We start from the raw sequence: 114,470 nt of genomic DNA on the forward strand, positions 1-114,470 counted from the left end.
ATGGTGAACTGAAATTAAATATTTAGTTCATTATGATTGATATATATATATATGTCACTATGTCAACTCATGAGATCAGTATGTGACCACATTTGAATATATTCTAGACATGATAATGATATTAACAAACTTTTATGGACTGTGAATGACATTCATGGAGTCAGTATTCGGATGTGCATAGTGCTGTAATTTAGTTATAATTCGGTAAAATACGGAAACCGATAGGTGCCAGGGTATAGAATGAATATTCATTTAACTGGTGGTCGCTACTTAATTTATATATGGCTGTCAATTTCAAAGATATTTACTTCACACTGCTAAGTAATTGTTTTTGAACGATTTAGAGTGAATAGTGCGCAGACACGTAGCATCGTTTTTCAAACTGTAGGGACAGTCGGAGGAGAAATTGTCTTCTAAAATTGTTAACGAGCAGAAAGATACTTAAAATTTCTCTTTTGCCCAAACTTCAGACTCCTGAATGGGAGAGAGGGGCTCCATTCTTCCTTCAGTACAACAGTTCATTCATTTTTACTGTTCATTACTACCACCAAAAGAGTAGGGTGGGGGGGGGGGGGGGCGCCAATCCGCCAATATATCTTATTTTGCATGTGATGATAACTTAATTTGGATGTAAAATTAACGGGAAAATGAACGTTTAAAAAAAAACTGGAGAGACAGCCTCCTGGTTCTCCTTGCCTTATACGTTGGTATATTAAGTACAAATTACGATTTTCTCGTGCGCAAATCTGTCGACATTTGATATCATGAATATTTATATACATGTTACTTTGTAAATATCAACAGAACAATCGACAAACAATAATGCTCTTAACTGTACACCCCCTAAACTTTTCAAATTTAAGGTAAATCGCGATATCTTGTTTAGGAAAATATACTAAACGATAAAAGAAGCAATAATTTCTTCCACTCCTGGAGAAATAAACGACAAAATCTTTTGATTCCTTGAATTACTTTATTAGGAGAACTTAATTTTTTCCAAAAAACCCTTAAAATTTGGGTCATTTTATTAATTTCACCTTATCAAAATGATAGAAAATAGTACAAATGACTAAATAGGAGAAATATTTCAAGCCCCATAAAATCTACAAAATCCAGGAGCTTCCGGGGGCTTCACCCCCTGGATACCCCATGAGGGCTTCGCCCTGGACCCTCATAAAGTGGCGCCCCCCGTAACCGCAATTCCTGGATCCACCCCTGTGAAGTCTCTGAAATTAAGCACCGGGCACCAGACAAATGCAAACGTAGCAGCCAACACAGGGGGGCATCACATCGTAAATTGGGTTGGCATCGTCGCAAACCACGGGTTATTGTTTCATTCTATTCGTTTGTGAAATAAAATGAAACATTAACCCGTGGTTTGCGACGATGGTATGATTATGGTATTTCAAATGTGCACGTAAAGTTTGTGGAGAAATCGAGTGGTGGTGAATGAAGTTTTCTCAAGAAGCGAGAAATTTTAATTTTTGGTGTTGTGTGTGAATTATTACCCTGGGGCATTTAAAAACGGATGTCCTGTGTCACAGTAGGTGTGACACGCCAAAGAACCCTTACTACACAATGGACGTATATAGCGCCGAGCAAATGTCTAAATTTGAAGCCCTTCACCGATCTTGGTGATGTCTCCATATGAGTGAAAAATTCTCGAGAGAGACGTTAAACAAGATACAATCAATCAATCCTTTTAGGTCACCATAGGCGTAGCTTGGGTTCGAATATTACCGAGGCAGGGGGTCTGGGGGGGGGGGGGGACGCAGCCCCCCCCCCCCCCCCCCCCAGAAGCTATCGACATTTTAACAACGTAAAAGGTGTTGTTGTTGTTTTTACCGAGGCAGCTGCCTCGGTTGCCTCAATGGAAGCTACGCCACTGGTCACCTTTAACTTCTTGATTAAAACCATTCAAATTTGGTATGAAACATCTGTAGTAATTATAGGGCTATACTGACTGTGGATATCGGACTGGATAGGTTAGTGGTTAGAGCACCTGACCCCCGGTTCGATTCCCGATCCAGCCAAAGATTTTCTCCTCTCTCCTATATATACTGATCATATATATATATATATATATATATACATATAATATTACACATCATTTTACGGAAGCCGATAGGTGCCAAGGTATAGAATTAATATTAATTTATCTGGCGGCCGCCACTTAATTTATGTGGCGGCCGCCACTTAATTTAACTGGCGGCCGCCACTTATTATCTGGTGGCCGCCAATTATTATCTGGCGGCCGCCATATAAATTAACTGGCGACCGCCACTTAATTTATGTGGCGGCCGCCACTTAATTTAACTGGCGACCGCCACTTATTATCTTGCGGCCGCCAGTTAATTTATGTGGCGACCGCCACTCAATTTAAATCATTTATATGGCTGTCACCAGTGATTCAATTCCTCTCTCTTTCTCTATCTCTCTCTCAAAATGAAAGGGGTGCAATCCATCCCCAATGCTTAGTAATATGTATGTGATATATATATATACAATTAAGAGCATTAAATTATTGTTTTTCGATTGTACTGTTCAATATGTAGAACCACGGGGCTGACACTCCATTTTTTTGACAACGTTCAATTTCTATTACTTTCACATGCAAACTAAATTATTTTCATATGTGAAATAAGATTAATTGGCGGATTGGCCCCCACCCCACTCTTTGGGTGGTAGTAATGAATGGTAAAAATGTAATAATGAATGAACTGATCGATTGAAGGATGAACGGAATCCCCTTCCTCCAATTTAGGAGTACGAAGTTTGGACAAAAGAGACATTTTAGGTTCCTTTTCTGCTTGTCAACAATTGTAGAAGACAATTTCTCCTCCGACTGTCCCTATACACTTTGAAAAACGATGCTGTGTGTTTGCGTACTATTCTAAATCTTTGCAAAATAATCACTCAGCGATACGAATTATATTGTTTTCGCAATTGGCAGCCACCATATATAAATTAAGTGGCGGCCGCCAGATAAAATAACTGGCGGTCGCCAGTTAATTTATATGGCGGCCGCCAGTTAATAAGTGGCGGGCGCCACATAAATTAAGTGGCGGCCGCCAGTTAAATAAATATTAATTCTACACCCTGGCACCTATCCGCTTCCGTATCATTTGGATTGTAACTGAGACTCGGACTTCGCGCTGCTCTGAACAACGTTCCTCAGATGTAGGTCAAATGACGTCATGTGTCATCCCGCTATAGATTTAGGCCTAAAACTCTAAATTGTATTACGTGTCAGTTATCTATATACGGATGTTGAAGTTATTGATGTTAAGGTTTATAAGTAAATGTTTAAATTATAATAAATAAATCACCAAAATTACAAGTATACTGTTTTGTGTGTGCACCATGGAGGCTTGTAAATGATTTCTAGGGTTTTTTTCATTCAAAGAGGAATAACTCTAATACTATAATCGGTTGATTTTCTGTCAGCAACGCCTATTTAAGGTCGTAGAATCCAATTCTGGGGTCATTTTCAAAATATAGCGAAAACTTAATCAATTTGAAAATTCTCAATATGGCGTCTCTGGGCACAAAGAAAACTAAAAATACATGTAATTAGAAACATGAGAGAAAAATACTATCTTGTGAGTAAGCCGAGGGTTTTAACGCTTAAATTATGCAACCCTGGGCGGAATGTCATACAGTCTGATAACGATATGAATAAATTCTAAATGGGATGTCAGTGCTTGATATTGAGAGAATCTTTCTTTTTTCTAATTCGGAGTTATTGAATAAAAATTAGTTCTAACATGGTACAAAGGTCTTAATATTCAGTCCCATATATCGCATGTTTCAAAACTTTTTTTGGTTTGATTTTTTCAATACAATTAATGCTTTTCGTTCCTAAAAACTACTTTAAATGTATTTTGAATGAAATATTTTGCATAGTGTTCGAATTTGAAAGCGATGAAATTCAAATTTTTAAGATATGAATTTTACACGCCATTATGTGTGACGTCATGATGCGACCTCGAGCGAGAAGGTCACGCTCCGGTGAGATCAGTATATTCCGTTACGCTACAACTCCTATTTTGATCGATCCTCATGTGATGTCATAGGTTTTTGCAAAAATCTTAATAAATAAAACTTTGCGTATGATAGAAATATATCTTTCTGAGGAATTTTATTCACTCATGGATATAATAAAAAATCTAGTAAACTATTATTACTGAAAACGTTTATATTTTCCATAGATAATCAATTATTTATGATTTTAAAAATGTTGTCAAGGGCAATAACTCCTATGCTGGAATTTCCTCTACTGGATGTCTATTATACATTGGTTTCCCTAATCTCCACAATTAATCTATACATATTTATGTATTAGCAGTTGTTTTTTTTTAAACTGTTGATATTTAAATATTGTCATTTCAACAAGTTTTTATCTATTTTTATTATTCTGTTTAACGAAAATGAGTGACTTTCTGATGTTGATCTATGCTTCTGTTTTGTATGTCTGACATCTTTAAAAAGGTGGCAACATATACATTTCCTTTGGTTATTAATTAAATTAGACTATCTAAATTGAGTAGAAAATGATAAAGGCTTTCCACTTTTAACCATTAATATTGATAAGTCACATGAGGATGGAGCTACCTTAGGGGTGTACTAGCTGATCTAGACCGAGTTTTAAAAAAATAAATTGAAGGAAGTTGTGAGGGAAAAGACATGGACAATTTTGTGTCGACGCAAGGACTTTCCCATTTAAAAAAGTCCCATTCGCCATTGTCCATGTACTTTTTCAAAAAGCAGTTGGACAGAGACCCAGATACACTGCGAGAAAATTGTTAAATCGAAAGTAAGCACTGTTGGGCCGCATTTTGTTATAGTTTTCAATATACACTTGCTAAATCACTCTAATCGTAAATTATACGGGTGTAATCGGTGTAGCGGGCCTCTTCGTTTTTATGCTGTTTTCATTATACGATTATTTTTAATCTCTAACTTTTCTAAATTTCATTTCTTTTGAGCAACTATGCAAATAAAGACATATGGGTATACATAAAGAATGGTCGGGGCCATTTCTTATCAAATTATCATTGTTTTATAGCCGCAGCTCTCTGAGATCAGATATGTCCCAATATTTTCTCAGAGAGCTATAGTTCTGCAGCTAGCATTGTTTATAACAATTAATTTTAATTGATATCAAATATTTATAATTAATAATCAAACTGATCCTTTTATTATCCCCATTCTTTATTACCTTTATTAGTTAAATCATTATGGCTGATGGTCTTTTCCGTATTCAAGCTTCATGGTTTTGCATTAAGTATTCATAGTGGATCAGAACGATTCATGGGTCATAGTACTGGTGATTTTCCTCATCAGTTTCATTGAAGAAAGAAGACGATAAAAAGGTGCTTTATTCTGGCAACTGTTGATCTACCCAGTCACTGAATGCGAAATCAATCATGTGAGCTTTTCAGGCTCCTGGGCACCTGCCATTCTTATAGTGTAACGATTGCATATTGCCACTCTTAGTATGAAAACAAATAGTATATTAAATGTTACCGAACACCGTTTTAAAACCTAAACTTTAAATATCCATGGGTCGGTGTGAGAAAATATGTCAATATTTATAGTGACCATTTATACCTGCAATTATATATAGATCATGGACTTGTAAAGGAAATGGGACCCCCACCCCTTAGGTCTTTTTTTTTTTAAGTATAGAGTCCCTTGATTATAAATCAGGTTGTATGACATTCCTCCGTGGAGGCGTTTATGAGTTTGGGGGGCAAAAAACATGAAATTTGTATATAAAAAAAACGAAACTGGAAAAACTCTTCAGATTCGATATAGATGTTATTGACATTTGAAAATAAGTATTTTGTAAACGATTGTAAACCTTTGATGATATATCAAGTTGTTTGACATAAATATGTGGAAACATTTATGAGTTTTAGGGCTAAAACTTGATTTCCTTTTCCTTAAAAAATCGCCGAAAAAATTAGGAAGCTATTCGGATCCTAAATATATAATATGAACGCATGGAGATCATCTCGAGTTTTGGGGGGCAAAAACATGAAATTTGTCTTTAAAATATTGTTGAAAAATGGAAAAACTCGAAGAATCCTACAAACACAATATGGACATATGCAAACGTGTATTTTGCTTTGAAGAACTTAAAGGGACTGATTCACGATTTTCCCCAAAATTTTGTTTTTCACTTTTAATGATGAAAACTTACAGTCTAATGTGCTTAAAAGATTTCGCTTAAAGATTAAAGTTATACATGATCACAGATCTACATGTAGAAGCTCATTTCAGAGATTGTTATTTGTTTTGTAAACAAAGATGGCGGTACATGTATGTTATTGTTTACGATATTTTCAAAAAGAAATGGATATCGATCTAAGTTTATTATATATTTCACATTTCAAGCATTCTGTGGGTAGAATGTGTCATCTAAACGTTAAAATTTGTGACTATGCAAAATTAAGATGCTTTCACTGGTTTGTTTGTATACATAACAAGACTTGAGTCTTTGTTTACATAACACAGATTTAAGGCTAAAATATTGCTTTTATTTTTTGCATTCATAAGGTCAAAATTTTGGCTGTCAACATTAAATGAGTAATGTTTAACATAAAAAATACAAGGTATTTTTTTTCCCAAAAATCGTGAACCAATATGCGAAGTGCGTTTATAAATGACTGAGTTATTTATAAGCAATATGCTTGCGGTCAGTATTAATCCAGAACTTGTAATCGCATTACAAATAGTAGTTTCAAGCTTCAGCGCCTGTAAGTAACGTCTACACTGACCTAGCCTATTTAATCACATCAGTACTTCTGGTCCGCTGGCGCACGGTTATTTCAGGAGTGAGTCGCTTCAGGTAATATCCATTCATAGCTGAGGCACGTATGTCCTATGGGCGCGATTTCACAAAGAGTTTGGCCCTTGAAGTAATTTAAGAGATGGGTTTTATGATACGACTTGAGAGAGACATTTAATAAGAAGATTTCGAAGACCATCATTCTATTTATTCAGAAACTTGAAGGGCTTTATGGAAAATTTAATCACATACCAACCTGTATTTATGTCCAGATAGATATTTTAAAATGACATCTTATTACTTATATTTACATTTTTGACCAATAACCATTGCTGAATTGTGTTAAAAATATGTTTCTGTATAGACCTACATAACGCTTCGTTCAAAATGACGACACCACAAAACAAAGTTCTGAGAGGAATCAAATGAAGAACTGTTTTAATTATTAAGACGCTGAAAAGCAAGTATATCAACAAAGACATAATACATTAACTCAGCAGTATATAATTGAAAGTTCTTCCTTGTGTCTAAATTGGTAATTTTGGAAAAAGAGAGGGGGTACGCAACATTACAGTTTTGATGCGCCCTTTCACCTTTGACAGTTGAAAACGCACTTGTTGAAGACCGACTTCCGTGGACATTACGGAGTTAACAGAATACTGAGGTGGAGGAACATGAAAAACAGGGCGGCAGTCGTCAGGTGTAGGCAAATCATTCATAGACAGAACAGAGGACGCAGATGAATCTCCAGAAAGAACTGACATCGCAGAGAATGTGGAAGTGCACGAAGGTATTAAAGGGACGGTTTTGATTAGGAATTGTACACCGTAGGCCCTAATTGTTGACAGACATGAGCTCACTGAACGCCTCGCTTCGATCATCGTCGCAAACCACGGTTTTGAGTCCACTCAGCTCACGCCCCCTCATGATGATGGAGAGAATCGATTTGAAGCACCCGTGGGTAACCGACGATGCGTTTCGATGCCCCGACGTAAATTATGATTTGGCGTGCTTGTAAACCGGCGGCATCACTTCATGGCTGTTGTAGCACGGAGGCAGTGCTGTGTGTAGGTCTAAATGCATTTTGACGACTTACAAATATTTGTCATAAATTCTGTGAATGACCTTAGAGGCTAGAGCGTTCGCCCCATATGCGGAAGGCCGGGGTTCAAATCCTGGCTGCCACAGACCTAAGTAGTTAAAACAGGTAGTGACAGTTCCATCACCAAACGCTCGGAATCTGGTGTGAATGTCACGGGTCTTCGGAGATGACCTCAAAAACGGATGTCGCGTGTCACATTAGTTGTGGCACGCAAAAGAAACCGTGTACCATAGTTTACCATTATTCATTATATTTTATTATATAGCTTTCAGAAGCGCGGTCGCCTGTTTACAATATGGTGCTATTTTTATTTATTTATTTATTTTTTTTTTTTTTTTTTTTTTTTTTTTTGTCTTTACATTACACTTTGTACACTATATATTCTATCAAAATGACTTTCTATCACCGAAAAATGTATGAACATTAATTTTTTTTTTAAAAGCCGTTTTTAAAATGCATATAAATGTTTGGACTGTCGGTTTTGATATTTTTATTTCACATTTACTCATTCTCCGACTTGGATAGTATACCGGTATTTGCTTCAAAGAATTGAAATTAATTACAATTAAAATTCTAAGAACCCATATTTGTGCATTTTTCTGTTTAAAAATTTAGCAACATATTTAATTGATGATGGTGGTTACTCTTTTGAAAATCCTATTTGATATCCTTCATTGTACCATAGTTTGGCATGCTTTCTTTTGTTAAAAGTGTGGGTTATCTGTTCATAACCCACACTTTTCTTTAAACTCGGAAAAACAACATCACTGTCCACTGATGAAGTTCCTCCAGATCAAAATTGCCCATGACACGGATAACTGACTCGGACTAAGTTCTCCAAATAAATATTCGCACTCAATCTCACTTTGAGAGATCTGTATTTTAATCAGATTGCTGTTGGTTAGTAACTTACTGTGTAACTACTGTAGTATCGTCACCCTTGGCTAGAGAAGATGCAGTAGGTGTGGTGCGCTAAAGAACCCTCGATGCTCAATGGCCGTAAGCGCTGTGCATAGGCCTAAATTTGTTCAAAGCCATTCACTGGTATTAGTGACGTCTCCATATACGATCTCTACCCAGAGTCAGTGGCGGATTTATTGGGGGCGCAGCCGCGCCCCCCCCCCCCCCACCCTAAAATTTTCAAAGTTAGGTAAATCGTGGTATCTTGTTTAGAAAAATGTTCTAAACGATAAAAGAAGCAATGATTTCTTCCACTCCCGGAGAAATAAATGGCAAAATCTTTTCATTTCTTGAATTACTGTATTGGGAAAACTTAATTTTTTTCAAAAACCCTTAAAATTTGCGTCATTTTATTAATTTCACCTTATCAAAAGTGATATAAAATAGTACAAATGACTAAATAGGAGACATATTTCAAGCCCTGTAAAATCTGTTAAATCCGGGGGCTTCGCCCCCCTGGATCCCCATCAGGGCGAAGCTCTGGTCCCCCTGCCTCATAAAGTGGTGCCCCCCGTAACCGCAATTCCTGGATCCGCCCGTGATAGTTATTGTTCCTTACATTCACATGAGCATACGTACCATTTTACAAGATTCTTGTAAAACGATGTGAGAGCAAGGAACGACAACTCTGGGTAGAGATTGCTCCATATGAATGAAAAATTCTCGAGAGGGACGTACGTTAAACAAGGTACAATCAATCAATCAAAGTATTTTCATGCTTTTCTTTCCCTACATACTTCTTCTGTATATCCTTCTTTGGTCTACCCAGATATATGAAAGAAAGAAATTCAAGTAATAATCATGTTAAGCTGTTGTTTTTGTTTACAATGCAAGATCTTTAAAATCTACGTTATCAAATTAAACAGACGTGCTTGAAAATAATAGTATGAAACAAAACATAACCCTCATAGAAAGGGAAGATTTTTGAAAACCATATTTATTTTTGTTATACAGTACGTTATATCGACCATTAACATTAATATAATTAAACGATCTTTAGAAATCTTAAACTTAGTCTATCTAGACAAGTATAATAAAAAAAAAAAATTAAAGTGTTAAATTATGAAGATATTTGGGCGTGTTCTATCCCTCGCTGCTATCAATTTTGACTTTCTTCTCATGGATGTTGCTCTTTACTTGTATGCCCTCGAGGGGTCTGGGCAGATTGGTTTCAATAAATATATTCTGTTCCCTTGGACACATCGTCGTAGTGCGCGTGTATTTTTATTAAATAACATGCGTCTTAAGTAAATACATGATAGTAAGTTGCATTCAATGGAAGCAGTGGTTATTTGCAGACGATCGACATTACATGGTGACCTCAAAAGCAACACGATGATATTGATCAACAATATGTACCTTTCTCTTGGTTATCGTTAAACTAACAAATTAACGCGTGGACCACATCACTTTGCAATTTTCAACTTGATAAAACAGGTAGTTCAGTTAAAATTTGATGATTAATGCAATTTCTGAAAGTCATTTGATTTTACCAACGTGTTCAAGATTAGGGGACACGTTAATAAGGAAAGCGTTTACATTATGAGAAGAGGTGTTTCTTGTTTATCGGAGAAATGGATCGAATATTGTCAAATTAAAAATCGTGGATACACGTATCAACACTTCATCGCGAGTTACGTCCCTTTGCGGGGCAGCCAACGGTCAATCGGTGAAAAACCAAGTTTTCCTTCTTTACCTTACCAAATGTAAGATGTTACGTATTACTTTGAGTTTTAGCCAATTACCAAGTTTTCATACAAGTTAATGGGTTGCCCCAATGTGGGGCTTTATTGTAGTTGACTGCAATTGATGGAAAAATAACAGATGTCAAAGCTACAGACAGGAAAATTACAAAGGCCAACGTAGGGAAATACGATTTTTATCCGGGAGATGGCGGACAAGGGACGTAACTTTCGCGAAGTGTTGCTTCTTCTTAAAAGTTGGCTTTACACAGATACCTAAAAACACGATTACGAAAAAGAACGAACGTGATCGAAGTCAGACACACGCATTGACTTTACCATAGACATAGAGCTGTTATATGTACCTACGACTTTACACAAACTTCAGATTTAAAATTTCTCGCGTAAATATGACGTTTCATTCATGTTAGGCATAGTACCGGGCCTCTTAAAATATAACTTCCTAAAAGAGTGTAAATTCAATATATAAAGATTTTATCCCTCTTGATGTATGGCAAGATATATCTGAAAACAAAGAATTATTCTACATCGTTTATTTTTTTTTATTTGGAAGGACTAGATATGCTCAATCCGGGCCCTTGTGTGTGCAGTGCATGGTGGTCCAGAAAGTGGATCGTCGGGTAAGTTTTCCCAGTGTTCAATGATGACCCGTTGCCTGTTGGGATTGATGTCGGAATATAAAGACGACGTTAGAACGTGTCAAGAGACACAAAATTGTCTTAGAGAAAAATGTCACGTAAACCTTGAAAATGCCCACAATTTTGACTTCCGCATTATGCTGTGTATTAGTTGAATTTAAAATGGAGGTCAGTGTACGTTTAGGTCGTTGTTATGACTGGAATTTAATGGAAACATTTTCTAGAAGTGGGGGGAAAATGGAGCACGGCGCGGCCCGGGATGTTTGAAGTATAGGCTAGGCCTTTGTGCATTGAATAAACCAGATGTATCCATAATTTATGTCATGCGTTCTGATACTAGCGCTAACATACCCCCCCCCCCCCCCCAACCCCAAACCCTCATACAGACCATGTAAACTTTATAACAATGTCCTCTTTTAACAAACCAACAAAAACACACACAAACAGCAAATCGCAATATGGAAATGTCTGTAAAGATATAAGGCCATTATAGTGTTCTGGATTCATTCAGAATATTTGGTAGTAAATTAATTTCTGTGGAAACGAGGGGTTTATTCATATTCGGTCTTTCCTATAGGAAATAAATAACCCTCTCGTTTCCACAGAAATTAGGTAGTATATGTGCTGTTGCAAATAAAACAATTCAGAGGGTTGGACAGGAGAACTCCCCTTGTCCTCCTGGCTCCTACAGTACTGTCGCCTACCCCATTTACCCCATCCCTCTCTTTTTTCCCTCTCCTCCAGCTCCCTCGTCTTATTTTCCTCCATATTTGTCCATTTACTACCCTTTTCATTTTCCCTGTGTGAATTAATTACATCATCAAGCACTGATATGTGTTGGACTATATGTAAAAACATTGGTAATTTAATTTTTTTTTTTTTTTTTGTGTGCACATACCAGTATATCAGATATAGATCTACATTAATATTAAAGCATACAGGGCTCGAAATTAACATATGCCCGTCAGTCTGTGACTGGTTAAAAGTCTGTCGGACTGACTGACATTTGTTTTAGTCAGTCCAATGGGACTGGTTAATTTTCTAAAGCATAATTTTGGAAATTATACTTATGAAATTTTATACACACATTTGGCATGATTCGATATGTAGATATCAGACGAATCTGATTTGTAAATATAAATCCCACATTTAAGTGTTACAATATTGTCTGAGGCATATTGAGTTAAATTTCATTTTAATAACATTAACGAAATATGTTTAATTATTTCTGGAACACTCTGTTGGACTGGTAAATTTTTCTGCGGACTGGTTGAAATTATACCCCATCAGTCCGGCTGGACTGGTGACACAAAAAGTTAGCTTCAAGCCTTGGCATATGAGCTGAAGGTATGGGGAATTTAAGAGAGAAAGAGGAAGAGAGAGAAGTTAAGAAAACAGAAGGTTCCATCGATTCCATTGGGCATCAAACTTTTCCTTTTTACCATTTTTATATGAAATAAATTTTGAGTTTCATAAAAAAAAAATTCATTTGTGAAATTGCAGCACGCACACTCAAGGACTTCTCAGTGCATCTTCCTGTGTACACATAGTATTTAAACCATAAGACAATAGTGTTTTGTATCATACTATTATTTTCAATAAAACCAAGAATAAAAGATTTTTTTGTAATAGCTATCTGTAAATCAGTCTTATCTTCCAAAAAATGCTCAAATTCTGCTAGGAATAATTGTAACACAAAACATAAGGTACTTATCTGCAATGGGAAATAGTCTGAATAAACACACATTATACTAAAATTGCATGCATTGATATATTTATAACAATTATAATTGCTGTCTCCTTGCAAACAGTTTGGAAAGAAATGTATGCTAATCTGTTGAGAGATTCATTTAGAACTATATAATGGGCCTCATATAGTGATGTGAAAAGAAATTCAGTGTAATTAAATTATGCAGTATGTGCTTGTTGTAGCCCAGATTTAATTAATTTTCACAAATTTTAGCAATCGTTTATCTAGGTTCCTAATCATATTTTGATTTCATTAAAGAACCTGACCATACATGGATGCAAGCTGTACCATCGATATTAGAAATGTGGAGACGGTCCCTGATCAAATCACCTCTGGAGACAGCCCCCGGAATGTGATAGTGGACAGTCCGGATCATGTTGAAGACAGTCCGGATCATGTCGAGGACAGTCCGGGTCACATAGTTGACCTCGGGGAGGAGGAGGACAGCCTGGGAGGAGAGCAGCTGGTGGATGTTCCAAGCAGTCTCGCGAACACAGCGGCTGACGTTAACTTACTCCTGCTTCACTCTAACGGGGTAAGTACTACAGCCATAACTTTTATACACTTTGTGTACATATTCAACAAATACAAGTATAATGCAAATAAGTTATTTTCGAAAATAACTCAAAAGAGTTTTTAGTTGTTGTCACAATGAATGACCTCTCTTTGCTCCTGTGCTTCACCAAATTTTATTCTTTCCTTCATTGATAAATCAAACAGGTTATTTTTAGTTAACTTGTGTACATGTTATTTTGTGTTAATCCCCCTCACTTCGTACCATGTGCAGCAAACATGTTGGCTAGTGCAGTAAGACGAAAACAAATGTTTGTTTTAGGTAAAAGCTTGTTTAATGCAGGAAAAGTATTCAAAGTCTTTGGAAAAGTGCAGAAAATTCTTCATTTGTTGATAGAATCTCGCCCCAAAATGTAAATAACACCTCAAAGTGATGAGGAAAATGCTACTAGTCGACACCTGCTACGGGTTTGTTTATTGGAGTCTGCACACTGCGTCTCCTTTTACATCATGAGATCCCAGAATGCATTATATATTGGCGGGATATACACAGAAGACTGATTCAGAAGATTTTAAACGAAATCAATGAGTCCAGTAAGAAATATAATGATCATGCATTATTTTAAAAATATATATATGGGTGTTTGAAATAAATTATGTGCGTTATTTTTCAAATAACGTGTTTGCATTATGCTCCTGACTGAATACAGAACATATTTGTCAGGCGACAAACATATTTTAGAATTTAGTTTTGAAATACACGGTCTAGTGGCAGTAACAAAGCTGCTAGCCCATGACTACTGACAGTAATACATGTACATGTATAACAAAAAGCCTAAAAATGGAATTGATACATGTATATGTACGCAAATGGAAATATGAATATGCAAACAATGGTCAGTTTCATACCTTTTATCAATCAACAATTTGTTTGATAGCTTGTAAATTTTAGTTATTAATCACAACCATTTGTTACAGGGAGGCAACCTTTCATTGAGTAGTAAATTTCAGTCTTTAATCACTACTGTTTGTTACAGGGAGGCAACCTTTCATTGGAGTCCCCTGCCAGCAACATTCCGCAGCAGATTGATACGCAAACCGTCCAAGCCGTGACTCTAGCTGATGGAACGACTGCCTTCATTGAACATCCTAAAGGTAGACTCCCACATAGTCCCAAACTATATTCAATATCATATGTTCAGCCAAGGTCATACTTCAGCCTTGATTTCATATGAAATATCAGTTCTATTATCTGACATTATTGCAATGTAAATCAACCAGTCAAGTAGCACTGACTTCAAACATCAATTGGAAATAGGCAAAGAATGACATTCAAGTCGCTGCTCTTTATTTTTTTATCCACCTAAGATTAAAGATCAGACTTCCATAGGTCAGAAGTAGATTAATGTCATTGTGATTCAAAGGTCAGGGTCATCCATTAACTTACGTCAATGCGAAAGACATCTTGTTCAAGACTTGGGGAGTTGGTTTAGTATCATCTTAAGAAAATATCCATTTGGATATGGAAAAAAATCTTTTATTTCTTTTTTGGTGTTCTGCTGTTTGAAATAAAGGTTAAAAATTGATTTTGTGTGTTTTATTCAGAAATACTACAGTTTATATTATAATTTGACAGGGGGGAAGTTTATGGAGGGACAGACCATCAGTTTGGAGGATGGGAGCACAGCAGTTGTCCAGGGCGTCAGTCATGGTGGGTCAACTTCACCATCGTCATAGTGATCAATGTAGTTACCACTACAACATCTTCACCATCCTCATAGCGATAGTCTTAATTAAGTATTATACACATCATCATTGATATTATCATCATTTTCATCACAGATATTATCACTGTCTTCATCAAAGATCGTATTCATCATTATCAACATCATATTCATCATTATCAGAACGTCAAACATCGTATTCATCATTAGGCCATTTTTTTTTTAAATTGGTTTACGGATTTCAAAATTTTTAAATCCGTTCGGAGGAGGTAAAAAAAAAAATGTTCAAATGACAAAATGTTAAGTAATAAGAATGGACTTGATTTGAGCTCATATGTTTTATTATCAACTTTAATATTCTCATCACTGTCAACTTAAGACGGTGGTACATTGTATATAGCGACTATTGTGCACCATGGCAACAATGCTGTTTCCTTCAAAAAATGTTATTTGTTTATTAAATTAACTTTCTATCATTATCAAATGTCCATTGTTTACCGTTTAGTTATGTAAATCCCAAAATAAAAGAACGACATCGTTTTTCCATTTAAAAGATGGCATCCATGACGTATATATAGGGATGCACTAATCACCTGAAGTACTAAAATCCTGACTGACCTTACCAAGCTTATATTTTGTCTAAAAATTTACTTCTAAGTTTTAAAGTCTTATTTATGAAGTCAAGTAAAGTTATAAATAAAATTCATAAACCCTATAAACATTTAAAAGATTCTGAATTTTATATAGGTCAGATCAATTTATTGTTGGTTGTCAACAAATTTTATACAGTGAATGAATTCAATAATGTTAAAATGTTTTCAACCTCCTTCAATATATGAAGAATTACACATATTAATTATGAAGAATATTTCTTTAAAATTCATTAATAAGAATTTAAAAGTGTATCTTCGACAAAATGTATGCATGGTAAGGTCAGGTAGGGTTATACTTGTTTAGGTGATTAGTGCAACCCAACGTACATGTACATCATGGATGCCATCTGAAAACAAGTGTTTGTTTTTATTTTGGGATTTACATATCTAAATGGTATGCAATGCATACAGATACAAAATGTAACTTATTGGAAGCAAAAAGCATTGTTACTAAGGTGCAGAATAATTGTTAGCACCGGCTGAAGTTGACTGATATTCCACACATGACACATGAAAATTATGGACTGTCCCGAGATTTCAACGATCGACGGAGGCGTCTGTCCAAATATCCAGTCCAGCGGAATCTATTTTCTTTTCTTTCTGGTTTTTTTTTTTTGTGAAAAGGAAAAATTACAGCGTTGGAAATATAAAAAGGAGTGAAAAACCATTTTATTTTTTTTCCAACATCCCAAAAAATCAGTGTGGCGGATCCGTAAACCAACTCAATAAAAAAAAAAGGCCTTATCAGAACATTAAACATTGTTTTCATCATTATCAACATCATATTCATCATTCTCTGCCTTCATGAAATATCATATTTCTTTTGCCATTTTCTTGGGTATCATCATGTAGAATTATAGTCATTAACATCAGCACTATCTCAATTGAGCATTGTAATCATTATCTTCACCACCACCATCATCATCTTACAACACCTCCATGATCATCTTACACCACCACAATCCTATAACAACACCACCATCATCAAACACCACCACCATCATCTGACACCACCACCATGATCATCTTACACTACCACAATCATCTAACAACACCACCACAATCCTCTAACAACACCACCACCATCATCTGACACCACCATCATGATCATCTTACACTACCACAATCATCTAACAACACCACCACAATCCTCTAACAACACCACCACCATCATCTGACACCACCATCATGATCATCTTACACTACCATAATCATCTAACAACACCACCACAATCATCTAATACCACCACAATCATCAAACAACACCACCACAATCATCAAACAACAACACCATTATCTAATACCACCACAATCATCTAACACCACCATCATCTAATACTACCACCACAATCATCTTGCATCACCATCATCTAATGGCATCACCATCTTTTAACACCATCTAACAATCATCTAACAATGCCATCATCATTTGACATCGCCACCGTCATCTAAAAACAACACCGCCATCTAGCAACAACACCATCATCAAACACAATTACTGTCGCCATCAGACACCACCACCATCGTCATCATTTATACCACTGTCATCATCAAACATTGTCATCATCTAACCTTAACATCATTATCAAATGCTACAATAGTCATGCTCCATAACACTGTCACTGAACTAGGAAACGTACAACGAAGAGTATTTATAGTGTGCAAACAATGCTTATGTAGATATGCAGCTGGTGTTTGTTTATGTAGATCTATAAAGAGCTGGTTTTTTGTTTATGTAGATATAGAGCTGGTGTTTTTATGTGGATATAGGGTTAGTGTTTTGTTTATGTGGATAAAGAGCTGGTGTTTTGTTTATGTAGATAAAGAGCTGGTGTTTTGTTTATGTAGATATAGAGCTGATGTTTTGTTTATGTATAATTATAAAGAGCTTGTGTTTTTTATGTAGATATAGAGCTGATATTTTGTTTATGTAGATCTATAAAGAGCTGGTGTTTTATATGTAGATATAGAGCTGGTGTTTTGTTCATGTGGATGTAGAGCTGGTGTTTTGTTGTAGATATAGAGCTAGTGTTTTGTTTATGTAGATATAGAGCTAGTGTTTTGTTTATGTAGATCTATAAAGAGCTGGGTTTTTTATGTAGATATAGAGCTGGTGTTTTGTTTAAATGTGGATATAGAGCTGGTGTTTTGTTTATGTGGATGTAGAGATGATGTTTTGTTTATGTGGATGTAGAGCTGGTGTTTTGTTTATGTGGATGTAGAGATGGTGTTTTGTTTATGTGGATATAGAGCTGGTGTTTTGTTTATGTGGATGTAGAGATGGTGTTTTGTTTATGTGGATATAGAGCTGGTGTTTTGTTTACGTGGATATAGAGCTGGTGTTTTGTTTATGTGGATATAGAGCTGGTGTTTTTTATGTGGATATAGAGCTGGTGTTTTGTTTATTTGTTTATGTGGATGTAGAGATGGTGTTTTGTTTATGTGGATGTAGAGCTGGTGTTTTGTGTATGTGGATAGAGAGCTGGTGTTTTGTCAATGTAGATAAAGAACTGGTGTACCTCAGATTATTTCCTGTTTTCAGTGCTTAACTGTTTGTATTCTTTAAAGCTGTCCTCTTTGTTTTTCATATTTAGTGTTGCCGGTCAATAACATCCAGTCTGAGATTGACAGTGTGGTCAATCCTAACATTGTGCTGACCGATTCCTCACAGGTCGGAGGTCAGCCCATTCAGCTGGAGGATGGGACCACTGCATTCTTACATCACACACCTAAAGGTGAGTACTATTGTTACAGCATAGTGCATACTGATTTCTTCTTGCAACATATTATGTACTATATTGTTCTCACAGCATAGTACTTTACATTATTTTGTTTTCGGTCTTCATGAAGTTTTATTGAATACATGTATTTCTATCAATTTAACTTGTCTGAACAAAATTAAAAATTATTTTCCAACTAGCAAAATTGAGCTTTCAATCGATTGCTGTTTTACAGTATTTTTAAAAAACAAGCATGTCTCTAGACTATATCAAAATATATAAAAAAATTTAAAAATCTTCTCTAAAGTGCAATAATAAAAATAAGATTGAGAATTCTTTCATTTACCATTTAATACATGTATCATTGGTGCATAGTGAGGGTCATAGGGTACTTTTGTGCGAGTTGTGTGGCGTACTCGCTGTCCAGAGATCTACCACCTATTTACAACATCACGTGGTTTGAAATCTTGAAGACTGTTAGTGCCAATTCAAACTATATGTTAAAAACTTTTGGAAATTTCATCTAAAAAATTCTAGTTGAAAAGAAAAACTGTGGACTCGAAGTATTTGACTATAGACTACAGCAGGACACCGCCTGAAGCGGTGACACTAACACTTCCATGTGTTGAGTAAACACGGACAAGATCAACATGCTTGCTATCTAAATCAGACGTCTCTGAGACGCCCGACTAGTGCTTGAAGTAGGCCATCTTTGACTTCACCGACTGAGATTACCTTGGCCCTAGTTTAATATTTATTATACCCCCCACAACAAGTTGTGGGGGGGTATACTGGAATCGGGTTGTCTGTCTGTCTGTCCGTCCGTCCGTCTGTAGACGCAATGGTTTCCGGGCTCTAAAGCATTATCCTTTCCACCTACCGTCACCATATCATATATATGGACTACCCATGGGATGAAGATGTTCCCTATCGATTTTGGAGTCAAAAGGTCAAAGGTCAAGCACACTGGACATCGAAGTAGCAATATGGTTTCTGGGCTCTAAAGCGTTATCCTTTCCACCTACAGTCACCATATCATACATATGGACTACCCATGGGATGAAGATGTTCCCTATCGATTTTGGGGTCAAAAGGTCAAAGGTCAAGCGCACTGGACATTGAAGTAGGAATATGGTTTCCGGGCTCTAAAGTGTTATCCTTTCCACCTACAGTCACCATATCAAACATATGGACTACCCATGGGATGAAGATGTTCCTTATCGATTTTAGGGTCAAAAGGTAAAAGGTCACGTGCACTGGACATTGAAGTAGCAATATGGTTTCTGGGCTCTAAAGCGTTATCCTTTCCACCTACAGTCACCATATCATACATATGGACTACCCATGGGATGAAGATGTTCCCTATCGATTTTGGGGTCAAAAGGTCAAAGGTCATGCGCACTGGACATCGAAGTAGCAATTTGGTTCGGTTTGTCATGCCATTTGTTTTTTACACTCAGAGAAGAGGTAGTTTATACCTATTACCAACACCCTTTGGGAGATTGGGGTAAGCGGGGGGTATTCTTAGTGAGCATTGCTCACAGTACCTCTTGTTCGATCCACATTTACTTTTTCAATACTTTTATATTCAGTCTGTGAAGCGTTTCTATGCACAAGATAAAATTATTGTAAACTTCAAATTACAACCAATAAACTGAGGAAGTCCGGAAAAAAGATATGTTATTTTCACTCGCAAAAAATTGTAATCACTTGTGATTTTTCACTCGCAATTTCAATTTTTAACTCGCATTTAGCGAGTATTTCCCCTTAACTTCATTGCCTGGTGCAGTGAATCACAACATAGTGATTTAAACTTCCTGTGATACTATCTATGTCAATAGACTTGCCCAGAGTTTGAATCTAGGAGGGTGTTGTGTTTACATTAATATTACATTAAATATTTATCCTACAAAATAGTTTTGTGAAGTTAATTAAAATTAATTCATTTTAAATATATGTGTGTTGATAATAGTTATAAAGGTAAACTAGATTTTATCTAAATGAAATATCGTAATGTCTCATTATACAATGCAGTATATACAATATTCCCATTTCTGGTAATTAGACTCTCCAAACAAAGTGTACAGCTTCAAAGATCACTTCCACACAAAATGCACTAAAGATATATTTTGTCTATATGAAAACTCATTATCCTTAACGTAATAACTCTCTAGTTAATGTACAAAGTGGATACAATAAGTGAATCTACATCATAACATATTTTAGTCATAAAAGAAAAATGGAGGAATTAAATTTGGATTTATGGAAAGGATGGCGATATTTTTAGAGTTGTTTTGGAAAATGAATCATGTTGGTAGTGCTGCTAAATGATTTATATGGGGGAGATTTACAGACAATAGGGCCACATGATCTGTATTTTTCAAAGAAAGTTAACATTTTAGTAGATTGCACCAGCTTACATGTAACAAGAATGATTGGTGGTATGATGATGAATATGTCCGATGATTTTTCTTGCACAAAATTAGACATGCCCGGTGGTCTTCTGCTTATGCAATTTTCACATGCCCGCTTCTGATTTTACCAGGTCTGGGCATCGGGCTACCTGGTTGTTTTGAAGACTGTGTTTTACAGAGTTTTTACAGTATTTTGTGTTTACAGAGGGTTTACATTATTCTCGCTTTACAGAGAGTTTACATTAATCTCTCAACATTATTCTGTCTTTACAGAGGGTTTACAGGCGATTCAGTTGGAGGATGGGACCACGGCCTACATCACTCACCCGTCAGCAGAGTCCCTGTTTGGGGATTCCCAAATCACGAATCTCGACAGTAGCACACTCAGTCTGGATCAACTCGCTGCCCAGGTGAGAGGGATGCTTTGACAGTGATTTTTCTACATTTTTTTTTTACAAGGGTCCTGTGGCTTTCAAATTGGGAAAAATTGTCAATATTTCAGTCAAATTGGGAAAAATCAATTTTATCATAAAAAAGTTTCAAAATCATATCATACATTATATTATCTTTAATTTACACATCTAATTTTCTTTAACCTTCTAAAATTTTCAACTTTTCTATCCAATCATAATTTCCATAACTCTTTGTTAAGTCATATGTATATAATTCACATTGAATGTTTATATTTTTCAAATACATATTTCTTTCATAATTCTATTATTGGGAAAAATGCAAGCTAAATGGCCGAAATTCGGACCCAAAATGGGCCTTAAAAAATCACTGTTTGAACACGAAATTTCTCATTGGATTGCTTCATGGGATTGTTTCATTAGCTTCAGTTAATTGTAGTTATACATCATGCTGGTAATGGGATAATGGTATAAACACACTTTATAAATGATGCCTCCAGTTTTGAAAAAGAGGGCATATTCGTTAGCACTTGTCGTTTGGTTGGTAGATCAAGTCTTGTGTACCCAATATTATAAGAAGCCTCGGCTTGACAATCATCAAACTTAGTATATTGTTATACTCTAAAGAATAAATGACCTCTAGAATTTTTGAAGTCAAAAGGTCAAAGGTAGGGTCAAACTACTCTGGACCAATGAAAATATTGTCTGCTCAATATCTTTAGAATGCCTTGCTTGATTCACTAGTACCTCCTAAGGAGTAAATCACCCCTATTGATTATGAGGTTACAGGGTCAAAGGTTAGGGTAAAATCACTTGGATCAGAAGAAAATCTTGTCTTGCTGCTTTGAAAACCCTACAGTTGACATCAAACTTGGAGTACTAATAGCACCAAAAGAGTAGATGACCCGGATTTTATATTTAGATCCTAAGGTCAAAAAATCAGGAGTCAAACTACTCTGGAAAAAGAAAATATTGTCAGCTCAATATCTAGAGAATGCATCAAACTTGGTATAATGGTATTCCCCAGGAAGTAGATGACCCCTATTGATGTCACAAACTACTACGTCTGGAAGACAATATATTGTCTGTTTAATTTCTTCTGAACTCTTCTCTTGACAGACACCAAACTTAGTGTACATATAAATCTTAAGTAGAAGATAATCATTAGAGATTTTAAGTTCATAAGGTTAGAGTGGCAATAGCTGTGAAAGTGATGGCAACCATTGTTTTCTCAAAACCTCATTGGGCTAGGAATATATATATCAATGACTCATAAAAACATTCGTTTTGTACAAAAACAAGAGAAACCTAATAAAACTACTTTAGATAACCGCTTTTAGTGTAAAGAAATATATAAGGATCAATTATTGTCTTGCAAGACAATAATTATATAATCACCAAAATCACATATTCATGTGCCACTTTTGAGGTTAAAAGTGTTTGAAATAATTAAATATTGGTGTTATTACTGAAATATATTACATAGAGCAATTTTCATTGAATTCAATTTTTGGTGACAAAATGACAGCTATTGCTCCTTTAAAGATCAAAGTTTTCTTCATAGAAAATATTGTCCATTGAATATTTTAGTTTATATGTCATAAAGTCAAGGGTAACTGAACACCAGATGTCGGTAAATATTGTCCATTAATATCTTGTGAATCATTTGCTTGATAAACATCAAACTTTGCACACTGGTACAGTATCTTCAGTTTTTCACTCGCCGTACAGACTTTCTAGATTTAAAGTTGTCCATCTCATTATTGCTAAATGATAGCAAAAGTTTCTAAAAACTTTCTTGTCACTTTGAATTTCAAAAATGAATGTCTTAAGTAATATATATATCTTCTGTAATACAGTGTATCTTATGTATCCTCTGTAAATAAGTTATATATATTTTGTGTTACATGTACAGTGTACTTTATATATCTTATGTAGTATTTATCTTTTGTAATACTGTACAATATTTATCTTATTACATTATATGTCTTCAATAATACATTTATCTTCTATGATACAATATTTATCTACTGTAATACAATATATACATATCCTCTATAATGCAATATATATATTTTTCTTATTACATTATAGGTTACAGTAGACCAAATGAAAGACCCAGGATTGGAGTCACTACAGACGACCACTAGTCCCCTGGGACCCAACACATCTGTTGTACACGTAATAATTCTTATCAATCTGTACGTGTCTGTTGTACACGTAATAATTCTTATCAATCTGTACGTGTCTGTTGTACATGTAATAATTCTTATCAATCTGTACGTGTCTGTTGTACACATAATAATTCTTATCAATCTGTACGTGTCTGTTGTACATGTAATAATTCTTATCAATCTGTACGTCTGTTGTACACGTAAAATATCTCATATTTACATTTCCAATGTTTTTACCTTTGATATCTTTACTAATTGAAATGATTACAATATACATTTATATACTAGTATTGCAATGTTGTAGACTGTCATAGCCGCAGGCCTAGCATCTGACGAGAAAACAATGGTGTTTGGGGAGAAAGCTTACCGCTGCAGTTTTGATGGCTGTGGGAGACTATACACCACACAGCACCACCTAAAGGTGAGTAGATCTAGTACACCACACAACACCACCTAAAGGTGAGTACCACCTAAAGGTAAGTAGGTCTGGTATACTGCACAGCACCACCAAATAGTGAGTATAACCTGAAGGTGAGTAGATCTTATACACCACACAGCACCACCTAAAAGTGAGTACCATCTAAAGGTGAGTAGATCTAGTACATACACAACACCACCTAATAGTGAGTACCATCTAAAGGTGAGTAGATTTGGTACACACACAACACCACCTAATAGTGAGTACCATCTAAAGGTGAGTAGATTTGGTACACACACAACACCACCTAATAGTGAGTACCATCTAAAGGTGAGTAGATTTAGTACACACACAACACCACCTAATAGCGAGTACCATCTAAAGGTGAGTAGACCTAGTAAACTACAACACCACCTAAAGGAGAGTATATTTACTGCACACAACATAGCACCACGTAATAAAGTTGAGTAGACTACATGACACCACCTACTGGTGTGTAGGTCTAATGAATCACACAGGATTGCCTATAGGAAGTGTTGTACTGATTATCGCCGACTTTCGATTGTCGGTCGCTATAATTTAAACAATGTGAATAATCGCTGAAAATCGCTGACATCGGTATATATTTTTTAATACAAATATTCCTGTCATGACATTACTTAAAAGAAAAAGGTGAGTCATCCAATAAGAACAACAACAAAAGTCGAGAGATCTGTCCCTATCATGGGAAATCAAAATTAAAAGTATGGGATTAATAACTAACTGTTCTAATTTCTAATGAATATATTCTAAGTATGATAATTTTGGGTAAAATAAAGTAAATTTAATATATTTATACAATAAATTTGAAATGAATGATATTTGATTATTTTTCGATTAATCAATCGAAAAGTTGCATCCAATTAATCCAATTATCAATTAACTTTTATTTTCCCGATTGCCCATCACTACCTATGGGTCTAATCAACTACACAGGACCACATAAAGGTGAAAATATCCTACACCACACAATCTTAGGAAGGGTTCAAGTTCAGTTGGCTGTCTGTATCGGATGAATTATCAATATGATACATCATGTCTTGGGGATTATATTAGTTCTACCAATAGGTGTTAATTGGTACATACATGTACTTGGATAGGTGAAAAATACCATCAGTTGCAGCTTGTATTGTTTTAAATAATATTGTTAAGAGATAAGAATGAGTCTGCTTTCTGTTGAAATCTTATTTAATATCATGAACATTTATAAAGCACTTTATTTCACAATAGAATATAATCAAAGACATCAAATCATCAGACATCCCAGCCTGCCATATTTGCACAGATATGTAAGATGATAATGATTACATTCTGATATAGAGAATGGATGTATGATATTACAATTATACAAACAATGTAAATCTTACTACAATGTGAAAGCATTTGAGAAATGGAATTGTGTAAATAATGAATTATGCTATTAATAGAGATATACAAAGAATGTAAATCTTTGTACAATGTGAAAGTCTCTAAGAAAGGGAATTCTGTAAATAATGAATTATGCTATTACAACTGTACACACAATGTAAATCTTTGCACAGTGTGAAAACCTTTGAGAAATGAAATTGTGTAAATAGCTTATGCTTACTCCTTTGTAGGTTCATGAAAGATCTCACACTGGAGTTCGTCCATTTAAATGTGATTACGATGGCTGTGGGAAAGCCTTTGCTACAGGGTATGGACTGAAGTCTCACACACGTGTTCACACAGGTGAAAAGCCATATAAATGTCCTGAGGAAGGATGTGACAAAGGCTTCAAGACGTCGGGAGACCTTCAGAAACACGTCCGTACACACACAGGTAAGCAGGGGTTTCCAACGACCTTCAGAAATGTGTTCATACACACACGGGTATACATGGGTGTTGATTCCAACAACTTTCAGAAACACATCCGTACACATATGGGTAAGCAGGGGTGTCGATTTCAACGACCTTCAGAAACATGTCCGTACACACACGTGTAAGCAGGGATGTCAATTCCAATGACTTTCAGAAACACGTCCGTACACACACAGGTAAGCAGGGGTTTCCAACGACCTTCAGAAATGTGTTCATACACACACGGATATACATGGGTGTTGATTCCAACAACTTTCAGAAACACATCTGTACACATATGGGTAAGCAGGGCTGTCGATTTCAACGACCTGTAGAATTATGTTCGTACACACACGGGTAAGCAGGGTGTCACAAGAGCTTTCAACACCTCGGGGTTGTTACTTGTTAAATTCTGTTAATATAAAAGTATTTTCATATACCGGTATATCTTTGTATTGGCTGAATCCTGTTCCTGCTGACTCTTGACTGCTGACTTGACCTTCTCTAAGCACTGTGTCATACAACCTATAAATTTAAATGATTTCACTGTAAGAGTTCATCCCATTAAGTGCCATTTTGAGGGAAGTGAGATATCCCTCACTGCATCTTATCTAACATGTTTTTATGATACTCTGTAGGGGAGCGTCCCTTTAAGTGCCCCTTTGAGGGATGTGAGCGATCCTTCACAACCTCTAACATCAGAAAAGTCCACATCCGGACTCACACTGGTGAACGTCCCTATATCTGTAATGAGGAGGGGTGTGGACGAGCCTTTGCTAGCGCCACCAACTACAAAAACCACATCAGGATACACACAGGTGGGTACAATAATAAATCCAGGTGTCACATGTATGTACAAGACGTTAATCAATTTGTCACACGTAAGTGTGTAAATAAATCCATGTATGTACAAGATGTTATTAAATCAATTTGTCGCACGTAAGTGTGTAAATAAATCCAAGTGTCACACAAAGGCATGTACAATAAATCCAGGTGTCATACATAAAAGTGTACAATAAATCCAGGTGTGACACACAGTTATGAACAATAAATTTTGATATTATGTGAAAAGTGTACATTGTGTTTGCAAGTACATGTACATACACTGTACGTGTAAAGATAAGATCAATTATGGCTTAGAAAAAGGCTGAATGGATTTATTGCATTTGTCAAAGAGATTTGTACAAGAGAAAGATTTAATGATAAATATTTTGATATCCCAGTTGTGTATATATTTTTTTACCAATTCAGGAGAGAAGCCATATGTGTGCACAGTGCAGGGGTGTGGTAAGCGATTCACAGAATACTCCTCCCTTTACAAACACCATGTGGTCCACACTCACTCCAAGCCCTACCACTGTAACCACTGTGGAAAGACGTACAGACAGACGTCCACGCTGGCCATGCACAAACGAACGGCGCATGGAGAAGATACAACAGCAGAATATGAGGCTCAGGTGTACAACGACCAAATCTTTGGTAAGTACGGTGCACCAGTTAATCAGAGCCCTTATAAGTACAGGGCACCTGTTAGACAGGGCCCATGTTAGTACAGGGCACTGGTTAGTCAGACTACTGGTTCGTACAGGGCACTTGTTAGTCAGGTATGCATATGCATTATTGCACCAGACAAATAGCACTTACATGTATTGATGACAAATCCAAATAGTGTGCAAGTACAATTGCACTAGTTTTTGCTTAAGAACACCAGGGATCAACATTGACGGTTGTCCAATTGCCCAAGGCAAGTAAAAACTCAGTTTGGACAAGTGAAACTCAATATACACTTGCCCAATGTGCCAAGTGGTTATTTAAGTTGGAAATGTGATTATTATAATAATTGTGTTAAGTTTGATGGATATCAAATATTAGAAAGTAATGTCCAACTCCATATATTGCTGTTTTCTTTACCAAATTGTCAGATTATAGTGAAGGCCCATTCTAGTAGACCGTACTGTATCTCCAATTGATAGAGAGAGATAATTAGAGTTACTGGTTGACAGGCTTATTATCATTACAATCTAAAATATTTCGGACAACTAAGTTTTTCATTTGAACAAGTAAAACTTTGAGTTTAATTGCCCGAAGGGCAAGTAAGAAGAAAAGTTAATGTCTACCCCTGTACACGTACGGTTTTTCTTACCTGTTGATCAAATTTGAACATATACAGGAGGATATATATCACTGAATGTGTTGATACTTATAGCAAAGGCTGGAGAGCAGCCCCCCGAGAAGCGAGCCAAGTTTGAGTACACAATCCAAGCAAAGGAGGAAGATGGGGAAACCCTGGTTCAGAATGAGGCTGTCGTCATTAATACAGAAACACAAAACACTCAGGTATGATATAGGGTAGATACATTGTGATGAAAAGCTCAATATCAAATTTACAATTGCAGATGATTATATTAAAGTTGCAGATGATTATATTAAAATGACATTGGTGCAAAATTTTGATTTTGACATATTTTGGTCATAAGACCTTTTATAAGGTTTTGTTAATAAAATCCATGTAACACTAGCAATAGTACATGAATTTGGGTTACAGTGCCCCCCCCCCCCCGAAAATTGTTTTGCATCTGTCAGTAGGTTGGTCGGTCTTGAGACCAAGTCTTGTCTGCTCGATATCTTTAAAAACCCATTGCTTAACAGATATCAAACTTGGTTCACTGGTAATCTTAAGGAGTAGATGACCCCTATTGGTTTTAAGGTCAAATGATTTAGGGTCAATCCACTGGATATAGGAAGATATTGTCTGCTCAATATCTTCAGAACCCTTTCTTTGAGAAACACCAAGCTTGGTATATCAAAAGGAGTAGATGAACCCTATTTATTGATTTTGAGTTCACAAGGTCAAGGGTCTAACTGGACATAGTGATATATTTTCTCCTCTATACTTTTAGAATCATTTGCTTGATTGACACCAAACTTGGTATGCTATCCTAAGGAATAGATGACCCCTATCAATTTTGAGGTCACATGTTCAAGGATCAATCCACTCTAGACATAGAAAGTTTTGTACTATCATCAATTAAATGATTCGTGTTCATAACTCTTTTCAATTTTGCACCACTGGGGCATACATGTTTCTGAAACATTTCTTGTTTGGATAAGATATTGGGATAAAAACCCAACTATAACAAAGCCTTTGTTTTAGGAGTCTCTCTTATCTAATGACCAAGTCCCAACCAATGGAAACATTGCAACCATAACAATGGGAGAACATGGCCAGCAACAGGTGTTTGTTATCACAGACCCAGCCCAGCTTGAGGCTCTACAGGTAAATACATTGTCAGGTGTTTGTCATAAACAGCAATAAGAAATAAAGCATGAGGCATCATACTACTCAACTTTATAGTATGGAGCTTCATACATCATAACACTTAAAGTATGGGGTTCCATACTTCATAACAAATACAATATGTGGCTCCATACTTCTTAACAAATACAGTATAGGGGCTCCATGTGTTACAACAAATACAGTATAGGGGCTCCATGCTTGATAACAAATACAGTATAGGGGCTCCATGTGTTATAACAAATACAGTATAGAGGCTCCATGTGTTACAACAAATACAGTATAGGGGGTCCTTGTGTTATAACAAATACAGTATAGAGGCTCCATGTGTTATAACAAATACAGTATAGGGGCTCCATGCTTGATAACAAATACAGTATAGGGGCTCCATGCTTGATAACAAATACAATATAGGGGCTCCATGCTTGATAACAAATACAGTATAGGGGCTCCATGCTTGATAACAAATACAGTATAGGGGCTCCATGTGTTACAACAAATGCAGTATAGGGGCTCCATGTGTTATAACAAATACAGTATAGGGGCTCCATGTGTTACAACAAATGCAGTATAGGGGCTCCATGTGTTATAACAAATACAGTATAGGGGCTCCATGTGTTACAACAAATACAGTATAGGGGATCCATGTGTTACAACAAATACAGTATAGGGGTTCCTTGTGTTATAACAAATACAGTATAGGGGCTTCATGTGTTATAACAAATACAGTATAGGGGCTCCATGTATTATAACAAATACGGTATAGAGTCTGCTTGTGTTAGAAAAAATACAGTATAGGGGCTCCATGTGTTATAACAAATACAGTATAGAGGCTCCATGTGTTATAACAAATACAGTATAGGGGCTCCATGCTTTATAACAAATACAGTATAGGGGCTTCATGTGTTATAACAAATACAGTATAGAGGCTCCATGTGTTATAACAAATACAGTATAGGGGGTCCTTGTGTTACAACAAATACAGTATAGAGGCTCCATGTGTTATAACAAATACAGTGTAGGAGCACCTTGTGTTACAACAAATACAGTATAGGGGCTCCATGTATTATAACAAATACGGTATAGAGTCTGCACGTGTTAGAAAAAATACAGTGTAGGGGCTCCATGTGTTACAACAAATACAGTATAGGGGGTCCTTGTGTTATAACAAATACAGTGTAGGGGATTCATGCTTTATAACAAATATCATGTGTAGAACCCATCTGCATGTAATTTGAGGCTTTACATTTTACGTAACAAAGCATGGTTCCGATACATCTTAAATTGATTTTTTAAAAATGGAAAGAAAACAATTATTTTATACTGATTGACTATTACAGTAATACATGTAGAAAAGTCATTCATTTGATAAAAAATTCTTAATGGGATGTGATATAATCATGCCCCTATGTGTAAAAATATATGAATTTCCTTTTTCAATACAAGATACTCTTCATCCTTCAGCAATTAGCAGCTCAGCAACAACAGCAGCAGAGAGAGAACCTTCCAGACCAACAACTGACAAACTTAGGGGTGGATCAAAGTGAATCTCAATCCGACCTGACATCCCAGTCTACAGAAACAATGACCCCACTGGACCAATCAAACGAGGGCTGCGTTCCGAAGCTGGAGCCCGGGGACCAAATAGAGTCTGTGGTGTTAAATGATGAGTCATCATTCGAAGAAAAAGAAATCCTAGAGCGTGAGACCGACAGTGATATAGTGACGGAGGACAATATTGTTACCGGGGGCAACACCCCAGTGTCAAGAGCCGTCCAAGTCCTCGAAGGAAGTGTTCAGACTTAGCTAGTTCAGTGTTATTTATTCAGTATTCTTGATTAAAATTTATTGTTTTTTTGTAATGCATTTCATTGTTTTCAATTCCAAGTTTGAAAATGACGAAACTTTTTTAAAAACTTTGGAATTTCCTTTCTTTTCTTTTTTTTCCTGTAATAATATTCTCATGATTCAGGGGGAAAAAACCAGGCACTTTGATTGAAAATAGCAAAGTGTGAATACAGGATCACAGGGTATCATAATTTTAATTTGGCTGTGTTTGTTAGTACTTATTATCATCATCTATGATTCTGTATCATAGTTCACGTTCTCTGTTTTATATGATGAAAGCTTTTGAACAAGTGACCTTTTTTTAATCAAAATTTAACCTTTATATATGTGGGCAGTTTCACAATTTCATTCGCTCCTCTAGACCAATTTTGGCACAGAGTATCCTTGGGTAAAGGGGGTTCAAATTTGTTTGATGAAGGGCAGTCTCCTCTTACAAAGAGAGGTAATCAAGAAAAGACAAAAATAGGGAGTGGTCATTTAAATATCTTCTTGAGAACCACTGAGCCAGAAAAGATGAAATTTGTGTGGAAGCTTCCCGACATAATAAAGATTGAAGTTTGTCTAAATGATAGCCCCCTGGAGTAGGATAGAGCTACAAAAGACGGTTGAAAATTTAATTGGATATTTTAATATAGGAAAAATCTCTTGACAAACAATATGCAAGCATTTTCAGGTAGTGCAGATTCAAGGTTGTTCAAATCTTGGCTTCTGGGTTTGGGATGGGGTCACTATAGGGGAACAAAGTTTTATATATATCATTCTGAATATATTTTATGTAGGAAAAAACTTGATGATTTTTTATCTAAGAGCAATGGGCCATAATTATATCCATTGATTTGCAAGCATTGTCAGTATGTGCAAATTCAAATGTGTGGCCCCTGTGGGTAGGGTGAGGCCACAATATAGGGGATCAAATTTTAAATTTTTTTATGGGAATACATGGTAAAAACTTTAAAAAACTGCTCATGAACCACAGCTATGATTATAGTCATGTTGATAGACAAGCTTTATTGGGTAATGTTTGTACCATGGTCCTGAAGGGCAGGACAGGGCCATACTAGAGGATCAAATTTTTGCATGGATTATTTTTTCAAGAACAACATTGTATAGTTATATTGATATGCAAGCATCCTCGGGCACTAGATATTTATATCATAACCTAGGGGGGGGGGGGGGGGGGGGGGGGGGGGGGTCGATGGGAAATGAAGCAGGTCCAATGTCAATCTCACCAGTGGGCGTGTTTCAATTTTATTGTCAGTTTGAATACTTGTAACCTGAAATCGTTTTACTAAGAACACAAGTAATTCATAACGTTATGGTAAATGAAGACTATAAAACTGATAAAATGCCGACCATAAGTTTCTGTGCAAAATGGAACTCGAAATGTTTCGGTACGAGCTACTCAAAACCGTTCTCAATTTCATCCAATCAAATGACAAAAGATATTATCTGCCGAAGTGAAATTCCGCTTTCTCGAGTTGCCAAAGACGCGTTACGTTTTAACTGTAAAAATGGACAGGTGATTTATGAATGATTGTTTTGTCGTAGACTTTGTAATTTTGTTAATTCAGTGAAAAGAGTTTTAGTTTAGAATTTTAACAACGACCATGCAGAGAAAACCACGTTGTGGATTCTCCCTCCTATTGAGAAATCAATATGTCCAAGAATGATATGGTGGAAAAGTTTGCAAGCATGTTAAATTAATGTGTTGTGTCATAACTTTTCTGATCAAAACACAATAGATTTGACTTGAAAGAAAGATGACTGGGATGGACAAGAAATCCAAAAAGCCATTGAGGATCAAAATAATCAGTATGGGAAATGCCGAGGTTGGCAAGGTACATTGCAGATTTATGGTTTCTGGGTTATTTGTAAATAAAATGTCAATTTATGTTTTTAGGGAACAGAAATGAGATGTAGTTTGGTGGCAATTTTACAAAACACCATAAGTGGATGGGGCCACATTGAAAACAAAGTTGCATGATTATTAAGAATGGAGACATTTTATCACACCTGGATGAAATTGTGAGGTTATCAACTTTGATTTAAATCTCTTTCTTATATAGTTATGTACAGTGAAAAAATGATTAAGATTGAAAGCGAATTAATCTCACATATATGCCAGTAGGCAGGATTCGGTCATACTGCTGCACATCCTACTGCAGTATTTGAAATTCAATCGTGCACCTGACTGCTTGCTTACATCAATACGATGTCAATGTTTTTGAAAAAGTTTACGTTACCATCTTCATACAACTGGATCACTTTCAAAGATTAAACTGGAATGATCAGATGATTGTAATAAGAATTCATGATAAAGAAAATACTTGCATCATACTGAAAGAATTCTTTAAAAGTTCTTTTCATTGATTTGGAAACAAATATTGATAGTACTTTGTGTTTGATTTGGGTCAATAAATGTCTCTTCAGTCCAGTACAGAATGACCATTTTATGTGATAGATAATGGTTAGATACATGTACAGTATATATGTGCACTATACATGATTATCATTTGTTTTCTGGTTTACAGAGTTGCATCATCAAGCGATACTGTGAAAAAAGATTCGTTCACAAATACTTAGCGACGATAGGCATTGATTATGGTGTCACAAAGTGAGTAACTATAATTTGTGCCATGAATGCAAACTTTTGGTATTTCGTGAAATTATACTACAGCTATGATTTACATCAAGTAAATTTAAAGTGAAATTGAAATTTCACATTCACTGACGACAAAAGATAATCATAAATGGTTGGTGGTTTCTTTCCCAGAGTGACTGTAAAGGAAAGGGATATTAAAGTGAACATCTTTGACATGGCAGGACATCCAATATTTTATGAGGTACTGTAGATACTTTACACTGGAAAACTTCGTGATCAAAAAATGTTTGCTTAATCACTAAATTCAGATCTTAGAGAAACATAAGTATTTAATTCTTGTACGATTTTTGGCCTGTTTATGAATTTGCACCATTAGTTTTGGTAAACAGTGTATGTTGATATGTACAGTTGAACTTACTGTATTTCATCCAATATTTTGAATACCATGGATATGTTGAAGTGATTCAGAACTCCCAATCCCTTATTCTTTAAGTATTTTAACCTCAGCTATCTCGTAGTATTTTCTCGGTCCTATGGAGTTCAAGATAATGAGGTTTGACTTTAAATTTCATATTTTAGCATATTAGAAGTGAAAATAAATTCCCACGTGAAAGGCACTAAGAATTAAACTTAAGCTTCCATTAGAATACCTATTATATGTAAGGACACACAGGATTTTTTTTTTGCACTCAACTTCTGTCACAATATTATTGACTATATTGTGCACTTGTACAGTAAAAGCTTTTGGACGCCATTTCTAAAAGAATTTACCAGATCGAGTTTTAAACTGCAGGGATTGAAGCTAACTTTTTATGTCACCAGTCCAGCCGGACTGATGGGGTATTATTTCAACCAGTCCACAGAAAAATTTACCAGTTCAACAGAGTTTTACAGAATTAATTAAACATATTTCATTAATGTTATTGAAATGAAATTTAACTCAATATGCCTCAGACAATATTGTAATACTTATGTGAGATTTACATTGTATGTTTATTAATTGGGTTTGTCTAAAACCTACAAAAGCATGCCAAATATGTGTATAAGATTTCATAAGTATATTTTCCAAAATGATGCTTTAGAAAATTAACCAGTCCCATCAGACTGACTAAAACAAATGTCGGTCAGTCCGTCAGACTTTTAACCAGTCACAGACTAACGGGCATATGTTAATTTCAAGCCCTGAACTGTTGTATTGGGAAATCTTTTATCACAGCTACATTATGGTTATTTACACTGTGCCATTGATAACAACATATGGTGACTGCATATTAAATTTGGCTGTATTCATAAATAATCAAATTCTTATATTAGATAGTGGGCGCTTAGAATGTAATTTGATAGAGGATTTATATTTTTATTTCTTGAACATTGGCTTACACTTCAGAGTACAAAATTATGTCCCTTTTTAATTCTTTATCCTGTTTTTCTCACCCAATTCATGTCAAAATTACAGGAATGTAGAAAGTTCATGTTTATCAATTGTTAAGGTAGTCCACACATTAATATTATGACCATTCATTTTTTATCCATGGTGATGTGCATATAACATTAAAGACATTGGTGTTGCATGCCAGTATTCAAAGTTTTGAAGCCAAATGTGCAATTAGCATTTGTTCAGGAGTATTTGTGAAAGAGGTGACCTTATATCCTGCAAGGTTTGGTCTGGGAGGAGGGGTCTCTCTCCGAATTTTAGGGGTTTTAGCTCAACTTAGCTTTTTTGATCACTAGTTGTCCGTTGTCTGTCCGTCTGTCTGTAAACTTTTCACATTTTCGACTTCTTGTCCATGCAGCAAAACCACTTGGCCAATTTCAACCAAACTTGGCAAAAAGTATCCTTGGATAAAGGACTTACAATTTTGTTCAAATGAAGGGCCATACCCCTTTCAAAAAGGACATCATCACAAAAATGCAAAAATAGAGTGGAGTCATTTAAAAATCTTCTCAAAAAGCACTGGGCCAGTAGAGCTGCCATTTACCTGAAAGCTTCCTGACATAGTGCAGATTTAAGTTTGTTAAAATCATGACCCCCGGGTGTAGGGATGGGCCACAATAGGGGATCAAAGTTTTACATACAAATATAAAGGGACAATCTTTAAAAATGTTCTCAAGAACCACTGGGCTAGAAAAGTTCTAATTTACATGAAAGCTGTCTGACATAGTGCAGATTCAAGTTTGTTAAAATCATGACTCACGAAGGTAGGGTCTAGCCACAATAGGGGATCAAAGTTTTACATGCAAATATAAATTGAAAATCTTTAAAAGTTTCTTCTCAAGATCCACATGGCCAGAAGAGCTGATTTTTACTTGAAAGCTTCCTGACATAGTGCAGATTCACGTTTGTTCAAATCATGACCCACAGGAGTAGGATTGGGCCACAAGAGGGGATCAAAGTTTTACATACAAAGATATAGAGAAAATCTTTTAAAATCTTCTTCTCAAGAACCACTGGGCCAGGAAAATAGTAATTTACATGAAAGTTTCCTGACATAGTGCAGATTCAAGTTTGTAAAAAATCATGATCCACGGGGGTAGGGTTGGGCACAATAGAGAATCAAAGTTTTACATACAAACATATAGGGAAAATATTCAAAAATCTTCTCAAGATCCACTGGGCCAGAAGAGCTGAAATTTACAAAGATAGAAATAAAATCCTTAAAATATTCTTCTCAAGAACCACTGGGCTAGGAAAGTACAAATTTACATAAAAGCTTCCTGACATAGAGCAGATTCAAGTTTGTAAAAATCATGGCCCCCGGGGGTAGGATGGGGCCACAAAGTTGTATATACAATTATATAGAGAAAACCTTTAAAAACCTTCTTCTCAAGAACCATTGAGCCATAAAAGTTTACATAAATATAATTTACATGAAAGCTTCCTGATGTAGTGCAGATTCAAGTTTGTAAAAATCATGGCCCCTGGGGGTAGGTTGGAGCCACAATAGGGATTAAAGTTTTACATGCGAATATATCTAGGAAAGATCTTTAAATATAGGTCAAGGTGGGTCAGTTGAGCGATGTAACCCATGGGCCTCTTGGTGTTTGTTTTTTGGTTGTTTTTTTTTTTTTGTATGGTACTATCTCTGATAAGAATTGGACAACGGGAAAAACATGCACAGGGTTTGACACTAAGGCAAGTCCGACCGACCGAGTCTACTAAATGATAGGTTCGGTTGGGTAAAATGTTGATTTACTACTCCGATTGGTCGTGTTTAAAAAATAAACAAATTAAAGAAACTTGACTTTAAATCATAAGATATTTTATTGTTTTGGTTAAATAGAATTATTGAATTTATTTTCATTTTTAAAAAAACAGTTCATTTGAATTGAATCTAAGAAAGTGTTTATCAAGTTAATGAATTACGTCGTAAACAGCAATTTTTCGGTGTTTACATACAGTGTATATGCGGGAATGTCTATATTCAAATACGAATTATCGTCCTCAAGGAAAGCAAAAGATGTCCTAAGAAAGAGAAAAAAGGAAAACATTGGGAAGAAACAAAGCAGGGCTTATGAAATAGAAATTTTAAAAAATATATTGAGGTCGTTTTATTCAAAATGGATTAAAGAATTTAAAGAAACTGAAAATATGTTTGAAAGTAAAAGCATTAAATTGAATGACGAGACTTAAAGAATTTTTTGCGACAATTAAATGCATTTTAGTTCAAACTTAACGTTTGTCATTTAAATTAAGTATTTAGATATGGAGAATCTATCAGATTTTTTCTGGAAAGTTGGTCAGGGCTAGTGGATGTAAGGTCAGGTCTAACAAAAATCATTTGAAGTAGCCCGATTGGTCTAGTGCTCAAAAAAAGTTAATGTCAAACCCTGATGCAGCATAAAATACATATCCAGAAGTTAGATGTACCTTGAATTACAATCGTCTTTAAATAGATTTTTATAGCTATACATTGTATGTACTTTTGTAAGTAATTTTTGTAGGTCAGAAATGAGTTTTATAAGGATACTCAAGGTGCTGTAGTGGTTTTTGATGTGAACGACAGACAGAGTTTTGATGCACTGGACAGCTGGGTGCTAGAAATGCAGAATGAAATTGGCAACCAATCAGAAATGGATAATGTAGTTGTCTGTGTTTGTGCTAATAAGGTACACTCAGTTTTCAAGGTATTTCATGGCAAACTTGTGTCTCTGTTTTTATCACAAGTAGGTTGATTTGACCTCTATGTTATTTTATGAGTGAGTTCATCTCTAGACTGGATTAGTTAAATGAATGCATAACCATGCTTTGCAGTAAACATGTGATGATACCTTGTAATTCATTATTGCAGACAGACAAGAAGCGGGTTGTTGAAGAGGCAGAGGCAAGAGTGTGGGCGGAGACCAAGGGATATCATTATTTCGAGACCTCGGCTCAGACTGGAGAAGGGGTGTCTGAAATGTTTCAGGTTTGTTTACACTACATACATTGTATAATGGACACGATACTTATAGATTATCAACTCGGTAAAGAGAATGATGAAATTAAACTACTTTTAGTAGAGTCATAGATCATGGACCCTATTGATTTTTAGTTCACATGATCAAGGTTCAAACCGGACAGTTACAATGTATAAGGATATGGCCCCTGGGGGTCCTTATATATTGTCTCCTCTATATTTCGAGAATCGTTTGCTTGATGGACACCAAACCCTATACACTGGTACATCCTAAGGAGTAGATAACTCTACTCCTATTGATTTTAAGGTCACATGGTTAAAGATCAAGTGTCTAATTGGACATTGTAAGACATTGTCCACTCAATATCTTGCGATCACTATTGTTTATGGGGTCACAAGGTCATGACTGAAATTTGTAATTAATCTCATTGTTTTTTAAGAAATATTTACGCTTTTCTCATGCTGATTTGGAAGAAGTTTTTATGAAGATATAGTGAAAGATTATCAATTAAATAATACATGTGTATAATCCTTTCAATTTTACACCACTGGGGGGGGGGGGGGGGGGGGGGGGGGGGGGGGGCATATATGTTTCTGAAACATTTCTTGGTAGTTTTATGAAATACATTTCAAATGTCTACACTTGATGTTATGTTTTTGCATTATTGTATTATGATGTAACAATTGAAAGATTTTAATAATTTTGTTAATGCTTGTTTAACTTCCTCAAACCTTCGTGCAATAATCAATGAAAATGCAGATTACGAAACAGTTGCAATAGAATTCTGTTTTACAGATTTTGAGTCCGTCATGATGGCATTTGAGTCTTTTTCAGATGTGTGTTGTATTTCTGGTTTTTAGATTTTGTTTGAGTCCGTCGTTATGGCGTTCGAGTCCTTTTAAGATGTATGTTGTATTTCTGGATTGCAGTCTTAGTTTGAGTCCATCTTGATGGTGTTTGCATCTTTTTAAGATGTATATTTCTGGTTTACAGACCTTGTTTGAGTCTGTCATGACGGCATTTGCGTCTTTTTAAGATGTATATTTCTGGTTTACAGACCCTGTTTGAGTCCGTCGTGACGGCATTTGAGAATGGGGGGAAGCGTGTGCCAGTGCAGACCACACTGGGATACTCCAAGGACCAGGTGGATGCGATTCAGAAACTCCGCAATGCAAAAAACGATTATGAAAGGCTTGGTTTGCCCCCTGGTGCTACAAAGTAAGTAATGGAAAATAGCCTCTATATATAACACGTACACACTGAAGGCTTGATTAAGCCCATCATTACGTCCTTGTGTCAAAGTTTTGTGATCCACCACAAATCTCAGTCAACCAAAAACACTTGCCTTGTGAAGACTGGTTAACAGCTTAACACTGGTATATTGAGATAGACTGCAATTAGGCACGCTGCTCACAGAGTGTACGTAAAGACAGAAGGACTACCTATGCTTAGTCAGTAGACTTTAATAGTGTTAGTAATAGAGGGTGTGTCTGCATGTTGTATACTCAGTTTACCTGCCAGGCAATGAGTGTTCATAATAGAGAGTGCATACCAATATTCCCTGTCACTAGGCTGTCAATGCTAGTCAGTCGAGTGTTCATAATAGAGAGTTCATATGAATATTCCCTGCCACTAGGCCGTTAGTGCTAGTCTGTCAAGTGTTCATAACAGAGAGTTCATACTAATATTCCCTGTCACTAGGCCGTTAGTGCTAGTCAGTCGAGTGTTCATAATAGAGAGTTCATACCAATATTCCCTGTCACCAGGCCGTTAGTGCTAGTCAGTCGAGTGTTCATAACAGAGAGTTCATACCAATATTCCCTGCCACTAGGCTGGCAATGCTAGTCAGTCGAGTGTTCATAACAGAGAGTTCATACCAATATTCCCAGTCACTAGGCCGTTAGTGCTAGTCAGTCAAGTGTTCATAATAGAGAGTTCATACCAAAATTCCCTGTCACTGGGCCGTTAGTGCTAGTCTGTCGAGTGTTCATAACAGAGAGTTCATACCAATATTCCCTGTCACTGGGCCGTTAGTGCTAGTCAGTCGAGTGTTCATAACAGAGAGTTCATACCAATATTCCCTGTCACTAGGCCGTTAGTGCTAGTTAGTCGAGTGTTCATAACAGAGAGTTCATACCAATATTCCCTGTCACTAGGCCGTTAGTGCTAGTTAGTTGAGTGTTCATAATAGAGAGTTCATACCAATATTCCCTGTCACTAGGCTGTTAATGCTAGTCAGTCGAGTGTTCATAATAGAGAGTTCATACCAATATTCCCTGTCACTAGGTCGTTAGTGCTAGTCAGTCAAGTGTTCATAACAGAGAGTTCATACCAATATTTCTTGTCACTAGGCCATTAGTGCTAGTCTGTCGAGTGTTTATAATAGAGAGTTCATACCAAAATTCCCTGTCACTGGGCCGTTAGTGCTAGTCTGCCGAGTGTTCATAGCAGAGAGCTCGTACCAATATTCCCTGTCACTGGGCCGTTAGTGCTAGTCAGTCGAGTGTTCATAACAGAGAGTTCATACCAATATTCCCTGTCACTAGGCCGTTAGTGCTAGTCTGTCGAGTGTTCTTAACAGAGAGTTCATACCAAAAATCCCTGTCACTGGGCCGTTAGTGCTAGTCTGTCGAGTGTTAGTGCTAGTCTGTCGAGTGTTCATAACAGAGAGCTCATACCAATATTCCCTGTCACTGGGCCGTTAGTGCTAGTCAGTCGAGTGTTCATAACAGAGAGTTCATACCAATATTCCCTGTCACTAGGCTGTTAATGCTAGTCAGTCAAGTGTTCATAATAAACAGTTCATACCAATATTCCCTGTCACTAGGCTATCAATGCTAGTCAGTCAAGTGTTCATAATATAGAGAGTGTCTACTCCCATATATGTCCTATAAAGAGAAAATAATAATAATGATACTAAACACACACACATGTTACTGGCTTTCGTTTACTGCCAAGGGAAGAGACTCCGCTTATGTACATAACGAAGTTAAATACTTAAAATAGTGTATTGAGATTTGCAATTGTCAGTCTTTTGAAAGTATATAAAAGGTCAAATGCTTAAAATGATATTGATATTTTCAATTGTCAGTCTTTTGAAATTCAAAGTACATAACAAGTGAAATGCTTAAAATGATATTGAGATTTTCAATAGTCATGAAGTCATTTGAAATTCAAAGTACATGAAGTGAAATGCTTGAAATAGTGTATTGAGATTTTCAATTGTCAGTCTTTTGAAATTCAAAGTACATAACAATTAAAGTCAAATCCTTAAAATAATGTACATTTGTATTCAGATTGTCAACATTATCAATCTTTTGATATTCAAAATACATAACAAAATCAAATGCTGAAGATAGTGTATTAGATTTTCAATATTCTCAGTCTTTTGAAATGTGAGAGTGATCCGGATTTTCATATTTTATCCAAATGACAGAATTAGATAATGAATAATGATATTCCAAAATCTCATGGTTACAGATCAGAAAACGTTTTAAATTCATCTCTAGTGGTTAAAACCATGTGTGCATGCATGTATTGATAATCTCAAACTGAAATACTGTGAGTAACTGCTTTGCTAAAATATAAAGAAAATAACAAAGTGAAGATCAGATGGGATGAAATATCATTGATATATGTCACCCTGAATTTGGGTTGTACTGTACCTGCATGCAGTATGAATGCCCTGGCTGGTAAATTTGGGTTGTACCTGCAGTATGAATGCCCTGGCTGGTGAATTTGCAAAGAGGAAAACATACCAAACATAGTGATCTGACTTCATTTTTATATGTATTAAATCATAGAAATTGGTATTAATTTAACATAAATGTTAAAGTAGCTGCTAGCTACCTGAATTTCTCTACTTTCTGTTTCTAACTGTGACCTTTTGACCTTTGTCTAGCTCCTTGGAATCCTTCCCTTATCGTTAAGGTAAACCTTTGTAGCTCATCCTCCTCAAGTTCAAGCTGGATTTTATTCGGAGAACTCTGTATTTATATTTAACGAGGGCAGGGAGAACTGCAATACGATAATACTTACGGAGATTCCTCGCTATTCCACACACAAAATCCTCTCTGCTCACGCAATTAATTATTTCTAGACATGCCTTGATTTCCAGCAAATACTCTATAAATATTGGTTTGAAAATCTTTTTAATCAGCTCTGATGCAAATTAAATTATATACCAGTATATACCAGTGCTTGTACATGTACACATATACTCTCTTAGCCTTTAAATCGCTTTTATGCAGTATTGGTTTTCACCAATCATTGAACATTTACATATAAAAATCCTCCATAGCTAAATATATAATTTCATATCATTTCAATGTGATATAAATCAATAATTAGTATTTAGGGAGGATCCAGAAAATGTTCAGAGGGGGGTGGGGGAATCCCTGGAAGATCTGCCACCAAGTGTTTTATCTGTCACAGAAGTTCCTCCATCCCAGTAGCAATTTTTACTAAATCATTTGAAATTTATTCACCTCGTAGAATTTTTTCACATTTGATAGATCAATATGATATATGTAGCTTTTTTATGTTTGAGTAGCCGCATGTTATTAAAGCTTTTGTAGTAATTTAAGATTGGTCACAAAGAGTGTTTTTTTATGTACCCGGTTTTCCCTTGCTCTCTATCAATAGACAACAGGTACATGGTAGATATAGGAAATTGTGTTTGGGTTACACATATTAATGAAGTCGATCTTCACACTTTTAGTATTTACTGCCAATGATGGAATAATTCTTGCAAACCTTATTTATAACAGTCCACAGTAGTTTATATCCATTATCCTATAATTAATGACATTTTTAGGTCAATACAATGCTTTATCTGCACAAAATTTACAATCTTTGACAAAGGGGTGGGAGAGTGAATAATTCAATATTGTAGTATACATTTATATTGTAGTATTGACTGAGAAATGTCATTGATTGTTTATTATAAGAGTTGAAAGTGATTAAAGATGCAAGTTTTCATTGGTCGACACCAAAATTATTATAAATATGGGAATTTCCATTTCATTTTTGGTCTGATGTTGGAAAAATCGAATGATATATTCACCTCACACACTCATGGAGGGGAATATAATGTTTTGTTATACACCTTCATTTTCTTTCCTATATAAAACTGATGCGATTTAGAACCAACTGTTAAACCAATTCTCGCACTCATGGTCTATTGACCGGTCAACAGTTTACGAACTGCTGAACGGGCAATAGTCTGCCTTATTTCCATTGGCTACGCAAGTCACGAGATTCTTGGCCTGCTACTTTGTTTAGAATTTATTAGATGAAACGCTAAGCAGGAATACAAAAAATGCAATGATTGATTATTAATTTGGGTATCGGGTAACTATGTTTTCTTTTAAAATAGTGGATACATTAATAAACGTATGTAATTACTCTGTCTTGTTAAAAGTTCGAAGTCAACAAACCATGTGCATCTCGTAAAAACAATCTTTAAAAAATGAAGGTGTATAACAAAACATGCAGTTATAGACTGTGTCCTCGGACTACAGCTGTTTTATTTGACCCTCGAACGGATCTGTTGCCCTCAGCCTACGACTTCGGGCAATAGATCCATTTTCGGGTCAAACAAAACAGCTGTTGTCCAAGGACACAGTCCATAACTGTATACTGTTTTTATAGTTTGTTAATCTCTGTCGGAAAGCTTGGGATTATCCAATCATGGTAAAACCTATTGTAGCAAAAAACATGAATACATATTTGAAATATATATACCCGTACTGAGGTATAATTAAGGTGGCAGTATTTCTTAAATCATTTTAATACATCAAGGGATAATATAACTTAACACATGTACATGTATACAAATTGTGCATATTGAATATACCCACATTATCTATATATATAGATTTTAATGCTTTATGAAAGCTTTAAAATAGATATATTTCTATTACAGTGTATTAATTTTTCATCTTATTGATAATTGAATTGAATTTAACCTTTGTATAAGCATTTTAACAGTATATGAGAAAACATTGGCAGTTTTGTGATATAAAATAAATGAAAAACCAAAATGTAAAATAGTAAAATGTTGTTGACAGTGAAAAATAATTGATAAAATCTGTCACATGTACAAAATTAGTGCAATTTTGTCTTGTAAGTTTAATAATCATTGGACTTAGGATTATTCTAATCAATGCTTCAATAAGGGTCATTGATCTGGATGTTACTAACCAATTGTAAATTCTTCAACTTTTGTATCTCTGATTGTCATGGATAAAAAAATATGTACTAAATATTCATTGCAGGAGCATAAAATTTGGTAACACATGATCAGATTAACACCATCTTCCCCTTTTGATGTTATTAGTTTTTATCCTCTTTGGAGAAGGCGATGCAGATTGATTAATGGCGTCTATTAATCTCAGATTACGTCTTAATCATAGTTCTGTTATTTACATAAATATATTGAGTTAATTAATGTACATATCCTGCATACAGATTTCATGTTGATTTTTTCCCATTATGAATATGAAAAATTAAAATGCTTAAATCTGCAGATTAACTTTACATACATTTAATCCAAGGTATTGAAAAAAGTAAAGGGTAACACATACATGTACTTGTATATATATATATATATATATATATATATATATATATATATATATATATATATTTTAATTGTATCCATTTTAAATGAATGTATTTCAGACAATTTAGCAGACATTTTTATTTTTCTTCTGAATCAATCAATAGCTATAGGACATACAATTAAAAATGTCTGATGTTCCAGCTGAGCTCATTTTCTATGTATGAGATTTTAGAACCCAGTATATGTGTTAGACGCTATGAATTTCTTACTCTGTTGCAGACCTTTGGGTGATTGTGTTACCAGATGTAATTATAATTATTCAGTTTGCAGTGCATGTCTTAAACCAGAGTAACGTTGATAGATTTCAAATATTTTATTTTTTCAGGGATGATGTGAACCGAGCCTACAGAAAGTTAGCAGTTCTGCTCCACCCGGACAAAAGTATCGCCCCCGGCAGTGAGGAAGCCTTCAAACTCCTTGTGGCTGCGCGGACGACACTATTAAAACGCTGCCAATAGGTCACTGCCCGTTCTGTCTTTCTGTCGTCTGTGATATTTACATATTGGACATTGCATCATTTACATTCTTGTTCATTAGTGATGGATAATCCATGTGTGTGACATATTGAGGCCTTTGGCATCATCACTTCTCAGATCATTCACAAATTCAACAAGCATGGCAAGTGCTCCTCCCTATTAAATCACATGTATTTGTGTTGTAAACTTTATATCAGTGGAATTCTTTGATTTATTGGCCAATTGTCACAAAGAGTCACTCAGTATTCTGAGACGCTATGATACATGTTGAAACAATGAAATTGCATGCATTTTAAGAATCTCCTTACAGATGACCATCATTGTCAAGGTCACATGATACAATAAAGCAATATTGTGAGTTGGAGTTATGGAATTTATATACTTCTTTTGAATATAAAAGGTCAACCAAAGGCTGGATTACAGGTACATGTATAAGGTCAAGGTTACTTTCCCTATAAACAAAACTAGAATTTTATTATAAATGAATATGCAAGTTACTAGTATATAATGTAGTCTTGAAACATCATCATGTCACAGTAGTAGATATATACTCTTTCCTTCCCTCTTAGTTTTTGTTTACGTAGGTTAAACAGTTAAAGTTTCGATTAAAGCAGATTTTTTTTTTCAATTTATAAGTTTATTCTGAACACGAATAAATAGTTTCTAGTGTTTGGCACATCTCATTTTGTAACAAAAACATGGCACGAGCCTTAATGTTTACATAACAAAGAATTGTGCATGCTGTATCTCACTTGTAACTCAACAACTGAATTCAAATTTTTTTGACCATTAGAAATACCTTCATTACGCATTGTATACATTAAAAATGGAGGTTGGGGGGGGGGGGGGGGGTTGAAAATTTTAGCTCAAATCTTGTCCATGCCCCTTTAACAACTAGAGTCATAAATTGAATCTTTGATATGAATCAATGTTGATTGTGGTTTTTGTAGGTGAGTCGTTTTTTATATTTGAATTGAATTAAAATATTCACCAGTGTTTTATATTTTGTGCTGTTTTGCTAATCAGTATGCAGTAGATTGTAGCACTTGTTAAAGTAATTTTGGTAATTTTATAATGATGGACTTCATATAACACTGGGTATAGCTCCTCCTTAGCTTTCCGCAAAAAAATTCTGTTCTGGAGTTCTCATTGTAATACTGTATTTGACAGAATTTCGTTTGATGAACAGAAAACATATTCTGCACTTATTACTGTTTAATTTCCATTAAAAAAAATGATTCATGACAATGTATGGTGGTATTTTAATTTTAATTTATGGATGGGAGGGTTATATAGAAGATAAAGGTGTAAATTGGCACAACTTAATCTTTTATATGTATGGGATTTCTTTTCCACTTCACTTCTGAAAACTTTTCAAAGTGTCAAATTCATGAAAACAAACAATCTTTGATCAATTTCTCTGTACATATGTAATTCTTCTGTTAAAATACAATAAAACGAAAATAGAAATAAATTTTTCCTGAAAATATTGTTATTTCAAAATATGACATCAGAATGTCTGTGAGGTTTTACATTTACTTGATTATGATTAATTAATGCATCTGTTCTGAATCAAAACTGCAAGGTTTGTCCATTTGGAAGATTGATTGTTTGTTTTACGCCCCATCGAAAAATTTTCACTCGTATTGAGACGTCACCAGCTGTAGGTGAAGTACCACAAATGTAGACCTAAGCGTTGCCCTCAGGGTTGTAGCAGTGAGGGTTCTTTGACGCACCAACGCCTGCCACGACACAGGTCCTCCTTATTTAAGGTCATATCTGAAAGACCTGTGATTCTCACTTCTAAATATTGGGATGTGACATCATTCTTGGTTACCTATCTCATTTATCAACAATTTGTATAATGACTTAAGGAGGTATGCTACACCAGAGAAATTTGATGTAGATGAAAAGTGGAGGATATGTACAACAGTATTTTGAAGTTGAAAATTTTCAAATTTACTTTATTTTGTCAAAAACTAGTTTTAGTAGAAGGTAATCTGAAAAAAATTTAAAACCCCTGCTGGACTCGAACCTGCAACCTACAGTTCAGCAGCTGGTATTCTAACCTACTGAGCTACTCGGCTATATATTTAAATGGAAAAGGAAAAGTCAAATATTGCTGATGTCGATTTTTTCATCCATGTTTTTAAAGGAAGTCAGCCATTATGACGATGTAGAGTACTACCTTAAATCATCTATTTATTAAAGCCCATACAAATGACTGAGATTGAAAGCTTCTAATCATATTTTACACACAGTATGTATTTAACACTGCTAAATATATCGGTGGCGAATTTTAAAATGTGAAAATCTAATGATAAATCTAAAGTGCAAAAAGATCAAATGGCTCATATATATTGGTAAGCACATATATGCATTTAGACCATTTTTATCTCCGAGGAGATGTGGTTTTACTTTGAATTTTCCATGCTGACGAAAGTCTACAATTAATTAGCCCACTCGGCCTTCGAAGTAAACTCGGAATCTAAAGCCTGGTTAAAGTCCTGTGTGTGGGGGGTGGGGGGGGGTGGGGTGGGGTATGAACCATTAGGTTTGTTGTCGCTACTCCCAAGTTTCAAATACCACCTTTTTGATGGGTTTGTTGTCCATCTTCCTACTGGTACAATTGACCTTGAAATGTCATTGTCACCTATGTGCAAATGCACATTTTATGCAGATGTTAAAAATTGGTATTCTCCAGTCCGTAGTCTTATTTTCCAAACTTTTGAAAGCTTGAAGAAGTTCACCGTATATAGACCAAAAACCAGATTTTAAACAAGAGCACCGCAAGCGGTACAACAAACGCCCGTCGGAGAGTGAAATTCATGAAACCTGAAAGCATATTATGCACTCTGAATCGATATCACACATTCTAAATAGAAAAGCTAGGTCATGGTGCACCAATCCATGTGAACTGGTTAGGTATATTTCTCCGAAAGCGAGGTTGTGACAAAACGTCAGTCCAATATCTGTCTATGATGAGAAAAAAGTGCAGGAAACTATTTGACCTACTTTTTGCCTTAAAGTAGGTCATGGTGCACCGATTAAGTTGGAAAGTGAAATGATGTATTTTTCTGAGATTGAGGTTGTGACAAAATTTTAGGGCCATACCTGTATCCATAACGAAAAAAATCTGGAAAACTGTTTGACCAACTTTTACCCCTAAAGTAGATCATGGTACACCAATCCAGCTGAAATGCTAACTTATATTCCTCCGAAAGGAAGCTTGTGATTAAATTTCAGGGCAATGTCTATATCGATAAAAAGTCCGAAAAACTGTTTGACTAACTTTTAGCTGGAAAAGTAGGTCATGGTACACCAATCCAGCTGAAATACAAACTCACTCTTATGCTTATTGAGGATGAAATTTGACCAAATGTCAACACTGTACATGCACCCGTTACGGAAAAGGGTCTCGAAAACATTACCTTGGACTGCCACACAGGCAAACGGGTAGACCAATCCGGAAGAAATGCAAACCCAACTTGTATTCCTTTGAGAAGAAGCTTGTGACTAAATTTTAGGGCAATATCTGTATCCGTAATGAAAAAAAATCGGAAAACTGTTCGACCTACTTTTCGCCTGAAAGTAGATCATGGACGGACCAATCCAGCTGAAATGCAAACTGAACTTGTATTCCTCCGTAATGAAGCTTGTGACCAAATTTCATGGCAATAGTAGTAGTAGTTGATTTATCTATAGTGACATGTATACACAGACATTATGTTACCAGGCAGTATAGAAATAAATCAATCACCCGGCCCATCGGGCCTATATGCCACTTTAAACACAAAGCTTTAATGGGACTGCTTCACGATTTTTAAAAAAAAATATTTTGCAGTTTTAATATTAAACATTAAAGATATAACTCATTTAATGTTGACAGCCAAACTTTTTACCTTCTGAATGCAAGAACAAAAGCAATATTTTAGCCTTAAATCTGTGTTATGTAAACAGAGACCCGAGTCTTTTTATGTCTACAAACAAACCAGTGTAATAATAATAATGATTCATTTGGTTTTTATATAGCGCTTTTCCAGCGTATGCTGCTCAAAGCGCTTTACAATACATTATTACACCGGCAGACCTTATATCAATCTAGAACTTTCTCATCTTCCTGGGAAGTATACAGTGCAAGCTGCCGTTACAGGCGCTAGAGCACAAACAATATCTTTCACTGTGTATAGCCAGGTACCCCTTTTACACTTGGGTGGAGTGAGGAAATACGTGTAAATTGCCTTTCCTAAGGACACAACGTCGACCCTGCCGCGGTCAGGTCTCGAACCCACAAGCTTTCGGTCGAGAGTCCGACAGCCTAACCACTAGGCCACCGACGTCACGAAATATTAATTTTGTAATATAAAGCATCTTAATTTTGCAGTCACAAATTTTAACTTTTGGATGATACATTTTATCCAAAGAATGCTTGGAATATGTGAAAGATATAATAAACTTGGATCGATATTCATTTAAAAAAAAAAAAATTCGTAAACAGTAACATACCACAATTTTTGTTTACAAAACAAATAGCATACTCTCTAGAATGGGCTTCTGTGATAATGTATAACCTTAATTTTTATGCGAAATCTTTTAACCACATTAGACAGAGGTTTGGATCATTGAAAGTGAAAAACAGAATTTTTGGAAAAATCGTGAATCAGTCCCTTTAATGCAGTACATATATGTAAAGACAAACAAGAGAGAAAGAGCACAGCGTTAAGAAATAAAAGAAAACTACTTGAAAATATACAAATAACAAATACATACATGTTGTAAGTAAATACCTGCAGTACCAAGTTCAGCGGTCTCTTTTATGAGCAATATCTGTATCCTTCATGGAATAAAGACCGGAAAACTGTTCGACCTACATTTAGTCCTAAAGTAGGTCAATGACGGACCAATCTAGCTGAAATGCAAACCGAATTTGTATTCTTCCAAGAGGAAACCTGTGACTAAATTTCAGCAGTCGGGGCAAAATCTGTATCCATAATGAAAAACAGACCGGAAAACTGTTTGCCCTACTTTTAGCCCTAATGTCGGTCACGGACGGACGGACCAACCCAGCTGAAATGCAAACTGGACTTTTATTCCTCCAAGAGGAAGCTTATGATAAATTTCAGGGCAATATCTGCCCAAAATTTCAAAGCCGTACATGTATCTGTTACGGCAGAAAGTCCGGAAAATATAACATTGGAAGGACGGACAGCCAGTCAGCCAGACGAGGACAGTGCCATAACATAATACGTTCCCACTGGTGACAGGCGTATAAAACGTCAACTGTTGTTCAAGAGCGTCCATTGACTCTGGATGCCATCACAAGAATTCTTTCTGAGTTTAAAAGGATTGAGAACACCTGTTCCTAGAGCCCTTGCTCTTCTGGCATGAAAAAGAATGAACATAAAGAACAGTGTTTAATCTTTAAAAAATCGTATATAATACAAATTTGAAAGCAAGATAATCATGGGCCGCTAAAACACCAGAGGAGTACGTATCCCCTGTTGACCGATCACACCTGCCGTAAGTCCTGTCTTGATCAGATAAATAAAGTAATGTGCAGTCAAACTCAATATGGTTTTCCCTCTGTACACCTCATTCCCATCACAGATGCGAATCCCTCTGTCAACGGTGCGGTATCCGCTCCGCATCAAGTGTCATCAGGTAAGTAAACAGATACATATGCACATGCTGCCATCAAAAAGTTTTTGACGTTTCCTGAGATATTTACAATCACTTTGGATTCCTTTAGTAATTCTCAAATACTAGTAGTTAAAATGATGACAATCGGGATAATTTCAGCTACTCTCACGTCAACCTCTCTCATAGTCATGTAGCAATATTCCATTATTACCTGCATATGGTATTTTTGTTTCTCGACTGATTCAATACGCAAAAGCTTGTTCTGCGTATGATCATTTTTAAATCGAGGCAGACTACTGACAAACAAATTGATGCAACAGGGATTTCAACAGTCTCGTTTAAAGTAAGCATTTTGAAAATTATTATGTTATCGTTTGAACAATACAACCCCATAGAGTATTTGACACAATGATAGGTTGCCAATACAACCTATCATTGTGTCAAATACTGTCTGACGTGTTTCAAATCTCTTAGTACACTGATTCAGACCACGGATTGCTCAATTTACCTGATCAAGATATAGGGTTCACGGCGGCTGTGACCGGTCGACAGTGGGTGCTTACTTCTCTTATACAGCTGATCTCACCTCTGGTATGTCCAGGGATCCGTGTTTGCCCAATTCTCTATTATGTATTCCTTATAGGAGTTATGAGATTGATCACAGTATCATATCTTCATCTGTGCACTACTGGCCTGGTTCGAATCCGTAGTCAAAACCAATATCTACACACCAGCCTAACACGTAAGACAGCATTTGAGCGCATGGCAATGCATTAGATCATCATACCGACCATACATTTTGAGAAATGTTGACTTAAAAAGAGACTGTAGAGTCAATGTGACTCCAAGATCTCCGCCATTTTCGATGACGAACTTCTGGGATTGGTGAACCCCAAAAAAATCCATACGAATGTGCATCTCTAGCATGAATTTTTCACGCACTATCTCGTTAGAGTTTTTTCAATGGCTCGCTACAACAATGATAATTATTTATGTGCTTATGATCTGCTTCTTCTTGTCTTCTCACAAATTAAAGGGTCCTTTTCGTCTTTTTTCGATGTAGTCTCTTGTGCTGTACCTACACGATTCGCCCCTACATAAAATTAGGGTGGGTTTAAATGTAGTTCGGGACATATGTCCCGCGATGTCCGATATTGATATTCGTCGATTTAACGTTTTATATTAGTGTTTCTTTAAATATCTTACTAAATGTGTTTTAAGACAATCACCAAGTGTCTTCATGGTGAATTTGGTGTATGACAATTGCCTAATTATTTAATAAATGGCTTTTATTTATTCTTTAGGGTGTAACAGTAGTCCCAAAAATTTTACGAGGAAAACGCATATCCGATTTTTGTTTTCGCCTTGTTAATAATATGGTTGATTCGATACGAAAGAGTATAAAAAATAAAATAAAACCGGAACAATGTGACAGTTTGAACCCGTTTTATGAATAGCTAGGTAAATGTTTTGAAGAGTACGTATAGTAAGGAAGTTTGATTATAATTGATATATTCAAAATATTATAAGTAATAATAAATAAATAATAAAAAGACTAAGTCTTTACATGTCTTGTTGAATATTCAGCTGTCCTCTCTATGGAATATATCTACATGCATCATTCTGAAGCGAACATGAATATAAATATTTGCAATTTTCTCTTCAATATTATTAAAAGTGTGCAAGGTAAATACTAAATTCTAGCATTACTATTAATCAGTATACATGGTTTTACTAATTATTGACATTAAATGAGAGTTGCTATCAAGATTAATGATCGTCTAAAATAATCATTCAAATGCAGAAGCGCGCACATGATTTAACGACGAGAAGTAAATTGATAACCCTGTTTTACTTTGGTTGACAAAGGTTGACCACCACCCCTTCTCTAAATTAATCAAAATCAATTATAATGCAGATACATGCATATGAAAATGGTGAGCATTGAAATTGAATGGTCAAATTCTTTAACGTCATTGGGTGCCAAAGTTTCCCCCCACCAATATTGAAAATTAAAATGTGTGAACAATATGCTTGTTGATTTTCCAGTTATATGTAGCAAGAACTGGACAACGTAATTAAATTAGACACTCTTTACATGTCTTATTAACTTACGGCTAACAACCCCCATGCAATATCAATTTTATTGATCCTTCCACGATATTATATATAAATTACATTACATTTAACTTCTATGAAATACATGTACATTAACATTGCTGTTAGATTATTTGAAAATAAATTCTTTTCTGAACTTCAACATATTAACAACACTCAAAGTGGTAAGCTCTCATTTTATAGTACATTATTCAACCATGATGTTATGAAACTAGAAATCCAACCATATTTATGTCTTCCACTTCCTAAGAATTTAGTTTCTTATCTTACCAAATTAAGAATAAGTGCACATAAGTTGTATGTAGAAACAGGTCGATATTGTAATCCTGTCATTCCTAGAGAAAATAGATTTTGTTTTCATTGTCAAACTATTGTTGAAGATGAAAAACATTTTTTACTTGATTGTCCTGTGTATGAACATATTAGAAAAATGCATTCAAAACTACTAGATATTAATACCTTATTTTGTTTACTAAATCCACATAACCTTGTATCTACAAAACAAACCTCTCTATACATCAGAGACTGTTTTAATGTTAGAAATAAGTTTTCAACAGTTTGATATTTTGTAATGTATCAATATATATGTGTATCTATGTATGGCTAACAACACATTCTTATATAATGTGCTTTAGTGCCAATAAAGAATTGAATTGAATTTGAGTTTGTAACGAAGTGATATAGTATATTATAAATATTAATGATAAATACCGCCTTATTGCCAGCCCTTACCTGAATGCGGATTTAATGTTTTCATCTCAGTCCGGTTCTTTTATTAATATGCCAAGTAACTGCGATGGAATTCTGGACGTTTCGGCACCAAGACGTTTCGGCACCAGCAAAGACGTTTCGGCACCAGCAAAGACGTTTCGGCACCAAGACGTTTCGGCACTAAGACGTTTCGGCACCAAAACGTTTCGGCAAAAATCCTGAGTTTTACTAACATTATATTGTAAATTTGAAGGGCCTTTCTGAATCGACCAATGTGTAGGACGTTTCGGCACCTGTTATTTTTGTACATTTGATTAGAGTTTACTTTTATACTAAATTGCATTGTGCATGGTATTTATTCATTTCCTTTAGATTACAGTTAATGATAAATATATTTCTTTTGAAATCTTTTCATGTAAACAGATCACTGAAAAAGACAATATTTGTCGAAAAGCGTATCTTATGAATAAAAACTGGAACCGTGTAAGCCCTGGATCGTGATAGTTGACTGTTAGTCCTGAAGGGTTTCAACAGTCCAGTAGCTATTTACTTCGTTACTAGCTTGAAAATATGAATATAATTTAAATTCAATTGTTATGATAAAATGTAGAAATTTATTTCAAAATTAAGGACTCTCTCTCTCTCTCTCTCTCTCTCTCTCTCTCTCTCTCTCTCTCTCTCTCTCTCTCTCTCTCTCTTGCATAGTTCTGATCTTTGGGTGAATTTGACTCCATTTATTTGCACTCGATCTTTTTTCTTCAACTCTTCAAAGTTTATTATCATTTCGGATTTCCAACGTTTTAGGCTTCCGCTTTACTGAAGGGACATTATTTGTTGAAATGCGAATCTGGTGCATCAAAATTGGTACCGATTAAGTTTTACATTAAAGCAAGGAACACTGTTCAATTTCAATTCTGTACTACATTTTTATTACAATACAGATGATCCAGTATATCAACACAAAAACTAATACACAACTGACACAGTACATAAATAAAGAAAAAGCACTAGATGATATTGCATACCAATGATAATGGTACCTTCACACTCACGGAATTTTCTTACGCATCCTTACGTATTCCACAAATCCGTAATAGTAAACGGATTGTTACGATTTAGACATTTTAAAGAGTTGTTTAGGAACGTTTTAAAAGTATTTATGAGTATTTACGGGTCATTTACGGTTTATTACGAGTTCTTGTGATGCATTTACGACACACATTTACGATTTAGGGATTGTTACGAGTATTTTACGAAAATTTACGATTTAGCTTTGCTTTTACGTGTAAATTACCACCTGTTAACGTGTTGATAATGTGCTGTTACGAATAGTTAAGAGTTAGTAACGATTGTTTACGTTTTGACTCAAAAGTGTTCGCAATTGCCTTTGTATCATCATTCGACAACTGACATTACTTGTAACAGCATGTATGTATATTGTATGCAAGATGTGTTACTTCTTTGATGTCTTGATAACAACTGAAAGAAACTGTCAGATTTTGTGTCTTTTATACCTTTCTTTAATCGTAAAGTTTAAGTATGTACTCGTAGAGTAATCGTGTCTATACGTAAAGTGCTCGTAATGACTCTGAACAATCCGCAAAGCGATTGTAACCCGGCGTGAATGAAATCGTAAATACCACTTAGACATTCGCAATAATCCGTAAACAACTCGTAAACTATCCGTAACATATTGTAAACTAACAGCAAAGATTCGTTAAAAAAAACTTTTTACGAGTGTTTTACGGATTCTTACAAATGTACGAGCAGTATACGTGTTCTTGCGATCAGTTTACGATACTTACGGATTGTTACAAGTTATTTACGGGTTATTTACGGAAAATGAAATCCGTGGACAATCGTGAATTTTTTTTGACATGTCAAAAAATTTGCCCCTAATTTCACGGATCCCTACGAGTGTGTGCGAGTTGTGACGAGTTATTAACGGATACCGACGAGTGATTTACGAATGCTTGCGATTGACTACGAGTCGGAGATCCGTAAGGACTCGTAAGAAAAATTCGTGAGTGTGAAGGTGGTATAAGGCATGTTAAATGTGAAATTTAATATTATTTGTTTCAAAGTTAACATCTGTAGTTCCGCTGCAGTCAGCACATGTCCACTCAAAACTCTCCTGTTGTCTAGCCAGTTCCCGATACCGTTGTCTACTGATTCCTATAAATTATCAGAAATTAAGCTTTCATCATTCGAATAAAGATGCCTTTAAATATAAACAGTCAATGTCTATATTTTTGACATTCAAAAATGAAAATGCTTGAAGAACATTAATGTAAATTATTTCTCCACATCACAACGTATAACAAATTAAACTGTATTATAATTAATGCACAAATTTTTACTAGTATTGATAAAATACACGATTGTTTCGAAAAATCAAGGCTTGATATTTAAATATTTAAATAAGTGTAATTGAATGATACCCTTGATTTAGAGATTTGAACATATTCCCAAGTCAAGGGTTTTTGATCCGCTCCACATAAACGTTTATGTGGAGCGGAGCGGATCAGAAACCCTTGACTTGGGAAGATGAGGTTTGAGTGGTTTAAGCTTACTTTACATAACGCAAGGAATTTAATTTTTTTTATTTAATTATAATTTACCATAATACTTGTGCATTTCATGTACCTGAATTACATGTTCGGTGTTGCCAATGTTCACAGTGTATAGCTTCCTGTCGATGTCGTACCAACTCACTGGCACTTGATACAGTTGTCTACAAAATAGAGAAAGGAATATGAGAGAGAGAGAGAGAGAGAGAGAGAGAGAGAGAGAGAGAGAGAGAGAGAGAGAGAGAGAGAGAGATGGGAGTTGTAATAATTCTAAAACTGTCTACTGTCGACAATTGATACCATCAATGTGGTGTTCACTTCTGTAACTGCTAGGGTCATCAATGTTAATTAACTTTTTCCATTAACATTTATTTTTTAAGACATGTAGAACTGGTCATGGTTATTGGTCTATAATTAAGCTGCTCTGAAAATTGAAATTTTTGTTTGCTTTTCTCAGCTAATGTGTGTGCATTAGTGACGCCAACGTCTATATCAACTATTTATAGTATTTGATACAATATTATTATTTTTCTATAAAGCTAAGTATACCTTTTAAAAAGAAATTAAAATATATTTACCCATATAAACTGCATATAGTTAGGACTCTGATTATGCACAAAAATGAAAAGTACTGTCGCCAGAACATGTATATATATATTTTTATTTCAGTGATATCAAATTAACGCATAACATAAGGAATATGAAATGATTTATAGCGGTTTTCCAATTCGATACGACGTTGCTCAGAATCAGTACGTGTGGCTCTATAAGATGTAGTAAAAATTTTTTATATTTATAATAGATAATTTGTATAGAAGAATTACGTATTTAAGTTGGTAACGAAATATCATCTGCAATTTTACGTACGATGCAATTCTGGGAGGAGAACTTGTTACTTTTTATTTGCGACTCTATAAGATATCAAGCATGTAGAATCGAGGGTGGTGGGGGTGGGAGCTGCCCCCTTTTTTAAACAATGGACATTTTGTAATGCAAATAGAGATATATTTCAATTGCTTATTGAAAAAATATATCAAAATTGCTGTTATTATTACAAATGTAGAAAACGTAATTAATATTAATATCTGATATATGATATTTAAGCGTAACAATAGAATACCATGCCAAAAATTTTTTTTTCTCCGTCCAAGAAGTAGTTTTCCAGCTACATGGAATATATACTCCAAGACTCTGTTTCCATTCATGTTTTCAAAGTTCTTAAATTGTGGCATATGAATTTTCGTTTTGAAATGCCTTTTGCTATAGTAACTATGTCACCTCTATTTTTCTCTTATTTACGATTATTTATCTATATGAAAGAAGGGTAACATTAGACTACTATATTCTTTCAGCAAATAGAAACATGAAATGCATTTATTATCAGTGACAGGGAATGGGTGTGTTTCATCTATAAATCACTAGAACAGTTGCAGGCTATATCTTTTTACCATCAACAATTAAGTTATGGAACGATGTCTATAGATCAGAGAAAATGATTTGGGTTTTTTTCCACCAAAAACTAACACAATTTAAAAAAACACACTCAAAGATCTAAAAAAAAATATTTTAGAATATTTTAGCAATAAGGAATAAGGTGCTGCATCTATTTACACATGTGACATACAACTAAATATACACTGTACAACAAAATTAATCTGAAATTGACGATGAGTTACCCATCATATTTTTTGTCAATGTTCGTTAGTTTTGTGCTTAAAACAAAGCTGGTATAATCTATAACAATCCAACCATCGAGTGGGACATAAAAATAAGATATACTATACCTTTTTGTTTAATTTAATATATATATATATATATATATATATATATATATATATATATATATAATTCAATTCAATTCATACTAACCTGACATCGTTGGTTCTTCAAGACTCTCTTCAGAAATGAAGTGTGAAGCCCTCATTGTGTAACAGGGGCTCTTCATTATCTCCTCTTAATTAGCACATAGTCACAGAATAGGGAGAAGGATATGGCTGTTGTTGTTTTTACAATTTACACATTCAATGGAGGGCCCATTTCAATTGCTTTGTTATACACCTCCCAAAAGATTTTCAATTATCTGAAGTTAGTAAATAATAGCAAATTAATGTATAATATAAAATGCAGATTAAAATAAAATAATATGTTATCAAATCAATTATAAATCAAATTACTATAAAACTAAATCATTATGATATAAATGAAGAAAGAATTGTTGGTGCCAAATAAAAAATAATTGTTGGTGCCGAAACGTCTTGAAGTAAGTGCCGAAACGTCTTGGTGCCGAAACATCCTGGTGCCGAAACGTCTTAATAATAAAGTGCCGAAACGTCTTGGTGCCGAAAAGTTCTGCACCCCTGCGATGTCCCGAGGGAAAAACAGTTTAAAAAGCGATTATCAGATTAATTTGTTTAATCAGACAAAATAACTAGAAATAAGGTTGTCTTGTGATTATCAACAGGGCAAATACATAAAGATTTTAAATGTTTTATGCATAAACAAGGCGAAAACAAAAACAGGAAATGCGTTTTCTTCGTAAAATTTAGGGGACTACTTTTATACCCTAAAGAATAAATAAAAGCCATTTATTAAATAATTAGGCAATTTTCATAAACTAAATTCATAATGAAGACACTTGGTGATTGTCTTAAAACACATTTAGTAAGATATTAAAGAAACACTAACATAAAACGTTAAATCGGCGAATATCAATATCGGACATCGCGGGACATATGTCCCGGACTACATTTACACCCACCCCTAAAATTACCACAACAGGAAGTAAAATAAAAGGGGATGCATTTTTTGCATAGCGTCAGACCATAGATCTATCTCGTGCTTAAAACACAACAAATAAACAGCAGAGGATAGCTCTTTGGAATTTCATAATCAGAATTGGTGAATGTTTGGAAAGATTAAGAGTAAATGATCAGCGAGGGGTAAGTTGTATTTTGTGGAACGCGTACTAATGACAGTTTGGTCTATAAGACCTATCCAGTATTACGGCCGCCATATTTTTTGTAAGAGTTACCTTTCCTAATCGGTTAAAAGGCACTTCCGGTTTCGTTTTCAAGCCATTTTACGATGCGATAATTTTTCATGTTTTCCACTAACGTTGCTTACGCGAAGCAAATAAAAGATTGACACTGATACAAGTTTGTTGTAATGATGTCATGGCAAGAACTTACTGACTTGCTTCTAGAAACCTGAAAAGGTATTTTTCACTAGCTTTAACCCACACAATTTCTCGTATAAAATCCCCTTTGAAGTCTTTGATCAGCTGATTAGTATTGAATTGTATTAATATGTATACGATGTGACCGTTAGACCGAGCGAAGCATGTACGTAATGGTCATTGGAGTGTCCCAAGTAGTAATCATAATTCCGTTAAGTACGGTAGATTATGATTCATTTAAAAATATATATTTTGAATGAAATTTCCTTGCGCTAAACACCCAGTAACATCTCAATATTAAAGGAGTTTATATGGGGACAACAGTTTTACATGACCCGACTATTCATTGAACGCGGGAAATAAAACGCAAGGCGACGTAAACTGTGCATTGTGACGTCACATTTAGCCTCGACTTTTTTCTCTTTTTAAAAGCAAACAATTATAAACAACAATAATACATTCCATATGCAATGAAAAAGGCCGTTAAAACTAAACAAAATTAACCAATAAATTGAAAATGGTAAAAAAGTAACCGTAATTTTATCGTATATTCTTATTCAAAGAAACTCATGAACTCGTTCATCTATTTAGTCGTATTACGATTTTATATGTATTTATTTGCTAAAACCTGTTACAATTATAATTATACTATTCACTTTGAACAAACTGAGTGTTTAAATTACGAATTGCACGTTAGAGTCTTCTATTATTGGGATTCAAAATAAAACACGAATAACTGTTGAAGCAGGTGATGAAAAAATTAATGGCGGCGCCCATATGGATCACGAAAATTTCAGTGAACGTATATAGAGATTATCTCTTTTTCTTTTGCTGATTTTGACTTTTTTCTTTTACATACGTGTTACCTTTAGAGCCTTGCTTCGCGGACGGGCCTTCGGCCCGTCCGAGCTTCGCTCGGTAATATGTATACGGTGTGACCGTTGGACCGAGCGAAGCATGTACGTAACTCCGTGTCCCGAGTGGTAGTCATAATTCCATTAAGTACGGTAGATTATGATTCATTTAAAAATATAAATTTTGAATGAAATTTCCTTGCGCTAAACACTCAGTAACATCTCAATAATATGTTTTACGGCGTGACCGTGTTTGAGGCCGAAGCAAAAAAAGTTTTGGCATTAATATCTATATCCAAAACAGGACAAAAATAACCCGAAGTTAGCACGAGGACAGAGCTGTATCAAAGCATCCTAATTTTGGACATTTGATCCGCCTATATATTGAACGCGGGAAATATAACGCAATTGATGTAAACAGTACATTGTGACGTCATATTCAGCGTCGTTATTTAGCAAAATTTACAAACATAGCGTTTGAACCACAACAAAAAACATGGCTTTAATCGTGGAGTGATTATATATGATCAAGAAAATAAGATTTACATGCTTTTATGGATTTTATGTCTAACATCTCAGAACGACGTGAACTAGGGTAGACGAGATTCAAAATGGAGGAATACATGTCCACGCGCTAATATTCGAATCGACGCCATTAGTACCAAACTTTTCAAGTTCGTTAGGTATGGTTTAATTTTTCATTATTTTCCAATATTTTCCTTTAAAACATGTATATACGTGTTACCTATAGGGAGAGCTCCGCTCTCACGGCCCTTCGGGCCGTGAGAGGGCTTCGCCCTCTATTAAAGGAGTTTATATGAGGACAACAGTTTTACATGATCCGCCTATTCATTGAACGCGGGAAATAAAACGCAAGGCGACGTAAACTGTGCACTGTGACGTCACATTTAGCCTCGGCTTTTTTCTCTTTTTCAAAGCAAACAATTATAAACAACAATAATACATTCCGTATGCAATGAAAAAGGCCGTTAAAACTAAACAAAATTAACCAATAAATTGAAAATGGTAAAAAAGTAACCGTAATTTTATCGTATATTCTTATTCAAAGAAACTCATGAACTCGTTCATTTATTTAGTCGTATTACGGTTTTATATGTATTTATTTGCTAAAACCTGTTACAATGATAATTATACTATTCACTTTGAACAAACTGAGTGTTTAAATTACGAATTGCACGTTAGAGTCTTCTATTATTGGGATTCAAAATAAAACACGAATAACTGTTGAAGCAGGTAATGAAAAAATAAATGGCGGCGCCCATATGGATCACGAAAATTTCAGTGAACGTATATAGAGATTATACCTTTTTCTTTTGCTGATTTTGACTTTTTTCTTTTACATACGTGTTACCTTTAGAGCCTTGCTTCGCGGACGGGCCTTCGGCCCGTCCGAGCTTCGCTCGGTATTACTGTACGAAGTCATAGTTGTTGTCAAACGCATAGACCATGATCAGGATGGGAACAACTTCTGATTTTATAAAGACATAATACACAGATCATTAATTTATCGCTTGAATTTAAAAGTGATTCTGTTACAAATTAAAGCTTTTCTCGGTGTTTCTAGCTTTTAATGATCAGCTGATGATATGAAAAATTCTAAAAGGAAACCTTGCAACTGAATCGTATAAGGGATTAATAGGAGTTCATTCAATAACTGAGTAATAAAAAAAATTGCAGGGTTGGTTGTGTGCATTTTGTAACAAAAAGATGGTGAAACGGTCATGAGACACCCCCCCCCCCCCCCTCCCTTTGATGTTTATGTATGTAATTATAATAGTGCTATGAAACTGCTTCAACATTTATTCGTGAATAACAGTTATCTTATTCATTAATCAATAAAGATAGAATTATTTAGCAACTGGACAAGAATAATGAACTTATTTATAAAAGTATTACTTGAATAAGATAATAGATACTAAATTGAACTCACTGATTACAATAAAAAAAAAATAGGTATATACAACTTGATTCATCACATTACATGTAATGAATAAGTTTAAGAAGAGGGTATTCATTATAGGCCATGTCTTTTGCATTATCATAGTTAGTTATATAAAGAATAAAAAAAATATTCAAACAATTACATGTAATAAGTTATGCAGTCACACTTACATGAACATTTATTTAAATTTTACCTATTAAAGAAATTACACTGTTACATCAATTAAAATACTGAGCATCTTTTTTGCCTCTTAATCTGCAATATTTGAACCCTGTCATTCTCAACACTATGCGCTTTATCCTACCTAACCATCCCACATCTGAATTAATGTGATTTGTTACAAACTGTCTGGATGCTGCTTATATATCCTATCTTATTCATTGCTTTACTACATGTAACAGTTGCCTTGAAGTAACAACTAGTTTAATTTAATTGCCATCCATAAACTCATAGTCTGCAGTTAGGCTTGCTTGTTTCCTCATCATAGTAACAATTAAATATACTAAAGATTCTTTTGATAGTTATAAAGATGTACTTGTTTGTTTCAGTGGGAAAAAAATTGAGCTGATATAAGATTTTTCATCTATACTTTATGTGTCTGCACTCAATACCAGCATGCTTTATCATAAAGTGTCAGCTTCATCTAACATTATTCACAATTTGTTACACAGTATAGTACTATATAGATATCAAATTGACCATTGTATATATATATATTTTTTTTAAAAACTAATTTAAAAAAAAATTCAGTACAATCTGGGTTGTTTGGGAACATATCTTTGATTAATGTCTTTTTACTCTTTACATGATTACTGTCAACCTTGAGATCACATGATAATTAGTTGTGTGTAAATGTATATGAATGTTATTATCAGATACTAAAATCTGCAAATAAAAAACAATTTATATAATATAGTCAGTATTTATGTTTACACTCGAGTTGTGTATTTTCGTATAATATTTTGTACTTAATAACAAATGGACAGTCGTGTTTAATATAATATGCTATGCAAGTAAGTGGGTGTAAATTGAGAATTTGAAGAGTAAGATATGTGCTCTAACTGTTCTTTTATACAATCCAAATCCTCTACATTTGCCCTGCCATCAAGGTTATTTACCTTTTCATCTGAGGATAATGCAATATGGAACAACAGTGTTACTAGGTGAAAGCAGTCAATCATAAAAATCCTAATGATTCAATAAAAGTATGAACTCTGAAATCTGAGTCAAGAATATGCTCAAGTTACATTTCATATATAACAAACCTACCAATAACAATCATTATTCCATTTTGCATTTTAGTCGCATTCATTCAGTGACATATCTCAAAGCAAATTCTTAAAAGAAAGGTAAATGATTCATCTCCCTACTCCCAGAAAAAAAATGAAAATGAAACTTCCATAGAAATTCTATCTTTCCAGTTTCCAAAATGAAACTCATATAGTAATGCATTGATTACAATCTGCCCCCTCTTGTACAAAGCAAAATTAATGGCTTAAAATAATTTCACTAGCCTACATGGGTAAAAATTTTGTTACAGGTGATATGATCCCATGTGTTCAATTCCCCATCAGAAATAATTAAAGAAAGCCTGCCCTCTCTCAAGAAATTCCCCCATATAGTGCTAGCTGTTAGACATATTTTTGATTGCATTAAGATTTTTCTTGAAATTCAGTCATTTGAAGCAGATACAAATGCAAATATCTATTGGCACAAACACAGAGACCCAACATATCAAGTACTCAGTAATATTAATCACTGTAAAAAGTAATTAACAAGTATGATTATATATAAAATGCATTAACATACACTTATATTCTAAATATATTTTTGCATATCATTTCTAGTTAAAATGCATTTGTTGATGAATGAGTATGTTATCTCCACCCCCCCCCACCCCACCCCCCACCCGGTAATTTAATTGGGGATTTACTATTAAAACAGAGCTCTACTTTTTTAATATTAGACAGAACTGATCTTTGAGAAAAATTTAACAAGTTTCTTTCAAAAAATTCTCTATGGTGGTTGTATTTTTACAGTTGAATAGAAAATGAAATTAATCTTTAATTGCTACAGTGTTACATATATTACAAAATCATTCATGTGTTGGTATAGACATGTATGGCAACGTTATATGCGCTTAATCTCATTCTGCTAATAACTGACCTCTCTGCTTTTTAATGAGTTATATCATTATGCACAGCATTTAGAGTTATCAAAAATAATTAACATGATGAAATTTTAATTTTGGTGAAATATTTCAAATATTTGCAGATTCTTCTCGTAAACATTGATCTATTATCCTTTGTTTTATACATACTTCCCAGAAATGGTTTTATTGAACTTCATTTTGGAGAAAACATTATTTTTTTTGGTCCAAGAATTTGTGTGGACTGATACATATGATTGCTAGTCTGAGAGTGATTACAAAAAATACTAAGGTTGAAAAGTACCTCGTTAGTATCACTCTTTTAGGAATGACAAATTTTCTATCCAAAGGATGGGAATGGAACTACAAAACTGAAGGTTGGGAATGTTTTTTATTTATTTATTTGGTTTGTTTTGGTGGGGTATAAGGATTTGTAGGTCATATTTCAATTTGATTTGAGCTTGTCAAGAAATTTAAACAATTGTAAAGTAATCTTTCTTTCCGGTTCATCTCTCTTTTTGGAAAACGAAGTGCATAAACTTTCTAAATTCGAAGAAAAAAAATCCGATATTGACGAAATGGGGACATCGATGTCCACAGATTAAATACGAAAAAAATGTTATATGATAACGTACATCGGTACAGAAGTGTTGTAAATAGATCTAAAAAGTATACAAAGGGAACACCACACAAAAAGAGCCTCGAAAAGTACATCATTCTAAAGATATGGAGCGGAAAGCGAGATCGCACAGTGTGTTTCCTACGACGCCGTGTCTATACCGGAAGTTATGTTTAACCGTGGCGCGTCGATCGTAACGCACGGGAGATTACTCGTCAAGATAATACTGGATAGGTCTATACACGTACATATACTTTAGTTATACATACACTTTAAAAAATTAAGATGCCTGAATTAAAGAGCAGATATGCTGCTTATCATAGGATACCCATTTCATAAACTTTTCTTTAGTAAAGAAATTACATGCTAATATACCGTAAAGGTATCCAGCGCTTTTGACAGGGGATCGATGTTAATATTACAATTACTTTTTCATTAAATCACTGTGACAAATATATGTATGTTTTGCAAATAGGTCATTACATTTGTTTGTGACATATCGTAACTTATTTAGCGATATTTAAATGCATCTATCGACATGTTTCTTACGTTTCTTGGATAAACGTTTACATTGCTTTCCTCTTCAAATACATAAAAATGTTCAATATTGCGCCTTTTTCTGTCAACAGATAATCATTGTAACGCTTTAGATCCCGAATAATGACCACGTCATGTATTTGGTACATATCCAAGTAGGGACGTTGACACAAAAAACTTACTTTCTGCAAGACCAAATATCTACAATCACGAATAACAAATCTTATCAGACCGTCGCTGAGTGTAAAATCAATGCCTTTTGAAAAGACAATCCTTATTTGTTTTGCACCAGGTAACCTAGTTGTCGGTTTATCTCTGGCTGTATACAGGGGTCCGTGTTTGCCCAACTATCTATTTTATATTCCTTATAGGATCTACGAGATTAATCACTGTTCGTTATCGTCACCTTTACTTAAATGCCTCCGAAAGTGTCTATATTGATGAAAGAATTTACAGGATATAATATATGTAACAATAACACGATATAACTTACTAGGATCCGTCCTAGAGTCTAAACCCTAGGGTTGCAAAATTCGGTACATTCATACATGCCAACTTTTGAAAATCCCCATGGGGGATTTTGCGCGCGACGACCTTTCTTCAACGCTCAAAATTCATGACATTTTACCATGAAAATAAATATTTGTCTTTTCAAATAATATATCAATCTAATCATTATACATGTATCATACATCAAGTGTGTTTGACCATTAACTGAAACAAAACTATATAAAAAAAAAACTTTGAAAGATATAGATAAGTATTTTATTAAAATCATCTATTCTGCAAAAAATCCTCGCCAACAAGTCACATACATATCAAATAATACTTAAAGTTGCATCCTTTTACACCATATACACATTGGCTGGTCTATATATCAACATTTAAATTAAAGCACATGCATTTAGGTACGACTACAAAGGCGATCTTGCTTGTCTGTAAACAATTTCATGGGCTTGCAGAGTCTGGTGGAACAATCTGCATTGCAACCAGAATTTGTTGTACGCGCCGTGTGATTGGTTCGCAAAGACATTGCTTAGTCTCGGGATCATCCGAAGGGTCTCGGGATTATTCGCGGACCAATCACACGACACGTTATAAATTCGTACTCTGTGACCTCCTTTTTGGCTGCCAGTGGAAGAGATGAAGCCCTGTCCGATCAATGCACGCAAGATTGTGTCAAATAAAAGAGATGAGATGGGTTTTGAGTTGAAGAGACTTGTAGTATGACATCTCCCCGACCTGCCGCTCGTCAAAATTCCTTGGGTAACGCTGTAATTACTTGGAAAATGTGCCCGGAAACGGGGACCCCCTGTTTGTTTACAAATTTTTGTTTCTTACCTTGTGTATTTTATTATACCGGTAGAAGGCCAATCTTTAAAGCTTACAAAAAGCGTGAAACGATTACATGAATCGAAAGAGGGATGAGATAGACTGGGAATTCATACATTTCAGAGAAATTATTGCCACCAAAAAAAAATTATGAAAAGGGGGGGGGGGGGGTAGTAATATCCATACTTCAGGTGCCTGTGGTCGAAACGATGCCTACCGAAACTAAATATATTGTAGAACTGAATTGTGCAATCATGATAATAAAAATTGGTAACTCAGGTCCCTGTAAAAGTTACCACATATAAATGAAATTCTCTTCCCTGATACATTTAAAAGCGGTCCATCGGTTAACATCAAACATTGTTTGAAGAAGCTGATGTCTGAGAAAACAGGGGCGGATCCAGGAATTGCGGTTAGGGAGGGGGGGGGGCAACTATTTATGAGGCAGACAAAGCCCTGGTGAGTCTACAGGAACCTCCTGGATTTTACAGATTTTACAAGGCTCCTATGTAGTAATTTTTGCTATTTTCTGTCATTTTTAATAAGGTGAAATTAATAAAATGACACAAATTTTAAGGGTTTGGGGGGGGGGGGGGGAATGTAAGTTCTCTCAATAAAAGTAATTCAGCAAATCAAAAGATTTTGTCAATTATTCCCCAGAGAGTGGAAGAAATTATTGCTTCTTTTATCGTTTTTCTAAACAAGAGACCACGATTTACATTAAATTTGAAAATTCTATTGGCGCGCGCGCCGGCTGCGCCCCCCTCAGATCCGCCACTGGAAAGTTGAAAGCAGAAAGACGTTTAACGTCTTATTTTATCTCTAACTCACTGTCAATAATGGAAACAAATTAAATAGTATAACATATTATATGAATGCAATTCGGTAAGATATATATATACATGTACAGTATTATTAAAAAATATTTATTTGTAATAAGTCCAAAGATAACTCTATATGTTTGGGGTGTTCCTCTTTTAAAACGGAGAATTGAAAACGGAATGGAAAACGGAAAATATTTTATGCAATAATATTAGGAGGAGGTCAGCATTTTGTAAAATCAAAAGGCTAATGAAAAAGGGAAGCAGAAATTACAAAAAGAACGGGAAGGCATACTTTGAATCCACCGTTTGATATACTACATACAAATATACAATGTCCATATATATACATGTACATAGATTTGTCTTTAGAGCAAAACAATACTGAAACATGTATTCATGCCCAAAGGTGGACCCAACGCCGGCAACACCACGCCTCGTTTAGTGTGTTTCCCCAGACCTCCGACCTGTGAGACTGTAACCCTCCGTTCTGAAATATTTGGATCCGAAACTACAATGTAAATGCACATGGTACACTGTATTTATAATTTAATCAACTTCGGATATGTGCAATTTGTTCTTACTCACACAAACCCTTTCCAACTTTTAAAACTTTATATCAGTCAACCCGAAAGCCTACATCAAGGGGAAGTGAATTTTATTTATATGTGGTAACTTTCACAGGGGCCTGAGATACCATTTTTAGCTCACCTGAACCGAAGGTTCAAGTGAGCTTTTCTGATCGCTTTTTATCCGTCGTCTGTCTGTCTGTCTGTTAAACTTCACATTTTCGACTTCTTCTCCAGAACCACTGGGCCAATTTCAACTAAACATGGCCAAAAACATCCTTGGGTGAAGGGCTTTCAAGTTTGTTCAAATGAAGGGCCATGTCCCTTTCAAAGGGGAGATAATCACAAAAATGCAAAAATAGGGTGGGGTCATTTAAAAATCTTCTTCTCAAGAACCACTGAGCCAGAAGAGCTGAAATTTACCTGAAAGCTTCCTGACATATTGCAGATTTAAGTTTGTTCAAATCATGGCCCCCGGTGGTAGGTGGGGCCCCAAGTTTTACATACAAATATATAGGGAAAAACTTTTTAAATCTTCATCTCAAGAACCACTAAGCCAGAAAAGCTGAGATTTACATGAAAGCTTCCTGACATAATGCAGATTCAAGTTTGTTCAAATCATGGGCCCCTGGAGTTGGATGGGGCCACAATAGGGGATCAAAGTTTTACATACAAATATATAGGAAAAATCTTTAAAAATCTTCTTCTCAAGAACCACTGAGCCAGAAAAGCTGAGATTTACATGAAAGTTTCCTGACATAATGCAGATTCAAGTTTGTTCAAATCATGGGCCCCTAGAGTTGGATGGGGCCACAATAGGGGATCAAAGTTTTACATACAAATATATAGGAAAAATCTTTAAAAATCTTCTTCTCAAGAACCACTGAGCCAGAAAAGCTGATTTTTACATGAAAACTTTCTGACATAGTGCAGATTCAAGTTTGTTCAAATCATGGCCCCCGGGGATAAGATGGGGCCCCAAGGGGGGATCAAAGTTTTACACACAAATATATAGGGAAAAACTTTAAAAATCTTCTTCTCAAGAACCACTAATCCAGAAAAGCTGAGATTTACATGAAAGCTTGCTGACATAGTGCAGATTCAAGTTTGTTCAAATCATGGGCCCCGGGGGTTGGATGGGGCCACAATAGGGGATCAAAGTTTTACATACAAATATATAGGAAAAATCTTTAAAAATCTTCTTCTCAAGAACCACTGAGCCAGAAAAGCTGATTTTTACATGAAAACTTTCTGACATAGTGCAGATTCAAGTTTGTTCAAATCAGGGCCCCCGGGGGTAGGATGGGGCCACAAGGGGGGATCAAAGTTTTACATACAAATATATAGGGGAAAACTTTAAAAATCTTCTCAAGAACCACTAAGCCAGAAAAGCTGAGATTTACATGAAAGCTTCCTGACATAATGCAGATTCAAGTTTGTTCAAATTATGGGCTCCGGGGGTTGGATGGGGCCACAATAGGGGATCAAAGTTTTACATGCAAATATATAGTTAAAATCTTTTTCTCAATAACCACTGAGTCAGAAAAGCTGATATTTACAAGAAAACTTTCTGACATAGTGCAGATTCAAGTTTGTTCAAATCATGGCCCCCGGGGGTAGGATGGGGCCACAAGTGGGGGGGGGGGGTCAAAGTTTTACATATAAATATAGGAAAAAGCTTTAAAAATCTTCTTCTCAAGAACCATTGGGCCAAAGAAGTTGACATTTACATGAAAGCTTTCTGACATAGTGTAGATTCAAGTTTGCAAAGGGTAGTTTGGGCCATAATGGGGACTAAGGTTTTACATGCAAATATATATGGAAAGTCTTCAGATATAGGCCAAGGTGACTCAGGTGAGCGATGTGGCCCATGGGCCTTTTGTTTAATGGGTCGGCGTAGAAAAAAAAATCCAGAATTTCGGGGGTTTTCGACATCGGTTTGAATGCACTTTCTGATGTGAAGGCTTAAAAAAACCAATACAAAACAAACGGCATGGTCATCTCCAGCTCACCATTAATTCAAGATTCCTCTGACATGTGACATGTACGGGAGATTCAGAGCAGTGTGGTACATGTAATGTCAGCAACACCAGCTGGTGTTGGTTTGTCTACCTTTTACAACTTTATTTCGCGGGTCTACCTTCCAAGACGTGAGAATTCAGTACTCGGATTATTATTTTACAAGTTGATAATGACTAATATGATGTTATCGCCGTTTAAACGGCCTTTACACCAACAAATGAAGCATCACTTTGACTTAGGTCGCATTCCCGCCATTCGATTTCTTTCCGCATGACGTCAGCACACCATAAACAAAATTCCAATCGGTGTCAAATTATTCAGTCTGATAATTCGATAACTGAATCAAGGTAGATCTAGATCCGCGAAAAAAAAAGTTGTAAAAGGTAGGCAAAGCAGAGGCAACAGCTGGTGTCGCTGAATTTCCATTTTTCAATATAGAATCTGCTCTGACTCTCCCATGTTACCATATAAAAGCGGGGGTAAGAGTCAGAGGAATCACCGATTAGCTCGATATTTGCAATCAAAATTGCAAAATGTAATAAAGCACATAGAATATGATACGCAGTTGTGTTTGATACGCACCGCACCCCCTATTTTGGGCCTGAAAATGGTGGTGTGGGGGGGGGGGGGGGGGGGGGGGGCACTTCGTGTGTATAATACACAGCAAAATTTCGACCAAGCCGTAATTTTCACAGAATATATTTGCGGAAATACAATGTAATAAATTCTAAACAAAGAATGAGAATTTGCAAACCGCGCAGCTATATTTTTGAAATTATAGTCATCTTCACTTTCTACGTCGTGGTAATCTTCACTCAATATCTTCGGGGAAATATCCGGGTAATCATCATGTTAATTTCAGCAATTAAAGCATGAGATTTTGTAGCATTAAAGTTTTAACGGACTCGAAATTTTCTTTGTTGCAACTTATAATCCATTATATAGTCAATATTGTAAAAATAATATCAAAATATTAAACTATAGCATTTGATTTCTTGTAACAAGTATACCGCCAGTGATGTACATTAAGTGCGATACCGATATATCAAACCTCTCGTTAATTTATATAAATGACTATTATCAAAGGCATTAATAGGTGCCGTAATAATTAGTGCTATGTCTGTAGAAACAATGCCTTGGATACGGTATAGAAATGAAACCTTAGAAATTTGTTACATGATGATGGGTAACTAACGTATCTGTCGTTTACGGCAAAAGAAAATGCAACAGTGTAGGCCAACTCGTGGAAATCGGACTGCATGCTAATTCATTATTCGTGATTTTTATTTCACTTTATAAAATGTGTGGAAAAAAGTCTTAAGTATTTCTTTACCTCGAGGGGGTATCTAACAAAATCAAATAACAAGCGCAGTGTTCTCAACAATGGCTTCGTAAAATACGTGCTGGTCGCCGTTTCATTATTTCTTTTGCTCAAGAAAAGTTATTTCAAAGTTTCACATGAACATTTCATTAAAAGATAGTAATATACCTTAGAGTAACTAACTTTTAGTGGCAAAATATTTTCCAACCTTGTAATATTTATTTTAGCATGTACCAAGGCATTGTGTACACATGCTAGAATGGTGGCATACGAAGTGAAGAATATTTAGATCCAATGGATTTTAATTTGAGATCGATAAAGTTGGCTGCTAGTAACCAGCTACTACTAGTAACTGGCTACTTAAAACGAGAAAAGTTGGCTACTAGTAGCCAGCTACTTGAACCAGGAAAAGTTAGCTACTAGTAACCGATTACTAGTAGCCAGTTTCTAGAAGTAAGAAAAGTTAGCTACTCGTAGACAGTTACTACAAAATGAAAAAGTTATAATTACTGATAGCCAGCTACCAGATGAAGGTTACTGAGTTTGAAAATTATTATCTATCAGGTTTATTTCTAAAGAGGACGAGGAGTCGTATGAAATTCCAAACTTCATACTAAATTTTCTTAAATTACTTAACTTTGCAATGCAAAATACGAATACACTTTTCCAGTTGAGCGTTTATTTTGAAAATGATACACATTGAATTAAGACCTTCATTCATTTGATATCGCATCCATTTTGAGATATCAGCTACTTTTACAATTTGATTCGAGTTAGATTTACGACTATACATATCACAAGAAGTGATATAGGGTGTCTTGATACGCCACCAATTTTCAGATATCTCTCTTAAGGAAATCAGCTACTTATACATTTTGACTAGCGGTACAATGAAATTTCAAGATTTATACATTTTGACTAGCGGTACAATTAAATTTCAAGATTTGTGTGAATACCTAAAGGAAGTCTGTGTTTATATTAGATATTTAACTTACTTACAACGATAGGTATGACGAGTAGTGATATTGGGGAGGTGATACAGCTGGCGATGTTGGGAATGCTTTTATAAGCGTTTGTAGAACCCGGGAAAAATCGGATGGGAGTTCTCCAGTTCATGGAAGTTTTATTCAGAGATTTGACGCGTTTATGGCAGTCATTTGAAAATGGCGAGTTCATAATTTTATTCCTACCCCATCATACGTGAAGATCGGACAACATTGAATAATTAAAAGCGTTGGGCAGGGATATCATATAAAGAAATGTTTCAATGTGTCCTGCTGCAAGTGTCTCTGATAACATTTCCCGAACCCCTAGAAAAAATTGAGCAGGAGTTGCCTATACTTGAGAGAGAGAGAGAGAGAGAGAGAGAGAGATTTGATCATATTTACAAATGAATGCCGGTGTTATATAGTAGCCTTTCCCCCTAGTCATCTTTAATTACATAAAACTGTGCTGTTGAATGAAAAACAATTTTCACAGAGTAGTATATACATTGTCAAGATACATCGGTCAAATTTTCAGATTGGGTTTTTGAGTGAGAAAAGAGGTCTGTAAACCCGCGACCTACGTTAATCAGCGACTTAAACATTTTAATTCAAGTTACAATGAAATTTTAATTTTTTTTTTAATACCTTAGGAAGTCTGTGTTCATATAAGATATATGACTAATTTACTATTGCACATATGACAATGAGTGATATTAGGTATCTTGATATGCCATCAATTTTCAGATATCACGCATAAGGAAGTCAGCTACTTATACCTTTTGATTCCAGGTAACCTGAAATTTCAAGTTTTTCGTAAATATCTTAAGGGACTCTGTGTTTGTATTGGATATCTGACTAAATTACAACTATCCATGTGAAGAGGAATGCTATTAGGTATCTTAATATGCCATCAATTTTCAGATATCACGCTTAAGGAAGTCAGAAATTTCAGGTTACCTGGAATCAAAAGGTATAAGTATCTGATTTCGTTAAGCTGATATCTGAAAATGGATGTCATATCGAGATACCTAATATCACTCCTTGTCATATGTGCAATAGTAAATACAGTGTTCCTTAAGATATTTGCGAAAAATTTGAAATTTCAGGTTACCCGGAATCAAAAGGTATAAGTAGCTGACTCCTTATAATTCTTATAAGTAACTTTCCGTACTTCTAGTAGCTAGCTACTGGTAGCAAACTTTTCTTGGATTAAGTAGTTGGCTACCAGTAGCCAACTCTTCTCTTTTTAAGTAGCTAGTTACTAGTAGCTGGTTATTAGTAGCTAACTTTACCGATCTTTTAATTTGGCTGTTCCATAATAATTTAATAAGTGTCACATTTTCTACAATTGTACGTTTTTGTAGTAATTTTCTTGATATCGAGTTTTCGTTTTTAAATAGATTTACAACGGAAGAAGCGTATATTATCTATGGAGGCTATGTTTCAGAGTGAAACATTACTTAACCGCCGAGTTCCACCTGAAAAAAGGGTCAGAAACCTATTGTGGTATGTAATACGAATCCCTTTTTAACACCTAATTTTTTTTTGAAAGAAAGTGCGTATGATATTTGGCAAAGTACGGTATATGCTTGGGGCACTGTCAAAGTTTGATAGGCGTCTTTGAGTAAGAACATGGAAACTGTTCGCGAGATGTAATGTTTCAGGAAAAAACTTACCAAGCTACCGGGCCTAATTTTGAAGATGTTACCGGAAACACAGATCATTTGTTTTGGGCCTTACCTGATCAAGACATAAGGCTTACGGCGGGTGTAGCCGATCAACAGGGGATGTTTAACTCCTCCTTGGCACTTGATCGCACCTCTGGTATGTCTAGGGGTCCGTGTTTTCCCAACTCTTTATTTCGTATGCCTTGTGAGAGTTTTGAGATTTATCACTGTTCGTTATCTTCGCTTTTCATCTAAAAGGCGTAGACTTTGCTTTTGTTACATTCTTAGCCAATTTCAAATGAGAGGTCAATATGTGAAAGCATACACCATTTACTATTTATTGTTTATATTTGTATACAGATTTGGACTCATGATATATGAGTGCTGACAATGGCAACATCTCCTTATGTCTCAACACCAGAAACAACGAACTTAAACAGAGCTTCTCGTGTTGTGCTTGGACCATGCACAGATGGACTCCGTGACACACTGCGTTACTACGTCCAGCCACCAACATTTCCTAGCGTCATCAAACAAATGAAATCCAATCTTCCTAAACTGTCATTAGATCAGAGAAATTTAATTCTACCTCAACATGGAAGCTACAATGGAAGTTACGATGATATGGATATTTCCTTATTGTAGATACTTTTAAGAAATATTTGCGATATACCTCCACATTCCAATGGCTGGAGTAAAGACCCAGACCCTAATGACAAGTCTATTTCTGCAAATATCGAAAGAATTCGTTTGGCCCGGAATAAGATTGGGCACTCCTCAGCTACATCTTTGTCTACCGCTGAATTTACCTCGATCTGGCTTACCGTCCGAGCAGCAATGGTGTATCTGGACACTTTCCTGCAAAACGGAAACAAGTATGAGAAACACATCGATTTTCTCAGTTGCGAAACAATGAACCCCGAACGTGATCAGTATTACCTAAATGAATTGAGGAAACAGGTCATCGAAGATCAGCAGACCAGGGAAATGGTTGTTGACCTCCAAAGTTAGTAAATAGATGTTTTATACCAATTATAATTCGCAAGGTACAACAAATCAAAATGGATTGTTTTTTACTGTTTTATATCCCGTTATGTTTGACATAAATTAAATTAATTTTGAAAACACAGGTGCTACTTATATAGAACTGTCCAATATCGAGAATAAGAAACGGAATCGATATTGTGTGTCAAAAAATGTGAATACCCTCAAATACTAGAAAATGATATTTGATTGTGAGTGAGTGTATGGACATTCGAGATCATACCTATGATACGATTTGAAATTATTTGGAATGATCTTGGAGAACATACAGAATAATAAGGATATCAAATGGTATATAAATCCTAATCTTACATATAAAACATACAGTTTGGTGAATTGATGTAACATAAATAAATAAATGGGAAGTAAACTTAGTGTAGAGTGTAAAAAGCTGAAGTGATATATTTGTTTCTTTTCTGCCGCCCAATATATTCCCTACCATATACATTTTAGACACTTTAAAAACAAAACTCCATCCTCGTTAACCTGGTGGTTAAAGTGATCATTTTGCAACAGCGAGGTCAAATTCGATTCCTTTTTGCATCGAACCTTTGTGAATATTCTTTAGTCAAAATCCCGACAATAGGAGATAGAGTCACTGATTTTTCGGATTTGTCCTCGAAACTGATATCTCGTGTCACGATTGGTGCTGCCAGGATAAAGACCCCTCACTGCTACGGCGCTGAGCAACATGCATGTACGTGTAATAATATTTGTGACACTTTACATACAGCATTGTGACGTCCCTGCATAAGTAAACCATTGACCTGTAAAACCAAAACAGGAGACAGAAAAAATAGTTCCTCAGCATCCATCAAATTTGAGAAAAGTATTCGTATGTAGAAGAGGATGTACTAAGCTATGTAGAACAGGTACCCTAACCAGATTTGTAGGTCTTTAGGATCCCTCAGGTGGCCTAGTGCCGTTGATCTTCGTCCGTCGTTGGGCATCGTGTATCGTCCGTCGTCCGATGACAATTTTACATTTGTAACTTGTTCTTGAAAATTACAAGACCAATTATTACTATTTCTTATTTGAAGCATATCTTGGATTAGAGGAATATAAATTGTAAAATATATGACTTACTACCACCCCTGGAGCCTCATGAACACAAACATGCCATAGTTTCAAAAATCCTCTTCTCGACTCCTACACATGTGGGAGAAAAACTGAATCCATGGATATAATTTCCATGCAACCCTCTACAAAAAGTGTGAAATTCAGGACACCTGGGTCAGGGGGTCAGGCCCTACGGTAGGGCCAATATTACCATATAGTCAGCATGTATTAAATCTTTTAAAATCTTCTCTACTCCCATATATACATGTATTTGAGAAAAACTAAACATATTGTCACGATGTCCATGAAGCACTCTATCAAAATTGTGAAATTCATGACACCTTGGTCAGAGTTAAGGCCCTCGGGCGGGACCAATATGGCCATATAGTAAAATGTATTAGATCTTAGAAAATCTTCTCTACTCTCATTTATATTTGAGAAAAATTGAATGCATGATTATAATGACCATGAAGCTCTCTACTAAATTCTGAAATTCTTGGCTCCTGGGTCAGGGGTTCAGGCCCTTGAGCAGGGCCAATATGGCCACATAATAAAAATGTATGAAGTATTTTATCTTCTCTACTTTCACAGTCATGGGAGATAAACTAAATGCATGGCTATGGTGTCCGTAATGTCCTCTTCTTGAAATATAAATTCACAGCCCATGGGTCAGCGGTTCATGGGGAAGGAGTTGGTGGAAGTCAAAATGATTTATATACTTCAGACTTCCTTTTCTCCTTCTTCTGTAAATGGATATGAATTATATGCATATTTAGAAAGATCATAAACACGTGCACAAAGGACTCCATATTGAGGCTTCAATGCAAATGTGAGACTCCCTTTATGGGCTATGGTATATACTCAGGTGACCGTTAGGGTCCGTGAACCTCTTGTTTATTTTAAGTTCCTTGAAATATGCGTTACTCATTATTACACTTGATGTTGTTGAATATAGCCTTTTTCTCTGTATGCTTTCAAAGTTTATGAATTCAGAATGCTTAAAACATATAATCCAATTGTATCATAATATGATAGTATACTTGTCCCAAAATCTCTTAGCAATTAAATGTATCGCAAAAATGGCATTAGACATTAAAGGTCTTGCTGTGGCCTTCAACTCGACATTCAAATACATCGACGACATTTCATCTATTAACAATACCCACTTCCATTCATATTTCGATTCGGTGTATCCTAGTAAACTGGAATAAAAAGACACAACAGGTCTTAAACAGGGTCTTAATATTTGCTTCATATTTTGATATTTTATTGAAGATAGACGTTAGCGGCAAACTAAGAGCTCCATTTTATGACAAACAGAATGACCAGCTTTTCTATCGTCAGTTTCTCATATTTATTTAGTACAATATTTCATCATCATAAGCATATTGTGTTTATATTTCTCAACAGATTCGATACTTAAAAGTATATTTCTTAAATCAAGGCAGGCTACTGATAAATAACGTTATGTTATCGGGATTTCCATAATCTCGTTTAAAGTCAGCATTTCGCAAATTCTATGGTCATTGACTAATTTGCCAATAAAACCTGTCATTGGGTCAAATCTGTCTGACGTGTGTTCATACCAATTGTTAGGCCGTTTTTTACATACTGATTTATTTTGATTACCGATTGCTCCGTTTTCGTGACAAGGTATGGTAGGCGTGACCGGTAAACAGGGAACGTTTACTTCTTCTAGACACCGGATCCTACCTTTGGTATTTACAGAGGTTTGACCTTGCCCTATACTAAAGTGTGTAATCTTCGTAAGATTATGATTTTGAATACTTTTCGCTATGTTTGAATTTTACACATAATGGTTTGATTGACGTTTTGTAATAGCTTCTCAGTGTTGTAGGCTGCCTTTCTTTTGCTATCTAGTCAGAACACAAACAAACTCTAATCTCTAATTAGATGTGAACTTCTTCTTCCATGTCAATTACGAAATCGATTTAATAGAATTGCCTATTGTTTTGTAGAAGAAGTGATGGAATTCAAGAAATCTACAACCACTCTCTATGAAAGAGGTATGTACGTCCAAACGATTTTTATTGTTCAGAACTCTTCATCAGAACTCTACATACAAGATTTATTTAAAGTAACAGTAGTTCACTACGTCTAGCCTTAAATATTTAATAACACTACGTCACAAGATGGCAATTCAAATGTTTTCTAACATTTTCTTATATATATATATATATATATATATAGAGAGAGAGAGAGAGAGAGAGAGAGAGAGAGAGAGAGAGAATATTTTTAGCATATCTTTTATTTCAACTTCAGAGTACTCTGAAGTGAAATTAGAAATATGCTGAGTTTCTCATTGACAATATCGTCGTGGTCTTTGATGATCAAGTCTTCCAACAGTCTGTTGGAATTCCCATGGGCACGAATTGTGCTTCTTTGTTAGCTGACCTGTGTTTATATTTTTGTAAAGCAGAATTTATTCAAAAACCTCTACGTGAGAAGAAAAAAATATCTTACTGTGGCCTTAAATGTGACATTTTGATATGTCTATTCGATATATCCCCCTCGAGCTCGAAATAAAACACACCACAGTGTCGTCCACTTCTGTTTCATACTTAGATATTTTATTGAAAATAGATATTAACATCAAACTAACAACTCAACTTTATGATAAATGGGATGATTTCAGCTTATCCATCGTCAACTTCCCATATTTATGTAGCAATAATCTATTATCACCTGCATATGGTGTTTATATTTCTCAACTGATTCGATACACAAGAGCTCGTTCTGCGTATGATAAGTTTTTATACGCCCGTCGAAGACGTATTATGGTATGACGTCGTCCGTCTGTCTGGTCGGACCTTGTAGGCAGGATACAGTTCGAACCGTAAGGATTTTACAACTTGATACATTTTATGACCATGATGAGAGAAAAATGCCTATTGTTTTTCAAAGTCAAAAGTCAAAGGTCAAGGACGCAGTATTTTCTTAGTAGGAAAACTTTGGGGTCAGGATACAAACCAAACCGTAAGTTCCAGGATATTGCAACTTGGAACATTTAATTATTATGATGAGAGGAAGATGCCTATTGTTTTTCAATGTTAGAGGTCAAAGATCAAGGTCGCAGTATCACTTATTAAGAAAATCTTCTAGGCAGGATGCAAACCGAACCATAAGCTCCAGGATGTTGCAACTTGGTACATTTGATCACCATGATGTGAGGAACAGGATATTGCAACTTGGTACATTTGATCACCATGATGTGAGGAACATGTCGATTGTTTTTCAAGGTTAGAGGTCAAAGGTCAAGGTCGCAGTATCACAGTAGGGAAACCTTGTAGACAGGATACAAACAGAACCATAAGCTCCAGGATATTGCAACTTAATACATTTGATCACATTGATGAAAGGAAGATGCCTATTACTTTAAAAGGTCAAGGTTGCAGTATCTTTTAGTAGGAAAACCTTGTAGGCAGTATACATACCGAAGTACTGGGGCTAGGACTGTCAACCCTGGTACACATATACTTTATGGACAAGTGGAGGATGCCTATTGATTCTCAAGGTCAAGGTCGTAGTAGCAGCATACAGACCGAACCATTCGGGATAGGACCATCAAATTTGGTACACATACATCTTTATGCCAAGGGAAAATATTACATGGAGAATACATGATTTGTCTGTTTTATGATGTAAAGAAAGTATGTAACACCCTGATGATTGCTGATACTACTTGAAGCCAAGTTCTACAAATCATAGGGTAAAGAAAACACCCTATATTAGCTTTTCTCGGGTGTATTATGTACCGTTGGCGGTACTCTTGTTAAATCGAGGCAGGCTACTGACAAACAAGTTGATGGTACAGGGATTTCAACAGTCTCGTTTAAAGTCAACATTTCGCAAATTCTATGTTCCTTATAACAATCTAGTTTGCCAATACAATCTATCATTGGATAAAATGTTGTCTGACTTGTTTCATACCGACTGATAGGCCGTTCTTGGCACACTGAATTTGACTACGGATAACTCCGTTTACTTGATCAAGATATAGGGCTCACGGCGGGTGTGACCGGTTGACAGGGGATGCTTACTCCTCCTAGGCACCTCATCGCACCCCTGGTATATCCAGGAGCGTGTGTTCGCTCAACTCTGTTTTGTATTGCTTATAGGAGTTATGAGATTGATCACTGTTCGTTATCTTCACCTTTTATAAGGTATCGGGGTACTGATCTGCAGATCTCGAGTTCAAATCCACCAGTGTGTTTTGTGCTATTTGTTGATATATTTTGTTGAAAATTATGTTTCTCTCTCCAGAATTGCATATCTATTGCCTTTTACACATATATCCTTATTACATATCATCATTTATCATTTGCTAAATTCTTTCAAGGTGTAGTGAGCCACCTTAAAGGGGAAAACATGAATTAAGAATGATGTTTACATATACATTTTTACGTTTAATGAAAAAAGGTTCTATTCAGTTACAATTCAAAAACGAGGGAATTAATAACACCTAAATCCAAACTGGGGATATTCGACATCCTATACATAATTAATATTACAGAATCGTTGATCGCTGTTCGTTATTTTCACCTTTTCATCATCTGAACGTTATGGACTCAACGATAACTCGAAATTCTAGTCCGTTTCATGTTTTATCACTAATGGGGAGAGGGATCGGTACACAGTGAACCAAATTTAATCATTGACACGTAAAAGATATATTTCTTGGACAATAATTAATTGGATGTTGAATTCACCTACACCAATAAAAACATTAATCGTTTGGCGAGTTGCGATTAGATTTCGGATTGTTGGGAAGTGATTGAGTTTTTCGGTGGTTAGGTAGTAAGTCAGTGAATATGGTAATTGAAATAAAATGACAAGAAGAAAGTTGATTAAACACGTCTTAATAAATACTTCACCTCTAAACCCCAACACGTGTATGGGAGCTTACCTCTATAATGAATATTCAATTGTGACCAAACCTTAACACCAGGGCTCAGGGCGGATCCACGAGAGTTAAGAACATTAGCTGTCAAGATCATCAGTGCCGATTGTTACCAAATGTGTAAAACAGCTGAACAATATATGCATAGAAAAATCACAACTGTCATACACAATGTATCAAAACTCATACAGCTTTGCAATCTTTTCTTGTAATTTTACATTAAGAATTTCTTTTGTTAATATTCCAGTAGAAACAGTGACAGTAACATTGTTGTATATAATTACCTATTATTTTTGTAGAGAAAATTTTGGAAATGACGGAATCTCCAATTCCTCGCAATGTGAGAGGTATGTGCGTTTAAACACTTTTTATTATTGAGAACTTTCATGATTTGATTAAAGGAGAAAATATGAATTTAGAATGAATTTTTCTACATTAATCATCCCGTGGGGATCCGGGTAAGAATAGGACCTCAGCACCCATTGCTTGTAAGAGGCGATTAAATGGATTCTTCGGATGAGTTCACAAAACCGAGGCCTCGTGTCACAGTAAATATCCCTTCCTGCTGAAAGGCTGTAAGCGCCGAGCATAGGCCTATATTTTGCAGCCTTTCACCGGCAATGGTGACATCTCTATATAGGTGAAAAAAAATCTGGAGAGAGACGTTAAACAAAATACAATCAATCTACGTTAAGAGTTAATGAAAAACGAAAAAATAACGAACTGTGACCAATCCCAAAGATTCTATAAAGATATTTTCATGCAATTCATCCACAGGAGGCTGTATTGCGGTACTGCAATAGTATGACTCTATTCAGTTAAAATGTGAACCGGTCGATAGGGGATGCGTACTCCTCCTAGGCACCTGATCCCACCTCTGGTATATCCAGGGCTCCGTGTTTGCCCAACTATTTAGTTTGGATTCCTTATAGGAGTTATGAGATTGATCACTGTTCGTTATCTTCACCTTTTATTTAAGAGAAAAGAAGAAAATAACACGTAAATCCAAACTGGGAATATTCGACACCCTATACACAATTAATGTTAAAGAATCGTTGATCGCTGTTCGTTATTTTGATCATCCGAACATTGTTGATTCAACAAAGAGTCGAATTTCTAGTCCGTTGACTGTTTATCATTAATGGGGATGGGGATCGGAACGCAGTAAACCAAATTAAATCTTTGAATCGTACGAAATATGTCTAGGACAAGAATGTCGGATGCTGAATTCACATACAGGTGAAGCGATTGCTACACCAATAAAAGCTCAGTGACCAAGGTAATTAAGAAATGATAAGAAGTTGATTAAACACGTCTTAACAAATACTTAACCTCTAAGCTCTAAAAGGTGTATGTAAGCTTCACTCTGTAATGAATATTCAATTGTGACCTAACCAAGGGTTAAGGCGGATCCAAGAGAGGGTTTAAAGGGACATTAGGTGCCAAGGTCATAACTGCCGATTGTTACCAAAATCAATAAAACAGCTTCACAGTTTATAAATAGAAACATTACCACTGACATTCAGAAAAATTCATATAGCTTTATAATCTTTTGTTGTAATTTTGACATTAGAATTACTTTCGCTTATAAAGAAACAATGGCTGAAAATTATTGTATGGAAGTCGGTTGATTCTGTTTGCTTTACTTCCCGTCGAGAGTTTTTCACTCATATTGAGACGTCACCAACTGTCGGTGAAGTACCACAAATTTAGATCTATGCTTAGCGTTCAGGGCCGTAGCAGTGAAGGTTCTTTTTCGTCCCAACGCCTGCCGCAACACAGAAACTCTGTTTGTATGGTCATATCCGAAAGACCTGTGATTCTCACTTCTAAATGCCGAGCGTTTGGCAAAGGAGCAATCACTACCTATGTTAACGTCTTAGGTTTGACGCGATCATGGCACGAGCGGGGCCCGAACTTACGACCTCCCTGTTACGAAGGGAACGCTGTACCACTGAGCTACCGCGATTTATTTTTGTTCATTTTAAAACCCTTTAATAATTTTCATTATGGTTCAGAATTACAAAGTTTTTTGAATTCCATATGACAGTTAATACCTATCTAAAACTTTGCTTAAAATATTCGTAAAATTATATCACCATGACGAACAACTTCTTCAGAGACATTTTCAAAATAGGGATCAAAGTTAAATTTTTGTTGTTGGAATATATAGGAAAATGATATCTACAATTGATTAAAGGATGCAAGCTCTCTTATATAGCATGTGTAGATTCATTTTTTTATTTTAAAGTATATTGGTCTATAAATGAAAACATTGCAAGGACTGGGCTATGTACAAGAACAAAGGACACTTTTATCATAATCTTCTCAATAACAACAGGAGTGTCATATCTCAAAATGATATGCAATGCAGATTCTTCACAACATAACGACTGGGGCCAGGATGTGACCATAATCGAACTTTTATGTTTTGCGAGAGAAATAGGAATTACACTTGTAAGCAACTCAGCTGAGTATCAGCTGAAAGAATGTTATAAAACACTGAGGGTGTGAAAGGTTAACAAGGGATGCTTACTCCATCTAGGCACCTGATATTTACAGGGCCCCGTCTTTGCTCTATTTTTAATTATAAATTCATTGTAACATTTGTGAGACTGATAACTGTTCTTTATCTTTAATATTTCAACTTCGTAAACCATTGTTTGCACATTAGATATCATTCACACACATACACAACTGTATTCTTCCATCTAGTCAAATTAACTATTTTGTTTGATATATTCACTTATTCGTTCGCATGCTCACAGTACTAAACGTTAACGACATTGCATTGAGAGTGAAGCTCTGGTGACTTTAAAAATGACTATTTCACGAGATAGTAATTACAGATCAGGTACCTTAAAACTTAAGGGAGTTTCACATTTTTCATTCAGTCCTTCGATAAAAGCGTGCGAATAACGAACAGTAATAAATCTCACGAATCCCATAAACAACACAATATTAAGAGTATGACAAACACAGACCTTTGGACACATCAGAGGTATAAAAACGGTCTAACAATTGGTATGACACACATCAGACTGCATTTGATTGAATATATTGTATTTGCAAATAAGATCATTATAATGAGCTATAATTTGTGAAATGCCGACCTTAAACGAGACTGTTTAAACCTCATTATTATCAACGTATTTGTCTATAGCTGCCTAGATTTAAAATTGATCATACTCAGAACATTCTCTTACGAATCAAATCAGTGGAGAAACATAAATACCACATGCAGGTGATAATGAAATATTTGTTGTATGAATAGGGGATTTTGACGTTGAAGTCATCCCCTTTGTTATAAAGTTGGATTGTTAGTTTGCTGTTTACATTCATTTTCAATAAAATATACAAATATTGATAATACGCAGATATAGAAAACTCCGTGTTGTCAAACATTTTGTGTTCAGTGGGATATATCTAATCCACGTATGAATAAAAATAGATAGAAAGTCGTCGATTTATCTAAATGTAGAGTTGAAGGCTATTTTTCTCATGTAAAAGCTTTTGAATAAATTCTGCCTTAAAAGAATATGGAAACTTGTCATCTATTAAGAAGCACAATTCGTTCCTTTAGGAAATTCTACAGACTGTTAGTAGATCTAATTAAAGAGACCACTTAGTTATTATCAATGAGGAATTCCCCTGCATGTCGTATTGAGTAATAAGACATGTCACATTTCATTGATAAGATGTTGCCATCTGTAATAGAAATGAATATATGGCACATCTACAAGCAGGCTGGACAATATCATGCTGTCAATGAGTTTCGTATGTAGAAGTACACTAGCTATCCAGTTGTTTCTAGGTGGTCAAACTTGTTGCATCTAGCAGATCGACATAAAAAATATTCATCATTTAATTTAATCAATCTAATAAAAACCACATCTCTAACCGTTACACTGGAGAAGAATCTGACAGCATTGCATTTCAGGTCATGTTATTGATTCCAGTCCCATAAATATTCGATGGAGAACACTAGTTTGAAGAAAAAACATGGACCAATCAGGAATTGTTTTACTGAAGCATATTCGGATTGTAAGTTCACAAAAAATTGCGTCCATCATTGGAAAATATAAACGAATTCCAAATATCAGCGTTAAAGAAAGAGTAAAAGATGATCTTAGCTTATATTCATTATCATTAGAATATATTTTCTATGGTATTCTAACATTAACATACGTATGATAAATACCAAGTATGTTCCGATATAACACTAACAGTAGAATTTTCATGATAGCTAAAGGGTGAAATAACATGACCTCAAACGCAATGCTGTCATACCCTTCTCCATTGTAATGGATATAGAAGATCTGGTGTTACAGGGACATGCACACGATTTGAGCTTTAAAAAAATCAAAGTTTATTTTTTTCATTTTTAAAGTTTAGAATGCTTAACTAAAGTATTTCTAATGGTCAGCAAAAATTTGAATGTCAGTTGTCGAGGTATATGGGAGATACCGAGCTCTCAATTTGTTATGTTAAGAAGGCTCGTGACATTGTTTTGTATGCATAGGTTAACATTACTCGTAAAAGTTCGTTAAAAAAGATTTTGTCAATTTACAAATTAATTCTGAACAAAATTAGATAGTTTCAAGTATTTAGCACATCATTTTGTTTTAAACACCCTATTTTCAATTAATCAATCTATATGTAAACAAAAACATGGCACGAGCCTTGTTTACATAACAAAGAATTGTGATTGCTGTATCTCACTTGTAACTTAAATATTGATATCCAAATTTTGGTTGACCATTAGAAATACTTTAGTTTTGTATTGTGAACAAAAAAAAAAAAAAAAAAAATGAAAAATAAATTTTCAGCTCAATCATGTCTATGTCAATTTAATTAGATTGTAAACTTATCAGCAAGTACGTGGCCGAGTGGTTTGAGCATCGCGCTCAATATTACACAGTCGCTCACCTCTGTTCGGCGCGGGTTCGGATCCCGCTCGCGCCGGAAGGTGAGAAAATTTCCCAGTTTACTTTCGGTAGGTCGGTGGTCTCTTTCCAGGTACAATGTACCTGGGTTCTCTCTTCCACCAATAAAAACTGGGTGCCACCAGATAACTAAACAAATGTTGAGTGTGGCGGAAAACAGCAAAGTAATCAATCAATCAGCAGCAAGTATTTCGACATATTTAATCCTTTCATTTTTGTTCTCATGAAAAATGGAAAATACACAAAACTCTCTTAAAGCATAACATTGTCCAAACACTTTAGTCTTTCATACCTCCTCATGGTGTTATATATGAGAGGTGAAGATAAAGAACAGTAATCATTTTTATAAATCCCACAAGGAATACAAACTAGAGAGTTTGGCAAACACGGACCACTGGATATACCAGAGGTGGGATCAGGTGCCTAAAAGATGTATCCCCTCTCGGCCGGTTACACCCGCCGTGAGCCCTATATCATGATCAGGTAAACGGAGTAATTCGTAGTCAAAATCAGTGTGCCAAGAACAGCATAACAATCGATATAAAAGAGTTTAGTCGTGTATACCAACTTATTTCAAGTTCAAGTCTACACCCTGTATTTCCTTCAAATATTACATCCAATATAGATATAGACCATCTTATATTCAATCCACCTACGTGTTGTTTCCAGCTGGACATGTCATTACTGGTGATGTTGATATAGTTGAAAATGAGGACATCAAATCACTTATTCTGAAAGGTCTTAAATATAGAGAACCTCGGTCTTTCAATTGGCAGTAAAACTTTATCTCTATTATGAATTCTGTAAAAGATTATTCCAGACGATGGGCTAAATATGAAAAAGAAGTAATTTATACATTGTCAGAATGGGTTAAAAGCATAAGAGGGATATTAAAATCCCGCATTAGACATATTAAACCAAACGTACGTACTATATATCCCTCTGTATTTAGTAAACCAGATGTGATAAAAGAATTAGATATGTTACATGATGAATATGTTTTGGTACTAGCTGACAAAGCTTGTAACAACATTGTCTTTGTTTGTAAGGCTCATTATTACCAATTGTATTTTAACGAATTTTGCATTAATTCCACTTTTGGTAATCGTACTTATACCCCAACTACCCTTCTAAAAGATGAAATTTTTCAAAACCATGCTTCAGTTTTAGACACACTTAATATCCCTGTCAATGGGTCGCATGAATATGAGTTACCGTGTATATACTGGATTCCTAAACTTCATAAAAACCCTTACAAACAAAAATACATTGCTGGATCCAGTAAGTGATTTACCAAGTCCCTATCTTTGCTCCTCACGAAATTATAAACAGCTGTGAAGGAGAAACTTCAAACATATTGTGCGACTATATATACCAAAAGTGGTGTAAATCAAATGTGGATTCTAAAAAAATCGAAGGAACTTTTAGTAAATTTGAAAAAGCAAAAGTTTTCTCAAATCAACAACATCAAAACGTATGACTTCTCAACACTTTACACGAGAATTTTTCATGATGAATTAAATACTGTGCATTAAAATTGGTACCGTATAAGTTTTATATTATGACCTCTGGGTCGAGGTCTCTGTTCGTGGACGGTTAGTCCCCGAGGGTCTCTACAGTCCAATAGCTAAGTACTTCGTTACTAGCTTGAAAATACGGATGTATTTAATTGCCGTGGTAAAATGTAGAAATTCTTTTCAAAATTAAGGATTATCTCCCTCATGCATAGCTCGTATCCTTAGACGAATTTGACTCCAGGTTTTTGGCACTCTGTTTTTCCCTAAAATAGCTCTTACAAGTTTATTATTACTTCGGATTTCAACAATTTCGGTTGGGCATGACTGAAATAACATTATTTTCCCAAATGCGCATCTGGTGCATCTAAATTACTACCGTATAAGTCTTACATACTAGACATTTTGGCATTATAGACAGTTGCTTCAAAAAAAAATGGAAAACAGAGATATTCATATCTAGTGATCAGTCATCCAAAAAATTAATTTGTTAAACATCACTCTGATTCCACGCAGAAATACTCTGAAAATGAAATATAGGGCTCACGGCTGGTGTGACCGGTCGACAGGGGATGCTTACTCCTCCTAGGCACCTGATCCCACCTCTGGTGTGTCCAGGAGTCCGTGTTTGCCCAACTATCTATTTTGTATTGCTTATAGGACTTATGAGATTGATCACTGTTCGTTATCTTCACCTTTCATACAAAATATCCTGGAATTTCTTCGTTGTCTTTGGTGATCAGGTCTTCCAACAGTCTGTTGGAATTCCCATGGGCACGAATTATGCTCCTTTATTGGCTGATCTGTTTTTATATTCCTATGGAGCAGAATTTTATTCAAAAACTTCTACGTGAGTAGAAAACATATCTTGCTGTGGTCTTCAATTCGACATTTAGATATATCGACGACGTTTTATCTATTAACAATTATAATTTTCATTCGTAGATTGACTCAATCTATCCCTGTGAACTCGAAATAAAGACACCACAGAAACGTCTACCTGAGCTGAAAGCTCAGGTGAGCTTTTTTGATTGCCGGTTGTCCGTCTATCTGTCCGTCTGTATGTAAACTTTTCTTCACCTAAACTATTGAGCCAATTTCAACCAAACTTGACAAAAAGCATCCTTTGGTGAATGAATTCTGCTTCAGGAGAATATAAAAACAGCTCAGCTAACAAAGGAACGCAATTCATGTTCATGGGGATTCCAACGGAATGTTGGAAGACCTGATCACCAAATACCACGAAGTTATTGTCAATGAGGAACTATAACATATTTCTTATTTCAACTCCTGGGGACTTGTGCATGGAATCAGAGTGGCGTTTGACAAAGTAATTTTTTTATCACTAGATAGGAATATTTGTGTTTTCCATATATTATATATCTACATACAAATATAAAAGGATAATCTTTAAAACATATTCTTCTCAAGAACCACTAGACTAGGAAAGTACGAATTTAAATTAAAGCTTTCTGAGATGGTGCAGATTCATGTTTGTTATAATCATGGCCCTGGGGGTAGGGCGGAGCCACAATAGGGGATCAAAGTTTTACATACTTAAATATAGAAAAAAAATCATTAAAATTATCCTTAAGAACTATTGCGCCAAAGAAGTTTACATTTCCGTGAAAGATTCCTGACATAGTGCTGATTCAAGTTTGTAAAAATCAAGGTCCCCGAGGTCAGGATGGGTCCACAATAGCGGATCAAAGTTTTTCATACAACTATAATTCGGAAAATCGTTAAAAAGCTTCTTCTAAAGAACCACTGATCTAGTAAAATACAAATTTACATGAAATTTTCCTGACATAGTGCAGATTCAAGTTTGTTAAAATCATACCCCCCGGGGGGGTTGGGGTTGGGGGTTGGGGAGGTAAGGTGAAGCCAAAATAGGGGATCAAAGCTTTGCATACAAATTGATAGGAAAAACATTTAAAAAAAATTTGAAGAATCACTGGGCCAGAAAAGTTTACATTTACATGAAGCCTTTCTGACACAGTGCAAATTCACGTTTGTTAAAATCATGGTGCCCGGGGATAGGATGGGGCCACTTTACACACTAATGTATAGGGACAATCTTTACAATTCTTCTTCTCAAGAAACATTGGGCCTAACAAGTTTAATTATCAATGAAAGCTTCCTGATATAGTGTAGATTCGGGTTTGTAAAAAGCATGGCCCCCTGGGGTAGGTTAGGCCAAATAGGGATCAAAAGTTTACATGTGAATATATAGGGAAAATCTTTAATCCTGGGCCAAGATGACTCAAGTGAAGGATGTTGCCCATGGGCCTCTTGCTAAATCGAGGCAGGCTACTAACAAACAAGTTGATGGTGAAGGGGTTTCAACAGTCTCGTTTAAAGTCAGCATCTCGCAAATTATATGGTTGTTACAACCTTTCATTGGGTCAAATGCTGTCTGACGTGTTTCATACTGATTGTTTGCCGTTCTTGGCACACTGATTTTGACTACAGATAACTCCGTTAACCTGATCAAGATATAGGGCTCACGGCGGGTGTGACCGGTCCACAGGAGATGCTTACTCCTTCGAGGCAGCTGATCCCACGTGTTTGCCCAACTCTCTATTTTGTATTGGTTAAAGGAGATATGAGATTGATTACTGTTCGTTATCTTCACTTTTCATGTATGAAAAGGTGGAGATAATGATTGATTGTATATTATTTAACGCCTCGCTCGAGAATATTTCACTCATATGAGGGTGTCACCAAGACCGGTGAAGGGATTCAAATTTAGGCCTATGCTCGGCACTTGCAGTCCTTGAGCAGAGAGGGATCTTTATCGTACCACACCCACTGTGACGTGAATATAATGAACAGTGATCAATCATTTATTCTATGAAGAATGCAAAATTACGAATAGGGTAAACATGGACCCCTTGTCTCACAAAGGGTGGGATCATATGTCTGGGAAGAACAAGCATCCCCTGTTGAACGATAACAGCGGTCCTAAGCCCTATATCTTGATTAGGTGAAATGAGTAATCTCAAGCAACTACCATGCAGCATTTCTGTAGCAGGGATTTTATTGGTTGACAAATACCCATTCATAGCAAACTATGCAAACATATCAAAGATTATATGTTTGTAATTGTAATTAGAGTTCTGTTTCATGTAGACTTTCTTCAATATTAATTTCAGAACAATACAGGATTGAACTTCAGAAATGGAGTGAGGAAGACAAACTTTACCATGAAACTCACAGATTCCCTTCAATGATGAAGATAGTACGAAACCAATCTTTCGTAACATTTGTTGGTGTGCCTGGGTCCGGGAAGTCTGCCACAGCTCATCATATCGCCCTCAAGCTCAACAAAGAAGGTTATGAGGTTGTACCAACCAAAGACATCAGAAAACTAGAGGATTACTGTAATCCTTCTAATCCACAGGTTTTTGTTATTGACGATGTGGTGGGTGTTTTTGGTATGCAGAAAACAAAATTAGATGTGTTGGAAGATTATAAACAACAAATAACAACTCCATGCCTAGCAAAGTCTAAAACATTGATGACATGTAGAGAGGCAGTGTTCAATGAGGTGCAATCATACCAAACGTTGTTAACCGACGAATCAACTGTAGTAAAGTTGCATAGTTCTGAGAATGCATTAAATGATAATGACAAGAAACAAATTCTTCAGAAGTATGACTTGGGTATTCAGAAGTATGATTTAGACGTCGATTCACAGTTATCTTCATTGCCGGAGTCGTCATCCCGCATGTTTCCACTTCTCTGTAAATTGTTTTCAAAGGAAGATAATTTCAAAACTCTTGGTGAAAAGTTTTTCATGAAGCCAGTTCAATGCATCATGAAAGAATTGGATAGGATGCAAACACATAACAAGCTACATTACACAACTCTTGTTTTGTGTGTGATACACGACAATTGCCTCTCAAGAAATGTTTTGAATGATGAGGATTTTGCGAACAGAAAAAGCAATGTGTTAGAAAAATGTAAATTAGAAGCCCACACAGACACGTTCAAGTTTGAGGATGCCTTGTCAGCAATGGAAGGAACATACACAAAACAGAATGCTGATGGACAATACTCATTCATCCATGATTCTTTATACGAAATCTGTTCCTGTCATTTTGGCAAACAGTTTCCTGACCAAATATTGGAATACATGAGTAGTATTTATATTGCTAATTTTGTCAAACCTCAGACAAATGAAACGAGAATGACAGAGAAGCAAAATTTTACTAACTCGTGTGATGAAAGTAGTGAAGAAAACGAAGGCAGAAGTAGGAAAGAAGATGGATGTAATGAAAGTAAAGAGAACGATAACGTCAATGATAGTAAGGATTCCCTTGATCTTTGCATAACGTTACGCGAGGATCAGTATCCACTGTTAGCAAGGAGGCTATACAGAGACATAAAGAAAATGGAGCTGTATGACGTTTTCAGAAATCCTGTTTTAAAACATCCCAAGGTCTGTCAAGATTTCATTGCTGAGTTGGAGACAAAACCGTACGCAGAATTGAAGTCTTTATTTCTGCACCAACACAAACACATAGATAAGATAATGCGTAAACATGAAAGCATATTGGAGGGGAGTGAAGACATATATCAATGGAGTGAGCAGAAGGAAATACAGAGGCTGCTTGTGGTTGAAAGAGTGATTTTGGATGGAACAATGTCACATGTGAGAGTGATTAGTTGGGTGATTTACTATGGGCATAGCGAAATATTAAAGTTCATTGTAGAACAAACTCAACAGCACCAAGAAGGAAGTGAATTATTTATGATTACAAGAAATTCACAGTATGAACACACGGATAACAAAGGAACACAGATATCCGAAGCCACAGTTGCTGGATCAAATGACCAGTACATAGATATTAATTCAGCTTCAGAGCAGATCAGATTACTTCTTCTGAGTTGTTACAGTGGTGATGTAGAAACACTCGAGAACATTCTAGCTCATGCCAGTCTGCGATCCATTGATAGAACATATCATGATGATGCAGACGAAACTGATTTTTTGCCACTAAGGTCTCCTCTAACAATTGTGTGTAGGCGTGGATATGCAGTGATGGCACATAAGCTACTAAAGGCGGGTGCTGATATTAATATTCAGGATAGAAGCAAAGTTACACCACTGGTAGCTGCATGCTATGAAGGACATGTGGATGTGGTCAAAGCGTTGGTGAAGGAAAAGGCTAATTTGGATCTTCAAGATCGTCACGGAGACACACCACTGGTAACTGCATGTCGTAATGGACATGTCAATGTGGTAGAGATTCTAGTGAAAGCAGGGGCTGATATGAAGAAGAGTGATGAAAATGGATTCAAACCCCTGGTAACTGCGTGTCATGAAGGACATGCGAACGTGGTAAAAGTCCTACTGGAAGCAGGGGCTGATATCACAGAACTTGATAAAAATGGGTACACACCACTAGTAACTGCATGTCATGAAGGACATGTGAGTGTGGTAGAATTACTATTGAATGAAGGGGCTGATATCAATGAAAGTGATAAAAATGGGTACACACCACTAGTAGCTACATGTCGTAAAGGACATACGAGTGTGGTAGAATTACTAGTGAATGCAGGGGCTGGTATCAATGAAAGTGATAAAAATGGGTACACACCACTAGTAGCTACATGTCGTAAAGGACATAAGAGTGTGGTAGAATTACTAGTGAATGAAGGGGCTGGTATCAATGAAAGTGATAAAAATGGGTACACACCACTAGTAATTGCATGTTTGCAAGGATGTATAAGTGTGGTGGATGAGTTAGTGAAGCTGAAGGCTAATGTGAATCATCGGGATGGAAAGGGAGACACACCACTGGTAACTGCATGTCATAAAGGACATGTGAGTGTGGTAGAATCGCTAGTGAAAGCAGGAGCTGATATCAACGCAAGTGATAAAAATGGGTGCACACCACTGGTAACTGCATGTCGTGGAGGGCATAAGAGTGTGGTAGAATTACTAGTGAATAAAGGGGCTGACATCAATGAAAATGATAAAAATGGGTGCACACCACTGGTAACTGCATGTCGTGGAGGGCATAAGAGTGTGGTAGAATTACTAGTGAATAAAGGGGCTGACATAAATGAAAATGATAAAAATGGGTACACACCACTGGTAACTGCATGTCGTGAAGGGAATAAGAGTGTGGTAGAATTACTAGTGAATGCAGGGGCTGGTATCAATGAAAGTGATAAAAATGGGTACACACCACTAGTGATTGCATGTTTGCAAGGATGTATAAGTGTGGTGGATGAGATAGTGAAGCTGAAGGCTAATGTGAATCATCGGGATGGAAAGGGAAACACACCACTGGTAACTGCATGTCATGAAGGACATGTGAGTGTGGTAGAATTGCTAGTGAAAGCAGGGGCTGATATCAACGCAAGTGATAGCAATGGATACACACCGTTGGTAACTGCATGCCTCAAAGGATATGTCAATGTAGTGATTGAGTTAGTGAAAATGAAGGTTAATGTGAATCTTCGGGATGGCAGGGGAAACACACCCTTAGTAACTGCATGTCATAAAGGACATGTGAGTGTGGTAGAATTACTAGTGAATGAAGGGGCTGATATCAATGAAAGTGATAAAAATGGGTACACACCACTAGTAACTACATGTCGTAAAGGACTTACGAGTGTGGTAGAATTACTAGTGAATGCAGGGGCTGGTATCAATGAAAGTGATAAAAATGGGTACATACCACTAGTAACTGCATGTTTGCAAGGATGTATAAGTGTGGTGGATGAGTTAGTGAAGCTGAAGGCTAATGTGAATCATCGGGATGGGAAGGGAAACACACCACTGGTAACTGCATGTCATGAAGGACATGTGAGTGTGGTAGAATTACTAGTGAAAGCAGGGGCTGATATCAACGCAAGTGATAGCCATGGGTACACACCGTTGGTAACTGCATGCCTCAAAGAATATGTCAGTGTAGTGATTGAGTTAGTGAAAATGAAGGTTAATGTGAATCTTCGGGATGGCAGGGGAAACACACCCTTAGTAGCTGCATGTCGTAAAGGACTTACGAGTGTGGTAGAATTACTAGTGAATGAAGGGGCTGATATTAACGAAAGTGATAAAAATGGGTACACACCGTTGGTAACTGCATGCCTCAAAGAATATGTCAGTGTAGTGATTGAGTTAGTGAAAATGAAGGTTAATGTGAATCTTCGGGATGGCAGGGGAAACACACCCTTAGTAGCTGCATGTCGTAAAGGACTTACGAGTGTGGTAGAATTACTAGTGAATGAAGGGGCTGATATTAACGAAAGTGATAAAAATGGGTACACACCGTTGGTAACTGCATGCCTCAAAGAATATGTCAGTGTAGTGATTGAGTTAGTGAAAATGAAGGTTAATGTGAATCTTCGGGATGGCAGGGGAAACACACCCTTAGTAGCTGCATGTCGTAAAGGACTTACGAGTGTGGTAGAATTACTAGTGAATGAAGGGGCTGATATTAACGAAAGTGATAAAAATGGGTACACACCGTTGGTAACTGCATGCCTCAAAGAATATGTCAGTGTAGTGATTGAGTTAGTGAAAATGAAGGTTAATGTGAATCTTCGGGATGGCAGGGGAAACACACCCTTAGTAGTTGCATGTCGTAAAGGATTTACGAGTGTGGTAGAATTACTAGTGAATGAAGGGGCTGATATTAACGAAAGTGATAAAAATGGGCACACACCACTGGTAAATGCACGTGTTCATGGACATGTAAATGTAGCTGATAAGCTAGTGGAATTGGGAGCTGACGACAATCTAAAGTCTTAGTTGGGGTACACACCATTTGGATATGCGAGTTTTAAAGCAACTGTGAAAATGTTATTGAAGTATTGCGTTGATATACATCAATGGGATAGAAAAAGGAGAACAGCATTAGAAATTGCACATATAGAGGAAAATAAAAGTGTGATAGAGGAGCTAGAGAAGGCTTTGATCAGTTGTCAATCTACGATTTTGACAATAGAGCGAGTGCGATAATCTATGGTTGCGCTGAATGTTTTCATTCATCCATTACCATACATTGAATAATTAGTGCTAAACCATTATGACGGCAAGTAGAGCATCAGTTTTGACTGCACCAAATTCCAAATACGTTAAATGAGCCTTTTACATCAATCAAAGAATTAACGGTTTTATCCTCCGCCACATAGTGGTCGGGGTATATAGGTTTACCTTTGTCCGTCCTTCTGCAACACCCAGTTTTCCGGACTTTTTTCTAAACGCCTTGAGATATTGAATTGATTTTTTAGTATGCAGGTTTACATTGAGGAATTACAGATCGAGTTTGAGTTTTGTTCCGCTTCGTTGTTTTTGCTGGTGATGTGCCCCCTCAATTTAGAAAAATTAATGTTAGGACCAGTTTTCTAGACTTTTTTCTCAATGCAACGAGATATTGAATTGATTTTTTGTATGCGGTTGTATATTGATGAGTTACAAATCGAGTTTGAGTTTTGTACTGGTTAGTTGATTTTTTATGGAGTTGTTCCCTTTAACGTAGAAAAAAATTATTTATTTCTATGGCTACTAAATGCGTGTAACATACAATGCTATACTTCGATGGATTTCCTACATTTGACTTTACTGAAGTCGGAGGCATTCGTATCGTGCCGACACATCTAGCTATCATTATAAAGTGAGTCACGTATTTAGATTCGATTTTCTGTTTCATTTCCATTTTTAAAGAATTTTTGTAATTACAATTTTTGGGTTTATCCTTGGAAATTATTTAAAATGCTCAACATTTTAGCGCCTGATCTGATGTTTTGCATCAAGATTATCTTGTATAACATGTGATGTGATTGTTGAATCAAATGGGATGGAAATAAAACTACATTGTTGAAATATAACTAGATATTTTGTTCAAGACATCGGGAACAGAATATCTTGAATTACCCATTTAACTCAAGTTGAACAAATTATACATAAATGAATGAATTTTTTTAATCCTCATAAAGTGAGTCATGTAATCAAATTCAATTTTTTGTTTATTTCCATTTTTAAATAAAAAAAAAAATATTACAATCTCTGTGTTTTTTCTTGAAATTGTTAAAAATATTCAAAATTTCAGCGGCTGATTTCATGTTTTGCATCAAATTATCTTGTATAACGTGTGATGTAATTGTTGAATCAAATGGGACGGAAATAAAACTACATTGTGAAAACATAACTTGTTCAACATATATTTGTTCAAGACATCAGACACAGAGTATCAGTATCTAAAGTTACCCATTTAAATCAAGTTGAACAACTTATCTGCACTTGTTTCAGAAATGGTTCTCTCCAATTTCATGCGGTAGAGTAGTGAAATGATAGACTTCTTTTCAAAACGGGCACCTAGCTGGATAGAGCTAGCCCCCCCCCCCTCTCCCCCCCCTCTTCAACTCAATGACAAAATATATAAAGAACCAATAATTTCTCCAACGTTTGTGATTTCCCCGCCGATCATTCTACATTCTATAAGATTTTAAGATGATTACTTTTGAGATAAATCATGGCAAAACCTTTTACTATTTATTCGTAAAATCACACATCTCTTTAAATAAGACGCATATCTCTTAACACTAGAGAGATATCTCTATCAGTTGTACAGATATCTTTGTAAGTTAGAGAAATATCTTTTTATGCTAGGGAGATATCTCTTTAACCAAAAGAGATATCTCATCAAACAAGAGATATCGCTTTAACTAAAAAGATATCTGCTTAAACAATAGAGATATATTTACGCTAGGAAGATATCTCTTTTTCTTTGAGCGATATCTCTTAAAGTTGGAGAGATATCTCTCGAAAAAGAGATATCTCTCTAGCGTAGAGAAATGTCTCTCTATCAATGTAAAAAGAGATATCTCTTTAAATTAAAAGAGATATCTCTTTAAATTTTCAAAAAGATATATCTTTTTAACTTAAAGAGATATCTCTTTAAATTAAACAGATTTTCGCTCGGGGATCATAATAATTTCTCCCTGTTGCATCGCCATTAATATGATGTAACCCTATGTTTTACCCAATCAAAATACTTCTAGTGTAAAAATGGCAGAAAAGGTTGAAGAGGTAACTTGGGGTAACATCAAGCTCACACATTTCATCAATTTGTTGTCTTTGTTTTTGTTACCTGTATACACGTCACATGAGGTAAACGCAAAATCTTCGCCCGGGATTGCAATCTCTACCCAGAGTTGTCGTTCCTTGCTCTCATATGCACCTCTGTCAAACGTCTCGAGGGTTTTACAAGATTTTTGTAAAATGGTACGTATGCTCAAATAAAGTATGGTTTCGACTTCAGTTACAAAAGAATACGTAAATAAATAAATAAATACTGAGAAGATGTCAAGTCTTTTTGGGACACAAGAAGCATTGATTTGGGTTGAAACGTGGATATTGGGTTATTCTGTTGCACCAGGCCTATATATACATGTAGGTACATGAAGAATGCATAGTAATGGGGAAAAAACTACAAATAGTTGGTTGTACTACATTTTCCCGATATTTTATAAAGCAGTCCTTAGTTTTATTAGACGTAAAAAAATGGATTTAAGGCTTATGTTAGTGTAAGAAACGATGACTCTGGGTAGAGATTGCCGGGATTGCAGCCATCATGGTAAGATTTGCTTTGGCGGGCTTCCGGTTTAGGGAGAATTCCTTAGTATTCAAACTAATAAAAATATTGGAAAAAGATATCTCTATCTCTTTCAGAGGTATCTCTTTTTCAACGATTAAAGAGATATCTCTTATACTTTGAGAGATATCTCTCTAGGAATTCTTAGGGAGATATCTCTTTAAGTGAAGGAGATATCTCTCAGTGAAAGAGAATCATCCAATTAAAGTGAATGAGATATCTCTAAGAAATAGATATCTCTTTTAGTGTAAGAGATATCTTTAAAAGTAAAAAAGACATCTCTCTAAGTAAAAGAGATATATCTCTAAGTGATCTCTTTTTTAGAGAAATATATCTTAAGATTAAGAGATATATCTCATTTTAAAGAGGTATCTCTTTAAAATAAGAGATATCTCTTTAATATCAAGAGATATCTTATTTTTCGAATGAATAGTAAAAAGGGCTTCCCATAATAAATAGTATTCAAAAGGTTTTATCTTAAAAGCTTACAGAAAGAAGAAATTGACAATTATGACAAGCCGTTTTACTATTAATTTGAAAAAAGAGATACCTGTTTAACTTTGAGAGATATTTCTTTGAAGGGAAAGGCAACGCAAAGAATTTTAACACGATAAATGATAGGATTAATTATATGATAAAGATTTGTCATACTATTCTTCTGATATACGGCCTAGATAATCTTCAGTACTAATTTTAAAACGTTAGAAATTGAAATTCCCGCCATCTATAGAGGCTGCCATGATGCGGAACTCTTTTGCATTCAAGACCACAAAAATCAATAATTTTAACGTCACACCGTCTATTCCGGTTTTGATGAGATTCTAAGATCATCAAAGATGTGCATGTGGTAGATTTTACGAATACATTGTAAAAAGATGGATGCATTCCTATCAAGCAGTTAATTACACTAATGCGAAGGGGAGATGTGAAAAAAGCCCCCCCCCCCCCCCCCGAAATTCCTGACCTAACATAGTTTATTGAAAAGAAAATACTATGTAAACTGTGGATCCATCACTTGTGTAATGACAAGTTGAGATTTGAGACATTTACATGTATGAAGAAACGAGTACCTGGTCTGCGACTCGACTGAACGTCTTCTTTTCTTAAATTCTTCTTGCGAAAGAACGGACTGAAATCTATACGGCTCCAAACTTAATTGTTCGTGACTTGTCATGTTTACAGTGCTGCTGATGAAATAAACCGGAACCGACGGTGTGACGTAATAAATTAAACTTCAATGGCCGCTCTCTTAGCGGCGGGTAGTTTGAAATATAAGATTAATATTGTTTTAATTGTTAAGCAAGGATTTTTGTTGTTAAAGACTGTCATTTACGATATCATTAAGTAATACTTTATTCATAAAGGCAACAATATGGTTAGGGTTGCCTTTCCCTTTAACTATGAGGGACATCTCTTAAACTTAAAGAGATATCTCTTTAGTTTTGAGAGATATCTCTTTGACTTTGAGATCTATAGATCTCTTAAACTTTATAGCCGTATAGATTTAAACTACTGATGCAAAAAAGATATATGAAAAGTTAAAGGCATTACTTTAATAAATTGACTATGTAAAATGGCGATTCCCGTCTATGATCTTCGCCTTTCGTATGACGTAATAAGTGTACATGATTAAAATGGCTGAACATGTAGAGGATATATATTGTCTCTATCGTGTTGAACAGTACATCTAGTAGATTTGTTTGACAAAGTAAATAAAAATAGTATAAATATGATTACCTGCGCCGTTTTGTTAGACTTGAGAATTTTTATAATATTTATCGCCTATAAAATGTGCGTATAACAAATCCGACAATAAAAAGTGCTCTCAAAGTACGGCGCCTACCACCTAAACTAAGACTTGTGCCACTCAGGTGACCATAGGGCATTTTAGGGCATTGACCCCCTAATAAGGTCTAGGTACAGCGCCTAGACTAAACTAGGACTTGTCTTTTGAAACCAGATCCTATTACGAGGGTCAATGCCCTAAAATGCCCTGTGGTCACCTTAGTGGCACAAGTCCTAGTTAAGGAGCTATGCGTCGTACCTAGACCCTTATCGCATATAGTCAAATAGTGAAAATAGGGTATATAGAGTACTTGGAACCCTATCACACAGTCAAATAGTGAAAATGGGGTATATTTGGCGCCTTCGTGCCCCAGAATGGTGCCAATACTTACCCTTTTGATGTCAGATTCTATTAAAGGGTCAATGTTCTAAAATGCCCTGTGGTCACCTGAGCGGCACGAGTCATCGTGTAGGCGTTAGGCGCCCTACCTTGACCCATGTCTTATATAGTCAAATAGTAAAAATAGGGTATATTTGGCGCCTCCGTGACCAAAAACGGTGCCTATACTTACCCTTTTGAGGTTATATCTTACTAGGGGAGTCAATGTCCTAAAATGCCCTGTGGTCATCTGAGTGGCACAAGTCCTAGTTTAGGCGCTAGGCTCCGTACATAGGCCCTTATCGCATATAGTCAAATAGTGAACATGGTACGAAAGTCGATAGGTGTCGGGGTATAGAATTAATATTCATTTTAACTGGCGGCCGCCACTTAATCTAACTGGCAGCCGCCACTTTTTATCTGGAGGTCGCCATATGAATTAAGTGGCGGCCGCCTGTTAACTTATATGGCGGCCGCCAGTTAATTTATCTGGCGGCCGCGACATAAATTAAATGGCGGCCGCCACTTAATTCATAGTCAACTCCACTTTCTCTCCCCCTGCCCCCACTCTTACTCTCTCTAGAAATCAAAGGGATGCAATCCCTTTAATCTCCCTCTCTTCCCCAATACTTAGTTATATGTATGTGGTATAAAATTAAGAGCATTATTGTTTTTCGATTGTGCTATTAATTTACAACTCCATATAAATGTTTGCGATATCAAATGTCGACAGATTCGCGCACGAGCAAATCTTCATTTGTACATGCCTGTACACCGTATGGTGTTATGCTAATAAACTGAACTGAAACTTAATATGCCAACGTATCAGGTACGTAGAACCAGGGTGCTGACCCTTCACTTCTTTGACAACGTTCTTTTTTTATTTTCATACGCAAACTAAGTTATTTTCACATGTGCAATAAGATTAATTGGCTGACTAGCCCCCATCCTATTCTTTTGGTGGTAGTAATGAATGGTAAAAACGTAATAATGAATGAACTGATGAATTGAAGGACGGATGGAGCCCCCTCCCTCCAATTTAGGAGTACGAAGTTTGGGTAAAAGAGAATTTTTTTAGGTTCCTTTTCTGCTTGTCAACAATTGTAGAAGACAATTTCTCCTCCGATCATCCCAACACTTTGAAAAACGATCCTACGTGTTTGTACTATTCTAAATCTTTCCAAAATAATCACTCAGCAATATGAGTTAATTTGTTTTTGCAAATGGTAGCCGCCATGTATAAATTAAGTGGCGGCCGCCAGATAAATTAAGTGTCGACCGCCAGCTAATAAGTGGCGACCGCCAGTTACATTAAGTTGCGACTGTCATATAAATTAAGTGGCGGTCGCCAGTTAGATAAACATTAATTCTATACCCTGGCACCTATCGGCTTCCGTAAAATGGGGTATATTTGGCGCCTTCGTGCCCCAAAACGGTGCCAATACTTACCCTTTTGAGGTCAGGTTCTATTAAAGGGTCAATGCCCTATGCCCTGTGGTCACCACCTGAACGGCACAAGTCCTCGTTTAGGCGTTAGGTGCCCTGCCTTGACCCATATCGTATATAGTCAAATAGTAAAAATAAGGTATATTTGTCGCTTCCGTGACCAAAAACGGTGCATATACTTACCATTTTGAGGTCATATCTTATTAGGGGAGTCAATGTCCTAAAATACCCGGTGGTCACCTGAGTGGCACAAGTCCTAGTTTAGGCGCTAGGCTCCGTACCTAGATCCCTATCGCATATAGTCAAATAGTGAAAATAGGGTATATTTGGCGCCTCCGTGCCCCAAAATGGTGCCAATACTTACCATTTTGAGGTCAAATCCCATTAGGAGAGTCAATGCCCTAAATTGCCCTGTGGTCATCTGAGAGTAACAAGTCCTAGTTTAGACGCTAGGCGCCCTACCTTGAATCCTATCGCATTTAGTCAAATAGGATATATTTGGCGCCGCCGTGCCCAAAACGGTGCCTATACTTACCCTTTTGAGGTCAGATTTTAGGGGAGTCAATGCCCTAAAATGCTCTGTGGTCACCTGAGTGGCACAAGTCCTAGTTTAGGCACTAGGCGCCGTACTTGGGGAACACTTTTTATCGTCGGGTTCGTTATACGTACATTTTCTAAGCGATAAATATTTTTGAAAAATCCTTATTGGCCGCTAACTTATTGTCAGGGACTCCAGCTTGACTTAGGCTCAACTGACAGATGAAGTACATCAGACCATAGACATATAACGGATATATGTCTATGATCAGACTCAGACTTGGTAAGATGTTATCACCATAATTATGTAACTGTGGAACGAGAGAAGAGAGAGGGTTAGATAGAATGTTCTATCGTATCGTTAACTGGTTAAAGTGATAATGTCCTACGGACCCTGTTTTACTAACTGTGGTGAGGGCGTGTTCCGAGACACAGTTACTTAGATCATTTTAACTAAGAACTCTGGGGTCTACCCATGAAATGAGGCAATCATATGGTATTCAGTTTGTAACAAAAATAACAAATGTTACAACACTGATTTTGTTAATATGTCTTACGGCGTGGCCGTGTTTGAAGGCGAAGCAAGAAGTATTGGCATTAGACAGGACAAGAAAGAAAAACAACACCCAAAGTTAGCACGAGGACAGAGCTTTATCAAAGCATCCTAATTTTGGACATTTGATCCGCCTATATATTGAACGCGGGGAGCATAACGCTATTGATGTAAACATTGCATTGTGGCGTTATATTCAGCATTATAGGTATTTAGCAAATTTACAAAAATAGGAGACATGGCACAATCGCGTTAATCGAGGAATGATTATATATGATTAAGAAAATAAAATTTACATGCTTTTACGGATTTTATGTAACATCTCAGAACGACGTGAATTAGGGTAGAAGAGATTAAAAATGGAGAAATACATGTCCACGCGCTAATATTCGAATTGACGCCATTGGGACCAACATTTTCAAGTTCCATAGGTATGGTTTAATTTTTCATTTGTTTTCTATATTTTTCTATATAAAAACACTAGATGAAACCCCACGCAAGCGCGGGAAATCATAAATGATATTGCACAGAGGGAAAGACTTTTTTAATGCATATTTGAATTGTTGCGCACATGAATAAACGATATCTTTAATTCAAATGAATTTAAGAACAATGTTTAAATAATTACGTGCATTAGTCATGTTATATTTATTGATATGATATGCATTAAATAAAATTTGATTATTAGGAAGTCACGTGGAGCTCCAAATTAAATGTTCCTAGTGTATAACATCTCTCGATCTCTCTCTAATGATTTTACGAATGCAATCGTATAATCCGTCTTGGTGAATAGTTGACCAAAGACAAAATGAACAGTCGTTCATAATTTCAAAATTTGAAATGCAGTATCGCAAATGTGTTTGCAATAGTAGTTTTTGTCCAATTCGATAATTTAAGGGCAAACTTAAGATTACGAATACACGTGGTTTCTCCTTGGCAAACGCAATAATCGAAAATATAATGCACTATATGAATGACAAACATAAAAACTGCCAAATGCTTTATTATAAACGATGGCCTGATTTCTTGGACATTGCCACAGCCAGGTAGTGTACAACCTAATTTCGGTAAAATGTATTATCTTGAAGTTATAATACGCAAACTTCCTGAACAGTCCCGGACCATTCGATATCTGACATTTTGGACAGTTTTCTACTTATTACTTACTTTCAACGTCTGTATCATCACAAAACATGTTCAACCAAAATAAAAACTTTTTTGTGTTTATCCATGACGTGTTTGTACATGTACATATAAATTATTGCAAAAAAGTCGTAGCAGTGACTTCTATAATCACGGGAAAAATTAAGAACATCGAAAGTATATCAGATGAATATCGTACATGTATTTAAAAATTTATCGATGCTTCAGCTCGTTGGTCTCGCGGGAGGGGGGTGTCCTTCGTTGAATGAAATGTTCAGTGTACGTACAGTATGATATAAATAAGTACATGTAATAGAATTATAAACCTTCGTTAAATGATAAATATGGGCTTAGTCAAAGCTATTATAAGTATAACCAACACTGTCCAGAACTGATCATATGAACCAATCGTAACATCTCGGGATTAATGTTTTAGTTCTAGGTCTTTATTGATAAAATTTCCCGTGCCTGTTATTTTACATGCCTTCACTTTAGTGCTTGACCCATGTACAGAGGCGTTGTCCCCGTTTAAAAATATATTGTAAACAATACTGTATAAAAAACAACAACAAATACAAAAACCAGATAAATTTTACAATATCTATGTAGACGGGAACAAGCCCCTGTGATCCATGCAGTAGAATTTTGGATGATGTAGAATATTTACCTAGATGAATTACATGTATATTGCGACCTTTGGGTGTTTTGTTTTAACTCTACATGTTATATATATGGAATATGAAAAGTTTAGACTTAGACACGCACTCTGTGGTAAAAGACTTTTTTAGGGAGGCTTGCGCCAAATGAACACTGACGTTTGTGCCACTCCGTCAATCGTCCAGCTCGCTAAAGATGGTGACACTGAGGGAGTCTGGAAACTCTTACAAAAAGAAGAAGATGTGAATGCAAGAAACTTTATAGGACAAACAGCCTTACACAAGGCAGCGACAGGTAAGTATCTATATCGGACAGATCGAACCAATATCATACAAACACACAAATCATCCTCCATGGGTAAAGGGGATTCAAGGTTTTTTTCAAATGAAAGACCATGCTCCCTCCAAATGGGAGATAATCAAGAAAATGTAAAAATAAAGTTAGGGTCATTTAAAAATTCTGTTCTCGAGGACCACTATGCCAGAAAAGTTGAAACTTACGTGAAAGTTTCTTGACATAGTGTAAATTCAAATTCCTTCAAATGCTGGTCCCCAGGGTAAGGTGGAGTCACATTAGGGGATCAAAATTTTACATGAGGATATATAGGATAAATCTTTAAAAGTCTCCGAGAAAAACAACAGTGCCATGATTACTCATATTATTATGCAAGCATTCCCAGGTAGTGTAGATTCAAGTGTGTTCAAATAATGGTCCCAGGAGGGTAGGGTGAGGCCTCAATAGGGTATCAAAGTTTTGCATGGGAATATATAGAAAAAATCTTTAAAAATCTTTTCCCCAATAACAGCAGGACCATGATTTAAGTCATATCAGTGTACAAGCATTCCCAGGTAGTGTAGATTATAGTTTGTTAAAATCATGAACTCCAGTGTAGGATGATGATGAAACAACTGAGGGTTTACAAAAAATGTTAGACTCTCTGAAGAAATATACTAATGAGTGGAAACTAAATGTTAATGTACAAAAAACTAAAATTGTTGTTTTCAGGAATGGTGGAAAACTTAGAGAAGATGAGACATGGTCTTATGATAATTCATGTTTTAATATTGTCAATGAATTTAATTACCTTGGTATATTGTTTAATTATAATGGTAAATTCCTCAAAACACAGAAACATGCCGCAGAACAAGGGAGAAAAGCATTATTTTCAATTTCCAATAATTTGAAAAAACATTCTTTTAATACAGAAACACAATGTTACATTTTTGATACCTATGTCAACACGGTTTTATTATACGGTTCAGAAATATGGGGTTTTCCCAAAGCTCAGGCTTTTGTAAAAAGCTTTTAGGTGTATACAGTAAAACCTTCAATGATGTAGTTTACTGCGAACTTGGTAGAGTGCCTCTAGCAATCAAAATGAAACTTAGAATATTTAAGTATTGGCTTAAATTACTACAATCAAATATTACTGTATCTTAAAAGCATGCTTTGATGAAAGAGTTTCTTGTAATGATAGTTGGACTGTAAACATTCAAAGAGAACTGGCAAATCTAGGTTTATCTTATCTTTGGAATGTCTCAAATATAAATAATAATACTTACAAGTTAATTGAACAACGTATGATTGATGTTTACAAACAAACAATTTTAGAAAACATTACAAATTCACCAAAAGGTTTTTTATATCAGCATTTGATTGATAACTTTTGTTTACAGTTTTACTTGACTAAACCCATTGACTCTGTGCACAAATATTTTATTACTCGTTTTAGAACTTCATCGCATAAACTGAATGTTGAAGTTGGAAGGCATAATAATATAGTCAGAGAACGACGGTTATGTACTGTTTGTGAGCTAAATGATGTACAGGATGAGTTCCACTTTATTTTAAAATGCCCTCTATATGATGATTTGAGAAAAAAATATGTTAAGAAATTCTGTTATACAAAACCCAGTGTTTACAAACTGATTAAACTACTCAGTGTTAAAAATACTAAAGAACTGATTAAAGTTGGAAAATTTTTACAGTATGCTACTAAGCTACGAAACTCTCATATGGTGTGATATCATTTGTTTAATCTAAATTATACATAGTTGTAACATTGTTGTCTACTCACTCTCCATAATGCCATTTTTGTTTGTTTGTATAAATGTATTTATGTATATGGTATCCAATGAGCCTGGGGCTCACGGAAATAAATAATCTGAATCTGAATCAGGTAGTGCAAATTTAAGTTTGTTCAATACAGAGGCCCGTGGGGCTATAATAGGAGATCTAAGTTCAGATGGCCCTAAAGTAATGAAATGAATATAATGAGCGAGATTCACGTTGATTATAGACAATATATGATTTCAACCTATTTTGGAAATCATAGAACTTTTCATATCAAGGAGATGAATTTAGCGAAAATGTCAGAAACGACGCATGCGTCGTATGCCCTTAAAAATCTGATGCTGGCTCAATTTATTTCTATCCAAATAATATAATTTTAGGTTAACAACTTTTATGTAAGTTTTACACTACTTTAAACTGATGTTGGTTTCTATGATTTTGGTGTATCTTTTAAGAGATTAATGAATTCCAACTTCCTTAAATATTATGGATGTGTTTTTGTTTCTTTTGAAGCTGGAAATGACGATCTGGTTAGGGTGTTGATTGGCGTAGGCGCAGAGGTAGATTCCGCGGACAGGAAATGTCAAACCCCGCTTTACAGCGCTGTATTCAATCTCCACACGAGCACATCGTTCCTGTTATTGGAGAAAGGCGCGAATCCAGAGGGAAATTCGAAACATCTCAACACTCCGCTACAAATAGCAATAATGCACAAGAATGCTGCTATACTAAAAGTACGAGATGAATTCATTTATCATCAATATCTGTCAAATTGTCAATTGCTATTCATATCTTTTCTAATGAAATTCATGCAAAAGATGTATACATACAAAGTATTAAGTTCTCTAATATTTTTTGCAAACCTGTCAACGATTTGTTAAGAAAGAAAAGATCATTTGTGGTAAAAAGATAGCCACTGTATTGGGTATTAACAAATGATATTACAGTATGTAGTGAAAAGGTGATTTATAGCGATCTGTACTCATACGAAGTTCGACATTGTGATGATTGATTGTTGTTTAACGTCCCTCTCGAGAATATTTCACTCATATTTTGGAGACGTCACCACTGCCGGCGAAGGTCTGCAAAATTTAAACCTATGCTCGGCGCTTATGGCCTTTGGGCAGGGAGGGATCTTTATCCTGCTTCACCTACTGTGACACAGGACCTCGTTTTTTTGCGATCTCATTCGAAGGACCGCCCTATTTAGTCGCTTTCTACGACAAGCAAGGAGTACTGGGGATCTATTCTAACCTGGATCCCCACGGGATCGACATTATAATGTATATACACAATCATGTAATATAATAGTTTTACAAAAATAACAACAGACACAATGTTGTAGCTAAAAGGGTTACGGAATTTTTCCCGTACGTAAACAAAAAATTAATTTTGATATGCATGCACGCAAACATCATGCATTTAAAGTTGCACTACGTTTGATAACTGTGCCAAGTCTGCCGACATTACAACTTTAAGTGTGGAAATTATTCAAAATTTTATGATTTTACATTGTTATTAATGCATTGCGATTAATTTCCTGTTACGTAATTCCGCATGTATAACGGATCAAACACATATCGCTGTATAAATGCTTAATGTTTTGACAGATTTTGCTGGAATACGAGGCGAACACCGCTATGACCTTCAGCAACGGTCGAGTCTGCGCAATCGACTTCCTCTTGTCAACCACTATAGACGGTCGGGTGTGTTTTGATATGATGAAGTCGCTGTTACTTCATGGATGTGCCCTAGATTATAACCACGTGACCCTGCAGAGAATGACAATGTCCCCACTGTTTGCCTGTATCTTTTACTTAAAGCCGGCGGCCATATTGGTCTTGTTGTACGAGTTTGGGTGTCAAAGATGGGACTTTAATTGGAGAGATAATCGCCTGTATGAAAGGCGAGAGGATAGGGAGTTTGTCGCAACATATGTCACTAAGAAGGCAGGTAAGTGGACGTAGCGGTCAGCCGAGTTCTATAGCCAGTGGGCGGATGGCTCGGTTGGTGGAGCACGTGACTGGAAATTCAGGAGGCCCGGGTTCGAATCCCGGTCTGATCCTTGGCATTTTCTCCCCTCCTGTTACAAATGGAAGGAAGAATGAATAAATATATTACTTTTCCGTTTAAATTAATTAATATTGTTGCTAATAGATCATGAAACATGCCAGATATTTCCTTGAATTATAATTCATAATTTCGAAAATCTTATTTTATTTACATGTGTATGTTGAATTATAATTCATAATTTCGAAAATCTTATTTTATTTACATGTGTATGTTAATTGGATATGTTCCGGATTTTGTTATTGTCAATGGTTTTGCCAGCTTTACATGTTAATGAAAACAAAGAAATTCAATTTGGAATTGTATTGATGCTAATGGTTGTGAAATACATTTCTAACGTCAGAAGACCTTAGCCTCCACACCCTTGTTTTATTTTTTAGGTTCACCACGAAGCCTGTTGTCTACGTGTCGGGTTTACTTGTACCACGTCCTCCAAAGAAAACCCCTCCGTTATCTAAATCATCTGGCCCTGCCTCGGACATTGAAGGAGTATCTGTTGTTCAGTGACCTACAATATTTCTGACAGATTAACCTGTTTTACTCGGTCGGCCGTGCAAGGCAGGTCTTGTGTCCCCCCTCCCCCCACTCCCTCTCCCCCAGACGTTGATATCGGAGTTAATATTGAAGAATGTCCGTCAACTTTTATGGTAACGTTTGTGTGTATGTCATTAGTACACTGCACATGTATCGTGCCGACATGATTTCTCTAAACACAATTACAGTAACGATACAGGCGCTTGTTCATTCAATGCCGGGTTCCTGTAAACAATTTACAGTGACGATACAGGCGCTTGTTCATTCAATACCGGGTTCCTGTAAACAATTTACAGTGACGATACAGGGGATCGTTTTATGAATGTCGGAATTCCTGTAAACAAATTACAGTGACGACACAGGCGCTCGTTTTCGCAATACCGGGGTTCCTAGGCCTGTTACAAACAAATTACAGTGACAACACAGGTGCTCATTCTTTCAATGTCTTGTGTTCCTGTAAACACATTACATGTACAGTAACGACAGACGACAGTGAATTTCTCAATGCTGGGCCATCAGCTGCAATAGACATGCAATCCCAAGTATACGTTGGCGTGTTGTATCGGTCGTTAAACATGTATCATACTGTTAATTTATCTTTAAAGAGTCGATGTTAATTACTAGTACATGTACATTGTATATGAGTGTGATTATTAACCTTGTTTATGTTTGTTATGAATTATTGCTCATTGGTAACATTCTAGTCACAGTGTTATGTAACATCTCAATGTCACAAACAAGGATTTAAATAAAACCTATGAAGGTCTCTGTACTTTTCTATTATTTATCGTCAGACAGAAGACCGTATACATGTTTTGCATGTATTGTTACTAATCCCTTTAATCCAAAATGAAAACAATTTCTTCGTGTGTATTGCTATAATCTCAATATCAGAACATTTAAAAACTTTGATCAGTATTTAGAAATTCTTTTTGGCTATAGAACAGCGACAACGCATGGGGAAAGTTTTGATCAGCGTTAAAACATCCATTTTATAAGTTTGACAGTTTACAGAAATCGAGATTACTGTCTCCAGTTGCTGTTCTGCTTATCGTATAGTGAGGACAGGTGGGGAAAGTGAGACTGATACTAGGATCAGTGCGTCAAAGACAATAATCTTTAAAGATGGCTACCAGTCGTCTTGCTCGTAACGTGACGGAGGATTACTTGACTTGTACGATTTGTCTGCAGCGCTTCCGGGAGCCCCGGACTTTGCCTTGTGAACACACATTCTGTCTCGCCTGTCTAGCCAGCCACATAGGCGCATCTCCAGATGACAATGTTTTCCTTTGCCCAGTGGACAAGACAGAACTCCAGACCAACAAAGCAGAAGATCCCTGGGAACGAGCACGAGCTTTCCCGACGGACGTTCTGGCTGAGGCGCTGATCAGAGTTGTGGAGGAAGACATGAAGCAGGCAAATGTAAGCGAGAAAGGCGAGGGTCTGGATTTCTTCTGCTTCGGATGTCAAACGATGACGAGTGCTGATGATGCCGTGCAGAATCACCGCAGTTCATCTTGTGACTGCGTCAAACTTCAGAAAGCGTACCAACGCGTGATGCCAGTGTTAGTTAATTATAACCGAGAACTGGAGAAGGTCTATCTCAAATCTGAGAAAATCAGACGAATATTCACGACTGGAAGCGGGATTTCTGAGGCCAAGCAAGAGGTTCTCGGCGAAATAGACGAATTCGAAGCGAGATTAGATGATTTTTATGCGGTATGCAAAACGGATCTTGGTGCCCTGAAAACTCAAGTGGCAGAACACAAAGTTGAATGTGACACCAAAAATAATTGTGTGCTTCATGATGAAATAGCTAGAAGATATTCAAAATTCAATCAGAATTTTGACGATGAAAATATCCCTGAACTACTGTCTCTTTACCGGTCAGTCGATAAAAATCTGAAAGAACTTGGGAAGTTTGAGGAATCTTTGCAAACAAAAACACGGAAGTTTCCCCTGGACTTCCTTCCAAATAAACAGATTCTGAACATGCTACACAGCAAGCAACGATGTGGACACCTAAAACTGACCTCAGCATCACATTTTAGAGGTCAGCAGACCACAGACGTTGACGAATGCAACTATTATGACGTAGTGATGACGGACAAGTACATCGTGACGTGTGATGGAGAGAGTGGTTACATCCAACGCTTCCTACATGATGGCACTTACGTCGATTCGATGAAAGTTGACAATATATGTCGGATGACAGCGGTAAAAGACGATGAAATAGCGGCAACTCGTTTATTCAAGCGTAAAATCGCTTACATCTCTCTTGGAAAGAAAATGCACATACGAGATCAAATTCGAACGAAGAAATCCTACATCGGAATTTGTCTTCTGTCGACAGGAAATTTCTGCGTTTCGTTTTACGACGGCGAAGAGCCACCTGGTATAGAAATCATTTCAGACGATGGGAAGGTCCTTAAAACGATTCTTGGACACAGAAATCCGACAGGGTCCATCCCGCTGTTCCTCGTCCCAATGTTCTTAACGTCGACAGCCAACGACAACATTATCGTCTGCGACTTTACTGATTCCAATCACGTGATATGTTTCAACGACAATTTGGACCTTCGTTGGTATCAGTCTTTTCCCAGTATGCCCTGTTGTGTGACATCAGATGATGACGACACATTGTACGTCTCTTTTCCTGACGTAAATGAGGTCGTGACGGTATACGAGGAGGACGGGAAGAAGATGAGAACTGTAGTGAAGAAGAGCGATGACGTGATTAGACCGTACGCTATCACCGTCAACGACAACACACTCGTCATCACAGAGGACGAGACGGACAAGATCCACCTGGTCAAGCTGTGATCAAACATTTTGTGGATCAATGCCTTCTGTCAAATAAAACATTTTGAAAATTGTGTGTACTAATGAATGAGTTGTGCGGTTGACATATCAAGCCATGTGTTCAGTATATCAAGTGCATTCGAGTTATTATCAGAGAGAGAGAGAGAGAGAGAGAGAGCATATGCCCTGCTTAGTGAAGTGAAGTAATTCTCGTGACGATGTAATTTTTACAGATCGGTTTCATTGATATTGTGATAAGTGGTTAGCTAAATTATTGAAGTAGTAGATTACCATTTGATATATACGAAAACTATTAGCAGAAGATGGTTTTATCACATACTGCCCGACACAAATACTAGTACGGCAAGCTATATATGTTCACTTTTATCTACCATAGGTAACTGAAATGAGATCTTTGACCTTGAAAATTGGGTGAAAGTCATCCAAGATGCGAGAAAATAGCATTTTTTATGTACCATCTTTTCTGCTGGAGATGCCCTTGGAACATGATAGGCATAAGTATTGACATTCTAAGTGATTTCAATATAATTGATTACATTCTGAACTTTGACCTTTCTGTGAATGACATAGCTGCAGAACTGTGTCTCTCTGAAAAAATTCTCTGATCTGTCCCAATATTTTTTCAGAGAGCTACATTTCTGCAGCTATGAATGACAATGACTCGCGTCAGAAAGCTTGTCAGAGCAACTCCTACTAAACCTAGTCATAGGATCGCAAAACCTTTGTTGATGAATTCACATTAAAATACCCTTGCAGCGGGAGGTTAATCGAAGGTAACATTCAAGCCTATAGCATTTACATCAATACAGACAGAAACATGGGATACCTTACATTAAGACCTATGACCTTCAAATTAAGGTCAAGGTCACCATAAAAATTAAATGTATTCATTTTCAAGATTCAATAGTCGTGCTGTAATATTTTCAAATATATGTTTAATGTTATTTGACCCTATATGATCCTTTTCGACACATTTATCCCCCTTTAATGTTTTATGTTTCAACTTTATCATCTTTGATAATATTAAAGATAATCAGCAAACTTTTGCTCTTAAATCATTGACCTTGAATTCAAGGTCAAGGACATCAATTATAGTTTTTAATGCTTTTTTTAGATTTTGAAATTCTAAGGTTGCGAGTTTTAAAAATTCACGCCTCCTTTGCAAAATATTACATTTCAGTTTTAGAGTTTCTTGCATCACCTAAAACATTCTTCAGAATCTCCTTTTAAATATCAGAGAGTGACAAGCCCTCTTATTGTTCGCTAACTATTAGGCTCACTAGTTATTCTTCAAGTTGTATTGAATTATAGTGAAATATGATCTACCATGGGTACAGTTTTGCATTGTTATAAAACTATGTGTCACCGATCACCATTGCCAGTGAGGGTATTTTTTTTAAAAGGGGCTTATTTTGAGTTATGTTGGACTTTTGGAGTATGCAAGACATTGTTGACATGCATTGAAGAGATTTTCAACTACAAAAAATAATTAAATCGACTCGTGTAGGTTATAGGGAGGGTGGGGGCGGAGTTCTGAACCCAAGCAGTGGCTGTGGTTGGCCATTCTCTGTATAAAATATAACCTTCCCTTGTTGCGATTCTTTCTCTATTAATTATGTTTTTCATGATGAAATGTGAATCCACACGGTTGGTTGGTTCATGTCTGTACCTTTCTTCATAAACACACGTCTACAAATGTCTTGACAAATTTTAAGTAAAACTGCAATTTTTCTGTCAAGGACATGGTTATTCACATCTATATTCCAAACAGGTAATGTCACAAGACTCTACCTTGATGAACAGTAGAATACATGTATATAAATATTAAATGTAGTTCAGGGTAACATTGAAAATTTTCACCCAAGACAACCATTGTCAATCGAGGAGGCATAATAGCAACTCGTCCTTAATGACCAGCAGAACAATATTTACCAACATCTTTTTTAGAGACTTCAGGTTTCCTATGTACAGTGTTATGCCAAAAGTATACACGAAAATCCAAAATGGTTGCTGCCTTGTTCATCATAGCAAACTAAGAAATTATGAAGTTCATTTTAAAAGTATATTTTAGTTTTAGGGAAATTAACATGAGACGAACAACACCTTCTTTTAAAAGGGCTCTGAATGCAACCCTTTCTATATAACAGGAGTGAGATTTCTCAATTTATGCATGCAGCTAGCAAATTTCTCTTCTTCGTAGTTAGATACAGCAAACAAAATCAAACAGAAAATGTACAACA

General features: G+C 35.8%; 5 protein-coding genes across 9 annotated transcripts; all 5 read left to right on the forward strand.

Moving 5' to 3' along the window:
* The first annotated feature begins 11,114 nt into the window (after positions 1-11,114).
* On the forward strand, positions 11,115-30,989 carry LOC125683419 (zinc finger protein 143-like). Of its 2 annotated transcripts, none has more exons than XM_056139852.1 (14): positions 11,115-11,181; positions 13,208-13,484; positions 14,500-14,617; positions 15,099-15,173; positions 18,434-18,574; positions 21,247-21,383; positions 23,478-23,564; positions 23,862-23,978; positions 25,613-25,814; positions 26,471-26,650; positions 27,084-27,311; positions 28,039-28,169; positions 28,987-29,109; positions 30,592-30,989. In XM_056139852.1, exons 2-14 carry the CDS (start codon positions 13,221-13,223, stop codon positions 30,931-30,933), a joined length of 2,145 nt encoding a protein of 714 aa, XP_055995827.1. In that variant the 5' UTR covers positions 11,115-11,181; positions 13,208-13,220; the 3' UTR covers positions 30,934-30,989. The 2 variants fall into 2 exon arrangements, with proteins under 2 accessions (XP_055995827.1, XP_055995828.1); XM_056139853.1 differs by lacking the exon at positions 11,115-11,181 and adding an exon at positions 11,215-11,367.
* A 1,208-nt stretch (positions 30,990-32,197) lies between these two features.
* LOC125647679 (dnaJ homolog subfamily C member 27-like) lies at positions 32,198-46,326 on the forward strand. Of its 3 annotated transcripts, XM_048874452.2 has the most exons (8): positions 32,320-32,813; positions 33,507-33,589; positions 33,749-33,818; positions 37,520-37,702; positions 37,867-37,983; positions 39,033-39,193; positions 41,877-41,905; positions 44,926-45,064. In XM_048874452.2, exons 1-7 carry the CDS (start codon positions 32,736-32,738, stop codon positions 41,902-41,904), a joined length of 720 nt encoding a protein of 239 aa, XP_048730409.1. In that variant the 5' UTR covers positions 32,320-32,735; the 3' UTR covers position 41,905; positions 44,926-45,064. The 3 variants fall into 3 exon arrangements, with proteins under 3 accessions (XP_048730408.1, XP_048730409.1, XP_048730407.1); XM_048874451.2 differs by lacking the exon at positions 41,877-41,905 and having other exon boundaries at positions 32,198-32,813; positions 37,520-37,684; positions 44,926-46,326; XM_048874450.2 differs by lacking the exon at positions 41,877-41,905 and having other exon boundaries at positions 32,367-32,813; positions 44,926-46,326.
* Positions 46,327-58,885: 12,559 nt separating this feature from the next.
* Positions 58,886-96,639, forward strand: LOC125646680 (serine/threonine-protein phosphatase 6 regulatory ankyrin repeat subunit A-like). The gene is made up of 6 exons (XM_056139855.1): positions 58,886-59,054; positions 73,864-73,969; positions 74,491-75,136; positions 78,213-78,260; positions 81,454-81,501; positions 90,770-96,639. The coding sequence occupies exons 3-6, from the start codon at positions 74,968-74,970 to the stop codon at positions 95,383-95,385; spliced, it is 4,881 nt and encodes a 1,626-aa protein (XP_055995830.1). The 5' UTR covers positions 58,886-59,054; positions 73,864-73,969; positions 74,491-74,967; the 3' UTR covers positions 95,386-96,639.
* A 5,884-nt stretch (positions 96,640-102,523) lies between these two features.
* LOC125647513 (tripartite motif-containing protein 2-like) lies at positions 102,524-112,283 on the forward strand. 2 transcript variants are annotated; one of them, XM_056139858.1, is made up of 5 exons: positions 102,524-102,660; positions 104,852-105,024; positions 107,317-107,537; positions 108,414-108,756; positions 109,254-112,283. In XM_056139858.1, the coding sequence occupies exon 5, from the start codon at positions 110,533-110,535 to the stop codon at positions 112,228-112,230; it is 1,698 nt and encodes a 565-aa protein (XP_055995833.1). In that variant the 5' UTR covers positions 102,524-102,660; positions 104,852-105,024; positions 107,317-107,537; positions 108,414-108,756; positions 109,254-110,532; the 3' UTR covers positions 112,231-112,283. The 2 variants fall into 2 exon arrangements, with proteins under 2 accessions (XP_055995833.1, XP_055995832.1); XM_056139857.1 differs by having other exon boundaries at positions 102,535-102,660; positions 104,862-105,024.
* Positions 104,877-109,396, forward strand: LOC125647234 (ankyrin repeat and SOCS box protein 1-like). The gene is made up of 4 exons (XM_048873926.2): positions 104,877-105,024; positions 107,317-107,537; positions 108,414-108,756; positions 109,254-109,396. The coding sequence occupies exons 1-4, from the start codon at positions 104,877-104,879 to the stop codon at positions 109,394-109,396; spliced, it is 855 nt and encodes a 284-aa protein (XP_048729883.2).
* Positions 112,284-114,470: the final 2,187 nt, after the last annotated feature.

This window comes from Ostrea edulis, chromosome 6 (assembly GCF_947568905.1).
Source record: "Ostrea edulis chromosome 6, xbOstEdul1.1, whole genome shotgun sequence".
Classification (NCBI taxonomy): domain Eukaryota; kingdom Metazoa; phylum Mollusca; class Bivalvia; order Ostreida; family Ostreidae; genus Ostrea; species Ostrea edulis.

Bases quoted from the DNA above. Each gene is read 5' to 3' on its own strand.
- LOC125683419 (XM_056139852.1), top strand. From the start codon at position 13,221: ATGGATGCAAGCTGTACCATCGATATTAGAAATGTGGAGACGGTCCCT. The intron at 13,485-14,499 runs GTAAGTACTACA...TGTTTGTTACAG, and splicing joins TCCTGCTTCACTCTAACGGG to GGAGGCAACCTTTCATTGGA. The intron at 27,312-28,038 runs GTAAGTACGGTG...TGATACTTATAG, and splicing joins GTACAACGACCAAATCTTTG to CAAAGGCTGGAGAGCAGCCC.
- LOC125647679 (XM_048874450.2), top strand. From the start codon at position 32,736: ATGACTGGGATGGACAAGAAATCCAAAAAGCCATTGAGGATCAAAATA. The intron at 32,814-33,506 runs GTACATTGCAGA...TCTGGTTTACAG, and splicing joins GAAATGCCGAGGTTGGCAAG to AGTTGCATCATCAAGCGATA. The intron at 33,819-37,519 runs GTACTGTAGATA...TAATTTTTGTAG, and splicing joins GACATCCAATATTTTATGAG to GTCAGAAATGAGTTTTATAA.
- LOC125646680 (XM_056139855.1), top strand. From the start codon at position 74,968: ATGGTGTATCTGGACACTTTCCTGCAAAACGGAAACAAGTATGAGAAA. The intron at 75,137-78,212 runs GTTAGTAAATAG...ATTGTTTTGTAG, and splicing joins AATGGTTGTTGACCTCCAAA to AAGAAGTGATGGAATTCAAG. The intron at 78,261-81,453 runs GTATGTACGTCC...TTATTTTTGTAG, and splicing joins AACCACTCTCTATGAAAGAG to AGAAAATTTTGGAAATGACG.
- LOC125647234 (XM_048873926.2), top strand. From the start codon at position 104,877: ATGAACACTGACGTTTGTGCCACTCCGTCAATCGTCCAGCTCGCTAAA. The intron at 107,538-108,413 runs GTACGAGATGAA...ATGTTTTGACAG, and splicing joins AGAATGCTGCTATACTAAAA to ATTTTGCTGGAATACGAGGC. The intron at 108,757-109,253 runs GTAAGTGGACGT...TTTATTTTTTAG, and splicing joins ATATGTCACTAAGAAGGCAG to GTTCACCACGAAGCCTGTTG.
- LOC125647513 (XM_056139858.1), top strand. From the start codon at position 110,533: ATGGCTACCAGTCGTCTTGCTCGTAACGTGACGGAGGATTACTTGACT.